This window comes from Cervus elaphus, chromosome 9, assembly GCF_910594005.1.
Source record: "Cervus elaphus chromosome 9, mCerEla1.1, whole genome shotgun sequence".
Classification (NCBI taxonomy): Eukaryota; Metazoa; Chordata; class Mammalia; order Artiodactyla; family Cervidae; genus Cervus; species Cervus elaphus.
The window spans coordinates 13,642,432-13,764,327 of record NC_057823.1 but is presented as its reverse complement, the minus strand read 5'-3'; the positions used below and the strand labels follow the sequence as shown (position 1 = coordinate 13,764,327).

General features: G+C 43.3%; 2 protein-coding genes and 1 pseudogene across 11 annotated transcripts; 1 reads left to right on the top strand and 2 right to left on the bottom strand.

Moving 5' to 3' along the window:
• Window positions 1-3,570: 3,570 nt before the first annotated feature.
• Window positions 3,571-59,696, bottom strand: ADGRE3 (adhesion G protein-coupled receptor E3). 3 transcript variants are annotated; one of them, XM_043911197.1, is made up of 16 exons: window positions 59,568-59,696; window positions 51,991-52,041; window positions 49,802-49,924; window positions 47,472-47,627; window positions 42,997-43,031; window positions 34,973-35,150; window positions 30,005-30,121; window positions 18,154-18,332; window positions 15,132-15,299; window positions 13,535-13,732; window positions 13,031-13,266; window positions 12,255-12,321; window positions 11,749-11,840; window positions 9,041-9,209; window positions 6,915-7,010; window positions 3,571-3,772 (listed from the first exon to the last, which is right to left on the bottom strand). In XM_043911197.1, the coding sequence occupies exons 1-16, from the start codon at window positions 59,614-59,616 to the stop codon at window positions 3,764-3,766; spliced, it is 1,923 nt and encodes a 640-aa protein (XP_043767132.1). In that variant the 5' UTR covers window positions 59,617-59,696; the 3' UTR covers window positions 3,571-3,763. The 3 variants fall into 3 exon arrangements, with proteins under 3 accessions (XP_043767132.1, XP_043767133.1, XP_043767134.1); XM_043911198.1 differs by lacking the exon at window positions 59,568-59,696 and adding an exon at window positions 52,748-52,818; XM_043911199.1 differs by lacking the exon at window positions 47,472-47,627.
• A 15,348-nt stretch (window positions 59,697-75,044) lies between these two features.
• ZNF333 (zinc finger protein 333) lies at window positions 75,045-105,117 on the top strand. Of its 8 annotated transcripts, none has more exons than XM_043911189.1 (12): window positions 75,045-75,493; window positions 81,568-81,609; window positions 82,651-82,774; window positions 83,752-83,850; window positions 89,193-89,275; window positions 90,427-90,606; window positions 92,025-92,112; window positions 97,212-97,300; window positions 98,034-98,160; window positions 98,572-98,670; window positions 99,365-99,441; window positions 100,545-105,117. In XM_043911189.1, exons 2-12 carry the CDS (start codon window positions 81,607-81,609, stop codon window positions 101,640-101,642), a joined length of 2,067 nt encoding a protein of 688 aa, XP_043767124.1. In that variant the 5' UTR covers window positions 75,045-75,493; window positions 81,568-81,606; the 3' UTR covers window positions 101,643-105,117. The 8 variants fall into 8 exon arrangements, with proteins under 8 accessions (XP_043767124.1, XP_043767125.1, XP_043767123.1 ...); XM_043911190.1 differs by having other exon boundaries at window positions 83,749-83,850; window positions 98,575-98,670; XM_043911188.1 differs by having other exon boundaries at window positions 83,749-83,850.
• Window positions 93,263-96,874, bottom strand: LOC122699140 (annotated as a pseudogene).
• Window positions 105,118-121,896: the final 16,779 nt, after the last annotated feature.

The window sequence follows — 121,896 nt, the reverse complement described above, 5'->3', positions numbered from 1 at the left end:
GGTCCCCAAGGAGGCATGAGGGGACAAGGTCCAAAGCACAGAGGGGGAGGTTAGTTTTAAACAAGAAGAGGGACTCCTCTGCCATTGTGGAAGAAGAGAGGAGGTGATGAGCATCAGTGGGGGAAGGAATCAAAGATGAGCATGGATGTAGGTATATCTGTAAGAGATGTCAGAAGGCTGAGGGTGTTTCCATCAGCTGGTGTTTATTTTCTCTGAGAAGTAGGAAACAAGGTCTTCTACCTTATATAGAGAAAGGGGATGCAGATTGAAGAAAGAACTGAAAAACTGGAACTCCCCACATGGGGAAGTTGACTAGGGATAGGAAGAGTGAGTTCCAGGTAGCCTGGGAGGTCTTGTTTAGACCAGAAAGCACACATTTGTAATGGCTCCTAGATGAATGATTCTGGGGTCTCACTGCTTTGATGGAGACTGGAGAAGAAACATGGTTGGTTCATAAGGAAAAATGCTTTTGGCTACAAGTAACAGATTACCTGACCCCAAGTGACTTAACAAAAGGAGTTCATTTGTCTTACATATGGAAAATTTCAAGGGTTGGTTACAGTCATAAGCTGACAACATCATAAAGCCCAGCTTAATTCTGACTTTTCATTCTTCCATCCTTAGTATTTCCATGCTATCTCCTTTGTAAGGATCATATTATTATATGATAGCAGCTAAAACTAGGGAGTAATTGGCAAACTCTCCTTGAATTTGTCTTTGTTTTTTATCAAGGAGAAAAAGTATGTTCCAGTAGGTGTCTCTTACATTTCAGTGGCTAGAACTGGCCCAGATGTCTATCCTAAACCAATTTCTAGCAAATGGGAAGGAGGTCACTATGGCTAGTTTATACCAGGGTTTTTCAACCTCATCACTACTGATATTTAGGGATGGATAACTCTGCTGTGTCTGTTAGGGCTGTCTAGCAGCTGTTTAGCAGCATCCCTAACATCTATTGCTTATATATCGGTAGCATCCCCCCTTGCCCAAGTTACTGAGATCAAGAATGTCTCCAGACATTTCCATATGTCGCTAATGGTGGGGATAAATCATCTCCAGTTGAGAATCATTGGGCTGAGATCAATCTCTACTGACCCCTGGGACCAGGTATGTTGCTGTCCTAAATATTAAAACAATCAAGGTTCTATTAAAAAGGAAGATGTAATGGTGGCAATGACTGCTGGGTAGACAATCCGCAGCGCCTCCTATGATTGGATCAGTCCTGGATGCAGATGACACCATCCTTATGGCAGAAAGTGAAGAGAAAATAGTCTCTTGATGAGAGTGAAAGAGGAGAGTGAAAAAGATGACTTGAAACTCAACCTTAAAAAAACTAAGATCGTAGCATCTGGGCCCATTACTTCATGGCAAATAGAAGGGGAAAAAGCGGCAGTAGTGATAGATTTTATTTTCTTAGACTCCAAAATCATTGCAGATGGTGACTGCACCCATGAAATTAAAAGATGCTTACTCCCTGGAAGGAAAGCTATGACAAAACTAGTTGTTGTTTAGTTGCCAAGTCATATCCAACTCTTTGTGACCCCATGGACTGCAGTACACCAGGCCTCCCTGTCCCTCACTATCTCCCAGAGTTTGCCCAAGTTCATGTCCATTGAATCGGTGATACCATCCAACCATCTCATCCTCTGTTGCTCTCTTCTCCTTCTGCCTTCCATCTTTCCCAGCACCAGGGTCTTTTACAATAAGTTGACTGTTCACATCAGGTGGCCAAAATATTGGAGCTTCAGCTTCAGCAACAGTACTTCCAACAAGTATTCAGGGTTGATTTCCTTTTAGATTGACAGGTTGGATCTTGCTGTTCAAGGAACTCTCAACAGTTTTCTCCAGCAACAGTTTGAAAACCTCAATTCTTCAGTTCTCTGCCTTCTTTATGGTCCAACTCTCACATCTGTACATGACTACTGGAAAGACCATAACCTTGACTATGTGGACCTTTGTCGGTAAAGTGAAGTCTTTGCTTTTTAGCACAGTTTAGGTTTGTCATAGCTTTCCTTCCAAGAAGCAATTGTCTTCTAATTTCATGGCTGCAGTCATTATCTGCAGTGATTTTAGAGCCCCAAAAGAGGAAATCTGTCACTGCTCCCACCTTTTCCCCTTCTTTTTGCCATGAAGTGATGGGACAGGATGCCATGATCTAAGTTTTTAATATTGAGTTTTAAGTTGGCTTTCTCACTCTCCATTTTCATCCTCATTAAGAGGCTCTTCAGTTCCTCTTTGCTTTCTGCCATTAGTGTGGTATCATCTGCATATCTAAGGTTGTTGATATTTCTCCTGGCAATCTTTATTCCAGCTTGTAGCTCATCCAGCCCAGCATTTTGCATGATGTGTTCCTTGTATAAGTTTAAATAAACAAGATGACAGTGTACAGCCTTATCATACTCCTTTCTCAATTTTGAACCAGTCAGTTGTCCCATATAAGATTCTTACTGTTGCTTCTTGACCAGCATACAGGCTTCTCAGGAGACAGGTAAGATGGTCTGGTATTCCCATCTCTTTAAGAGTTTTCCACAGTTTGTTATGATCCACACAGTCAAAGGCTTTTGTGTAGTCAAGGACACAGAGGTAGATGTTTTTCTGGAATTGCCTTGCTTTCTCTATGATCCAGTAAATGTTGGTAATTTGGTTACTCTGCCTTTTCTAAACCCAGCTTGTATATCTGGAAGTTCTTGGTTCATCTACTGCTGAGGCCTAGCTTGAAGGATTTTGACCACAACTTTACTGTCATGGGAAGTGAGTGCAATTGTCTGGTAGTTTGAACATTCTTTAGACAGTGTATTAAAAAGCAGAGACATCACTTTACCAACAAAGGTCCATATAGTCAAAGCTATGGTTTTTCCAGTAGTCATGTATGGATGTGAGAGTTGGACCATAAAGAAAGCTGAGCACTGAAAAATTGATGCTTTCAAACTGTGGTGCTAGAGAAGACTCTTGAGAGTCTCTTCGACTACATGGAGATCAAACCAGTAAATCCTAAAAGAAATCAACCCTGGATATTCATCGGAAGGACTGATGCTGAAGCTCCAATACTTTGGCCACTTGATGTGAAGAGCTGACTCACTGGCAAAGACCCTGGTGCTGGGAAAAATCGAAGGCAAATGGAGAAGGGGGTGACAGAGAATGAGATGGTTCAATAGCAACACCAACTCAATGGACATGAATTTGAGCAAACTCCAGGAGACAGTGGAGGACAGAGGAGCCTGGAGTGCTGCAGTCATGGGGTTGCAAAGAGTCAGACATGACTTGGGGAACTGAACAACAAAACTAAGTATGGAATCAGAATGAGGAAGCAAAGGTGTTGAAAGTATGAGGGAGAATCATTTGACTTGGGTGATCATGAGATTTAGCCTGGATAAGGAAGGAGGTAAAAGTGATAGTTTGGAAGAAGCTGATGGTTTGAGTTTAAAAAGCACGTTTAGGATGAGAGAAAGAACTTGAGAAAAAGGCCTTGACAAGGGCTCCCTCATTCACAAAAAGTCCGTGGAGTATTTGCAATGGTCATGATTTGGGTATCCAGGAATAAGTGTTGATTGAAAACATAATAGTGAGGAGAAATCCAATTGAATGCACATTTATTGAGATCCCATTATGCAGAACAAACAGTTCAGGAAGTTAAGGTTAAACTTTTCCTCTCCAGGAATGACATGTGTAATGATTCTCCTTGTTTGCACTTTCATTCTTCATGATGCCAACCATATCCACATGCATGACATGTAGAGCTGAATGTTCTAGTTTTAGAATTTTCTTTTCACTTGACCTAGAAAACATCCCACCCCAAAGATGTTTAGATTAAAGCTAGATGTCAGGATAAAAAAAACAAAGAAATGAACAACAAAACAGACAACAGGAAGAGTTGGAGTGAGTTAAAGCCAGAAAGCTCCACTCAGCAGGTAAGGATGGCTTGAAATCCTAGCATTTTGGGCTTCTTTAGATTACAGTGGGAGGACTTTAGCTTATAGAGGGAGGACTTCTCAAAAATCCAGGATGAAGAATTCTTTTTTTAAATCTTTTACCCAGATTCACTTACTGTTTTTTATTTTTTAATTTTAACTTTTCATTTTGTATTGGGGTATAGCCGATGTTGTGATAGTTTCCAGAGAACAGTGAAGAGACTCAGCCACACCTATACATGTATCCATTCTCCCCCAAATTCCCCTTCTACAGGATGAAGAATTCTTTTTTGGAAAAAAGTGTGGATATAGTATCCCACTCTAGAATTTCAGCCCCTGGGAAGTTGGTTTTTTTGGTTCATAAAGAAAGGCTAGACTCTAAGTTCCTTGAAGGCAGCTACAGTGTTGGTATTGTTGCATTTTGTATGTTCCCTGCTTACCATAATGTTGGACATATTATAGAACTTAATAAATATTCTCTTTGTCCCCTACAAGTTGTAGCTTGGTTTAGAAGCTTCAGGCTCCACAGCGGAACAAATATTTCCCTACAGCTGCCCATGAGGATAGGAGTTCCTGACTCAGTTATTACAGGAAGTCCAAAGCTATGCCTTCCTTCCTGGTATTTATTGTTCATTCGAAGAATTTCTTGTCCTCAAGCAAGACTTTTCCCATAAGCAGTATTCCCTGGTTATACAACCGACCTTCCAATGTTATCAAGTTTGTGGGGAGCAGAACCAGAACGTTAACCCAAGATCAAGTTTGTCCATAAAGGACAAAGGGTTTTGTTAGCTTTTTACTCATACTCTGTGCATAAAAAAAGGAAAAACTTCAGAAATTCTTCTACTTAGAGCAATTGTATTTCTTAAATGTAGCTACATATAAAATATATCATAAATATATAATATATAAATACATCATGTATTCTTTGCTTTATAAAGATACACTCATTCAATTTCCATAGTGTTAAGCAATAATAATAATAATAATAACGTTTCCTTATTCATTGTGGGAAACTAGTAGTTGGAGTGCTGGCAGCTTTGGGAATTCTTTTGGGTTATCTGGGAGACATTTCAAAGGTCACAGCCAGTGGTTAGCACCTATAACAATTTTACTCTTATTGAGAATATTAAGCTTAATATTTTTTCTTATGACTTGATTGGCTCTATTCTCTGTAAGCTTAATATTTATACAAAATTTTTCCAAAAAGAAATTTTCTGATCAGTTGACATGCCTGCCCTAACACTTTTTCCTGGTTCCGTTTTCTTCTTGGTCCTTTGGAAAGATTTAGAACGAATTCCCCTTCCCTTCCTCCAAGAAGGAATTTGGAGATCACTGTTTTCTTCAGTGACCTCGATATTTCCACGGCTAAAGAAAATTCCACATTTTCTCAAGAAATGTAGGAACAGTGTTTCAGAAATTTCTCAATTTTGTTTAGCTTAAAAGTAACATATTCTAAGGCTTTTTGGTTAGCAGATGTGGTAGGCAAGTACATGGAAGACATAAAGCCAAATGAGATTGGGAGAATTTTTATGGATTAGACTCTTTGGAGCCCGTCTAGTGACATACCTTCTTACAAGTATGTCCTCTCATTTCTGTAAAAGATCAATTAGGGGACAACTGTGGAGAGAAGTCTCAGGTAGTACTGGGAGTGCATTTCTTGGTGCCATCAATCTTGAGTTAGCTCAATGGAAGAACAGACAAAACCAACAACCAAGTTCTAGAGAGGTTCTCTTTCTAACAGGACCATTTCCTCTCCCAGGAAGGTCCCATTATTACATGCACTCCTCCTCTATAATTATGTAGAACATCTGGGGTGGGCTTTCTCTTCTGGATCCCTTTCTGTAGTATCCACTACCTCCATGGGGCTCAAGTCCACCTCTTTCTGAAACAGCCATATTTTGAGGGACGATGACTACTCTGCTATGTCTGTGATTGTAAGTCTCCCCCTAAAGGAGTCTACTTTAGATGGTAGTGGTGCTGGTGATATGTTTTACCTGTACTTAAAAAAAAATTTTTTTTATTGGCCTATAGTTCATTTACAATGTTGTGTTTATTTCTCCTGGTCAGCAAAATGCATCAGTTATACATATATCCACTTAAAAAAAAAATCTGGCCATGCCACGCGGCATGCAGGATCTTAGTTGTCTGACCAGGGATCGAATCTGTGGCCCCTGCATTGGAAACATGGAGTCTTAACCACTGGACTGCCAGGGCAGTCCCTGTAACCACTGTTTTAGATTTTATTCCCACAAATCATCACAGAGTATTGAGTAGAGTTCCTCGTGCTATACAGCAGGCTCCTATTAGTTATCTATTTTAATTATTTTTAAAAAAGCTTTTAATTTTATATTGGGGCTTCCCAGGTAACTCAGTGGTAAAGAATTCACCTGCCAAGCAGGGGATGCGGGTTCAATCCTTGGGTTGGGAAGATCACCTGGAGAAGGAAAGGGCAACCCACTCTAGTGTCCTTGCTTGGGAAATCCCATGAACGGGGGAGTCTGGCAGGCTAGAGTTCAAGGGGTCACAAAGAGTCAGACAAGACTGAACCACCACCACGACCGTAGTTGATTGGCAATGTTGTGTTAGTTTCAGGCATACAGCAAAGTGATTCAGTTATATATATGAATGTATCTAATCTTCAAATCATTTTCCCATTTAGGTTATTACATAACATCCATCAGAGTTCCCTGTGGTATAATAAGTAGATCCTTATTAGTTATCTGTTTTACATATAGCTGTATGTATGTCTGCATGTCAATCTGAAATTCCCTAACTATCCCATACTTCAAATGATGAGAGTATATATTAATACAACAGCCAAGTTATGCACTATTAGTGAGCAAGAAGGAAACAGTGAGAAACAATATGATGGGAATGAGGAATGCAAACCAAGTCATCAGGAAAAGAACTCCTCCCCACACTCGGCGTGAAAGGGAGCTTGTTCTAAGACAAGGAGAGGAAGTTTGGGGTGTCAAGACGTGACACATTAGAATAAGTCACAAGTCTTACCTCACTGGGTTTTGAGTCAGGACCAAACCTGCTGGAAAGTGTGTAAATCTCAGACTCAGATTTAGATTTGATGATCTCGCCAAACCACTTTTGGACCTGGAACATCAAAGAAAATACCAGGATTATTTTTGTTAATGTTGGAGAAGAGAAAAGTCAGTGAGTTAGGAAGAGGATGGGAATATTACGAAAAACCTTTTCCTACAAAATGTGGTATATGCATACAATGGAATGTAATTTAGCCTTAAGAAGGAATAAAATTCTGAAACAGGCTACAACATGGATAAGCCTTGGAGACATTACACTGAGTGAAATATATGTGTTAAAAAAAACGGTTAGTTACTCAGTTGTGTCTGACTCTTTGAGACCCCATGGACTGTAGCTCGCCAGTCTCCTCTGTCCATGGGATTTTCCAGGCAAGAATACTGGAATAGGTAGCCATTTCCTTCTCCAGGGGATCTTCCCAACTCACAGGTTGAACCCGGGTCTTCTGCACTGAAGGCAGATTCTTTACCATTTGAGCCACCAGGAAATACATAAGCTAGACACCAAAGAACAACTATTGTATGATTCTACATGTTGAGAACCTGTAATAGTCAAATTAACTGGGACAGAAAGTAGAGTAGTGGTTACCAGGAGCTTGGCAGGGGGGAATACAGCATTATTGTTTAAGGGATACGGGGTTTCAGTTTGGGATGATCAAGAAGTTCTAGAATGGATGGTGGTGAAGGTTGCATGACAATGTGAATGTACCTAATGCTACTGATCTGTACAACTAACAAGGTTAAAATGACAAATTTTGTTATGTATAATTTACCACAACAATTTTTTTCATATTACAGAATACACATTTGTCGTAGAAAATTAACAAAATATGCATATGCAAAGGAATAAAATAGAAGAAAATTAAGGAAGAAAATTCCTCAATCTAGCTCTCAGGGCTTCCCAGATGGCGCTAGTGGTAAAGAATCTACCTACCGATGCAGGAGACACAAGAGTCACGGGTTTGATTCCTGGATTGGGAAGATCCCCTGGAGTAGGAAGTGGCAACCTGCTCTAGTATTCTTGCCTGGAAAATCCTATGGACAGAAGAGCCTAGTAGGCTACAGTCCATAGGGTCCCAAAGAGTCAGACACAACTGAATGACTGAACATGAACACGAACACGAACACCCAGAGGAGCTTCCCAGGTGGCTAAGTGGTAAAGAATCCAACTGTCAATGCAGGTTTGATACCTGGGTTGGGAGATCTGCTGGAGGAGTAAAGAGCAACCCACTCCAGTATTCTTGCTGGGATAATCCCATGGACAGAGGAACTTGGTAGGCTACTGTCCATGGGGTTGCAAAGAGTCAGACACAACTGAACAACTGAGTACACAGGTACGCCCAAGAAACACCAGTAGATCCTTGCAAAAGTGAGACAGGGAAAGAAAGCTAGCTAACAAAAGAGGTATAATCCTTCATTCTGTGTTTCCACTGTGGACAGGTGGGGTTCAGTGTCACTGGGGGGTTCTGGAGACAGCATAGGACATGCTTCAGGGTTATTCACCTCAGAGACAAGGGAGCTGGGGCATCCGTCTACTAGCACCCATCAGTCATTGGTTGAGGCTGCTTTCGAGGGTCACTATTCTCTGAAAATACCAGCTTGCCCTGTGCATGAACCAGGCATGTCTTGTGGGCAGTAAGAAGCCCACTGGCACAGGGTCACAGGTGTTTATAATAAACAACCATGGGCACGTAGAATAGAAGGCCAAAGGGCTATGAGAGGGCCATCAACAGCATCTGCTGGACTTCCCTGGTGGTACAGTGGATGGGAATCCACCTGCCAATACAGGGGACATCAGTTCAATCCCTGGTTTGGGAAGATTCCACATGCCACGGACCGACTGAGCCCATGTGCTGCAACTACTGAAGACCGAACACCCTGGAGCCGGTGCTCCACAACAAGGGATGCCTCCGTGGGGAGAAACTCCTCCAATGTGGAGTAGGCCCAGCTCTCTGCAACTAGAGAAAGCCCGCGCACACACACACAAGGCGGTGAAGACCCAGTGCAGCCAAAAATGAACAGACTTAAGAAAATGAATAGACAGAACTAATTTATATACATAAAAAGAAAGAGGCCCCTGTTTACCTGCTGGCTGAGGAGGCAATACACCAAGAAGATGAAGAAACCCTGCAGGCTGTTGATGATGGTGAAGAGGTAGGCCATGACACGGGCAGCTGGTCCCACCTGCAGGATTCCCAGACACCACGCGCATCCCAAGATGAAGAACTGAGCGGTGGCTTTGACTGTCAGCATCCTGGGTAGTAATAATTGATAATGTAAAGAAACCTGATAATGATTGTGACCATTCCTACAGCACAGTTGTTAATGGTGAGTACTCTGGAGCTAGAATGCCTGTGTTTTAAATCCAAGCCAGCACTAACTAACTTGGTGACCTTGGGCAAGTTACTTTCTGGCTTTCTTTCCACCCTTCCCACCTTTTTTTGGCCATATCATGCAGCTTGGGAGATCTTAGTTCCCTGACCAGGGGTCAAAGCTGGGCCATAGCAGTGAAAGCGATGAGTCCTAACCCCTGCACTGCCAGGGAATTTTCCTCCTTTCCTGCAACTCAGTTCCCTAATAATTGTAATAGTCCTATTTCATAGGGTTGCTGCAAATATTGAGACTTAACATATGGGAAATATTTAGGACAGTATGTGGAACAAAATTGTGCATTCAAAGTTGTTTCAGTCATGTCCGACTCTTTGTGACCCCATGGACTATAGCCCATCAGGTTCTTCTGTCCATGGGATTCTCTAGGCAAGAATACTGGAGTGGGTTACCATTTCCTATTCCAGGGGATCTTCCTAACACAGGGATCGAATCCCTATTACCTGTGTCTCCTACATTGGCAGGTGGGTTCTTTACCACTAGCACCAACTGAGAAGCCCAAAATTAGTACCATACATATGTAGAACATTCTAAAACTATAAAGTTCTTTGTTTCATTCTGTCTATATCACTTACAGATGGGGGAGGTCTTATAATTTGTTATTCAAGCAGGAAGGCTTTTGAGATCAAAAGGGGTGCAATTCAGGGGAACCATATTCATTATCTTGTAATAATCTATAATAGAAAAGAATCTGAAAAAGAATATATATATGTGTGTGTGTAACCAAATCACTTTGTGGTACACATGAAAATAACAGAACATTTTAAATTAACTATGCTTCAATAAAAAAGGGATGATATTAATAAACATAATGCATCAGCAAAACATAAACTGGGACCATCCCAGGAAAACTGAGATGTAAGGTCACCTTATTTATATATCTATATATCTCTAAGTTTAAAATATAATATGTAACTGAGAAAAGCTAGTTGAGGAACAGTTTGTGTAGTGTGATGCTATTGTATGTATGCCTGCCTGTTCTATAGAAAATGCACAGAAAAAGGCCTGGGAAAATATCAGACACATCATATCATACAGTTTCTTACCTCTGGATTTCCTGGTTGGTAACGTAGTAGGAAAATTGGAAGCAAGCGGCTGTCACTTTTAACTTTATACATTTTGAAAACTTTTGACAAAAAATAAAAAAAGTAACAAATGTGCTATTTTTGTGATTACAATGAAAACCTTAGCAAACTACAATTAAGACGGATGGTGCACACTATTTACAATAGCCAGGACATGGAAGCAACCTAGATGTCCGTTGACAGATGAATAGATAAAGAATTTGTGGAACATACGTAACAAAGGTACAATGAAATATTACTCAGCAAGAAAAAGGAACAAACGAGAGTCAGCTGAACTGAAGTGGATGAACCTGGAGCCTGTTATACAGAGTGAAGTAAGTCAGAAAGAGAAAAACAGATATCGTATATTAACGCACATATATGGAATCTAGAAAAATGGTGCTGATGAAACTATTTGCTGGGCAGGAGTAGAGAACAGATTTGTGGACACAGCAGGGGAAGGAGAGGGTGGGACAAATGGGAGAGTAGCATTGAAATATATACATTACCATGTATAAGATAGTTAATGGGAAGTTGTTGTTTAGCACAGGGAGAGCAGCTCAATGTGATGACCTAGAGGGGTGGGATGGGGGGGACTGAGGGAGGTTCAAGAGGGAGGGCATACATGTGTACTCATGGTTGATCCACACTCTTGTATAGCAGAAAGCCACACAACACTATAGAGCAAGTGTCTCCACTTAAAAAACAAATTTAAAAAAAGATGGATGCTGCAAAATAAAAAAAAAATACTCCCAATTTTTTGAAACAGTATTATACAAAATATATTTTAACCTAAATCCTTCCTGAACTATTGCCTCTTGTATTTTGCAGCAGGGAAGTCCCTCCTCTTCTTCCTTTTAGTGTTAGATCTCTTTCCTTTCTGAGATTCATCAAGGACACGTGCCTGCCCAGTTAGAAACTACATTTCCCAGCCTCCTTTGCAGCTAGGCGTCACCACATGGCCAAAGTCTAACCAATGGGAGGTGAATAAATATGGAACTTGCAAATTCCATGTCACTTTCTTCCCTTGGATGGGATACAACATCCTAGGGGCTAGTGGGGCAACAAAATAGAAAGAGCGTGAGTCCTGGATCACTCTGTGGAGCTCTGTTCTGTGGCATGAGAATGAAATAAACTTCTATCTCACTTTCTGTTTTTGAGTCCCAGCAATTGAATATAGCTTCTCCTTGTGGCAGTGGAAGACAGCAGTGACCTTGCTAGTTCCTAGAGGCTGACTGTGCATATATGTCTCCGTGGATATGTAGGAGGGACCAGTAAGAAGTGAGTAGAAGAAAAGGGGGTTAGGAAATACCATTTTATTTAGAAAATACCATAACTTACTTTATGTTCCGGATGGTTGACACTTCACTGTTGAGAGAGGAAAGTTTTCTTTTCAAAATCCAAAAAACCATGAGAAAAAATACAAAATTCACCTGCAAGAGTGACACAGACCATGGAGAATACAAGTTAAAATGTACCATGTCTATTCAATTTATGGTAACATACTGTAGAGCACAACGTGGTCTTCTAACTGGGAGGGAAACCCAAAATGGAAGGGACATACATATATACGTATGGCTGATTCATTTCGCTGTGCAGTAGAAGTTAACAAAACATTGTAAAGCAACTATACTGAAAAAAAATTGAAAAGCCATTAAACAAAATGTACCATGTCTGCTGTAAATTGCATACAACCCCCACCTCCCTGCACATGGATTTGAATTGGTAGCAGATGGAAAAATCAAACCATATAACTGAGAAAATGTGTGTCCCTTGTGCTATCCTGCACCCAGCATGTCTGGCGCTTCTGCTTAGGTCAGGAACACTGGAGCCACGTATTCACTCACACAGAAAATGGCACACACAGGTCCAAGGAAAGCCCAGATGAATTTCTGGTCCAGGTGGAGCCAGCATCTGGGAACAATGGGAAAAGGGACATGAAGGGAGATCAAAGAAAGCACATGAAACGACATCTTTTTCTAACAGAAAACTTTTCCAGTGTTTCTTGAAAATGTCAGCTGGTGACAATGCAGGCTTTGATCGTTTGCTTCCATGTATTACTGCTACATGAAACAGTTTACAAGCACAGACCGGTTGAATTTTCATACTAGTATTTCGAGGGTGGGAACCATGGAGATGACTATTATCTCCATTTTACTAACGAGGGTATTGAGACTTGAGGGGGCTTTCCAGGTGGCCCAGTGTTAAAGAATCCACCTGCAATGCAGGATATGCGGCAGGAGCCATGGGTTTGATCCCTGGGTCAGGAAGATCCCCTGAAGGAGGAAATGCCGACCCACTCCAGTATTGTTACTTGGGAAATCCCGTGGACAGAGCAGCCTAGCAGGCTACAGTTCATGGGATCACAGAGTTGGACCTGACTTAGCAACTGAGCGTGAGACTTAAGGACTTGAGGTCACAAATTATGGGAAGGATAAACCTGGGACCTAACTGCAAAATTTCCTCCTTCCAGAACTTTCCACATCATCTTTCCCTGCCTCACTGGGAAAGAAGTTAGAGCCCTTACACTCAAAGGGAAAATAGAGTGCGTTTGTTGTGTTTATCTGAATCATTGCCATTAACACTGCCCTCAAATCTGCCCATGGCACAGGGTGAGACTTACCGATCAGGTGTTCCATAAAGATGAGGCCTGGAGGCTGCAGAAATGGCCACGATCACAGCCGGGACTCCGTAGCCCACTGGGAACATAAGCCACTTCATGAACTTGTTGATACTGGAGTAGTTGACCACCGTGAGGTTGCGTGCAGTGAGGAAGAGGTGCAGGCCCTCCAGCAGCATCCAGGTGAAGGAGGCCAGGTAGAGATAGTGTAAGGCACCTGCGATGATGGCGCACAGCAACTGGGGGAGGAGGAAGGTGTCACCAGGAGGGACTGTCAGGGTGGAGCATGGCCCCGGGACCTCTCCTTTATACTGGCATTGAGTTCAGAAGCCCTGCTATTAGATCACGGTTGTTGAAGTAAAGGTGGTTGATAATGCCAGCACTGCTCACCTCACCACGCATCCTCCCTCTAGGACCCAAGGCTATTTTATTGAGGGGTCCGAGGCAGCATGGCCCCATGAATTCAGCATCCCCCGAGGTAGGCACATTCTGGGACAGTATAAGTACCTTGTTCTCAGTTCTGTCGATGGCTGTGAGGAAGAGCAGGTGGGCCAGGAAGAGGCAGAGTGAGAGCTGCAGGTGGAGCGAGGTGCTGGTGTTCTGGATGGCTTTGCACAGCAGGAAGGTGAGGGCCGCCAGGAGGAGGCACAGCAGAGAGAAGCTCAGCCCCACGTAGGTGATCACAGTCAGTGCGGGATCCTCCTCCTGGGACCCAGCAGAGAGGAGACCACAGTCACGCTTTCCTGCCCTGGGATTATATTCTCCCACCCCTTGGAATGTGGCATCCCAAAATAGGCAGACCACCTGTATCTCTGCAATGAGGGGAGGGGTGCGGACTTCCTGTGTGCTGTCCCCCAGCCTATGTCATCGATAAGTCCTCTGAACCCACCTTTAGGATATGTGTCCAGTCTGACCTTTTCCCACCAACTCTGCAGCTGCCATCCAAATCCTGACCACCATCATCTCTCTGCCGGGCTACTTCTGCTGCACCACTGACCATTCTTGACTCAGGGGCCAGAGATACTTTCTAATAACACAAATCTGTAGCACCCCTGATGCAAATCCTGTACTGTCTCTCCATCGCAATTAGAATGAAATCTAAACTCCTGACTATGGCATGTGTGGTCTGACACTTTTCCCCTGCTCCCTTCTCTCCAAACCTGACTTTTCCCACTTCCCTTTCATCCATTCTATTCTTTCTAGAACACACTGGGTTTGTTTGTTCTGTCTCATGGATTTGCCTATTGTAAATATTTATTGTTTAATTTTATTTTATATTTGACTGTGCTGGGTCTTCATTGCTGCTTGTGGGCTTTCTCTAGTTGTGGCCGGTGAGGGCGACTCTCTTGTTGCTGTGTGAGGGCTTCTTATTGGGCTGGCTTCCCTTGTTGCAGAGCACAGGCTCTAGGGCGAGTCGGCTTTAGTACTTGTGGCATGTGGGTTCAGTAGTTGTGACTCGTAGGCTCCAGAGCGCAAGCTCATTTGTTGTGGTGCACAAGTTCAGTGGCTCCTCAGCATGTGGGATCCTCCCAGACCAGGGATCAAACCCATGTCCCTTGTATAAGCCAGATCCTTAACCACTGACCACCAGGGAAGGCCAGATTTGCCTATCCTAGACATTTCATATAAGTGGAATCCTACAGTATATGGTCCTTTGTGTCTAACTTCTTTCATCCAGTGTGATATTATTGAGATTCATCCACATTGTAACACTGCTGACTTAACATTCAGATTTCAGCTTGAGTAGCTCACTCTCCTCCGATCACTCTATCTAAAGCAGTACGCTTCTCCTATCACTCCAGACGTGGTCTGTTAAACTTTTTTTTATAGCACTTATGGCCACCTAGTAGTGTTAGTTGCTCAGTTGTGTCTGACTCTTTGTGATCCCGTGGACTGTAGCCTGCCAGGCTTCTCTGTCCATAGGATTTTCCAGGCAAAAATTGGAGTGGGTTGCCATTTCCTCCTCTAGGGGATCTTCCCAACCCAGGGATCGAGCCCACATCTGTTATATCTCCTGCATTGGCAGGCAGGTTCTTTACCACTAGGGCCACCTAGCAGGGCCTCAAAAGGGGTTAGCTGGAGGAATTCAACAGTTACATCCTACCTGGTCATGGAAGGCCATGAGAACAGCGAAACTGGACAGGTGAGTGCAATTGCATATCGTGTGAGTCTTGTTCGTTTGTTTCAGAGCACAGCCGTCCTTGGACCAGCGGTTGCCCTCCTTTGTGCTTTTCCAGTAGACGCAGAAGATCTTCTTGTTCCTGGGATTTACCTGAAAATAGAACAGGCTCATCATGTCGTTCCTTGGGAGGGACAACTCTGAGTGTCAGCCTTGGCTGGTGACACCATGGGTTAAGAAGGATCAGGTGATTTCTATTTTAAGTGAAGAGGACGACCACCAGTATACCTGCCCTCAGAGTCCCAGTTCTACTGGGATTCCACCTAACAGAAAACAATCTCCTCTCTCTCTCTGGGAGTCAGAATTTTACAAGATGTTACTGGTTTCAGGACTTTGTCCTCCACCATGGGAGTCAAATAGAAAAAGAGTATAAGACCCACCTGAAGTTTTCTTCCAAGTACTCCCTAATCAAATTTCCCTGATTTCTACATTAATTCTGCCCTGACCTCTTACAACACAATATTGCTCATGCGATGACAGGGCTAGTGTAGGGAAGAAGCATCACCAGGAGAGAGAAGAAAGTCAGCCTTCAATTTCTCTCTCCCTTTTTTTTTGGTCTCAAGGATGTCCAGAGCATCATTTGATTGGGCCAAGGAGATGAGTTGGATGCTCTCCTGTTTGGGTGCTATATCTTCTTTGATAATCCACTGGACCTTCCCTAGATATCTCACTCCACTCCTACTGTCCCATGCCCTACATCAAAAATTTCATACCTAGATTTCATGCATCAGATGGAGAAAATCTATGTTTCTTCATCTTCCCTCACTTCATTTTTGCTTTGTTAAAATTTAAAAAATATTAATTTTTCTAGTTTGAGATTTGGGATATAGCATTGTGTATGTTTAAGGTATACAATGTAATGATTGATATATGTATTTATTGCAAAATGATTACTGCAACAAGGTTAGTTGATATCCATCACTTCACATAATTACAATTTGCATTTTGTGGTGAAAACTTTTAAAAGCTATTCTGTCAGCAACTTTCAAATATACAATACAGTATCGTTAAACTAGAGTCATCATTCTCTCCATTACATCTCCGGAACTCATTCATCCTATAACTGGAAGCTTGTAACCTTTGATCACGTCTACCCGTTGCCCCCGCCTTCCGTCCCTGACAACCGCCAGTCTGTCCTTTGTTTCTGTGAGCTTGGTTTTCTCAGATTCCACGTATAGATGAGATCATTCGGTATTTGTCTTTCTCTGTCTGACTTCACGTAGCCATAATGCCCTCAAGGTTCATCTATGCTGTGAAACAATGGCAGGATTTCTTTCAACTCTTACTTTCTAAACAGAGTTGGCTATGTCTGGCTATTAACCCTCCTGCCTTTAAGAGTTTGGGCAGAGAATGCGAGAAGGCAATGGATCATATAAAAATTTTCCTTCTAATTGAATTATGTAGTCTTAGTAATTAATTCCACATGTCTCTGCAAGAATAAATACTATGTCTCAATTCAGATTTCACAGATGTAGGAGGTACCTGCAACTGAAATAATTCCATGTACTAGAATGACATTGCCCTAGAGAAATATCTTGTAAATCACTTATGTATTAATAATTTGAAATTTTCTACTACCACATTAAAAAAGGAAAAGGAACAGGTCAAACCAGTTTTAGGAACCTATTTTATTTAGCCCACTGTTTTTAAAATAGGGCTTCCCAGGTGTCACTAGTGGTAAAGAACCTGCCTGCCGATGCAGGAGACAAAAGGGACGCAGGTTCGATCCATGGGTTGTGAAGATCCCCTGAAGGAGGGCATGATGGCAATCCACTCCAGAATTCTTGACTGGAGAATCTCATTGACAGAGGAGCCTGGTGGGCTATAGTTCATAGTGCACAAACAGTCAGACATGACTGAAGTGACTTAGCATGCATGTATGCATATTCAAAATAATATCATTTAATGTGTCAGAACTAAAGAGCCTCTTGATGAAAGTGAAAGAGGAGAGTGAAAAAGTTGGCTTAAAGCCCAACATTCAGAAAACTAAGATCATGGCATCTGGTCCCATCACTTCATGGCAAATAGATGGGGAAACAGTGGAAACAGTGGCTGACTTTATTTTTCTGGGCTCCAAAATCACTGCAGATGGTGATTGCAGCCATGAAATTAAAAGACGCTTACTCCTTGGAAGGAAAGTTATGACCAATCAAGACAGCATATTAAAAAGCAGAGACACTTTGTCAACAAAGGTCCATCTAGTAAAGGCTATGGTTTTTCCAGTGGTCATGTATGGAAGTGAGAGTTGGACTGTAAAGAAAGCTGAGCATCAAAGAATTGATGCTTTTGAACTGTGGTGTTGGAGAAGACTCCTGAGAGTCCCTTGGACTGCGAGGGGATCCAACCAGTCCATCCTAAAGGAAATCAGTCCTGGGTGTTCATTGGAAGGACTGATGCTGAAGCTGAAACTCCAATACTTTGGCCATCTGATGTGAAGAGCTGACTCATTGGAAAAGACCCTGATGCTGGGAAAGATTGAGGGCAGGAGGAGAAGGGGACGACAGAGGATGAGATGGCTGGATGGCATCACCGACTCAATGGACATGAATTTGGGTGGACTCCGGGAGTTGGTGATGGACAGGGAGGCCTGGCGTGCTGCGGTTCATGGGGTCGCAAAGAGTCGGACATGACTGAGCGACTGAACTGAACTGAATGTGTCAATATAAATCAATATATGTAATCACTATAAAATTATTGAGAAGCTTAACATATTGTTTTTCTTACAAAATCTTCAAAGTCTGGAAATACTAATTCTAAATCTGGAAATGCTAACCCTTCAAAAATCTCAATTCAGACTCTCATACTTCAAATGCTCAATAACTCTAGTTCGCTCCTGGTTATGACACTGGACAGTGCAGGTCCAGAACCACGGACAGGGAGTATATGCAAATTATTTGGTCTAACATCGATGAAACCCAAGCAAGCACAAATTGCAGCTTTGACCCACCTTCATGTGCTGAAAACTTAGAACCACAGGCTGGGAGAGAGATGTGTTCTTTTTGGGTCCAATAGCAGCACTTACTACCTGAGAGTTCAGGTAAACTTTCTCATTCATTTCTTCAAAAGAAGTTGCATTTATGATCTTTCCAAGGGAAGAGTATGAAATAAAGGCAACTGCACTAGAACCTGAGGAAACAGAACAATGGAGATTGGGATTGACATATATATATACTCATGGTGCAGGCTCAGTGGCTCATTTGTGTCTGACTCTGTGTGACCCCATGGACTGTAGCCCACCAGGCTCCTCTGTCCATGGGATTTCCCAGGCAAGGATACTGGAGTGGGTTGCCATTTCCTTCTCCAGGGGATCTTCCTGACCCAGGGATTGAACCTGTGTCTTGTGCATGATAGGTGGGTTCTTTACCACTGAGCCACCAGGGAAGCCCTTAGTCATATTAATACATATATATTTAGTTTGTTGAATTCAATTAATGTGATGTTGAGCATCACATTATATGCTATGCTGAAGAGGAAAAAAGTTAAAATTTTACATAACTTCCTCCTCCTTCTGCTTCTGTAACTCAGCTTGCCCCTTGCAAAGTCTGGGTCATGCAGGTCACATAGTCTCAGAAAGTGGGGACTGGCAATACTAGGAACTAGAGTTTATCTCACTCACCCTTGTCCTGCTCTTTGCAATCGCCCAGCCCCTGCAAACCTGCTTAATCATGCCTGTCCAGGTCAGGCATACCCCTGCCCATCGTGACCACTGTTCCTGAGCACACGAAACCCCTGGTTTAAACCAGCCTATTAGCAGCTAGTGTTGCCCACTACAGTCTGTCCATAAAAACTCTGTAGCCCCTTTGTTCGGGGCTCAGAGCTTGGAGGGTTGACTCCTCTGGACCCGCCGGCGTAAGAAGCCTGAGCTCTCCAACTCTCCTAGTGTGGCTCTTGGTTTCTCGAGTCCTGGTTTCTGCAGCAGTCCACAGTTTATCTCTTGTAAACATAAATGATGCAATTTTGATGAGAAAAGGACAAAAAAGAAAGTGAAATTTTTATAAAAATACACACCTAGAGATAACTGCTGTTTAAGTTCTGGATTTTTTTTTTTCTAGGTATATATACATATCTGTATCCAGATACATCTCGTGTCCAAGATTTGTTAATGGACAGAAGATAACATTGCAAGGAAGAGCCAATTCTGACTCCAGGTTGCTTTTGTTCCCTGCTTGTACATAATGGCCTGCCTCAGGGAATCCTGTCCTACTGCCTGAATATTAAACTAACATGTCTTGGTTCAAGACCCTGTCCACCTGCAGATGGCTACAGGAAGGAAGAAATTAACACATCCTCCAGGAGATATTTGCAAGATTAATGGACTTTTTAGGGCTTCCCTGATGGCTCAGTGGTAAAAGACTCTGCCTGCAATGCAGGAGACGTTGCTTCGATCCCTGGGTTGGGAAGATTCCCTGAAAGAGGACATGGCAACCCACTCCGGTATTCTTGCCTGGGAAATCCCGTGGACAGAGGAGCCTGGACTGAGCACACACACACACACGCAGTGGACTTTTTACTTTGCTTCCTTAGCCCCCGCCCCACATCTCTTTTCTATAAAAGAGCCTGGCATCTAGACCCCAATAAGATAGTTATTTTGAGACATTAGTGTACCATTTTCTCAATAAACCAGCTTTCAAATAAAGTCATTTTCCACCTCATCTCTCAAATTTATTGGCTGGTTGTGTGGTAAGCAGAGCGAGCCTGGACTCAGTAACAATGTGACTGAGTTTCCTTCTATGGAGAGCTGAGTATCAAGGATTATCTGATTCTAAGGGGCATTGTGATTCACCTTTTATGGACTTTCTATTGCCAAGCAATTTCACAACTCTGTAGGCGTGGAAGATAACAGGTAGAAACTTGATAGTAGTGGAAATGGTTCTTTCCCTAGACAAAGATGCATTTTGTCTGGTAGATATGTAGTTTTCTGTTATAGAAAATATAATTCTGAACATTGCATTATAGTATTGCCCTATAGAATATTAACCAGCTTTTGCATCAGTTAACATATCATTTCAGAATTTGTGACTGATTTATATAGGAATATGTTTGTGTACATATGTATCTGCTCTTTGAATTGCCTCTGAGCATGTCTTAACATTTCATAGATTCCCTCATCAATTAATGAGCTGATGTAATCTTTTTCATGACTTTGAAAAAGTCTTTATTGAATTTGTTACAATATTGCTTCTGTTTTTTATGTTTTGGCCATCCCAGGGCACATGGGATCTCAGCTCCCAGACCAAGGATCGAATCTGCACCCCCTGCATTGGAAGGCGAAGTCTTAACTGCTGGAACGCCAGGGACGTCCCATGAGTTCCTATGATCTTTGATGTACCTTCATTTATATTTGAGAATGGTATTTACCTTTTCATTATTTATCTCTTTGAAAAAGGTATACAGGTATATACACATACACACACAAAAACACAAACGTATATACACGCACATAGGCACACTTACTCACATATATGAGGGTCAAAATAAAAGATTTTCAGTGTCTCTACTCATATTCTGAGGCATACTTTGTATTTCTGGCCCTGAATCCTCTGTTGTATTGAATAGGGTAAAACTGGAGGGACAAGAGAAACTGGAAAAACTAAGAGAGGCTAAGGTGATTTACATAAGAAAGGACACGAATCTACCCTTATGAGAAAAAGATATAAAAGTTGGGTTGTCAATGGCTGATTCCTGTTGATATTTGGTAGAAACCAATGCGATACTGTAAAGCAATTACACTTCAGTTAAAAAAAAAAGTTGTGTCGTTGTTTTTCAGCTGCTAAGTGCGGTCTGACTCTTTGCGACCCCATGGACTGCAGCACTCCAAGCTCCTCTGTCCTCCACTATCTGCACTATCTGGAGGAGGAAATGGCAATCCACTCCAGTATTCTTGTCCCATGAACTCCATGAACTGTATAAAAGTTGGGAGGAGGGGGCAGAGAAGAGGCAGGTGGAATTTTGAAGGAGGAAGAGAGGAAAGAGACTGGGTCAGCCATAAGGAGGAAAAAGAAAGTAAAGTTAACCCTCTATATCTGCAGGTTCTGTATCCGCAGATTCTATGAACCATGAATTGAAAATATTTTTAAAAATCCCAGGGACTTCCTTGGTGGTTCAGTAGCTAAGACTCTGTGCTCCCAAGGCAGGGGGCCCAGGTTCAATCCCTGGTCAGGGAACTAGATCCCACATGCTGCAACTAAGACCCGGTGCAGCCAGATAAATAAATAAATATTAAAAAATTCAGTGGAGAAAGAAATGGCAACCCACTCCAGTATTCTTGCCTGGAAAAGTCCATGGACAGAGGAGTCTGGCAGGCTGAAGTCCATGGGATTACATGACTGCATGTGTGCACGAGGGTGGAGGGAAATGGGTTGGTAGCAATAAAGTGGTAGAACTAAAAAAAAAAAAAAAAAAAGAGAAAATTCAAGAAAGTCTCAGAAAACAAAACTTGAATTTGCTTTGCATCCGCAACTATTTTCTTAGCTTTTGCATTGTATTAGGTATTATAAATAATCTAGAGATGATTTAAAGTATAAGGGAGCATGTGCATAAGGTTATGTGCACATCTATATCACATACTATTGATATACCATTTTATATATGGACTTGAGCGTTCGTGGATTTTCATGTCTGAAGGGTCCAGGAACCAATCCTTCTTGGAGACTAAAGGACAGCTATAAAAGGAAATTGGATAAGTCTTGTGTGATATCATTCCACTTCCTCTGCTGTCTCTTGAAGACTTGAGTAATGACTAACTTGTTTTGCAAGACCTTTAGAACTGGTTTTGTGTTTCTTTTGCATGAAACAAAATGTTGAGGCTGGACCCAAGGAAATCCATTTGTAGTTGGTACAAGTATTTCTATCTCTTTAGATATATTTCTTTTCCATATATATATATATATAATAAAGTTATGGGAGGAGAAGGGGAAGACAGAGGATGAGATAGTTGGATGGCATCACTGACTCAATGGACATGAATTTGAGCAAGCTCTGAGAGTTAGTGATGGATGGGGAAGTCTGGTGTGCTGTGCAGTCCATGGGGTTTCAGAGTCAGACATGACTGAGTGACTGAACTGAACTGGTATATATTATATAGTATAAACCAGATATAGATAACATATATGGAAATCATTACCTATGTGCTCACTCGCTCTGTTGTGTCCGATTCTTTGCGACCCTATGGACTGTAACCTGCCAGGCTGCTCTGTCCATGGGATTTCCCAGGCAAGAATACTGGAGTGAATTCCCATTTCCTCCTCCAGGGGCTCTTCCCCACCCTGGGATTGAACCTGCATCTCCTGCATTGCAGGCAGATTCTTTACCTGCTGAGCCATCGGGGAAGCCCTCTATCTATCTATCTATCTATCTACCTATCCACTTTTTTTTTTTTAGTGCCTACTGTGTCCAGACATTATTCTGGGAATACAGTGGGGGACAAAATAGCCTGAATTTCTTCTCTTATGGATCTTACTTTCTGGTGCAGGAAACAAACATAAACAAGCAAATAAAGCTGTTAGATAATCATCGACTGAAGCCCCCCACCTTGGCCAGGCATGATGATAACCACTTGGGTGAGTTGTCTCACAACAGGAGGTCCCAATGAGGAACTTGGTACTGCCACCCGAAAACTAACCAGGAGAATTTGGGAGGGGCTAAAAGAGGGAGGAGACAAACCTCTGATATAGGATTGGTGCTCAATTCTATGGAGAAAATTAAGTGAAGTAGGGGACAGTGGGGCTTCCCAGGTGGCCCTAGTGGTAAAGAAGCTGCCTGCCAGTGCAGGAGATGTGGGTTTGATCCCTGGGTCAGGAAGACCCCCTGGAGGAGGACATGGCAATCCATTCCATTATTCTTGCCTGGAAAATCCCATGGACAGAGGAGCCTGGTGGGCTACAGTCTATGGGGTTGCAAAGAGACAGGACTGAAGCGACTTTAGCACTCATGCCAGGGGACAGCGAGAGGTGAAGGATGCTATTTTAGAGTTTTCAGACAGCAGGGTGGAAGGAAGGAGGATATCTGAGAGGAGAGTGCTCTAGGAGGAGAAAATAGCAGAGGAAAAACCCCCAGAGACATGACTGCCCACCTGCTCAGGAATCAGCAAGGAGGCCAGTATGGTTGAAGCAGAGTGAGTGAGGGGGACAGTGGGAGGAAGTGAGGGCATGGTGGGTGTTGATCTTGTAGGGCCTTGGGGAGAATTTTGCTTTTATTTTAAGCCAGTGGGAGAACTTTGGGAGGAGAAGGAAATGGCAACCCACTCCAGTACTCCTGCCTGGAGAATCCCATGGAGGGAGGAGCCTGGTAGGCTATAGTCCATGGGGTCGCAAAGAGTTGGACACGACCGAGCGACTTCACTCACTCACTCACTTAAGCAATGGAATGGCATAATTTAACAAGTTTGATAGGCTAAAAATATATAGGCACATGATATGTTTATATTGCACATTTATAATTTTATTACATATTAAGGCATGCGCGTGACTTACAGTAAGCCCCTACATATAAACGAGTTCTGTTCTGAGGGCATGTTTGCAAGTCCGATTTGTTCCTAAGTCCAACAAGATTAGCCTAGGTACCCAACTAACACGATCAGCTGCATCATACTGTAATAAGTTTCTAATACTTTTCAAATGAGTAAAACATAAAAAACAAACACAGAAAATAAAGGAAACATTTTAAATCTTACAGTATGGTACCTCGAAAAGTAGCGTAGCGCAGTACAATAGGTGACACGCAGCGGCTGGCATTGAGGGAACAGGCAACAAGAGTTACTGACTGGAGGAGGGAGAGGAAGTGAGATGATGCAGCTGAAGGAGCGTCAGCAATAGGAGTCGGAGGGCAAGCTGCCGTTTCACTTGTGCCTGATGTTGATGGAATGCAGGTTCCCACCTTGAAGATTTATATGTAGTGGACATATTGTATATCAATAGTGTAATGGGCTGAGTTATGCTCCTTTCCAAAATTCATATGTTGAAGTCTTAATGGTACTTCCCAATGTGACCATTCGAAGATAGGGCTTTCAAAGAGGTGATGAAGTTAAAACGAGACTGTTAGGGTGGGCCTTATCCAGTCTGCCTGGTGTCCTTATAAGGGGAAATTTGGACACATGAAGAGAGACTAGGGACATACGCACACAGAGGAAAGGCCGTATGAGGACAGTGTGAAGATGGCCATGTTCAAGCCAAGGACAGAGGCCTCCAGAGAAACCAGTCCTGCCAGCATCTTCATCTTGTATCTCCAGCCTCTACAACTGTGGGAAAATAAATTTCTCTTGTTTAAGTCACCAGTCTGATATTTCATGACAGCCTAGCATATAACATGGGCTTCTCTGGTAGCTTAGCTGGTGAGAATCCACCTGCAATGTAGGAGACCTAGGTTTGATCCCTGGGTTGGGAAGATCCCCTGGAGGAGGGCATGGCAACCTACTCCAGTATTCTTGCCTGGAGAATCCCCATGGACAGAAGAGTCTGGAGGGCTACAGCCCATGGGGGTGCAGAGTCAGACACGACTGAGCAATTAAGCACACAGCACAGCATATAATGTATATACACACACAAGATATATAATGTATATACACACATATACTCTATACCAATCATATGTATGTATATGCATACACACATATGCGGTAAGATGTTAACAAACTTGTCAATATTCCCGTGTCAGTAAGAATTCACTATTGTGCTGCTGAGAAATACACACGACAAACAGGTCATATATAATGAGTGGTTAAGGACCTAGAGACAAGAATCATGTTTCTGGATTCAAACTCCATCTTTGCCACATACTAGCTGTGAGGTTCCCAGGTGGCTCAGAGGCAAAGAATTCACCTGCCAATGCAGGAGACACGGGTTTGATCCCTGGTCCAGGAAGATCTTCTGGAGGAGGAGATGACAACCCACTCCAGTATACGTGCCTGGGAAATCCCATGGACAGAGGAGCCTGGCGGGCTACAGTCCGTGGGGGTCACAAAGAGCCCAACTTAGCGACTGAACAACGATAAGAAACAAGTTGTGTGGTTCATCCTACTGGAAGAAATCCCTGAGCAGGTGTCTCTGACCAGGTTTTTCTGGCTTCTCTCGAGGGATGAGAAGTAAGAAATTCACTTCTGCTTCTGAGTTGATGGCAGTTTCTGTTCATCAGAAAGAAACAGCGGTGGGTGGTTGGAAGGCATCAGCAGGTGATCAGGCTACCTGGTCTGATGCTCGGAAATTGCTTATTTTTGAGCTGAAATATTCTGATGTAAGAGCAAATCACAAGTAGAAAAGAAAAGAATGGCTATGGAGGTTTCCAAGGTTGACCTCTGTGGCCAGGGTTTGTTCTCTGAGATAGTTTATAGGGAGAGGAATCATGTGATTGTATGTCTTGGGTTACCTGTGACAGTCCCAGTTTATACCTGGTGTCGTGGTGTAACTTAATAGGATCCCTTCTGGTATTAAAATTATCCACATTTTGGAGATAAATTATAAGGTTGCTTTAGACTGGAGGTTCTCAGCTGCAGGCTATCCTGCCCTCTCACCTCAGCTGACACTGGGTGGCGTCTGGAGGAATTTTTGGTGGGCACAACTGGGGAACTGCTATAGGCATCTAGTGGATAAAGGCCAGGGATGTTGTTCAACATCCTACAGGGCACAGGATGACTCCCTACAATGAAGAATGATCCAGTCCATGACAGAACCTGAGGGACAGAAAAATGTCCCTTTATGAGTTCGTCATGAACCCATCAATGCGCTCTTTTCTCTCTTTAGGAATGTTCAGTCCTCAACCTAGATGTGGATTTAATTCGGTGAACGTTTCTGTTCTCCGATTCTCTGCTGGTAAAGGACTGCACAGAGAAAGAATTCCTGGTTTTCACTCTGAAGGTATGGTGGTGGGGGGGCGGGGCGGGGGAGGGGACATGTTGAGGAACAGATGTTAACACATTAGATGCCGGGATAAGGTAGGTTCAAAGTGCTGCAGCGGCACAGGAGAGGGAAAGCCTGACTCTAGTGCTGTGATGGAAATAGGCAGTCCCGGGAGGCTTCATGGAGGAGGAAAAAGTTGAGCTGTGTCTAAAGAATAAAAGTCCACCCTGTGGAATGTTGGTTAACATTACTGGCAGAGGGACAGCCAGTGCAATGCTCCGAGATGAGACCACAAGGGTCATTAGGGAAAGATAAATAGCCTGCTGCTGGGCATGCCTATGGTTCTTCCCTGGTGGCTCAGTGGTAAAGAATCTGCCTGCCAATGCAGGAGACGCAGATTTTAACCCTGGCCCAGGAAGAACCCCTGGAGGAGGAAATGGCAACCCACTCCAGTATTCTTGCCTAGGAAATTCCATGGACAGAGGAGACTTGTGGGCTACAGTCTATGGGGTCACACAGAGTCAGACACCACTGAGCCTGCGCGAATGCACGGGCATGTCTATGCCAGGTGCTCCCCGAGGCACATGCATTCACATTGTGAGGTCTGCAGTTCATGTAAACAATTCAGCCTAGACAGTTGTTATGGACTGAGTTCTGTTCTCCTCAAATTCGTATGTTCAATTATGGTTTTCTCAGTGTCTATGCACAGTCGTGGAATTGCTGGGCCAGTTGACACTTCTATGTTTAGTTTTTTTAAGGAACCTCCGTACTGTTCTCCAGAGTGTCTGTACCAATTTACATTACCACCAATAGTGTAAGAGGGTTCCCTTTTCTCCACACCCTCTCCAGCATCTGTTGTTTGTAAATTTTTTTTGATTATGGCCATTCTGGCCCGTGTGAGGTGATATCTCTATGTAGATGAAACTAGAGTCTGTCATACAGAGTGAGGTACGTCAGAAAGAGAAAAACAAATATTGCATATTAAAGCATATATATGAAGTCTAGAAAAATGGAGCAGGTGAACCATTTTGCAGGGCAGGAATAGAGGCACAGACAGAGAATAGACTTGTGAACACATGAAGGAGAGGAGCGACAAGCTGAGAGAATAGCATTGACACGTACACGTCACCACGTGGATAACTAGTGCGAAGCTGCCGTATAGCACAGGAAGCTCAGCTCAGGGCTCTGTGATGACCGAGAGGGTTGGGATGAGGGGTGGTGGGAGGGAGGCTCCGGAGGGAAGGGATATATGTATGCAGCTGGTTCATGAGGTACACACCTTGTAAAACAATTATATTCTTATAAAAAAAAAATTGTTGACATCCTAACCCCTAGTACCTCAGAATGTGACCAAGGAACAAACTGGATGGCAGATATGTTTGGTTTGACCTGCACCATGAAGCTTTCAGGGTCCTCTCCACACCGTGAGTAATGGGGGAGCCTGGTGAGCGTGCAAGTGTGAAATCACATGGATGGAATTTGGCTCCCATCCTCCTCCTGGCCCATCCTCCAATGAAGGCAGATTCAAATTCTTATCTTCTTGGGGGAGGAAAGGAAGTGAGAAACTAATTGCCACATGAGACTTTCTCAGTTCAGCATGTGCTTCGTTGTCTAAGTTTTATCATCTTTACTTTGGAACTTTGGGCGATATCACAGACCAGCTGTCTGTACAGGCCCCACATTCATGTAATTGGATTTTAAGACTGTCATTTATTGTGCTACAGCAATTGTAACATATGGCAGATATAACAGAAGTCTTCCTGCCAAATTAAAAAAATATTGGAGGTGTTCATGCAGACAACCCAAATTTTGGTTTCTCTTGAAAAATCAGACAGTCTGGCAATGCTGGGACAGTTAATAGTAACAATTTCTTTCTTTCTACACAGGCTGTAGCAGATGCTATAGGCACCCTGGCTTTATCCCTTTGGCACTTCTGTTTTTTTTTTTTAACATGCTGATGGATTCTACTGCAAGCAGCTGCGACTCTGTCTGGGAGCTTTCCCTGGAGTGAACATGTTTGATCTGTACACAGAGCAGGCTGGAAGAGCCTAGAAATTCACTTCTGCCTGCAATCCCCAGCAGGGCTCTTAACCAGTGATGGATCAGAGCAGGTGGATAAAGAGCTCAGCTCAGCTCCCTCTCCCTAACTGTTATTATTATTTTAGTTTTGGAATACAGGATCTTCATTGCAGTATGTGAGATCTAGTTCCCTGACTAGGTATTGAAGCCAGGTCACCTGCATTAGGAGTGCAGAGTCTTAGCCACTGGGCCACACGGGAAGTCCCTTTTATTATTAAAAAAATTTTTTTTGACCATGTCGAGTGGCATGTGGGATCTTAGTTTCCTGACCAGGAACTGAACCCCTGCCCCCTGCATTAGAAGTGCAGAATCTTAACCACTGGACCACCAGGGAAGTCCTCTAGCTGCCTCTTTTTGAAAGGGGAAACTCAGTGGGATTGAACCTAAGTCACCACCAGTGGTAACCTGCTCGCTAATGTAATAATCCCTGTATGGGCTGCCCTTTCTTCCTTATCTTACAGCCTGTTTTCCCTGTTGGAATGATTAATTTTGTGTGTCAACTTGGATAGGCCTTAGGACCCAGATATTTGGCCAAAGACCAGTCTGGATATTGCTGTGCGGGTATTTTTAGATGAGATTAACCTTTAAATCAATAGATTTTGAATAAAGCAGATTACAGTTCCTAATGTTGGTGGGCCTCATCTAATCAGTGGAAGGTGTTAAGAAAAAGACTGACCTCCCCCTGAGGAAGAGACTGCTTTTGGACTCAGGCAGCAACAACTTTTCCCTGGGTCTTTCAGCTTGTTGGCTAGATTTTAGATTTGCTGCCCTCCACAATCACATGAACTAAATTCTTCTTCAATCTCTCTCTGTTCCTGCCCATCTCTCTCTATCTCTGTTTCTCTTTCTCTACATATACATATCCTATTAGTTCTGTTTCTCTGAAGAATCCTGATTAATACACTTACTGATTCTTTCTGGGATCACCTCCCATATAAAATCATCACACTTGTTCCCCTTACACTTGTCCAAGCACTGCTTCTAAGGGAACCCAAACTAAGAATCAGATAGAACAGCCCCTAAATTACAAAGAAGTCTCTCTTTCATGCTGAAGAACAAAAACCCTCCATTTTAGGTAGGAAGATGTCTTTTTTGTAATTAAAAAATTTTTTTTTAAAGGAAAGACTCAAATGACACAGTCTTAGTGAAACGGAGCAGAACCCTATAGTCCTTGATCCCCAAGTCCTCAGCCCACTTTTTGTCTGTGGAAAAACTTGAGCCAAAAATTAGTTTAATCAGAAAAGTGAGAACATAAAGAAACAAAGGAGAATAGTCAAAGGAGATCAAATGATAATAGTTTAGTCAGTAAGCAAAGTCAAGGACTTTAGTTCCTTCTCAAGGGCTATAGGTAATATTCTGAGCCATATCCTTTGAGCTGTCTTATAGAGATCCCCACCAGATGGAGAAATTAGCTACATGATGACCAGACTGTAGCCATGACATAAGCTGTCGCAGTTCCAAGAATTGGCCTCAAGTCAATCAGAACAAATCAACCCTGGAACCAAGACTAACTGCTTAGGACTGACCACCAGTGACCAATTTCAAGATGACCGTCTGAGCTACTCTGCTGCTTCTGCATGTAGCCCTGTCTCTCTGTCTAGAAAAGCTCTAGCACCCTGGTTTTTGGGGTGGGGGCTGTTGGCCTTTGGACAGGTTTGGATGCTGTGACCCTCCTCCCTGGTCACTAGCAACCAAAATAAAGCAAACTTTCCTTTCCACTGACCTAGCCTCTTTAATGACTTTTGAGCAGCGCGTAGCCGGACCTGGGCTCAGTAACGTCAGGGTAACAGACCCAGTAGAGAGAAGCCCACTGGGGACATTTTCCTCACTATCACACAGCGATGTTGCCCTGCATGTCTTAGGGATTCTGAATGCAGCCACCCCGCATACCTTTTATGTCTCCCTGGATGACATCTTTGCAATGGATTTCCATGGAGTTCACTTGGGCGTTCAAGCTGAGGATGACTTCCTTGGAGCAGTTGTCTGTGACAACTCGAGTTTCAACAGCTGGTAAGAAAAACAAAGGGAAAACTTACTTTTAAAAATGTGCATAAGCTAATAGCTTAATTTTACTGAGTGTCTAGAATGTGCCAGGCACTGGGCTGAGAGCCTTACATTGATACATTGCCATCTTATAGCAGCCTCATGTAACACAATGAAGGACCTTTCAGAAGAGCAAACTGAAATTCAGAATTTAAGTAGGACTCTAACTCCTGTATACTTGCTGAGAAAATCTCATGACAGAGAAGCCTGGCAGGCTCTGTGGGGTGCAAAGAGTAAGAACTGACTGAGTCCTATGTTCTCTTTTTAAAGATTTCTTTTTTACTGTGGACCATTTCTAAAGTCTTTATTGAACTTGTTACAATATTGATTCTGTTTTTTATGTTTTTGTTTTTTGGCTGAGAGGCATGTGGTATCTTAGTTTCCTGACCAGGGATTGAACTCACACCGCCTGCATTGGAAGGTGAAGTCTTAACCACTGGACTGCCAGGAAAGTCCCCTGAAACCATATTCTTTTTTTTTTTTTTGAAACCATATTCTTAACTAACATTCTTTAGCACATTGTCTTTGAAGCAACTATTCTGTTTCTAGGAATTTATTCTTGGAAAACAATAATGACTAAGAGGGCAGAATTAGCTACGAGAAAGTCCATGGCAGTAAAGATGATAAAGGTGAAAATGAGAAATGACCTAAAGTTTAAGAAGGAATTGGTTAAATAACTTATGGCTTATCTCTATAATGGGGAACCATGCTCCCAATAAAAATGAAGTCACAGAATAACAAACAATAAGATCATGAAAATATTTATCTTAAAAATCAGAAGGTAGTTGGAAATTATTGAAGCTAGGTGAGGGGTGCAATAGTCTTATTATGTCTCCTTTTGAGTGTGTTAAAAAAGTTAAAAAAGCAATTATAAAGAGCGGAAAGTTATGGCAATTACCAGCCTTGGTTCTAAATGCATTGAATGCAGCATTACTATCTCATTTTACAGGTGAGGTGATGAAAGCTCACTGAGGTAAGGGTACTTTATATCATTGATTAAACAATGAGGGGGACTTCCCTAATAGTCCAGTGGTTAAGACTGTGCCCTTTCAATGCAGGGGCTGCAGGTTTGATCCCTGGTCAGGGAACTAACATCCCACATGACTCATGGCTTGGCCAAAAAATAAAACAAAACCAAAAACTCAATTAGGAACTGGCCAAATCAGAAAATATAAGAATTACTTGTAATGTGGTTTAATTTTAAATAAAAGTGTCCAGATTCTGGTTTCCTGAGAAGTGAAGGCATTGGATTTTATTTTATTAAAAACTATAAAGAATGATTATTTTTATGAAGTATTTTATCATGAAAGTTGGTAAAACAAAACGATTAGTTAGGCATACACAAATACATTAGCATCTCTGAGCTGAATATTAATAAAAAGCACAGTAAACAGCATTTTTGGAGGCCAATATAGTGATATGTATCAAAAGTTCATAGAATGCTTTCTTCCTTTTGATCTGACAATTCCTCTTCTATGAATTTATCCTAAGAAAACATTTAACGAATAGATACAGATAAAACTTTTATGGTCTTTGTCAAAGGGTTGTTTTGTAACAACCCACATTTCTCAGAATAGAGAAATAAATTATAGTGTAAATAAATTATATGTACAATGCAACTATATAAACTATTGAAGACAATAACATGGGTAATGATATATAGGATGTGCATGGAAAGATGTTAGCCATGTAATGAGTGAGAAAGCAAGTCTGGCAAGCGTATGTAAGTGTAACATACACAACAAATATGTGTCTCTTCATCAGACATGTACCTACGTGGGTACTGGATTGGAGCACTGAATTGTGGGCAGATTTGGCTGGTCTCAGTTTAGTTTTGTGTATGTGTTTTTTCCTAATTAAAAATTTAATACTTGGCTTTGCTATGGTATTTCATTTTTTATTTTCAAAAACAAAAATTATGTATATTTAAGGTGTACAACATGAAGATTTGACACATGTGTGCATGTGTGTGTGTGCTCAGGTGCTCAGCTGTGTCTGACACATATAGTTAAATGATTACTGCAGTCAAGCTAACTGACATATCTGTAGCACATGGATATATAATGAATATGTATGACAGGTATAATAAAAGTTTTTTTGGGGGGTGGCTATGCCACGTGGCTTGTGGGATCTTAGTTCCCCAACCAAGAATTGAACCCTGGCCCAAGGCAGTGAAAGTGTTGAGCATTAACAACTGGACAGCCAGGGGATTCCTTAACAAAAGTATTTCTATTTTAGAAAGAATTTAGCACGTTTATTTCACTGTTGCCAGAGCTCTGCTAGCAAAAGTGAAAGTCACTCAGTCATGTCCAACTTTTTGTGACCCCATGGCCTATAGTTCTCCAGGGTCATCTGTCCATGGAATTCTCCAGGCAAGAATGCTGAAGTGGGTTGCCATTCCCATGGGGTCTTTCGATCTAGGAATTGAACCTGAGTCTCTGGCAGATTCTTTACTATCTGAGTCACCAGAGAGTTGAGCAGCAAATTGAGGCCATGAGTCCAAATGACCATGACCCGAAGAGGTCTTTAAATAAAAGTTTGCTTTCAGTTCCTTAAAAAAATGTATTTCTATTTTAAAAATATGTAGTAAGATGTTCCTTCTGGGGTGGTTTAAGTCACATCACCGTGACATGTGCTGTTAGGTTCTGTGAGCACTGAATCATTAAAAAAAAAAAACTACCTGTAAGCCAGAGTCCCAGACTCAGGATTAGAAACCACTGACAATTTTTGTTTATTCATGTATTTATTTGGGCTTTCCAGGTGGCACTAGTGGTAAAGAACCCACCTGCCATGATAGATGTGGATTTGATCCCTGGGTTGGGAAATTACCCTGGAGGAGGGCATGGCAACCCACTCCAGTATTCTTGCCTGGAGAGTCCCATGGACAGAGGAGCCTGGAGGGCTACAGTCCATGGGGTGACAAAGAGTTGGACATGACTGAAGTGATTTAGCGTGCAGGTATTTATTTAATTCTAAATATTATCACAACAAACTGTGGAAAATTCTCCAAGATTTGGGAATACCAGACCACCTGACCTGCCTCCTGAGAAACCTGTATGCAGGTCAAGAAGCAACGGTTAGAATTGGACATGGAACAACTGACTGGTTCCAAATTGGAAAAGGAGTATGACAAGGCTGTATATTGTCACCCTGTTTATTTAACTTATATGCAGAGTACATCATGAGAAACGCTGGGCTGGAGGAAGCACAAGATGGAATCATGACTGCAATAGCAGTCATGAAATAGCAATAACCTCAGATATGCAGATGACACCACCCTTATGGCAGAAAGTGAAGAGGAACTAGAGAGCCTCTTGAAGAAAGTGAAAGAGGAGAGTGAAAAAGTTGGCTTAAAACTCAGCATTCAACAAACGAAGATCATGGCATCCAGTCCCATCAGTTCAGTTCAGTTCAGTTGCTCAATTGTGTCTGACTCTTTGCGACCCCATGCATTGCAGCATGCCAGTTCCATCCCTTCAAGGCAAATAGGTGGAGAAACAACAGAAACAGTGACAGACTTAATTTTCTTGGGCTCCAAAATCACTGGTGCAGATGGTGACTGCACCCATGAAATTAGAAGACGCTTGCTCCTTGGAATAAAAGCTATGACAAATCTAGACAGCATATTAAAAAGCAAAGACATTATTTTGCCAACAAAGGTCCATCTAGTCAAAGCTATGGCTTTTCCAGTAGTCATGTACAGATGTGAGCGTGGACCTTAAAGAAAATTGAACTGTGGTGTTGGAGAAGACTCTTGAGAGTCTCTTGGACTGCAAGGAGATCAAACCTATCAGTCCTAAAGGAAATCAATCCTGAATATTCATTGGAAGGACTGATGCTGAAGCTCAAATATTTTGGTCACCTGATTCGAAGAGCTGACTCATAAGAAAAGATCCAGAGGCTAGGAAAGATTTGAAGGCAGGAGGAGAAGGGGATGACAGAGGATGAGATGGTTCAGTGGATTTCAGTACCGACTCAATGGACATGAGTTTGAGCAAGCTCTGGGAGATGGTCAAGGACAGGGAAGCCTGGCATGCTGCTGTCCATGGGGTTGCAAAGAGTGGGACATGATTGAGTGACTGAGCAACAGCAAAACATTGTTTTTATTTAAAAAAATTTTTGGTCACACCATGAGGCTTGTGGGATATTAGTTCCCGGACCTGCTCAGACCTCAGCAGTGAAATTGCCAAGTCCTAACCACTGGACCACCAGGGAATTCCCCCACTGGCAATTTTTAAAAACAGCTCTATGCAGGTGTAATTGACATACAGCAAATCTCACATATTAAAGTGTACAACTAGATGGGTTTCACTGAGTGTGTACCTCTGTAAAACCACCATCACAGTCAAGGCAGACAACATTTCTGTCACTGCCAACAATTTCTCCAAATTTCCTCACATCCCTTTTCCATCCCTTCACTGACTTGGCCCTCTGTGTCACTAGAGATTAGTTTGCATTTTCTAGAATTTTATATAAATGGATGTGTTCATGTGTGTTCAGTCATTTCAGTCATGTCTGACTCTTGGTGACCCCATGGACTGTAGCCCCCCAGGCTCCTCTGTCCATGGGGATTCTCCAGGCAAGAATATTGGAGTGGGTTGCCATACCCCTTCCAGGGGATCTTCTCGACTCAGGGATTGAACCCATGTCTCTTATGTCTCCTGCATTGGCAGGCGGGTTCTTTACCACTAGCGCCACCCGGGAAGCCCCATAAATGGATGAACGCAGTCCTTATTTACTTCTCTCATCGCTTAGTGGGGACCTCAGTTAGTAACCAACCCCTCCTGTGTGTCTCAGATCTTACTGTCTTCTTACCCACAATGCTGTTTTGGACTTTCTGGGTTTCCTGGTCTGGGGCTGCCAAGGAAGCGTTTAGAACTTTTGATTCCACGTCCTGGAGAATGGTTGTGACTGTCAATGTGATGTTTCTCATCTCTTTCAATCCAGGCTTATTGGTGAGAAGAGTCTCAGTAGCCTCAATAACCCGTTGCATCTTTGAAGAGAGAAAGAATTAAAAAAAATCCAATTGATGGGTCCCACATCCCAAGGGTCAGAAGAAAACACAAGAAAGAAGGCGGTGGGGTCGGATGACTGGTTCAAATGCTGACTCCACCTCTCACTGGCTGTGCAACCTTGGGAAAGTCACTCAGTCACTCTGTGCTTCAGGTTCTCCATTTAGGATGAGGATGGTACTAAGACCCCATAAAGTTTGGGGGAAGATTAAATGAATGAAGAGACATTTTATTTTCAGAACAGTGTTAGCCTGGTAAACATCATAGAAGCATTAGTCACTCAGCTGTGTCTGACTCTTTGTGACCAATGAACTGTAGCTCACAAGGATCCTCTGTCCATGGGATTCTCCAAGCAAGAATACTGGAGTGGGTTGTTATTTCCTTCTCCAGGGGATCTTCCTGACCCAGAGATTAGACCTGGGTCTCTTGCATTGCAGGCAGATTCTTTACCACCGAGCCACCAGGGAAGCTCAAACACCATTTAAGTGTTAGTTATTATAAGCATCTTTTACCAACAAGGAAGTGGTAGGATTTCTAGAAATAGACCAGTGGTTCTCAACCGGGGATGATTTTGATTCCCCGGATGGGAAGACATTTGGATTGTCACTGCTGCGGAGTGCTGGTTCTACTGATAATTAGGCCAGAGATGTTATTCAACATCCTATAAGGCATGTGACAACCTCACAGCAGAGAATGACCCAGTCTCAAATGTCAATGGGGCCAAAGTTGAGAAAACATTTAGTAGTATCATAGCTCAGAAGGAACTCTAACTGGCCTTTTTATATCAAGAAATGTATTGTTTTTTAAAAGCTATATTAAACTCATTTTATCCATCTATCCATCTTACTGATTTACTGAAGTATAGTTGATTTACAATATTATATTAGTTTCAGCCATACAGTATAGTGGTTCTATGAAGAACAGCAAAAAAGATGGGCCAGTGGCTGAAGAAGACTGAAGGGTCAAGGTGAAATTTTAAAACTGTTGTTATAGAAAACAAATTTATGGTTACCATAGAGAAAAAGGGCAGGGAGGGATTAATTAGGAATTTGGGGTTAACAGATACACATTACTATATATAAAATAGATAAACAACAGAGACCTATGGTATAGCACAGGAATCTATATTCCCATATCTTGTAATAACTTGCAATGGAAAAAATCTGAAAAAGATTATACGTAACGGAATCACTTTGCCCTACACCTGAAACAGTAAAACAACTGTACGTTAAATTGCGAGAGTATCCCTGACATGCAAGACCTACCCCGTATAAAGTAGATGGCTAGTGGGAAGGTGCTGGGTAGCACAGGGGCTCAGCTTGGTGCCTGTGATGACCTAGAGGGTGGGATGGGGGTGGTATGAGGGAAGCTCAAGAGGGAGGGGATGTACGTGTACTTAGAGCTGATTCACGTTGTTGTACAACAGAACTAGCACAACACTGTAAAGCGATTACACTCTAATTAAAAAAAAACTTTACTTCAATAAAAAGTGTAGCATATGTGACTTGAAAAATTATTTTTATGTTGATCTCTACATGCTTTTACTTAAAGTATAGGCCTTGGACAAGCAGTATCAGCATCACATGGGAGCTTATTAGGAATTCAGACTCTTAGGTCCCAGTCCACACATTCTGAATCCGAACCTGCACTTTAACAAGCTTCTAAGGGATTTGTGGTATGTTAAAGTACTAGAGGGCTTTCTTGGTAGCTCAGCTGGTAAAGACTCTGCCGGCAATGCAGGAGACCCCAGTTTGATTCCTGGGTGGGGAAGATCCCCTTGAGAAGGGATGGACTACCCTCTCCTGTATTCATAGGCTTCCCCAGTGGTTCAGATGGTAAAGAATCTGCCTGTAATGTGGGAGACCTGGGTTCGATCCCTGGGTCGGGATGATCCCCTGGAGGAGGGCATGGCAACCCATTTCAGTATTCTTGCCTGGAGAGTCCCCGTGGACTGAGGAGCCTGGCGGGCGACAGTCCACGGGGATGCAAAGAGTCAGACACGACTGAGCGACTAAGCATAGCACACAAAGTACTAGACATTAAGTCCCATTGGGATAGGAATTTTGTCTTCACGGCTATTTCCTAGTACCTAGAACGGTCCCTGATGAATAGTGCTATGTGGCTTCAGTCGTTTCTGACTCTTTGCGACCCTAAGGACTATAGCCCACCAGGCTCCGCTGTCCATGGGATTCTCCAGGCAAGAATACTACAGTGGGTTGCCATGCCTTCCTCCAGGGGATTTTCCTGACCCAGGGATTGAACCAGCATCTCCCGTCTCTCCTGCATTGCAGGCGGATTCTTTACCGCTGTCCACCTTGGGAAGCCCCTTTGGTGAATAGCAGGGCCTCAGTAAGTGTTCATGGGTTAAATGGATGTTTTTAATAGGAAAATATCATGCCAAAGAGTTATAAGCAGAGTAATATGTAAAGAAGGATTGGAGGGGCTTTCAGAATCAGGTTCAAATAAGCCTTTTAATGGTTTATTCTTTCAGTCTAACCAGTGTTGGTGGAAATTCTGAGCTGAGTTTTGTAGTGAAAGGGCAGCCCCCCTCCTCAGCCATACCTGATGTAAAACATCTCTCTCTTTTCTAAATGGCAGCAGAAGTCTTCTTGGTTTAAACTCATTTGTACAGAGTAGGTGCCAGAGTATTGGGTCATCAGAATGGCTGTTTTAGTGTCTAATCTAACGTGATGACTTTGTACCTGTTTTTCTTTGGCAATGCATTTTGTTTTTTTGAAGTGAAATTCATGTAACATAAAATACATTCTTTTTTTAAAGTAGTTTTTTTTTTTGGGCCACATGGCATGTGGGATCTCAGTTCTCCAACCAGGGATCAAACCCACACCCCCTGCAGTTGGAAGCATGGAGTCCTAACCACTGGACCACCACGGAAGTATACAAGTCAGTAATAATTTAGAATGTCCATGATGTTGTATAACCCTCACCTCTATGTAGTTCTAAAACATTTCCATCATTTCCAAATAAAACCCATTAAACAGTTACTCCCCATTCTCCCCTCCCCCAGCCTCTGGAAAGCACAAATCTGCTTTCTGTTTCCCTGGATTTGCCTATTTTGGACATTTCATGTAAGTGGAATCATATACCATGTAATCTTTTGTGTCTGACTTCTTTCACTGAGCATAATGTTTTTGAGGTTCATCCGTATTGTACTGGGAATCAGAACTTCATTTTTTATGGCTGAATAATATTCCACTGTATAGATATACCACATTTTATTCATCCTGTCATCAATTAGTGGACATTTGGGCTGTTTCTGTCTTTTGGCTATTGTGAATAGGACTGCCAAGAGCATAGTTGTGCAAGTATATATTTGGGTCCCTGCTCTCTTTTTTTAAAATTTATTTTATTGAAGTAGAGTTGATTTACAGTGTTGTATTAATTTCTGCTGTACAGCAAAGTGATTCACTTTTATATACACATTTTCATATTTTTTTCATCATCGTTTATCACAGGATATTGAATATAGCTCCCTGTGTTATAAGTAGGACCTTGTTGTTTATCTATTCTATATATAATAGTTCACATCTGCTAATCCCAACCTCCCAATCCAATCCTCCCTTACCCCCTCCCTCCTTGGCGATTACAAGTCTGTTCTCTATGTCTGTGAGCCTGTTTCTGTTTTGTAACTAAGTTCATCTGTGTCATGTTTTAGATTTCACATACACAACATCATATGGTATTTGTCTTTCACTTTCTGACTTACTTCACTTAGTATGATAATCTCGAGGTTCATCCATGTTGTTGCAAATGACATTATTTCAACCTTTTTTATGCCTGAATAATATCCCACTGGGCTTCCCAGGTGGTGCTAGTGGTAAAGAACCTGCTTACCAATGCAGGAGACATAAAAGACATGGGTTCAGTCCCTGGGTTGGGAAGATCCCCTGGAGGAAGCCATGGCAACCCACTCCAGCATTCTTGCCTGGAGAATCCCATGGACAGAGGAGCCTGGCGGGCTACGGTCCACTGAGTCACACAGAGTTGGACATGACTAAAGCAACTTAGTGATATTCCATTATATACATGAACCACGTCTTCTTTATCTGCTCATCTGTCAATGGACGTTTAGGTTGTTACCATGTCGACTATTGTGAACAGTTCTGCTACGAATATAGGGATGTGTGTATCTTTTTGAATTCTACTTTTGTCCAGGTACATGTTTGCGTCCCTGCTTTCAATTCTCTTGGGTATATTCCTAGAAGTAGGATTGTAGAAAGTGAAAGAAAGTGAAGTTGCTCAGTCATGTCCGACTCTTGCGACCCCATGGACTGTAGCCTCCCAGGCTCCTCAGTCCAAGGGATATTCCAGGCTAGACTACTGGAGTGGGCTGCCGCTTCCTTCTCCAGGGGATCTTCCCGACCCAGGGATCGAACCTGGGTCTCCTGCGTTGCAGACAGATGCTTTAGTGTCTGAGCCACCTGGGAAGCTCAGATAATTGTAAAGTCACCTGATAATTTTATGTTTAATTTTTTGAGAAAGCTGACAATGACTTTTATAATGAAATGCTCCTTTTGATAACACGATTATTTGTTCATTACTGCAATGAACAGATGTTGAACTCCCAAGGCTGGCTTGGGCTGATTCCCTTCCTCAAGAAGCTCACTGTCTAGTGAGTGATAGCACACCACTTAAATATCATCAGTTTGGAGGAGATAACAATAGATAACGTGAATGGAATGTGTACTCTGGACCCGGCACTGTGCTGAATACTATACATGTATTATCTCATTTAACCTGCTCTTTATCCAAGGGCGCCATCACCACCCTCATCTTAAAGATGAGTAAATTCTTCTTAAAAAGTGTGATGGTTAATTTTGTGACAGCTAGACTGAGTCATGGGGTTACCTAGATGTTCGGCCAAGCATCATTCTGGGTCTGACATGAAATGAACATCTGAATGGAGGGAGGAAGTAAAGCTGATTGCCCTTCCTGATGTGGCTGGGGCTCATCCAGTCAGTTGGGGGTCTGATTAGAACGAGAAGTCTGAGTAAGAGGGAATTTTCTCCTGTGCCAGGCTTGAGCTGGGACATTGCTTTTTAGCTTTTTTTTTTTTTTTTAAATATTTATTTATTTATTAATTATATATTTATTTATTTTAATTGAACATTGTTTTTAAATTTTATTGGGGTGTGATTGCTTTACAATTGTTAGTTGTAAACTAACAAGTGTTGTTAGTTGCTGCTGTGCAATGAAGTGAATCAGCTATTTCTAACAAATATCCTTTCCCTCTTGAACCTCCCTTCCCCGACCCAACCTACCTCTAGGTTATCCCAGGGCACCGAGCTGAGCTTCCTGTGCTATAGAGCAACTTCCCACTAGCTATCTATTTCACACGTGGTAGTGTATTTATGTCAAACCTAATCTCCCAATTCATCCCACCTTCCCCTTACCCCTCCATGTCCCAACATCCGTTCTCTACATTTGTGTCTCTATTCCTGCCCTGCAAATAGGTTCATCAGTACCATTTTTTAAAAAAGATTCCACATATAATACATCAATATTTGTTTTGCTCTTTCTGACTTACTTCACTCTGTGTGATGGACTCTTTAAGCCCATCCGCATCTCTACAAACGACCCAATTTTGAGACTTTGTTGTTTTCCTTCAAACTCAAACTGAAACATCAACTCTTCCTGGGTTGGTCTGAGACCTCTGGATTCAAACTGGAACTACATCATCAACTCTTCTGGGTCTCCAGCTTGTGGACTGCAGATTTTGGGACCTGTCAGCCAATTCTTTATAACAGGTCTCTTTATAGCTTATCTCCTATTGGTTCTGTTTCTCTGGAGAACCCTAATGCTGTGAGGTCATTATCTTGCCCCAGTCACTTGCCACTGTGGTATTAGGATTTGAAACCCCCACCATAAGAGCATAGTCTGGTGGGGACTTCCCTGGTGGTCCAGTGGCTAAGACTCTGCTCACCCAGTACAGGGGGCCTGGGTTTGGTCCTTGATTAGGGAACTAGATCCCACATGCTGCAACTAACAGCTCTCTCAACTAAGACTTCACACACCACCACTGAAGATTCCAGCGGCTGCAACTAAGACCCAGGGTGTGTGTGCTCAGCTGCTTAGTTCTATCTGACTCTTTGTGACCTCATGAACTGTGGCCCGTTAGCCTCCTCTGTCCATGGAATTTTCCAGGCAAGAATACTGGAGTGGGTTGCCATTTCCTGCCAGTGCAGCCAAATAAATAAATAAATAAGAACATACTGGGGGGATATTAACTCAGATGGAGAGAGTGACGGAGGCCATCCGGAAGGAGGTGACACCTGAATTGGGTCTTGAGTAAAGAAGAGTGGAAGGAAGCAGCCAGGTGAGGAGCTGGAAAAGGAGTTTTAGGTTGAGAGGAAGGTGTTTATCTGAGACCTGGAGCTTGGGAGGGCAAGACATGAAGAGTCCCTTGGGAGTAGAGAAAGGTGAAGGTGGGGAGTGGTGAGAGGGAGGGATGAGCTCATTCTGTTAGACAATAGATGCTCAGAGACAGGCATCATTCTCTTTGTTAAAGTTCAGAGTCAGTTTACAGACACTAATGATTACTACCTATAATTTTCTCGGTCTCTCTTAATTGTCCTACAACATCCATTTCCTCTTCCTGCATTTTTTTTTGCTGTACTAGGTCTTCATTGCTGACCTGGGCTTTCTCTAGTTGTAGCAAGTGGGGGGCTACACTCTAGTTTCGGTGTGCGGGCTTCTCATTGGGGTCACTTCTCTTGCTGCAGAGAATGGGCTCTAAGGCATGCAAGCTTAGTTGTCCCACAGCATGTGGAATATTCCCAGACCAGGGATAGAACCCGTGTTTCCTACATTGGCAGGTGGACTCTTAACCACTGGACCACCAGGGAAGTTCCATCCTCCTATTTTTAATAATTAAATAAATTTGTCAAATTTTATCTGGGCTGTGCCACACAATCATAGATAGCATTGTCCCAGCTTCCTTTGCAGCTAGGTTTCACTGTGATACATGCAACTTCTGGATTGTCACCTTAAGACATGTCTCCAAAGAAGTTCTCCTGACCTTATTAGCATTTTATATAGTGAGTAAATGAGGACAGAGGCCCTCTCTTCACTCTCCCCACTGTCCCCCTTCACCTGTACACCAGACAGCTTGCCCTGGATTTCCCCTCCCTTCTACCCACCAGTATGAATGCAGCATTGCAGCCACCCAGCTTTGACTATGCAGCTGAGGACAAGATGCCAGGGGATGGTGGACCAGCAATATGGAAAGAATGTGGGTACCCGAATGACCTCATGGAGCAGAATTCCTTCACCAGCCTGGACTGCTCACCTCTGGACTAATAGCTCAGAAAATAATAAAGATCCATGTTTTTAAAGCCATTGGATATTTGGGTCTCTTTGTTGCAGCAGCTCATCGAATCCTAATACAGTCTTACTTAGTCTCTTTCTTGGTCTGGGATAGATCCTGTCTTCAGGGGGTAGTACACACACACACATACTCACACACACACCCACACTCATACACACACACCCATATATACATATATAATGTATTGATCTATCATTTATCTCTATAGTGAGATATATAGTGATAAACATAGTGATATATATATATGTATATATCACAGTTATACAATACATATTATATATCAAAATATAATAGGTTAATAAACATATGCCACAATTAGCATATATTACAATATTTGTCATAATCATATCAGGTATTTTATATTATCATGCATATGATATATGACATATAGCACACATATATAGTATTCACCTCATTTCCTAACTTTGAGATTTGTGAATATTTGTTATCTGTCTAGGTTCCAGGACTCATCTTCCACTCACCTCTTTTGTGCCGTTGGTTGTCTTGGGGGTGATTTCTGAAAAAGACATCAAGAGAAATTACTGTTGGAACCAAGAGTGAAACTGTGGAGAAGTCGGCAGGTAAGGTGGGTAACTTTGCATCTAGGAGGTCTGAAATCATATACTTCATGTTCTCTGATCAGTTCATTTGCTCTTTAGGGGGATCAGAGTCCAAATTCCTTGTTGTCGTGGAGAGCAGTGTTTTCAACTTCAGGTGATTTTGCCTCCTGGGGACATTGGCAATGGCTACAGACATTTCTGGAGGTCACTCATGACCTTGAGTGGGGATGCTACTGGGATCTAGTGGGTGGATGCTGCTCAATGCCTTTTAATGCAGAGGATAGCTTCTGACCACAAATAATTTTGGGACCCCAAGTGTCAATATTGCTGTGGTAGAGATACCATGGCATAGAGGAAGCAGAAAATTGTAAGCTTCAAGCTCTTTCATTCAGATCTGGCTCTGGCTGACCATTATAAATGAAATGGCTGAGCAAACAGAAGACTAGATGCTTTAGGTTTTAAAAGTCAGTCTGGCTGGTAATTTTTTTTTTTTATTAGTTGGAGGCTAATTACTTCACAACATTTCAGTGGGTTTTGTCATACATTGATATGAATCAGCCATAGATTTACATGTATTCCCCATCCCGATCCCCCCTCCCTCCTCCCTCTCCACCTGATTCCTCTGGGTCTTCCCAGTGCACCAGGCCCGAGCACTTGTCTCATGCATCCCACCTGGGCTGGTGATCTGTTTCACCATAGATAGTATACAGGCTGTTCTTTTGAAATATCCCACCCACACCTTCTCCCACAGAGTTCAAAAGTCTGTTCTGTATTTCTGTCTCTTTTTCTGTTTTGCATATAAGGTTATCGTTACCATCTTTCTAAATTCCATATATATGTGTTAGTATGCTGTAATGTTCTTTATCTTTCTGGCTTACTTCACTCTGTATAAGGGGCTCCAGTTTCATCCATCTCATTAGGACTGATTCAAATGAATTCTTTTTAACGGCTGAGTAATATTCCATGGTGTATATGTACCACAGCTTCCTTATCCATTCATCTGCTGATGGGCATCTAGGTTGCTTCCATGTCCTGGCTATTATAAACAGTGCTTCGATGAACATTGGGGTGCACGTGTCTCTTTCAGATCTGGTTTCCTCATGGCTGGGAATTATAACTGAGACAGGAATGTCAGTTTATAACCATCAGCTATTTTTGAAAATAAGTATTTATTTATTTATTTGGCTGCACTAGGTCTTAGTTGTGGGATGCAGGATCTTTGAAATTCCTTGCAGCATGTGGGATCTTTTTAGTTGCAGCATTAGAACTTGTGGTTGTTGAGTGTGGGATCTTAGTTCTCCAACCAGGGATTGAACCCATGTCCCCTGCATTGGCAGGAAGATTCTTTTTTTTTTTTTTTTTTTGGCAGGAAGATTCTTAACCACTGGACTACCATGAAAGTCCACCTGGAAAGTATTCTTAACCATTCTGCTATATTGTCTCTTGAAGACGTGGATGCATCTGGCAGAAAAATGCACCATGCACAAAAATCGCAGTTACCACTTGCTGAATGCCTCTTCACAGGCATTATTTCATTTAATCCTTGAAATAATTCCATGAGTCAGGTTCTGTTATTTAAGCAGATGAGGAAATAGGCACAAGTTGTTAAGGAAATATCTGTAGTCATTCGGGGGTAAGCAGTAGAGCCCAGACTTAAATCCATTCTTGTCTAAGTGCAAAGCTCATTGTGGTGGTTGTTTTTAGTTGCTAAATTGTGTCAGACTCTTTGTGACCCCATGGACTATAGTCCGCCGACAGGTTCCTCTGTCCATGGAATTCTCCAGGCAAGAATATGGAGTGGGTTGCCATTTCCTTCTCCAGGGGATCTTCCCGACCCAGGGATGAAATCCGCGTTTCTTTCATTGCAGGCGGATTCTTTACTGCTGAGGCACGACGGAAGCAAAGTTTGTACCACTTTACATGTGCAGAGACTGCACACACAAGAATCAGAAGGAGGTGTAAGCAAGTTCAGTCATTCACAGGCATCCTTGATGAAGACTGCCCGTGGCCCCTTCGCTACCTAAGAACCCTGATGCGGAGTGGCCGAGTCTCTGTGATTCAGTGCGGGTCTCCGGAACAGGCATCTCTGTACCTGTGGGGGCCTTTGTACCACCGTTCCTTTCCAGTTTGATCTTGGAATCCTGTTTTAAGCTTTTTAAAGGGAGTTTGGGTCTTAGGTCCCTGAATAGTCCTGCTTTTTAAATAATTTTTAAAAAATTATTTATTTATTGGTGTTTGTCTGCACTGGATCTTTGTTGTTGCAGGGGGGCTTTCTCTAGTTACGGCAGTGCACAGGCTTCTTGTGGTGCTTCTCTTGTTGCAGAACACAGGCTCTAGAGAGAGTGGGCTTCAGTAGTTGTGGCTCGCTTCCCTTTGGCAGAATTGTTCCTCTTTGTTCTGAGACTCAGTTTCTGGAAGGATCGAGGAGTCCTGGACCCTCCCATTGGAAGGAATCTCAGAATTGACCTGGTATGAATCCTAATGGTATAAAGATGGCCTGATAATTGTGATATGAGAGTTCCTGATATCAAAGCTGAAGGCTTGTGCTGCTCATGACCCCGAGCTCCTTAGGGGATCTTGAGGGGTGAGTGGGATACAATGACCCTTGTTAGTCTTCCTCTAAGCTCTTTCTGCTGTGGAGTCTCCAACCTCATGGCTTTGATACTGGATGGGCAGGAGCACAAGTTGCTTAAATCTTGGGTGCTTCGGTTTCCTTGTCTGTAATAACAGTGCTTACCCCATGCAATTATTGTAAATGAAATAAAGAGTGTAAAGTACTCAGTGCAGTACCTGGTATGTGTGTGTCAGTTGCGTCTGACCCTTTGTGACCCCATGGACTGTAGTCCGTCAGGCTCCTCTGTTCTGGCACATAGTACAGTTGAAATAAATATTGTCTATCAGTAGTATTGCTTGGTGGCTCAGTGGTAAAGAATCTGCCTGCAAGGCAGGAGGCACAAGAGAGGAGGGTTTGATCCCTGGGTCAGAAAGATCCCCAGAGTAGGAAATGGCAACTCATTCCGGTATTATTGGCTAGAAAATTCCATGTACAGAGGATCATGGTGGGCTATAGTCTACGGGGTTGCAGAGTTAGACACGCCTGAGCACCCACGTATGAGTGTGTATATATATATATATACATATATATATATATACATGTCAATCAGCATTATTGTTTCTCCATGAATCAGTTTCCCAGCATTCAGAGTTAGAGACTCTCTCTCTTATGACTTCAACTGTAGCCAGTACTTCATGGATAGTCTGCCAAGTCCTGTATTTCTTATGTATAGACTTTCTCTACCTATATGATTTCTATGACATTTACCATGCTTATCCAAGATCACAGATCCAAGGGTGGGCATATGATTCAAACTGTGTCAATTTTTACATTTCTAAAGAATATGCAATTATATTCAAGAGAGAGAATCAGTTACCATTCTTTTGGTGGTTGGATCAATAGCAATGGTAAGGTTTTGAGCTGTTGGTGGCCATATTTCCTATCCTGTGGAATAGGAAGCAGAGAAACCGTTTGCAAGGGGAGGAGAAGAAGAGGATTCAGAGTATGAGAGACTGGGGTGCCGTGACAGTGTTGGGTCCCCAACTTCAGTTCATTCCAGTACCCAGCAGTATTTTTACCCAAGACATATCCATGCATCTCATCACATGTGTGTGTGCGTGCTCAGTGGTCTGTCATGTCCAGCTTTTTGTGACCCCATGGACTGTAGTCTGCCAGGCTCCTCTGTCCATGGAATTCTGCCGGCAAGAATACTGGAGTGGGTTGCCATTTCCTCCTCCAGGGAATCTTCCCAACCCAAGGATTGAACCTGTGTCTCCTGCATTGGCAGATGGATTCTTTACCACTGAGCCACCAGGAAAGCCCCTGAATCTTATCATAAACTCATATTTTTCCTTAAGTTAACCTGAGTGGATTTCTCTACTTTGCAACTCAAAGAATCCTATCTCAACCATCATCCTGTGACCTGTGACATCATCTCCAAAGTTCACTTGCATTCTTAATCCCATCATTTATCTAAATTTCCTTCTTTTCACTTCCTCTTTATATCACCCATTTCCCTCCAGAGAATAGATATTCACTGGCCTCTCCACAAATATATATTTTCTGACTTCCCAAGTGGTAAAAAAAAATCCGGCTGCCAATGCAGGAGATGCAAAAGACCAGGGTTCGATTCCTGGGTTGGGAAGATCCCCTGGAGGAGAAAATGGCAACTCACTACAGTATTCTTGCCTGGGAAATTCCATAGACAGAGGAGCCTGGTGGGCTATAAAGATAGAGGAGCCGTGGGGTCACAAAAAATTGGAAATGACTGAGCACACACATGCTGGTGTTAGACTCACTTAAAAATTAGGAGGGGAGATAAGAAAACAAAAATTTTTCTTACTCTTACAAGTGTTCTCATTGGAATCCGTGAATTGTGATTTCCCAGAGAGAAGTTTATATCCAGCAATACAGTGACAGTAGAAACCTCCGTTGATATTCTGACACTCAGCATTCACTCCACAATATATACTAATGGGTGGTTTACATTCATCAATATCTGGAACACATAGGAGAAAGTTGGTCATTTGTTTGACAAAGATCTATTGAGCATCTAATATGTGTCAGAAGCTGTATCCTTTCCACCAGTCTATCCTGGCTTTTCAGAACAACGTGGTTAAGGTAATGGTTGTCTTTGTTGTTTCCTTTCTTTGCAGATTTTGGTTGGGTTTTCTAAGCAGTGGACTTTGAGACAAGGATTCTAGTGCAAGTATTTTATTTAGGAAATGATCCCAGAAAGCACTGGAAGGGAAATGGTGAGGAATGCTTACAGGTGATATAAACTCCCCGTTACTTCTATTTGTTCTGAGTGTGGACTGAGTGGTCTCCAGGAGCCACAGAAATCCTCAGACTTCGTGTACAAAGGAATGGAAAGTGCCAAGGTCATTAAATGGGATACTGACTGTTTGCACCACCCACCAACCTGCCCCGGCCAGTTCATATGTTGAAGCCCTAACTCCAGTCGTGGCTGTATTTGGAGATGGGGCCTCTTGTGAGGACATGGAAACACAGAGGGATGGATTAAAAAAATGTGGTACAAACATACAGTGGAATATTAGTCATAAGAAAGAACAAAATAATGCCATTAGCAGAAACATGGATGGACCTAGAAATTGTCATACTGAGTTGAAGTAAATCAGACGCAGAAAGACAAATACCATATGATATTGCTTATATGTGGAATCTAAAAAATGGTATTTAAAATCTAAAAAAAAGGTATTCTTATCTACAAAACAGAAGTAGAGTCATGAATGTAGAAAACAAGCTTATGGTTACCAGAGGATAGGGAGGGGAAGGGTAAATTGGGAGATTGGGATTGACATATACACATTACTAGATATAAAGTAGATAGCTAATAAAAACCTGCTGTGTAGCACAGGGAAATCTACTCAGTACTCTGTAATGACCTATATGGGAAAAGAATATAAAAAAGAGTGGCTATATGTATATGCGTGACTGATTCACGCATATACATATGCGTTACAACAGAAAGTAACACAACGTTGTATCTTTTTGTGACACAACATTGTAAATCAATAAAAATAAAAATTTAAAAATTAAGAATATATAATTAAAACATGTACAAAAAGTCTTAACTGTTTGGAAATTAGGAAGTACCCTCCCATATAATTCTTGGAGTGACAAAACATCAAAAGGAAATTACAAACCATTCACAGATTAATAAAAATAATATTTCTTCCTGTAGAATATATCTGAACCTTTACTACAGGAAAAGTTATGGCCTTAAATGTCCTTATTTTGAAGAAAGATGAAAAATAAAGCACCTGAGTATTTAAGACCTTGGAAAAAAGAAATTAGGGAGATATTAGAACTGAAATAAAAAAATAGTAAACGAGGGCTTTCCTGATGGCTCAGCGGTAAAAAAGCTAGGGTGCAGATTTGATCTCTGGTTGGGGAACTAATATCCCACATGCTGTGCTGTGCAGCCAAGAAAATGTTTTAAAAATTGCACAAAATTGCATTGTGCTTTGTAATTCATGCAGTATGGTCACATTAAGTACCTTATTCAATTCCCCTTCCAGCCTCATGAGGTCAGCATTATTATCCCCACAATATGGAGGAGGAAAGTGAGACCTAGTTAAGTTATGGAAGGGGGCTTCTCTGGTGGCTCAGCAGTAAAGAACCCGCCTGCAACGCAGGAGCTACAGGAGACGCAGGTTCGATCCCTGGGTCGAGAATATCCCCTGGAGGAAGAAATGGCAAGTCACTCCAGTATTCTTGCTGGAAAATCCCATGGACAGAGGAGCCTGGCAGGCTATAGTCCTTGGGGTCACAAAGAGTCAGACACATGCAAGTTCTGGAAAAGTCTACTTTTCTGACACCATGAAAGCATTTTTCTTGGTGAAGGTTGAGTTGGCAGGGTTTTCAGCATTACATATTATGGTTACTTCCTCACAGCCTTTATGCTGCCTTCCTTCCACGTCCACCTCTGGGTGATTTGAAAGTTACCCCTGGGATTCCCTGGTAGTTCAGTGACTAAGACTCTGAGCTCCCAATGCAGGAGGCCTGGGTTCGACCCCTAGTCAGGGAACTAAGTGTTTGCATTCTGCAACTAAAAGGTCCTGCGTGTTGCAACTAAGGCCTAGCACAGCCGAAAAACGAACAAACAAACAAGCAAACAAAAAAACAAAGAAAAGAAAATTACCCCTTTACCTTCACATGTCTCGAAGGGGTAGCTGAAGTATTTCTCCTTGGATGAAGAAATGTATCCAGGTTTGCAGGTACAGTGAGTATTATTGACACATAAACCATTTTGGGGGCAATGGGTACAGGTCCCTGCAAGAGAAGAGAGTTAGGTCAGATGTCATTTGAGTCAGACCTGATGCTGGGAAAGATTGAAGGGAGGAGGAGAAGGGGACGACGGAGGATGAGATGGTTGGATGGCATCACCAACTTGATGGACATGAGTTTGAGCAAGCTCCGGGAGCTGGTGATGGACAGGGAGGCCTGGAGTGCTACAGTCCCTGGGGTCGCAAAAGAGTTAGACACGACTGAGTGACTGAACTACATTTGAGTCAAAAACTCTCCTGTTATTGTTTGGTTTTGTTTTTGAGCCAGGGCCTCTCAAGGCTGAGGAAGCGGCACCCTTTTCCTTTTGTGAAATGCTAGTACATTAAAGAATGAAAGACATCAAACCCAAGCTATGCACGTGTGATTCTTGTGCATGATAAAGGACTGGGGTTGGCATTAAACCAATTAATTTTTAACACAAACCTTTCAGTGCAGTATAACTATGCTATTCTCAAGATCATTGCAGAATATAGAAAAGGGGATGAGTTGGTTAAGAGCTTGGACAATGGATTTGATTCTGGCTCCACCTCTTCCCACCTGTGTGTCTTTGCACAAGTGTCCTAACTGCTTTGTGCCTCAATTTCCTCCTCTGTAAAATGGGTTATTGTGAGGGGTAAGTGGATTAATCCATATAAAATGCTTTGAGCAGTGCCTGGCACATAACCAGTGTCAGCTGTGATTACAAAAACTTGAATTTGTAGGGTACCACAGAAGGTATATTCTGATAAGGGTGCATGTTACCTTTGTAACCCTATGTATAACTTCATTTAGATGGAGATCACTAAGGATCTTATTTGTGGTCCATTGAAAATGAGTGGAGGGGGCTTTGCTAGTGGCTCAGTGGTAAAGAGTCCACCTGCCAATGCAGGAGATATGGGTTCAATCCCTGGTCTGGGAAGATCCCATATGCTGAGGAGCGACTAAGCCCTGTGCCACAGCTACTTAGCCTGGGCCCAAGAGCCTGTGAACCACAACTACTGAGGGACTTAGAGCCCATGCTCTGCAACAAGAGAAGCCACTGCAAGAGAAGCCCTCGTCCCTACAACTAGATACTAGTCCCCACTGGCCGTAACTAGAGAAAAGCTTGTGGAGCAACAAAGACCCAACACAGCCAAAAATAAATACAATAATTATTTTTAAAAAAGAAAAAAAATCTTAAAAAAAGAAAATTAATGGGAATAATGTAGCTGAGGAAGTATCTCAAGCTTTAGGTCTAGTGGAGAAATCTGGGAGCTTGCCAGGGCTCATGAGGAGTGGAGGCTGGGAATACAACGGAGGACAACATGCAGAGCCTTTACTCAGAATGCATCCTCTGGCTTTTGGCTAGAAATGCAGAATCTCAGGCCCCACTCTAGACTTGGTGACTCAGAATCTAGTGAGTTGGCCTAGGGATTAAAGTCAAGCTGAAATGACCTTGCTCATTTTTTGTTGACTTGCTTATGAATGGGATGAAATGATTATTATCATGCTCTGTCTCTCCCCACCAGAATGTTCACTTCATGAGACTTGGTGTGTTTGATTCACTGTTCTACTTCTACCTTGGGCACATAATAGTAAAATAGAAAAGATAACTGAGGACTTCCCTGGTGGTTTAGTGGTTAAGAATCCACTTGTCAACGCAGGGTACACGGGTTTGATCCCTGGTCTGGGAAGATTCCACATGCTACAGAGCAACTAAGCCCATGCACTACAACTACTGAGCTTGTGCTCTGGAGCCCAGGAACCACATCTGCTGAAGCTCATGCTCTGCAACAAGAGAAGCCACTGCAACGAGAAGCCCACACATCACAACTAGAGAGCAGCTCCTGCTCATCACAGCTTGAGAAAATTCTCGGGCAGCAACGAAGACCCAGTGCAGCCAAAAAAAGATACCTAAATTTGATGAAATTTTGAATTAAAAAGAGTTACAGGAGTGAGGCTGCCCCAGTTCTGTTCCCAGAAGCAGCCTCCTTTCTCTATCCTGATGGAAGATGTAAGTGGCCTCAGGTGCATCATTGGTCTACATACTCACTGGTCTCTGGCTATGGAAAAGCAAGGCTTCGAGCACTCACCTTTGATTTGCCGAGCCACGGCTCCTGAAAGGCTTAGCAGAAAGCAGAGTCCTGGAACAGTGAAACACAAGGGAGACACATGAAATGGTTGAGGAAAGAGCCCAGGATATTCCCCAAGGGCTGGGTATCAGTTACTGATTGACGAATAATGATAATTATTGCCCTTAATAAACAACATTCCCATCATCAAAAAACTACGAACATTAAATGATGGAGAGGATGTGGAGAAAGGAAACGCTTTTGCACTATAGGTGGGAATGTAAGTGGATATAGTCAGTATGGAGAACAGTAGGGAGATTTCTTAAAAAACTAGGAATAAATCTACTGTATGATCCAGAAATCCCACCCTAAGAAAAAGCATAATTCAAAAAGACACATATACACCAATGTTCATTGTAGTACTGTTTACAAAAGCCAGGGCACGGAGGTAACCTAGATGTCCATCAACAAATGAATGGATAAAGAAGTCATGGTACATATATACAATGGAATATTACTCATCCATAAAAAGGAATGAAATTGGGTCTTTTGTAGTGATGTGGGTGAACCTAGAGTCTGTCGCATAGAGTGAAGTAAGACAAAAAGAGAAAAATATTGTATATTAACACATGTATATGGAATCTTAAAAGATGGTACTGATGAACCTTTTTGCAGGGTGGGAATAGAGGTGCTGACATACAGAATGGACTTGTGGACAGAGCAGGGGAAAGAGAAGGCAGGATAAACTCAGAAGGTAGCACTGATATATATACACTACCATGTGTAAAATAGATAGCTTGCGGGAAGATGCTGTGTAGCATAGGGAGCCCAGCTGGTGCTCTGTGATGACCTAGAGAGGTCAAATGCAGAAAGTGAGAGGGAGGCTCAAGAGGGAAGGGATGTATGTATACATATAGCTGGTTCAGGACTTCCCCAATGGCTTAGTGGTAAAGAATCTGCCTGCAATGCAGGAGCCATGGGTTCCATCACTGGGTCAGGAAAGATCCCCTGGAGGAGGGCATTGCAATCCCCTCCAGTATTCTTGCCTGGAGAATCTCATGGACATAGGAACCTGGCGGGCTACAGTCCATAGGGTCGCAAAGAGTCGGACATGCCTGAAGCAACTCAGCATGCTTGCATAGCTGATTCACATTATTGTATGGCAGAAACTAACACAATATTGTAAAGCAACTGTCCTCCAATTTAAAAAAATAACCTATGATAAACCATAATGGCAAAGAATATTAAGCAAAGAATGTATATAAAAAGCAACATTTATTCCGTTATCTCTCATGATTTCTGTAATTTGGGCATCTGGAAAAGACTCAGCTGAGCGTTTGTGGCTTGAGGTTTCTTAGGCAGTTACTGCTAGACTGTGAATGGGCTGAAGTGGCTGGGAACTGGCAGAGCATTGCTGTCCCTTCATGTAACCTCAGGGCCTGGGATAGTTGGGCTTCCTCCCATCATAGCAGTGTTGGTCGGGCAGCTCCCATGGTGCTTCAGAGCTCTAAGCATGAGTTTTCAGGCCAACCAGGCTACATCTTCTCTCAAGATCCAGTCAAAAAAGTCATGCAGCTCCATTCCACCATATTCTCTTGGTTATAAGCAAGCCATATGTCCACCCAGATTCAAGTGTCTTCCTCTTGATGGAGGATTGGCAAGATTCCAGAAACGTATCTTGGAAGGGAAGTGTTGTTTCTGCCTTTTTGGAAAATAAAGGCTGCCTCTATGTGAAGTCTGCTTCTACTGTGGCTGCTAAAGTGCAGTTTTTTCTTCCCCAAACCTTTGCAACATCTGGTGGTGTCATCAGCCATGTTCCTGCTTTTGCAAAGACCTGAAGGTACTGGATGGATAGGTGGGTGTTTTCTTCCTTTCTTAATAAATCTTACACCATTCTCATTGTTAGTTCTCTCCTTACCTCCTTTTCATTCTCTTATCATATACTAATGTCTAGAATAATTTTCCGTTGGCAAGTACAATATATTTAACAACTGGTATGACTGGAAAAGGTAAGCTTTCATTTCAATACCAAATAAAGGCAATGCCAAAGAATGTTCAAACTACGGTTCTATTGCTCTCATTTCATATTCTAGCAAAGCAACACTCAAAATCCTTCAAGCTAGGCTTCAGCAGTATGTGAACCAAGAACTTCCAGGTGTTCAAGCTGGATAGAGAAAAGGTAGAGGTACCAGAGATCAAACTGTCAGCATTAGTTAGATCATAGAAAAAGCAAGGGAATTCCAGAAAGGCATCTACTTCTGCTTCATTGACTATGAAAAACCCTGGACTATGTGGATCACAAAGAACTGTAGAAAATTCCTAAAGAGATGGGAATACCAGACCACCTTACCTGTCTCCTGAGAAACCTGTGTGCAGGTCAAGAAGCAACAGTTAGAAATGGACATGGAAAAACTTACTGGTTCAAAACTGGGAAGGGAATACATCAAGGCTTTATATTGTCACCCTGCTTATTTAACTCATATGCAGAGTACATCATGCAAAATGTCAGGCTGGATGAATCACAAGTTGGAATCAAGATTTCCAGGAGAAATTTCAACAATCTCAGATATGCAGATGATACCACTCTAATAGCAGAAATTAAAGAAGAACTAAAAACCCTTTTGATGAAGGTAAAAGAGGAGAGTGAAAAAACTGACTTAAAACTCAACATTCAAAAAACTAAGATCATGGCATCCAGTCCCATCACTTCGTGGCAAACAGAAAGGGGAAAAGTGGAAACAGTGACAAATTTTATTTTCTTAATCTCCAAAATCACTGTGGACAGTGACTGCAGCCATGAAATTAAACGATGCTTGCTCCTTGGAAGAAAAGCTGTGGCAAACCTAGACAGCATATTAAAAAGCAGAGACATCAGTTTGCTGACAAAGGTCCGTCTAGTCAAAGCTATGATTTTCCCCATAGTCATATATAGATGTGAGAATTGGACCATAAAGAAGGCTGAGCACCGAAGAATTGGTGCTTTTGAATTGTGGTGTTGGAGAAGAGTCTTGAGAGTCCCTTGAACTGCAAGGAGATCAAACCAGTCAGTCCTAAAAGAAATCAACCCTGAATTGGAAGGACCGATGCTGAAGCTGAAGCTCTCATAGTTTGGCCACCTGATGTGAAGAACTGACTCATTGGAAAAGACCCTGATGTTGGGAAAGATTGAGGGCAGGAGGAGAAGGGGACGACAGAGGATGAGATGGCTGGATGTTATCACTGGCACAGTGGACATGAGTTTGAGCAAACTCCGGGAGATAGTGATGGACAGGGAAGCCTGATGTGCTGCAGTCCGTGGGATCCCAAAGACTTAGTGACTAAACAAAAACAACAATTGTTCAGAAACCAACCAAGTAGAATGGACATTGGAGAGTAGCTGCCATTCACCACAACTAGAACAACAACTACGACAACAGCAACACTAACATCACATCTGCCCCAGTGGCGACTATAGCTTGCAGAGGCAGCTAGTCAAACACATGGCTGGACAGCATTTCCTGATTCCTAAAATGCAGGCAGTCTGGGCACCATCAACTTTCCTGAAGGCTAGTCTTCAAAGGTCTCCTTTCAGCCCAGCCAGCAATCCTGTGCTCGATAATATGCACACGAGACTTAACTTAGAGTTCTCAAAGAGTCATTAGCATGTCAGGATCCCGGAATTCTAGGAGACTTTAGAAATCTTCAGCTGACTCTTTCTGTTCATGAAGAAACAGGTCCCCTAGGGGTCAAATGCTTCTGACACCAGTTGTGCAAATTTGAGCAAGTTGTTTAACTTCTCTAAGATTCCATATATGGAACAGGGTGACAGTGTTGCCTGTCTCCTGGGTTTGGGGTGATGACATAAGTGTGCAAAGCACAATGTTTGGCTGAAATCACTCCATAAAGGCTAGCTGCCTCAAGTATCATTTTATTTGCAATAGATTTCTATTTCTTAACTTTTTATTTTGTGTAGGAGCACAGTTGATTAACAATATTGTGACAGTTTCAGGTGGACAGCAAAGGGACTCAGCCAAACATATACATGTATACATTCTTTCCCAAACTCCCCTCCCATCCAGGCTGCCACATACCACTGACCAGAGTTCCCTGAGCTATACAGTAGGACCCTGTTGGTTATCTATTTTAAATACAGGACTGTGTACATGTCCATTCCAAACTCCCTAACTAGCCAATTCCCCCCATCCTTCCCCCTGGTAACCATAAGTGTAGAATTCTATTTTAATTCTTCACTTGCTGCTCATTCTATCACCCTGCCTCTTCCATCTCGGGATGAGGGCAGAGAGTTCATGGATAACTGACATTCACAAATGATCCATCTTAGGAGTTTCCAGAACTCTGCCTGCAGTTGCCCCAAAGCAGGAAACACCTTGTTTGCACTTCTCTCATTAAAATAATTTTTAAACTTTTCTAGGCATAATTGATGGGCTTCCCAGGTGGTGCTAGTGGTAAAGGATCCTTCTGAAATGCAAGAGCCTTAGGAGACTTGGGTTTGCTACGTGGATTGGGATGAGCCCCTGGAGGAGGAAATGGCAACCCACTCTAGTATTCTTGTCTGGAGAATGCCATGAACAGAGGAGACTCACGGGCTACAGTCCATGGGGTTGCCAAGAGTCGGACACGACTGAAACAACTTAGGAAGCATGCATGCGGGCATAATTGATATATAAAATATTGCACACTCTTTCACTTAAATTTGACTCCACAAATATATACCAGATCCCTCTTGCATGGAGATGTTGCAGAAGGGGCTGCAAGGGTAAGGGGACCTGGCATTTTCCTTCAAGTAGCTTATATTAATATTATACTATTTTGATAGACTTTATGGTCTGTTACCTGCCTCTGCAACTAAATAACTGTGAGATTTTGAGCAACCTCTCTGTGGTGCCATTTTTGTGTCTGTAATATGGAGGTACTGTGTGATAATGAATATAGAACAATCTTAGCCTGATGCCAGCCTAAAGTTGGTGCTCAAATATATGTTAGTTTGGGCTGATATTGCAGCTATTGATATTGTTATTTGATCTGGAGCCAGAGAATGGAAGGGGTTTCAAAGTTGGAGAACCTTCTGCAGAGGTGAAGTCAAGGAGTCTTGGGATACCTCTAGAGAGAAAGAGTAGAAAAAAAGAAAAAAAAAAAAACCAATCAAAAGCATATTAACAAAAATCTGGAGTGAGGTGGCTTGGGTTCAAATCCTAGTTCTACCATTTACAAGCTGTGTGACCTTGGATGATTACCATAATCTCTCTGTGCTCCAGCTTTCTTATCCACAAGATGGAAATAATATTAGTCTTCACCTGATGAGCCCATTAGGGGGATTAATGGGTTAACATACAAGGTGCATAGTGAGTACTTGAAAATGTTGGTTATTGTTGCTAATATTCAGGAAAAGGGAAAAGGAGGAGGGAAAAATAATACCAGGAGAGGCAGAGGAAGAGTAGGGCAGGGCTGGGTCACAGAAATTATCACGGAGGTGGTGGTGGTTGTTGTTTAGTTGCTAAGTCATGTTCAACTCTTTTGCAACCCCATGGACTATAGCCTGCCAGGCTCCTCTGTCCATGGGATTTCCCAGACAAGAATACTGGAGTGGATTGTCATTTCCTGCTCCAGGGGATCTTCCTGACCCAGGGATTGAACTTGGGTCTCCTGCATTGGCAGGAGGATTCTTTCCAATGAACCACCTGGAATGCCCTATCAAGGAGGCTATTGTTGTTCAGTTGCTCAGTTGTGTCCGACACTTTGTGACCCCATGGACTGCAGCATGCCAGGCTTCCTTGTCCTTCATCATCTTCCAGGGTTCTCCAAAAGCAGGAAGTCAAGAGACACCTGGAGTAACAGGCAAGTTTGAGCTTGGAGTACAAAATGAAGCAGGGCAAAGGCTAATAGAGTTTTTCCAAGAGAATGCACTGGTCATAGCAAATACCATTTTCCAGCAACACAAGAGACAACTCTACACGTGAACACCACCAGATGCTCAATACCGAAATCAAGATTGATTATGTTCATTGCAGCTGAACGTGGAGAAGCCCTAAACAGTCAGCAAAAAAAAAAAAAAAAAAAGACTGAGAGCTGACTGTGGCTCAGATCATGAACTTCTTGTTGCCAAATTGAGACTTAAATTGAAGAAAGTAGGGAAAACCACTAAGCCTTTCAGATATGACCTAAATCAAATCCCTTATGATTATACAGTGCAAGTGACAAATAGATTCAAGGGATTAGATCTGATAGAGTGCCTGATGAACTATGGATGGAGGTTCGTGACATTGTACAGTGGGTGGTGATCAAAACCATCCCCAAGAAAAAGATGCAAAAAGGCAAAATGGCTGTCTGAGGAGGCATTACAAATAGCTGAGAAAAGAAGAGAAGCAAAAGGCAAAGGAGAAAAGGAAAGATATCCATTTGAATGCAGAGTTCCAAAGAATAGCAGGGAGAAATAAGAAAGCCTTCCTCATTGATCAGTGCAAAGAAATAGAGGAAAACAATAGAATGGGAAAGACTAGAGATCTCTTCAAGAAAATTAGAGATACCAAGGGAACATTTCATGCAAAGATGGGCACAATAAAGGACAGAAATGGTAGGGACCTAACAGAAGCAGAAGATAATAAGAAGAGGTGGCAAGAATACACAGAAGGACTACACACAAAAAATTCTAAATGACCAGGATAACCACAATGGTGTGATCACTCACCTAGAGCCAGACACCCTAGAGTGTGAAGTCAAGTGGACCTTAGAATGCATCACCAGGAACAAAGCTAGTGGAGGTGATGGAATTCCAGTTGAGCTATTTCAAATCCTGAAAGATGATGCTGTTAAAGTGCTGCATTCAACATGCCAGCAAATTTGGAAAACTCAGCAGTGGCCAAAGAACTGGAAAAGGTCAGTTTTCTTTCAATCCCAAAGAGTGTTCAAACTACTGCACAATTGCACTCATTTCACATGATAGTAAGGTCATGTTCAAAATCCTTCAAACTAGATTTCAATAGTATGGGAACAGAGAACTTCCAGATGTACAAGCTGGATTTAGAAAAAGCAGAGGAACCAAGGATCAAAATGCCAACATTCACTGGATCATAGAGAAGGCAAGAGAATTCCAGAAAAGCATCTACTTCTGCTTCATTGACTACACTAAAGCCTTTGACTGTGTGGATCACAACAAACTGTGGAAAATGCTTTAAGAGATGGGAATATCAGACCACCTGACCTGCCTCCTGAGAAACCTCTATGCAGGTCAAGAAGCAACAGTTAGAACCGGACATGGAACAAGGGACTGGTTCCAAATTGGGAAAGCAGTACGTCAAGGCTGTATATTGTCACCCTGTTTATTTAGCTTATCAAGGAGGAGAGGAAATCAGTTAGAAAATAAGGCCCGTGAAGAGGAAGATGAGCAATTCATTGGATTGAACCATAAGGAAAATTTTAGGGATATTTGAGAGTACAGTTTGAATAGCGTGGTGAAGAAGAAAACCATAATCTAAGGGGGAAAGAAGAGTGTTCAAAGAGAACAGAAGATAAAGGAGAAGGAAAAGACAACTAATTATTCAACTAAGTAGCCCCTGATACGGGGCAGGTTAAGGTACAGTCACTGTCAAGGTTGCACATACCTGGAAGAAGCGATAACCCGCGCATTCCTGTGCAGGTAACCCTCACCATGGCTCTCAAGGCTCCCTATTGGGCTCTTGACTCTTTTCCTATTTCAAGGAAATTTCATGAGTCTTGACACATATCTTATGTCAGCTGACTTAGAAAACCACTATCAGAAAAGTGAACTTCTTCTGTCTTTCACAATCAGACTCATGGTTCTGCTTTTCATCTGTTTATTTTATATACCTTTTCTTCACCTTTATACACATTTTCATATGCTCACTGTGTAGTAGATTTTCCTAGCTATTATTAATCGTCTTTGGGATTACAGAATCAACTGACCCTAGGAAAGGAATGCCCTTTAGTTACAGAGCATCATCCGAGGAGCAGGAAGTGACTGTTGGTGTCAAAATAAACTTTAAATAACCCTGTGGTTTTGAGCTGGATAAACCAGAATTTAGAGTGTCTCTATTGTTACCTAAAGTTTCTGAAAGAGTCATTTTTTTCCTAGCTTAATGCAGCTAAAGTGTATTCTTTTTTAAAAAATTTAAGTTGGAGGATAATTGCTTTACAATGCTGTCTTGGTTTCTGCTGTATAAGAATGTGAATCAGTCGTATGTATACATATATCTCCTCCCTCTTGAACTTCCCACCACCACCCCCCCACCCATCCCACCCCTCTAGGTCATCACAAAGCACCAGGTTGAGCTCCCTGTGTTATGTAGTAACTTCCCACTGGCTATCTGTTTCACATATGGTAGTATGTATGTTTGCATGCTACTCTATCAGTTTGCCCCACCTTCTTCCCCCATTGTGTCCACAACTCTGTTCTCTCTCTGTATCTTTATTCCTGCCCTGCAAATAGGTTCATCATTACCATTTTTCTAGATTTCATATATATATATGCATATGCATTAATGTACCATATTTGTTGTTCTATTTCTGACTTACTTCATTCTGTGTAATAGGCTCTAGGTTCATCTACTGACTCAGATTTGTTCCTTTTATGGTTGAGTAATATTTCATTGTATATATGTATCACAAATTCTTTGTCTATTCATCTGTTGATGGACAACTAGCTTGCCTCCAGGTCCTGGCTGTTGTAAGTAGTGCTGCGATGAACATTAGGGTACATGTGTCTTTTTGAATTATGGTTAACTCAGGGTATATGCCCAATAGTGGGATTCCTGGGTCATATGGTATTTTTATTCCTAGATTTTTAAGGAATCTCCATACTGTTCTTGACTGTGGCTGTATCAATATACAATCCCACCAATAGTGTGAGAGGGTTCTCTTTTTTTCTACATCCCCTCCAGCACTTATTGTTTGCAGATTTTTCCATATATTTACTTTTTATTGAATTTGTTAATGACAGAGTATTTGCACTGCCAAACCCATGCCTAAGAATTCAAAGAAATAGTACAATGGACGGCCTCATCCACTCATCATACAGCACATTGAAACTTGATTCTTACGTATTTTGATAATTCTACAGTCTTTAAAAAAGTTATAACAAGGGTGGGAATTTTTAAATCTCCTGCAGGTCTTCAGATTTTTATGCCATTAAATAACATATTCATCTCAGTTCCTTAATGAAATAATCCCTGACAAAATTTTGCTGGGAAAAAGAAATGCGCTTTTCAGAGGAAATATGTGGCTCAAGGTCCAAGAGATGATTTGTTAAAAGATTTCTGGTTCCCAAATGAAGTCTTTAGATTAACCAAGAGTCCTGTGTTTCTCAATCATCCAACCTCTCCTTGGCTTGACGGGCTCTACTCACCCAAGCACATCAGAATGTAGGCATCTGCCCGCCACCTCAGATAACCCCAACATTGTTGCCCAGATACAGTTTGCAGGTCCCATCAGGTGATTCTGTAAGCCTCCCAGGAGTAGGATTCCTGCACTGACACTTTCATCAAGACTCAACTCCTAGAGAGAAATACTCCCACATCAGGACAGTTTTACTCACCCATCTGCTTCATGCTTGCCAGGAGCCAGTTGGCAGCTCCTACATTTGGCAAAGGGATTTTATTATAGAGAAACCCAGACTCTGCATCAAGTGGTCACATGCCACTTTGAAATATTTCTACTGAACTGAAGATAAAAAACTAGGAAATTACCAGACTATACAAAACTAGGAAATTACCAGATGGAAAGACTTTTCAGTAATCCTGGGTGGCGTCCTCATGTCCCTTTTCAGGACTAAAAATTACTGGATAATTGCAGCTGTAATTATTAAAGACAGAAGTGCTACATCACCTGTCTTTCACCCTTGAGTCTCCAAATGAACTATGTAAAGACACCCCAGAAGGTTGATAACAAAGCTAGGCTGCAACAACCACTGCATCTACAGAATACCTAATACCTTAAATGTCTGGGTATAAATGCATCCGGAATTCTTGTCAAAGATCATTCAAGATCTGTGAAACTTTAGTGTGTCTTAAGTTGAGGTTCTGCTCTCGCTTTGAATTTGAACACAGGTCAGTGATTCCTTTGGCCTGACCAGAAGTTGTACAAACTCTTTCCACCAGTTTACTATGCAGTTTAGTCCTGATAAAGGGAGGCTTTAACAGCACCTGAACTAGAGTCCCGTTCATTTACTGTCCTTTACGTTAAAGTCATTTGGTTCCTCTCTAAGGATCTGCAAATTCATGAGGCATTTCATAATTCCAATGCGTACTTCAGGTTATTTAGCTAAGCGATATGCTCTGTCAAAGAACTATTCCAAGTGATAGCCAAAAAAAAAAAAAAAAAAAAACCACTTTAATATAGAACACAGAAAAAGCACTACCCAAATAAAAAATTACTAAAAGAAATAAGATTATTCCCTCCTACTCCTTTTGCCGCTTGGTGACCCAAGTTTGGTTAAATTCAATTTGTGGTTATCTCAGGATACAACTCAAGTTTAAACTAAATTATAAATCAGAACCCTCCACAGATTATCCAAACACATCAGTTCTTTTGAGAGTGGAATGTTCCAGGAAGTCTAATCCAGCCACAACCTACTACAGAGAATTCCTTATGGATGGGGCACAGGACCGATTAATTAAAGTCACTTAAATCTTTATCTTTTATAGCAGATCAGAACCCAGATGGCCTACTTTCTGCAAGATTTCTGATAAGAATCCAGTAGAGCTGATTTCTAGCTTCACATTGACACTTAATATCTGCAATCTTCTTATCTAGAAGTTGTGATCTACATGAAACCCTCAATGAGTGCAGCAAATCTGAGGTAGTCAACCCTTACGAAGTCTCAGTATTTCCTGCTTTCTACTTGCTTGGCAGTGGGCTGCAGGGATGGGAACGCTGATTCACTGTAGATTTCTGGTGGTCCTTATGCTGCTTTCTTTGCTGTGGTCAACCTAGGCCAGGAGGCCTAGACACACCACTAGTCATTGTCGGTTCCGTTTGCAGACTTTTTGATGGTGGCTCTTTTGACTGATGTGTCATGTTACTTCATTGTGGTTTTAATTTGCATTTCTCTAACAATTAGTGATATTTAGCATCTTTTCTTATATTTTTTAGCCATCTGTATGTTTTCTTTGGAGAAATGTCTGTTTAGGTGTTTTGCCCATTTTTTGATTGGTTTGTTTGTTTTTCTGATATTAAGCTGCATGAACTACTTGTATATTTTGGAGATGAATCCTTTGTCATTTACTTAATTTGCAGTTATTTTCTTCCAGTCTGAAGGCTGTCTTTTCATCTTGTTATAGTTCCCTTTTGCAGTGTGAAAGCTTTTAAGCTTAATTAGGTCCCATTTGTCTATTTTTGTTTTTACTTCCATTAAAACAAACAACCCAGGAAGTAGGTCAAAGAGGATCTTGGCTGTGATTTATGTTCAAGAATGTTCTACCTATGTTTTCCTCTAAGAATTTTATAGTTTCTGGTCTTATATTTAGGTCTTTAATCCATTTGAACTTATCTTTATACACGATGTTAAGAAGTGTTCTAATTTCATTCTTTTACATGTAGCTGTCCAGATGTCCCAGTACCACTTATTGAAGAGGCTGTCTTTTCTCCATTGTATATTCTTTTCTCCTTTGTCAAAGATAAGGTGCCCAAAGGTGTGTGGGTTTATCTCTGTGCTTTCTCTCTTGTTCTGTTGATCTATATTTCTATTTTTGTGCTAGTACTGCACTGTCTTGATTACTGTAGCTTTGCAGTATAGTCTTAAGAAGGTTGATTCTTCCAGCTACATTCTTCTTTCTCAAGATTAGTTTAGCTATTTTGGCATCTTTTGGGTTTCAATACAAATTGTAAAATTTTTTGTTCTAGTTCTGTGAAAAATGTCTTTGGTAATTTTATAGAAATTGCATTGAATCTGTAGATTGGGTAGTATAGTCATTTTCATAATACTGATTTGGAAAAGTCATTTTTTATTTTTAGTTATTTAAAAAACCTTTATATTGGAGCATAGCTGATTAACAATGTTGTGATACTTTCATGCAGACAGCAAATGGACTCAGCAATATGTATACATGTATCCATTTTCCCCCAGACTCCCCTCCCATCCAGGCTGCTACATAAATCTGAACAGAGTAGAACAGTATTTTTAAATGATGAAAGAAGAGACTGTCAACTCAGAATTTTATATCTGGTGAAAATATCATTGAGGAATGAAGGTTAAACAAAGATGTATCCTTATAAAGAAAATCTAAGAAAATTAATTGATCACAGAGATCCACAAAAAAAAAATTAAAGAAGGAAGTTTCTTAGACAGAAGTGAAATTGTGCCAGAGGGAAATCTGGTGGAAGAGTCTTTTTTTTTTTTTTTTTTTTCACAAATTTGGGGATTCCCCTTCTCCCTCAGAAGACAGCACTCATCAGATCTGGCTGGAGTCTCAAAGTATAGTAGAAGGTGATGAATTATTTGGTCTTTTGGGGCTGTCTAGACCAATGTAGGATTTGGGAATCATTCCCTCTCTCAGCAAATGTTTATTAAGATGAAAATTTTAATTCTTATTTTGTATTTGTTTGTCTGTGCCGGGTCTTGGATCTTTAGTTGGGGCATGGAGAATCTAGTTCTCTGATGAAGCATTGAACCCTGGCTCCCTGCAGGGGGAGAGTGGAGTCTTAGCCACTGGACCACCAAGAAAATGCCTAAGATGAATATATTGAATGACAGAATCTGTGCTACTTTCTAGGGATATAGCAGTGAGCAAAATTAGCACAATATTTTCTATACAGAACTATAGAGAAAGGATACATTTGAGGAAAAGCAGATTTGGGGGGAGAGGTAGAATTGAGTTTTGGATCAGTTGATTTTGAGGTGTTGTGATTTCTATATACACAGTATATGTAGTCTAGATCACAAAATGGAGGGTTTTCCCCTTCCACTCCTGGCCGATAGATGGCAATTATAACCATGAAAGTGAAAGTGTTAGTCGCTCAGTTGTGTTGGACTTTTTGCCACCTCATGAACTGTAGCCCTCCAGGCTCCTCCGTCCATGGATTCTCCAGGCAAGAATATTGGAGTGGTTTGCCAGGCTCTCCTCCAGGGGATCTTCCCAACCCAGGGATTGAACCTAGGTCTCCTACATTTCAGGCAGATTCTTTATCTTCTGAGCCACCAGGGAAGCCCAATTATAGCCATGATAATAGATTAAATCATTGAGAAAGCAACTGTAGACTGAGAATAATAGAGTCCTGAGTAAGCATTTTAAAAATCAAGGAGTGAAGGGACTTTCCAGGTGGTCCAGTGGTTAAGAATCTGCCTGCCAAAGCAGGGGACCCAGGTTCAATCTCTAGTTGGGGAGGATCCCACATGCTGTGGAGCAACTAAGGCAATGTGTTTTAAGTACTGAAGCCCTTGTGCTTTGGAGCCTGTGCTCCATAACAAGAAGAGCCACTGCAGTGAGAATGCTGGGTGCTGAAATGAAGAACTGATGTCTGCTCTCTGCAGCTGGGGAAAGTCTGCAAGCAGCGATGAAGATCCAGATCAGCCATAGCCCCCCTCCCCCCAAAAATCAAGGAGTGGAGGAGCTGCTAATAGAGAAAACAGGGCAAGAATGGCCAGATAGATGGGGAGACATGAGTAGAGTAGAGTTTCATGCAGGACCACGGAAAGAGACCAAAGTGAATCGACTGAAAGCATTCACAGGACAGAGCAGGAAGGAGGCTGTCCTGTTCTTGGGAAGAGCAGCTCCAGGGGTGAGGATGACAGTGGTGATGAGGATTCTGGTGGGGAAGGATAGTACAGGTGGTGGTGGAGGTGACGGTGGCAGCGGGGACAATGTACTGGTGGTGCTGGTGGTGATAATGTTACTGAAAGGAGTGTGTGGGTCCGGCTGCTCATGGCCAGTAAACAGGCCAGGTTGGTGGAAAGGAGTGTTTGCTTTGTTTCAGATGCTGGCCACTGGGGCAGGGGGGAGGGTGGCCGACATCTCTCCAAAGGCCTGTCCCACCTGTGCCGAGAAGCAGAGAGTGAGAGCATTTTAGCATCCGGGGGTGGGGAGCGGGGTGGCAGCGGCGGGGGCTCCATGCAGAAACAGCATAGTCATCTCTAACAGTTATCTTTAAAGTGGTCGTCAGTTGGTCTGACCAGCATCATCTGGGTTGTTTTAGATACAGTTATCTACAGTTCCAGGGTACACTTGTTCCCATTTCTTTGCAGCCAGTTCTCAGAATTGTGGCAGCTCAAGTCCTGGGTACAGTCTGGTCATCAGGCAGCTAACTTCTCCACGTGGTATTTCACTATCTATAAGACAGCTCACAGGATATCGCTTAGAATATTAACTACACCTCTTGAGAAAGAATAAAGGTCATTGACTATCCTTAATGACTACATTATTATTATTTTAGTCTCCTTTGACGGTTTTCCTTTGTTTCCACATTTCTTGCTTCTCTGATTAAACTTCTTCTTTGACTAAAGTTTATCACAGACAAAAGGCAGGGAGAGGCCATGTTGAGGGCAGCAAGGACCATGGGGTCCTGCTTCATCTCAATAAAGGTGGTGGTTGTGATGGTGATGGTACTGAAAACAGTGGAGGTTGGTGGCAGAGATCATGGTGGTGGGGGTGGTATGGTGATGGTGGAGGTCGGAATGGAGTAGACTGAGGGAAAAATGGAAGGTGAAGAAGTGGAGACACCAAAGACAGCCAACATCAAGTCTAGAGAGAGCAGGAGACTAGAGTGTGAATGAGAGAAGATGAAGAGAGGCTTCCTTGGGCGGTTGGAGCATGGTGGAATTAGCCAGCTCTTGGGGTTGACATCCCTGGTGGCTCAGATAATAAAGAATCTGCCTGCAATTCAGGAGACCTGGGTTCGATCCCTGGGTCAGGAAGATCCCCTGGAGAAGGGAAGGTCTACTGACTCCAGTATTCTTGCCTGAAGAATCCCATGGATGGAGGAGCCGGGCTGGTGGCAGTCCCTGGGTGATAAAGAGTCGGACATGACTGAGTGACTCACTTTTCACTTGGGGTCGACAAGGCCGTGAATCTTGCACAGTAAGACTGTTGGGTTCTCAACATCCCACTGGCCCCGCAGGCATGAGGTGGGCCTTCTTGTTCTTTCTCCCTAGTGGCCCTCTGGAGGTGGAGTGACAGTCGGAGGCGAGAGTTGATCAGGAAGGACAGACAGTGCCACCTAATGGTCAGGCCAACGTTGTTGCAGAGGGGTGGTTCTAGAGCCAGACTGTCTAGTTTCAAATCTTGGCTTGGCCAGTTGCTAGCTATGTGACTTTGGGAAAATTATTCCACCTGTCCCTCAGGCATCTCTGACCTGGAAGAACTTTAACAGTCTTCAGAACGGTTGTTCTTTCATCCCATTCTTTGTCCTGCAGCTGAGAGAGCTTTCAGAAACATGACTCTGAGCCCATCACAGCCCTGCCTCACAGTCCCACAGATACTCTGCAGGCTAAATGTGCATCATAGGCATATAAGTCCCACTCAGTCTGGCCCCAGTTTACCTCTCCAGCCTCATTTCCCACTCTCCTTCCTCAGGCTGCCCACCTTTCCTGAGCAACTCTGCTTAGGCACCCCTGCACACACGTTTGTGGTCCAGCCTCCATGTGGTCACGTCCACCTGGAATTTCCCTTTTTCCTCCACTGCTCTGCCCTTGGCCACAACTTCCATGTGTGCATTTTTTTTTTATATATCCTTCCTTGACTCCCAAAGTAGATCCCCCAGAGCTCTACTCTTCCCTCTTCCTTACTCTGAGGTAGAGTTAACATTTCCCCTCCCTATGCATTCTATATGTAAGCAAACCCAAAGAATTATCAACTTTAAGGGGCACCATTATTTTGTTGTTCAGTCACTAAGTCATGATAGACTCTTTGTGACCCCATGGACTGTAGCCCACCAGGCTCCTCTGTTCACAGAGTTCTCCAGGCAAGAATACTGGAGTGGGTTGCCATTCCCTTCTCCAGGGGATCTTCCTGACCCAGGGATCGAACCCAGGTTTCTAGCATTGCAGGTGTGTTCTTTACCATCTGAACCACCAGGGAAGCCACCATTATTTTACGTACCACCAAACATAATATTTCAACTATGACATGATGCCTTTCTCATTTTTTATAGTTTTCATTTTATTTTTATTGAACAAGTTATTACAGATTTATTTGGAAATGTTTTATAATATATCGCTTTTGCATATATGAAAAGGAACCCAAGTCTCCCACTTTACAGGTGGATTCTTTACCAGCTGAGCCACAAGGAAAGCCCAACAATACTGGAGTGAGTAGCCTATCCCTTCTCCAGCGGATCTTCCTGACCCAGGAATCGAACTGGGATCTACTGCATTGCAGGCGGATTCTTTACTGACTGAGCTATCAGGGAAGCCTAATATACAGAGCAATCTGCTTATTTACTTTATTTACTTATGAGTGAATCAGTAAATATTTATTTGTTTGGCTGTGCCAGGTCTTAAGCTGTGGCATGTGGGATCTTTAGTTGCGACATGCAAACTCTTAATTGCTGCAAGTGGGATATAGTTCCCTGACCAGGGATCAAACCTGGGCTCCCTTCATTGGGAATGCAGAGTCTTAGCCACTGGACCACCAGGGAAATTTCTTACTTGATTTATTTTGTTTATTGTCTCTCTCCATGACTGGAATGCGAATTCCACAGTTTGAGGGTTTTTGTTTAGCTTGTGCATTGCTATAATCTTTGCACTTCCCATGGGGTCTAGCACACAGTAGGTGTCCAATAAATATTTATTTAAATGAATGCAAGAACATAAAGATTTGCAGAAAGTAGTTATCAGCTGCTTCAGAGAAGTCTAGCTCCTGAGAGGTCTGCTGGTGGTAGGGGCCAGTAACTCCCAACAATGGGGATCTCTGGGCATCTACATACTGTAGAGTCCAGGCTCAACCTCCAGCCTCACCCTAGAGGACACTGTCCATTCTCAGGTCCAAGGGATAAAACTGAACAGACGAAAGTCCCCATTCTCGTGGAATCTTTTTGCACATGCTATTCCCACTATCTGAAGTTCTCTGTCTCTCTCTTCCAACTCCCCTTCCAACTCTCAGACCCAGGAAAGATATTTCCTCTCAGGAAGCCTTCATAGTAGCTCCCAAAGTAGCCTCTGGTAATTGACAGAGATCCTTTCATAAGGTGTCATCTTAGGCCAGTTGCCTTTCAGCAGATCTTGATACAGGAATTAAGATGCCCATGCTTTGTTGTGGGAGGGAGGTTAAGAGCTCCGATATACATCATTTGTCAGAGGTGCTAGGGTTGTGATCACATAACTTGTTGGGGTAGTAAGAGTTAGGACGATATAATTTGTTAGATGGGTAAGTGTTGGCATACAAATGATTTTGGTTTTTTTGAGTGAGGATTAGAATACACATGCTATGTTGAGGGGAGTAATGGATAACATGCAAATAATTTGTGGAGGGTATGTTGGGATGTATATGGTTTGTTGGGGGGAGGAGGGATTGGGATGTACATTTTTTTTAGGGAGGCTAGGAGTCACCCCAGCTAATTCTGTGGGGGAGCTCTGGAGTATGTACTGAATACCATGGAGATGATCTGTCTTGAGGTGAGGGCTTTTTATCCCCCTGTGTCAGTCACTGACCATGGGCTGCCCCTGGGGTGGGGTGGGGACATAACCTGACCGGCAAAGTGATGTATGGGGTCTGGGCAGAGCAGCAGGGGTGTCTACTACTTTGATCAAGCCTTTGTCTGGTTATGTTTGCCCACTGCCTCAAAAGTTGCTACACAGAATATGAGTGTCATTTCCTCTTTCATTATATTTAAATATATTTTAAAAAATTGGTCTATTTATTCATTTATTTATTTTTAACTGTGCTCAGTCTCCATTGCTGTGCATGGCTTTCTCTAGTTGTGGCGTGCACGCTTCTCACTGCAGTGACTTCTCTTGTTGCAGAGCAGAGGCTCGGTTGTTGTGGGTGCTCTGGCTTAGTTGCTCCACAGCATGCATCTTCCCAGAAGAGGGATCAAATCTGTGTCTCCTGCATTGGCAGGCGGATTCTTTATCACTGAGCCACCAGGGAGGCCACAAGGTGATTTTGACTCTGGCTGAACCTACATCTTTGTTCAATTCCTTCATCCTGTTTTCCTCCTCTCTCTCTCCTGGTAGCAATCCCAACCACTCAGCCCCCACTATAGAAACCTGACCTAACACAATCTCTCCCTTATTTGGTTACGTCATCAAAGCAGGAAAAAAGAATTCAAAGTTTCCAGCTGTTTCTGGTTTTATTCTGAAACAAGATTTAGAAATACTGTACAGTGAGACTGCCTCCCTGGTGGAAGCCCAGTGGAGGCAGTGAGAACCAGCCTCCAGCCAGGAGAAGGACACATGGATGTGGATCAAAGAACCCGTATGCCACTGCAGGAGACATAAGAGATCTGGGTTCTATCCCTGGTTAGGAAGATCTCCTGGAGAGGGGCATGGCAACCCACTCTAGCATTCATGCCTGGAGAATCTCATGGACAAAGGAAACTGGTGGGTTATGATTCATAGGGTCACAAAGAGTCAGAAATGACTGGAGCGACTTGGCATGCAAGCACAAGGTCATCGAACCTGGTTTGGGGCTGCTACTGCTACTGAGGGCTTCGGGGAGGGGCACCCATCTCACGGGCTCTGGGGAGCCGTGGGGTTAGGCACTGCACCGATGGCCTTTGCCTTCCACCCTCCTCTTCCTTCTCCTGACCACAGCTTTCAGGTGCCAGGAGCAGGCTACTGACTGGAGGGCTACCATGCAGACTAACCAGAAGGGCATTCACAAGACAGACAAATGCCTGAACTCCATCTTGAACTTCCTGGGAGGTAAGGACTAGCTTTGCAAGCATGAATGAGGGGATGTTTCCCATGTTATGATGATAAATCCTCCCTGCCAAATGGGTGTGGCTCTTCACTGTTTGGTGTCCAGCTGAATATTAGCTTTCCCTCCCTGACAAAGTGCTGCAGCCAGTGTGGCAGGTGCTATGGGATTTGTGGCAAAATTAAAAAGGACTGTGATGAGGAGTACCAGTATTGTTCCTTTAAGATCTGTTGAGATGTGCAGACACCTCTGGGACCAACTCAGCATGTTCATGAAACCACAGTTGACCTCTTCACTGTCAGTGTTATACATTTAGGCTGCAAAGCATACCTGGATAGCCAACGAGCCACCATGTAGCTCTCCATATAAAAGAAAAAAAGATCTTTAAAGAAGATGCTGGGGACTTTCCTGGTGGTTCAGTGGCTAAGATTCCTCACTCCCAGTGCTGGGGGCCTGGGTGTGATCCCTGGTAGGGGAACTAGATCCCACATGCTGCAACTAAGAGTTCACATGTGGGAAAAATAAAAAAATAAAAAAACAAAAAAAACCCCAAAACCCTATGTGCTACAACTAAGACCAGTGTGGTCAAATAAATAAATAAATACACAAAAATTAAAGATGATGCTGACAGGTGGTGACAGCAGAACATACACGAAAACAGATGTACATAACCTTTGACAAAGAACTAATGTTTTTACAGCATAAAGCTGCCTTATTTTTGTGAAAGGGTTATCTTAAGACTTTATTTTGACATTAAAATTTCAAACTCAAGGGAAAAAAAGGTTATCTTTCTGAATATTGCTGTTGTAGTGTGTCTTAATTGTCTTGACAAGTTTCAGAAAAGATGCATGTTAAGGGAGGAATTTTTTTTTTTTTGAAAAGACTGTAACTCAATTTTCACAACTGTCGTTACAAAAAAATAAGATCAAATGTGAAATTCATTACAAGGTATGTTCAACATTATCTCATTTTGGAAGTATGGGGGAACCTTCACTTAGAATTATGAGACTTCACTTAGAAGTCACATATGACTTAGGAGTCCCACCAGGGGACTTCCCTGGTGGACCAGTGGTTGAGACTCCATGCTTCCAATGCAGGGGGTGCAAGTTTGATCCTTGGTTGGGGAACTGAGATCCCACATGCCATGTAGCATGACCAAAAAAAAAAAAAGAAAAAAAGATCAAATAAAATAGAATTTAGTGAAAGTCACTCAGTTGTGTCCCACTCTTTGTGACCCCATGGACAATACAATCCTCTAGGCCAGAATACTGGAGCAGGAAGCCTTTCCCTTCTCCAGGGGACCTTCCCAACCCAGGGATTGAACCCAGGTCTCCCGAATTGCAGGTGGATTCTTTACCAGCTGAGCCACAAGGGAAGCCCAAGAATATTGGAGCGGGTAGCCTGTCCCTTCTCCAAGGGATCTTCCCGACCCAGGAATTGAACTGGGGTCTCCTGCATTGCAGGCAGATTCTTTGCTAACTGAGCTATCAGGGAAGCCCCAAAATAGAATTTAACTGCCTTCCAAAAAAGGAAGTCAGTTTATCTACTGTAAAAATTTAAATATACATTTATGCCTGGAAAAAAGAAATACTGTACTTGGATTACGGCAGGGTACAAATAAGATCCCTTGTTATCTGCGTATGTACTCAGTCGCTAAGTCATATCAGACTCTTTGCCACCACCATGGACTACAGCCTGCCAGGCTCCTCTGTCCGTGGGATTTTCCAGGCAAGAATACTGAAGTGGGTTGCCATTTCCTCCTCTAAGAGATCTTCCCAACCCAGGGGTTGAACCCATATCTCTTGCACTGGCAGATTATTTACTGCTGAGCCACTTGGGAAACCCCTCCCTTGTTATTAATATTATTTTATTGACAATAATGATGGTTGAATCCTATTTGTACATTAATACTTAAGATTATCGTCTGGGCCACCAGAGAAGCCCATTTAGTCTTTACACCCTACTGCCATCTTCTGGGGAAACTAAGGAATAAGAAATTCAAAGCAGCTGGGTTTATGAAGCAGGATTGAGGTATAGAAGAAGGTCTAAATTTTGGGGTATAAGGAACTGAAGAAAATTCTACAGATATATTAACTAGTTCCTTTGGGTTTTCCTGGTAGCTCAGACGGTAAAGAATCCTCTTGCAATGCGGGAGACCTGGGTTCAATCCTTGGGTTGGGAAGATCCCTTGGAGAAGGAAATGGCTGCCACCTCCAGTATTCTGGTCTGGAGAATCCCAAGGACAGAGGAGCCTGGTGGGCTACAGTCCTTGGGGTTGTAAAGAGTCAGACACGACTGAGTGACTTTCACATCATTTAAAATCTGCTAATATATTCTTATTGCCCTTGAAAATTCAGGTGTAACGATACTCATTAATAAGCTAATTTTTGTAACAAGTGCATTAAAGTGGGATTTATGAACTTGGTCATCACATTAATTTATCCCTCCACCTATCCACCCATCATCCATCCATCCATCCATTCATCTATCCATGCATCATCCACCCATCCATAACTCACTCACCTATCTGTCCCATCATTTACCCATCCACTCATCCATTTACCCATCGTCTTCTCATCCATCCAACAAATGTTTAAGAAATACCTTCTCTGTGCTCAGTGATTTTATGTCAAGGTGATTGATTTTATTTACTCTCAATTTTATCACATTTCAAGTGAGGTTAATTTTGTCAAATCACTTACTCTTTAGGGGAAAGAATACATTTATGGCATTAACAATTTGATTTTCTTTTATTTGTTAAAAATATTTTTATTCATGCAAATAATTTTAGGCAATAAAATCAGATGGTACAGATTAAATTTGGGAATAGACAAATGCCAGGGGATTAAAATAAAGATGTTGTTGTGTAGTTAACTTGTAATACTGACATATTTTGAGTAGCTATTGTAAACTATATACCACTTAAACTTTAATGACTTCACCACATTGCACTGTATGGAATTATTTATTCAACGTGCAATAACATGAACAAAGATTACAAACATGATGTTGAGCCAAAGAAATCAAAGAAAAAATAATTCATACAGTGTGAGCTTATTTATATAAAATATTAAAATAGACAAAACCAACCTATGATAGTAGAAATCAGGATAGTGATTTTCCTTTGGGGAAGAAGACAATAAATGAAACAGACATGAGGGAACTTTCTGCGTGTGTTCACTTTGTGAAAATTCTTTGAGCTATGTCGATTTCTGTATATTCCTATATGTGTCTGTATGTACACTGCAAAGCAATTTTCTATATGTATGTTACAGATCAATAAAAAGGTTAAAAAAAAAGCTAAAAGAATTGAAGAAAAACAATGATTTTTGCTAGTAAGCCAAAATTGCTTTGGAAGAAATGATACAATTCAAAACAGGTATTAAGTGATTATAATGCATAGTTTGGGTTTTTCCTCACAAGTTTTTTCAGTTAGTCTGTTTTTCTTTTGTAATGTAGAGAAAAAAAATATATGTTTCATTTAGACACCAAGTTCTAGTGATGAGACTCAATAAAACTTGCTCGACTAAAAAACAAATAAGTGTCTGTGCTTCTGCATCAAAGGAATATTTGCTTCATTGATTGATAACCTTGGAGGAAATAATGAGACGTATACACATAATGTTAACTGTGAGTTACACACAATAGCTGAATTCAAAATGCTTGTTCTGTATATCTTATTTTGAATACGGTGTTAAGTTTCTTATGATTTGTCATACTGGTTAATGTGAAAGCGTGTCATTATAAAGTTCACTTTGCCTTTGAGACATATTAAGAAATGTTTTTGATTTTACGGGCTAATATTGCAACTGACTAGTTTGTAAAATATATCATTCCTGTGTATAAAGCAGCGAAAAAGGTCCGCTCTCCCTTCTTACATCCTCTCCCGCTCTAAAAAAAACCTATTCTCTTCTAAAAAAACCAAAAATAAAGCAACAACAAAAAGCCCCCAAATCCCCAAACAAAACCAAAAACAAAGAGGAGAAAGGCAGGGCGGGGCAGGCGGGGGGCGGAAGGAAGGGGGAGAGGAAAGTCAAACATTGAGCATCCCAAAGTGCCAGCGAAGCACCGCCCCACCCACCAAGCCTAGGTCCCGCCCCAATCCCCACTCCACCGGCTTAAGCTCCTCCCTGAATAGTCACTGGAAGGACTGTTGCTGAAGCTTCACTACTTTGGCCACCGGATGCGAAGAGCCGACTCACTGGAAAAAGACCCCGATGCTGGAAAAGACTGAGGGCAAAAGAAGGAGGGCCGGCAGAGGATGAGACGGTTAGACAGCATCACCGATTCAATGGACATGGATTTGTGCAAACTCTGGAAGACAGTGAATGACAGGGAAGCCTGGCGCGCTGCAGTCCATGGGGTCACAGAGTCGGACACGACTTAGCAAGTGAACAAACAATAACAACTAGCCCGGACCTTGTGGCAAACGCCCCGCCCCTAACTCCACCCTCTAGGTCCGGTCAGACCTCACCCCAGAGCTTAACCTTACCCCCAACCGGGGGCAAGAAACTAGAATTTCTTCTCCAAGGTCATATAAAGAGGAGTTAAGCTTTCTCCACCCTCCGCAGCTCCTCTGGCCCAGAGAGCCAGTGCCTCGGCCACTTCCGCTGCTGGCGGCCCTGACACCGGAAGCGGAAGTGCGCCGCGGCCGCAGACGGAGGTGGCTGTGCTGGACCGCGCGGCGCCTTGCGGTGGGAGTGTCTTCGGCCAGTCTGCAGGTGCGGCCCATCCCCTCGGGAATGCTAGGAGGGAGCGGGGAGGGTCTGAGGGCCTAGAACGGACGAGTTGGCCAAGGGACTTCCTCCCCGCGGTCCGCCCGGAGCTGGGGGCGGCTACCGCATAGCTTAGGTGTGCAGCTGAGCTCCCCCCGTCCAGTCTGTCGCGCTCAGGTACTCCTTGTTTGGGCAGACAGGACTGTCATCCACTTATTGCGCGGGAAATCACGAAGTATAGTCCAGGTCCCGCAGCGAAGGCGTGGTGCACCAGCTGGCCCCAGCATTCACTTGTCCTTCCGGATTTGTAGGCCTACCGTCTCTCTTTTATGCAGGATAATTTTTTATTAATAAATCACGTTTTGTTGCATATTGAGTTTCAGATTATCCAGGTTTGCCCTAGGAAATTTAGGGCTGAGTCTACGTGTGCAGATTCGTTTGAGTGACTTGGCATGTGGATTTGAAAAATGGAATATATTTTCTATGGAGGGATGAATTAGCTGATTTTTTTTTTTTTGGTGACTGACAATTTGCAGTTCCTTAGCTTAGGACCTGTTAGTTTTCCTTTTCCTTTGCTTTTCTTTTCCTTCCTTCTTTCATTCCTTCAAAAGCGCTTTAAATTTGTGACTGACTTTGTATCAATTTTACTTACTGCAAGAGAAGCAAGTCTTTTTTTTTTTTTTTTAATTTTTTTATTAGTTGGAGGCTAATTACTTCACAACATTTCAGTGGGTTTTGTCATACATTGATATGAATCAGCCATAGATTTACACTTATTCCCCATCCCGATCCCCCCTCCCACCTCCCTCTCCACCCGATTCCTCTGGGTCTTCCCAGTGTACCAGGCCCGAGCACTTGTCTCATGCATCCCACCTGGGCTGGTGATCTGTTTCACCATAGATAGTATACAAGAAGCAAGTCTTAATAAAAGCTACTTTTCACTTATGTCACAAGTCTTACTAACATCAAAGAAAAGTAAGGTTATTTAGTTCTTTTCAAGGTGGCTCCAGTCTGTAAATCACCAGAAGGCTTCAAAACATGCGACTCCAGGAAAAAGAACATAAGGTTTGTTAGTACCGCAAACTGAAATTGAGTTGGCAGTAAATTGAATGTCTTTTTAAAATAATAGGGTTAAGACTCACTTCTTTTTTTTTATTAATTTATTTTAATTGGAGGATAATTACTTTACAATACTGTGGTGGTTTTTGCCATACATTGATATGAATCAGTCACAGGTGTACATGTGTCCCCCATCCCAAACCACCCCGCCCACCTCCGTCCCCATCCCATCCCTCTGGGTCATCCCAGTGCACCAGTTTTGAGTGCCCTGTCTCATGCATTGAACTTGGACTGGTCATCTATTTCACATATAGTAATATACTCATTTCAATGCCATTCTCTCAAATCATCCCATCCTTGTCTTCTCCCACAGAGTCCTAAAGTCTGTTCTTATATCTGTGTCTCTTTTGCTCTCTTGCACATAGGGTTATCGTTACCATCTTTCTAAATTCCATATATATGCGTTAATATACTGAATTGGTGGTTTTCTTTCTGACTTACTTCACTGTGTATAATAGGCTCGAGTTTCATCCACCTCATTAGAACTGACTCAAATGTGTTCTTTTTAATGGCTAATCCATTGTGTATATGTACCACAATTTTCTTATCCATTTGTCTGCTGATGGACATCTAGGTTGCTTCCGTGTCCTAGCTATTGTAAACAGAGCTGTGATGAACCTTGGGGTACACGTGTCTCTTTCAGTTCTGGTTTCCTCAGTGTGTATGCCCAGCAGTGGGATTGCTAGGTCATATGGCAGTTCTATTTTCAGTTTTTTAAAGAATCTCCACACTGTTCTCCATAGTGGTTGTACTAGTTTGCATCCCCATCTGCAGTGTAAGAGGGTTCCCTTTTCCCCATATCCTCTCCAGCATTTATTGTTTGTAGACTTTTGTTTGTAGATGGCAGCCGTTCTGACCTGCGTGAGATGGTACCTCATTGTGGTTTTGATTTGCGTTTAAGACTCACTTCTAATAAGAAATGAGGAAGAAATTAATTCTGGAGGAAAATTAAATGTCAGATTTTGACTTAATGAGTGAGGTATTTCTTTTCAGAGAATTCATGTCCCACTGTGTCTTTTTAGAAAGAATCAATTCTTAAAGATACCTGAAATCTGGTGGTGTGATTTTATATCAGGCATTTAAAATTATTTTTATTTTTGACTTTGGTGGTGGTGGTGGTGGTGTGTATGTAGGCACGTGCCTTTTTAATCTGGCTATACTGATTTATTCTTGAGTTGATTTTTTGGGCACATTTTCATTGGAGGGGGGGCGATATTTAACAGACTGGGCCCTGAACAGGGGAAACAATGTGACCAAAATAGATTCAGCACTTGCCCCTGTGGAGGTTCTAGTCTAGCCGGGAAGACAGATTTTAAATTAACAATAAGGGTGATGTATGTGGCGACTTAAAAATATTGCACAGTGTGAAAAATTGCACAACTTGAGAGATGTGTGTTATTTTATTTGGGGCAAAATGAGGACTGCAGCCCAGGAGACAGCACCTCAGATAGTTCTGAGAAACTGCTCCCAAGAGGTAGGGGAAGGAAGGTCAATATATAAGATTTTGGTGAAGGGGGAGTTCAGTGCAACCAGCTGCTTACTTTACAGAAGGTTTTCTGCTCATCATGAGGAGCTGATGTCATCGTGAAGGGAGTTCATGCTTTTCTAGATATGAGGAGATGAAAAGATTGGGTTCATAAAACCAGTTCCTAAAAATATCTATCTGAAGACCTGTTCCACCAGTTTTCCTGAGGCAGTGTGCCTCATTCATACTCTCCACCCTGAACTCCCTTCAGGGCATGTCAGAGGTCAGTAGCAGCAGCAGCATCATCACAGGATACAGTCCCAGGAGAGGCAGGTGGCTGATGCGCTTGACAAGTGCCAGTTGTAGTTGACACATCTGTAAGATGTTACACAAAATTCCATTTGAACTTTTTTGCCAAACCAATAGAAAACACGGAACAGGAGAACTTAAGAAAGTCAGGAAAAGTATCTTAAAATGGACAAACGTTTGAACCTGAAAGATGTGTTGTATATAGCTAGACAAAGAGTCAGGCTGTGGAGCTGGAGTAGGGAAGAGATTTGAAAGAACCATAGAGGCATAATCTCTCAAGCAGTACAAAGCCTGGTGTGTTCTAGGAGCTGAGAAAAGATGGAGAAAGTTAAAACAGGAAGCCAAGTGTGGAGTGAAAGAGTTGGGTGGAGAGGAAGGAGGGCCTGGAAGATCATGGTAAGCTTTGGACCTTGTTCTAAGGCCATTTGGAAGCCATTGAATCAGAGTTTTAAGTAGGGAGTAATATGATTTTGTTGATGATTTAAACAAAACAGTAGCTTCTGGATTTAGCATGGAGTTTAGGATGGATAAGAATGAATGCAGAGTCCACACGTATAGACGCCTGGGTAAGTTCAGAACTCAGATGATTTTGGAGCTGAAAAAGTTGGGGTTTGGTAATGACTGTGAAATTGGAAAAGCTTGAATGTTTAAGATGTGTAGGAGGTAGAATTAGAGAATTTGGTGTTTGATGTATTCTCTCTACCACATGACATAGAGTAAGTGTATAAGTTAGTCGCTCAGTTGTGTCTGACTCTTTGGGACCCCATGGACTGGGGCCCACTAGGCTCCTTTGTCCATGGAATTCTCCACGCAAGAATACTAGAGTGGGTTGCCATTCCCTTCTCCAGGAGATCATGCCAACTCAGTGTTTGAACCTGGGTCTCCCACATTGCAGGCAGATTATTTACCATCTGAACTACCAGGGAAGCCCATGATATAGAGTACAGGTTGGCAAACTGTGGCCTGTGGGCCAAAACTACTCCAGTGCTAGTTTCTATTAATAAAGTTTTATTTGAACATGATAAAACACAAATATTCTTGCCTGGAGAATTCTATGGACAGAGGAGCCTGGCAGGCTACAGTCCATGGGGTCACAACGAGTTGGACACGACTGAGTGACTCACTCATTCACTCATTGGAGGACATGTGTTTACATGCTCCCTATGGCTGTTTCTGTGCTACAATCACAATTAAATAGTTGCCATACATGTGGCTCACAGACTTTTTCCCCCTTAATTCCTGATTTCATCATTTATTTATTATTTTTGACTGTGCTGGGTCTTTGTTGCTGCACAGACTTTTCTCTAGTTGTGGCAAGTGGGGGCTACTCTCTAGTTGCGGTGCACGGGCTTCTCATTGTGGTGGCTTCTCTTGTTGCGGAGTGTGGGCTCTAGGCGTGTGAGCTTCAGAGTTGTAGCACGAGGGCTGAGTAGTTGCGGTTCCCAGGCTCTAGAGCATAGGCTCAGTAGTTGTGCACAGGCTTAGTTGCTCTGACCCAAGTGGGATCTTCCCTGATGAGGGATCAAACCCGTGTCTCCTGCATTGGCAGGCATATTCTTTATCATGAGCCACCAGGGAAGCCCGCCATGTGAACTCTTAGTTGTGGCATGTGGGATATACTTCCCTGACCAGGGATCAAACCTGGGCCCCCTGTATTGGGAGTGCGGAGTCTTAGCCACTGGACCACCAGGGAGGTGCGGTGGCCCACACATCCTAAGCTATTTACTATCTAGCCGTCTATAGAAAAGGTTTACCAACCTCTAATACATAAAGTACGCATCAAGTGCCGTGCTGGTGGCAGGATGTGGCGTCCTGAAGAAGTGGTTGTTGTTCAGTCAGTAAGTCATGACCGACTCTTTGTGACCCCATGGACTGCAGCACCCCAGGCTTCTGTGTCCTTCACCATATCCTGGAGTTTGTTCAAACTCATGTCCATTGAGTCAGTGATGCCATCCAATCATCTCATTCTCTGTCGCTCCCTTCTCCTCCTGCCCTCAGTCTTTCCCAGCATCAGGGTCTTTTCCAGTGAGTCAGCTCTTTGCATCAGGTGGCCAAAGTATTAGAGCATCAGCTTCAGCATCAGTCCTTCCAATGATTATTCAGAGTTGATTTCTTTTAGGATTGACTGGTTTGATCTCTTTGCCGTCCAAGGGACTCTCAAGACTCTCTACAACACCACAGCTCGAAAGCATCAGTTCTTCGGCGCTCAGCCTTCTTTGTGGTCCAGCCCTGACATCCGTACATGACTACTGGAAAAACTGTAGCTTTGACTGCATGGGCCTTTGTCAGCAGAGTGATGTCTCTGCTTTTTAGGTCACTGTCTAGGTTTGTAACAGCTTTTCTTTCAAGAAGCAAGCGTCTTTTAATTTTAGGGACACAGTTCTGTACTTGGAGGGTTTACGTCGTGGTTGGAGAGAGAGAGGCAAACTCACCTAAACAAATACATGTAAAAATCCCAACTTGATAAGGGTAGTGGAGGAAATGTAGAAAGTGTTAGAGGTTTTTTTGTTTTAAAAAAATTTTTTTTCGTTGTTATTGATGTGGACTTTTTATAATTAAATTTTCATTTAATCTGTTACCATGATGTTTCTGTTTTGTTTTGGTTCCTTGGCCATGAGGCATGTGGGATCTTAGCTGTCTGACCAGGGATAGAACTCGAACTCTCTGCATTGAAAGGCAAAATCTTAATTACCAGACTGCTAGGAAAGTCCCTTGAGGTGTTTTAAGGGAGCTTCCTAGGTGGCTCAGTGGTAAAGAATCTGCCTGCTGATGCAGGACACTCAAGTTCGATCCTTGGTCCAGGAAGATCCCCTGGAGAAGGAAATGGTAACCCACTCCAGTATTCTTGCCTGGGAACTCCCATGGACAAGAGGAGCCTGGTGGGCTACAGTCCATGGTGTTGCAAAGAGTCGGACACGACTTAGTGACCGCACAACAACAGCAAAGAGGAGAAGTGGTCGTTTTATTACGTGAGAGGAGTCAGTAGGAATGGTCAGGGCCTGTGGTGTGAAAGATGACGAGGGGCCTAATATGTTGCGTATTGAAGTAAATTTCCGAGTGAGGCTCTTTGGCTTGGCCGCCCTGCTCATGGTCCACAGAAATGGAATTAATTACCCAGGCCAGACCGCTGCTTGATGTTCTGCTTCCAGTCTCATTTCTCCTTTTACCTCCGTCTTTCTTATTGCAGGAAGGACACACTGAAACTTTAAACCCTGGCGCTGGTATCATGGTGAGGGGGAAGACTGAGCCTGGATGGTTGTGGGGGTGGGAAAATCTTGTACTCGGGGCCCTGTCTGCTCTCTCGGAAAGGGGAGGGAAGTGTGGAGCATCTTAAGCCCCGTCCCTGGGACTTTTTAGCCTCTTTCAGTGCATGACCTGCAGTTCTGGAGGGAACTGGCGAGGATGGAGGGTTCCCAAAGCAACCTTGGGGTTTGGTACCTAATTCCGCAGTCTAATGGCAGTGAGGGGGCTCAGACTGAGCCGGCAGCTGCAGAACTCCTCCACGGCCATCCCTACCATCGCTTGTGAGACCTACCAAAAACACATGTGGCTCTAAAAATTAAGGTTAGTTAAAATCCAACAAAATTTAAACCTCAGCTTCTCAGTTACCAAACCACATTTCTCAAGTGCTGAGGAGCCACACATGCTGGTGGCTGCCTTTTTTTGGAAAGTGCAGGCATAGAACATTCCATTCATGACAGAGAGCTTTACCAGTCAGTGCTGTTCCAGAGGATTTTGAGATTAAAAGGCCATCACGTTTCTCAGATGCAACGGAAGTTCAGTTTTAACAAGCATAAAACAATGACTTATCCTAGGGACTTCATGAAAATGAAAAGAGCAAGCTCAAACTTCTGATGCCTTGAATAAGGAGTTCAGGAAAAACTCAGTACCTCTGAGAAGGACAGGCTCTGTCATCACTGGATAGTGGAGCAGCAGAGAGCCAACGCTTCTACTTTCAGATTTGTCCAAATGTTAAAAGAAATTAATTATTTTTGGTTGGGTACGCCATATGAGCTGTGTCCCAGCAACTCTTCAGTTCTGCCCTAGTAGCACAGTGACAGCCACAGAGATGAACAGATGGGTGTGGCCATGTGCCAATAAAACTTTATTTAGACAAACAGGAGGCAGGCCAGGTTTGCTGAGCCCAGCTTTGCAGAGAATATTCTCTGAATATTCTCGCACTGGGTCTGCCTTCCCCAAGGGATAAACCCTCATTCTGCAGAATGGTGGGGGTGGTCCTTGCTGAGCCACAATACATGCGCTGCCTTAGGAATCAGTCACCTTAGAGGATGTGGCGATGGAGCTCATCCAGGAGTGGACGTTGCTGGACGATGCCGGGAGGAACCTGTGCAGACATGTGCTGCAGGACAACTGCAGGACCCCGGCGCCCAGGGGTAAGGCTTTCACTACTCTGGTTCTTCCTTTATGCAGATGCTCTTTAAAAAAAAAAAATTCCCTTGTTTATTTATTTATGGCTGTGTTGGGTCTTTCTCTGTTTGGGGCAAGCGGGATCTCCTCTCTGGTTGTGGTACGCGTGTTTGTCACTGCAGCGACTTCTCCTATTGTGGAGTATAAGCTCTGGGATGCACAGGCTTCAGTGGTTGTGGCTCCCTGGCTCTAGAGCACTGGCTCAGTAGTTGTGGTACATGGGGTTAGTGGCCCCACAGCATGAGCGATCTTCCTGGACCAGAGATTGAACCCACCACGTCTCCTGCATTGGTAGGTGGAGAAGCCCTGCAAATGCCCTTTAAGTGCCTGCCACATGGCCACAGTGATGCGGTGTGGGTTTCATATGATTTATCACTCATGGGCTTTCATATGATAACAGCTTTATGCATTGAGTGGACTTCAGTCTCTCTGTAGTCAAGGCTTCCCTGGTGGCTCAGACGGTAAAGAATCTACCTGCATTGTGGGAGACTCAGGGTCAGTCACTGGGTCAGGAAGATCCTCTGGAGGAGGGAATGGCTACCCACTCAAGTATTCTCGCCTGGAGAATTCCATGGACAGAGGAACCACAGGAGGAGCCTAGCGGGCTATACAGTTTATGGGGGTTGCAAAGAGTTGGACACAACTAAGCGACTAATACTTCTCTATGGTCAGGACCTACATAGGTCTTCTTGAGTTTGGTCTTGGAACTTAGAGAACCTCAGTTCAGAAGGGCAGAGAGGAGAGTGTTTGTGGTTTGGACCCTTGTAAAGGAACCTCATTGAATTCATTAAAAAAAAAAAAATTTGAATGTGATTGCTTAGGTCCCCGCCTACTTACTTGGCTTCAGGAGCTAAGGCCCAGGTGGAGAGTGGGCAGGCTGGGGAAGCATTTATTTTCCCCTGCAAGCCCTCCCTCCCTCGGCCCATATGTCCTTCTCCAGCAGCAGGGACTCCACCATGCAAAGCCAGTCTCGTCTCCCAGGTGGAGCCAAGAGAAGAGCTGAAAGCAGCGGAGCACGGCGTTCTCTGTGCCACAGGTGTGGGTGAGTACCTGGGGGCACAGGGTGTCGTGACCCACCCAGACTGGGCTTGAGAGGCGGGTGCTGCTGGGAAGTGTCAGTTTGAGAGTATTTGTAAAATTCTTTATTCTGAGGGGAAATAAGACTGTTTGGGGTGAATTCCTTTAACTCTTCTTTTTTTCACTTTCTAACTTTCCTCTAAATATTGGTTTCAGTTTTATGTTGATGTATGGCAGAAACCAGCACCACATTGTAAAGTGGTTATCCTCCAATTAAAAATAAATAAATTTAAAAAGTTAAAAGAAAAAAGATCTATTTCAATTTTTTTAAAGGTTTTTTTCTTTTTAAGTGTATTCTTTTTTAAAAATCGGAGGATAATTGCTTTACAGTGTTGTGTTGGCTTCTGCTATTCCACAGTGTGAATCAGCCACAAGTATACGCACATCTGCTGTCTCTTGAACCTCCCTCCCACCCCCACGACCCCATCCCACCACTCTAGGTTGTCACAGAGCACTGGTTGAGCTCCCGGTGTTATACAGCCACTTCCCACTAGCTATCTGTTTTGCATACGGTAATGTATATGTTTCAGCACTACTCTCTCAATTCGTCACACCCTCTCCTTCCCCCTGTGTGTCCACAAGTCTGTCCTCTATGTCTGTGTCTCTATTCCTGCCCTGCAAATCAACTTGTCTTTTTTTTTTAATTGAGATATTCACACACTGCAAAATACACCCTTTTAAAGTGTACATTTCACAGGTTTTTAGTATATTCACAAAGTTGTGTAGCCATCACCACTGTCCAGCTCTGGAACACTTCCATCACCTCAAAAAGAAATCCTGTAATGATTAGCGGTCACTTCCCATCCCTCCTCCCGCAGCCCCCAGCAACTGCTAATCCACCTTCTGTCTCTGTGGATTTGCCTGTCCTGGACATTTCATACAGATGGAACCATACATCCGTATCTGTCTTCTTTCACTCAGCATCGTGTTTTTGAGGCTCCTTCATGTCATAGCATGAAATGCTTCATTGCTTTTTCAGGCCGAATGGCAGTCCTGCTTGTGGAAGGACCACATTCTGTTGATCCATTCTGTTGATCCATCAGGTGGTGGATGTGTGTTTTTACTTTTGGTGACTGTGAGTAGTGCTACTCTGAACATTGGTGTGCAAGGAGTTTTGTGGATGTGTTTTCATTTCTCTTGAGTGTGAGAATTCCACTTAGGTATGGAATTGCTGGGTCTTTTTTTTTTTTTATTGAAGGATAATTGCTTTACAGAATTTTGTTGTTTTCTGTCAAACCTCAACATGAATCAGCCATAGGTATACATGTATCCCCCCACTTTTGAACCTCCCTCCCATCTCCTTCCCCATCCCACCCATCTAGGTTGATACAGAGCCCATGTTTGAGTTTCCTGAGCCATACAGCAAATTCCCATTGGCTATCTATCTATATGCTAATGTAAGTTTCCATGTTACTCTTCCCATACATCTTACCCTCTCCCCTTGTCTATAAGTCTATTCTCTATGTCTGTTCTCCATTGCTGCCTTGTAAATAAATTCTTCAGTACCATCTTTCTAGATTCCATATATGTGTGTGAGAATACGAACGATATTTATCTTTCTCTTTCTGACTCACTTCACTCTGTATGATAGGTTCTAGGTTCATCCACCTCATCAGAACGGACTCAAATGAGTTCCTTTTTATGGCTGAGTAATATTCCATTGTGTATATGTAGTACAACTTCTTTATCCATTCATCTGTCAATGGACATCTAGGTTGCTTCATGTTCTAGCTATTGTAAATAGTGCTGCAATGAACAGTGGGATGCGTGTGTGTTTTTCGATTTTGGTTTCCTCAGGGTATATGCCTAAGAGTGGGATTGCTAGGTCATATGATGGTTTTATTCCTAGTTTTTAAGGAATCTCCATACCATCTTCCATAGTGGCTGTATTGATTTACATTCCCACCAACAGTGCACGAGCATTCCCTTTTCTCCACACCCTCTCCAGCATTTATTGTTTGTAGACTTTTTGATGGCCATTCTGACTGGTGTGAGGTGATATCTCATTGTGGTTTGGTTTGCATTTCTCTGATAATGAGCATTGTTGAGCATCTTTTCATGTGTTTGTTAGCCATCTGTATGTCTTCTTTGGAGAAATGTCTGTTTAGGTCTTTTTCCCACTTTTTGATTGGATTGTTTGTTTTTCTGGCATTGAATTGTATGAGCTGCTTATATATTTTGGAAATTAATCCTTTGTCAGTTCTTTCATTTACTATTAGTTTCCCCATTCTGAGGGTTGTCTTTTCACCTTGCTTATAGTTTCCTTTGCTGTGCAAAAGCTTTTAAGTTTAATCAAGTCCCACTTGTTTACTTTTGTTTTTATTTCCGTTACTCTCGGAGGTGGGTCACAGAGATCTTGCTTTATGTCAGAGGGTGTTCTGCCTATGTTTTCCTCTAAGAGTTTTATAATTTCTGATCTTACTTGGGTCTTTAATTCATGTTGAGTTTATCTTTGTGTATGGTGTTGGGAAGTGTTTAATTTCATTCATTTACATGTAGCTGTCCGGTTTTCCCAGCACCATTTGTTGAAGAGGCTGTCTCTGCCCCATTGTATATTCTTGCCTCCTTTGTCAAAAATAAGGTACCCATGGGTTTATTTCTGGGCTTTCTATCTTGTTCCATTGGTCTATGTTTCTGTTTTTGTGCCACTACCATACTGTCTTGATGACTGTAGCTTTGTAGTATAACCTGAAGTCAGGAAGGCTGATTCTTCCAGCTCCATTCTTCTTTCTCAAGACTGCTTTGGTTATTTGGGGTCTTTTGTGTTTCCATATGAACTGTGAAATTTTTTGTTCTAGTTCTGTGAAAAAAGCCATTGGTAGTTTGATAGGTATCTCATTGAATCTGTAGATTGCATTTGGTCATATACTCATTTTCACAATATTGATTCTTTCTACCCAGGAACATAGAATATCTCTCCATCTGTTTATGTTGTCTTTGATTTCTTTCATCAGTGTCTTATAATTTTCTGTGTACAGTTCTTTTGTTTCCTTAGGTAAGTTTATTCCTAGATTTTTAATTCTTTTTGTTGCAATGGTGAATGGGATTGATTCCTTAATTTCTCTTTCTGATTTTTCATTTTTAGTATATAGAAATGCAAGTGATTTCTGTACATTGATTTTGTATCCTCCAACTTCGCTAAATTCACTGATTAGCTCTAGTAATTTTCTGATACTCTCTTTAGGGTTTTCTATGTACAGTATCATGTCATCTGCAAACAGTGAGAGCTTTACTTCTTCTTTTCTGATCTGGATTCCTCTTATTTCTCTTTCTTTTCTGATTGCTGTAGATAGGACTTCCAGAACTCTGTTGAATAATAGTGGTGAAAGTGGACATCCTTGTTTTGTTCCTGATCTTAGGGTGAATGCTTTCAGGTTTTCACCAGTGAGAGTAATATTTGCTGTAGGTTTATCATATATGGCCTTTACTATGTTGAGGTAGGTTCCTTCTGTGCCCATTTTTTGAAGAGTTTTAATTGTAAATCGGTGCTAAATTTTGTCAAAGGCTTTTTCTGCCTCTATTGAGATGATCATATGGTTTTATCTTTCAATTTGTTAATATGGTGTATCACAGTGATTGATTTGTGTATATTGAAGAATCCTTACATTCCTGGAATAAACCCAACTTGACCATGGAAGTCACAAGTTTGTCTTTTTGATGTGTTGCTGAATTCCATTTGCTAAAATTTTGTTGAGGATTTTTGCGTCTATGTTCATCAGTGACAGTGGCCTGTAGTTTTCTTTTTTTGTGTTGTCTTTGTCTGGTTTTGGTATCAGGGTGATGGTGGCCTTGTAGAATGAGTTTGGAAATGTTCATTCCTCTGCAGTTTTTGAAAGAGTTTTAGAAGAACAGGCATTCTCTCTTCTCTAAATGTTTGATAGAATTCTCCTGTGAAGCCATCAGGCCACAGGCTTTTGTTTTTTGGGGGATTTTTGATCACAGCTTCAATTTCAGTCAAACTGCTTTTGAGATTTGTTGTTGTTCTTGTTCAGTTGCCAAGTCATGTCCAACTCTTTGTGACCCCATGGACTGTAGCACGCCAGGCTTCCCTGTCATTCATGATATCCCTGAGTTTGCCCAACAGGCTTCCCTGTCCTTCACTAGCTCCCAGAGTTTGCCTAAGTCCACGTCTGTTGTTTTGGTGATGCCATCCAACAGTCTGATCCTCTGTTGCCCTCTTTTGAGATTAAGGACACTAGTTTACCTTTCCCCCAGTGGTGGGCGAGGATTCTGATTTCTCGATATCATACACACACTTTTTGTTTAGTTTTTTTTAAATTTGAAAATATTTATTTATTTATTTGGTTGTGGCAGGACTTAGTTGCAGCACAAAGGGTCTTTACTTGCAGTGGCCTGTGGGATCTTAGTTCCCTGACCTGGGATTGAACCCAGGTCCCTTGCATTGGGAGTGTGGAGCCTTAACCACTGGACCACCAGGGAAGTCACATTTGTCTTTTTTTTAAAATTTTTTTTCTACTTCAAACTTTTTATTTTGTATTGGGGTATAACCATGTTCATCTTTATATTGAACATTTCTATATATATTTCTTGTTTGATTGCTTCTTGTTTCCCTGATAACACACTTTCTGGCAATATCAGTCTAAATCTTCATGGAGGGGGCTTCCTTGGTAGTCCATTGGTTAAGAATCCACTTTCCAGTGCATGGGATGTGGACTCCATACATGGTCAGGGAACTGAGATCCCACATACCGAGGGGCAACTAAGCCCCAGTGCCACAGCTAGAGAGCCCTTGAGCTGCAACTACAGAGCCCATGTGCCTGTGGATCACAACTAGAGATAAGCGCATGCACTGCAGTGAAGATCCCACGGGCCACAGTGAAGACCCAGCACAGCCAAAAATAACTAAATATTGAAAAAAGCCTCCATGAATTCTCTTACCAGGACAAGCCTTTGGTTTCCGCCTCATCCCATCACTGCCCGACTCTACACACAGCCCTACTCTTTAGAATCTCCCTTTGCTTACTGCAGTGGTAAAGAATCTGCCTGCCAATGCAGGAGACACAAGAGACTCTCCCCAGGATCGGAGAGAGGAAATGGCAACCCACTCCAGTATTCTTGCCTGAAGAATCCCATGGACAGAGAAGCCTGGCGGGCTATAGTCCATGGGGTCACAAAGAGTTGGACATGACTGAGCACACAGCAGAATGCAAGCTTGCTCATTGATACCTTCTACCTTTCAGTACTGTCCCAAGTTTAGGGTCAATATTAGAAAAAAAATGTGTGTGTCAGTTTCACACCATGACTTCTTTCTGAAATAAGGTAATTTTTTTCCCCCATTCATTTTAGACTGGGAATCTCAGTTTACACCCAAAGAGCCTACTCCTCTGCAGGATATTTCAGAGGAAAACTCATCCTATGATTTGCAAATGGTAAGATTGATGGGGGACAATTCTTCATTTCCTTTCATAGGAGGAGGGGAGGAGTAGCTGAGTTGGATGAGCACACCAGGGCCAGGCAGACACTTGAGCCAAGGAATTTCCTCGAGGACATGAAGTATCTGGAGGGAGCTCCCATCTTGGGTGATTTAGGGTGGGAGGAATATTGGCTTGGTGTGTGAGAACTCCATAAAGGAGGCGGTTCAGAGTGTGGGCTGTGGGTCATGGGAGATGTGGATAACTAACTGTGGCCCTGTGATTGACAGATGCCAGATAGGCAGATACAGAACCTGGGAAAACACAGAATAGTGTTTATATTCAGAACTAAGTGCTCCCAGTTTTTCTGTAAAAACCTCTTTAGGGACTCCCTGGCAGTCTAGTGGTTAGGACTCTGCAGTTTCACTGCCAGGGTCTCGAGTTTAATCCCTGGTCAGCAAACTAAGATTTTACAAGCTGTGCAGTGCTTCCTGGAACAAAGCAAAAACCTTTCTAGTGAAATATCTCTCAGTGCCTCTGAGGGTTGGTGGTCTACCCTCCAGCCACGGGCTCCCCAGAACCAGAAAAGGACCAGCTGTGTGCATCCAAGTCTCTGGTGCAGTCGGTTCTCAGAGACCCTCAGTGGCTGGTGCCCACAGTGAAGTAGGGAGAGTTGCCAGGTCTGAAACTGCCAGATCCACGTTGCCCAAATTCTTTTCTTAATTAATTAATTTGGCTGGGTCTTAGTTGCGACATGGGCTTCCCTGGTCACTCAGACAGTAAAAAGAATCTGCCTGCAATGTGGGAGACCCAGGTTTGATCCCTGGGTCAGGAAGATCCCCATGGAGAAGAGAATGGCAACCCACTCCAGTATTCTTGCCTAGAGAATCATGGGTAGAGGAACCTGGTAGACTAGAGTCCATGGGGTCACAAAGAGTCAGACTGAGCAATGAACACTTTAGTTGTGACAAGTGGGATCTAGTTCCCTGACCAGGGATAGAACCCAGGCCTGCTGCATTAGGAGTGCAGAGTCTTAGCCATTGGACCACCAGGGAAGTCCCACAAACCCCAAATTCTGATGGCACTACCCGCAAACTTTGGGTCTCTTAGGGTGAGGGCAGCCTCTGTACCACCTCTTCCTGCTTAGCACCCTCCACTCCTTTTCCCAGGGGCCAGAGCTGGACCTGAAGATAGAGATCAAGTCTGAGATGGAAGAGGAGGTGATGCCTCCGGCTCCAGAGGACTGGTCAGCTCTCCAGCAGTCTTCTGAATATGCAGTCAGCCTGGGAGGTGGTCTGCCAGGAGGGCCCCAGCCTCTGTCAAGAAGGCCCAAGGTTCAGGATATGTCTGTAAGTGGGGAGGTAGGAGGGAGGGAGGAATGGAAGGCCAACTAGATTGGAAATTGGGAACATGCTGGAGGCCCAGGCTTAGCTCCTGGTGAGAACTACTGAACAGGCCTTGGTGTTTCTGCATTGAGTGTAAATATTTCCAGCCTGATGTCAGGCCCTGGGCAGTCCTAGGGGACGGGATGGCACCCAGGGTCCAGGTCTTGCCTCTCTGGGTCCAGATTTTCTTCTTCAGTCCTTCCACCCTTTCCATGGCCAGGAAACCTGCAGGAATGAGCAGGTCCTGTGACCCAAGGGCTGTGTGGAGAGTGTCCAAGCTGGTCACCATGCTCTTGGCTCGGGGCCTTATGTTCTGGTTCTGAGGTGGAGAAAGTTACACAGAAGGACACTTTAAGGTGTGCTTGGAGCCCTGCCCTGAGGAGAAGGGGCCTATTCTCCCCTGTCTCCCACCCATCACCTGCCCTGAGGACCAGCCACATTTGCTTCCCATCCTCCACCAAGTCCTGCCATCTTTTCCTCCAAAATATGAACCTGCCTCTGACTGCTGCTCCTGGCCCTGGTGCCACCACCTTGCCCAGAGCCACTGTTAGTTCTCCTGGACCCAGCCTCCTGCTGGACATGGAGGCCAGAGACATCCTCTAGAAAGTAAGTCAGGGGCTTTTCTGGTGGTCCAGTGGTTTAAGAATCCACCTGCCAATGCAGGGCACATGAGTTCGATCCCTCATCCAGGAAATTCCATGTGCCACGGGGCAACTAAGACCGTGCACCGCAGCTATTGAGCCCGAGCTCTAGAGCCTAAGAATCACAACTGTTGAACCTGTTTTCTGCGAAAAGAGAAGCCACTGTAGTGAGAATCCCCTCACTGCAACTAGAGAGTAGCTCCTGCCCACCACAACTAGAGAAAGCCTAGGCCTAGCAACAAAGTCCCAGTACAGCCAAATGTAAATTAAAAAAAAAAAAAAATACAAGTTGGTTCAAACACCTTTCCCGAGGGAGTGGCCGTTGGTGTAGGAGGGTTCCCGTCCTTTCTCCCACAGCAGGGATTTTCCCCTTGGGAATAGTTTACTAACACCCCCTCATTTGCAGGGTTCCACCCATGCCTCCTCCCTCACCCCTCAGTCTACTGGCCATCCACTGCTCCTCCATGCCCCAGGATGTCCCCCGCTCCAAGAGGCTGCTTAGATGAGGCCTTCCCTACCCGGGTTCCCTCTCTCCGTCCCATCTTGGGCTTGAAATTCCATGACACTGACTAGTTTTGTGTCGAGGAGTTGTCACCCTAGACATGGGGAACGAGCCTTGTCCCTCCTCTTAGCATGTTTCCCAAAGCAGGGCCAGTTACACCAGTTCAGTCTGGGTGAGCAGGTGTGAGCGGATCCCACCCACGCTGTGACTCTATAATCTGTTCCTGTCACTCTGTCCAGGGGCTGAAGGTGGCTGTGCAGATGCAGAGGGTGGCCACGCCGGAGCCTGCGCTGGGCCTCCCCAGACTGTGGAGGGCTGGGGGTGCTGGTGAGTGAGCGCCTGGTGGAATTACAGCCAGAGGGCCCTGCTGTGTTGTGTTCTGCTGTGTCTGGGAACTTGGGTCCACCTTCCTTTCTTCTGACTGCAGTCGTTGTCTTAGGGAGAGAATATGTAAAGTCATCTCATCATTTATGGGCTCCCCAGGTGGCACTCGTGGTAAAGAACCTGCCTGCCAATGCAGGAGACAAAAGAGATGTGGGTTTGATCCCTGGGTTGGGAAGATCCCCTGGAGGAGGGCATGACAACCCACTCCAGTATTCTTGCCTGGAGAATCCCATGGACAGGAGAGCCTGGCATGCCACAGGCTATGGAGTCACAAAAGTTGGACACAACTGAAAATGTAGCACATACAGTATTCCATTGTATATATATACCATATCGTCTTATCCGTTTCTCTCTCAATGAACATTTAGGTTGGTTTGGTATCTTGGCTATTGTAAATAGTGCTGTAGTGAACACTGGAGTGCATGTATCTTTTTGAATTATGATTTTCTCCAGGTATATGTCCAGGAGAGGGGTTGCTGAGTCATATGATAGTACTATTTTTAGTTTCTTAAGGAGCCTCCATACTGTTCTCCATAGTGACTGCATCAATTTACATTCCCACCAACAGTGAAGGAGGGTTCCCTTTTCTCCACATCCTCTCCAGCATTTATTGTTTGTAGATTTTTTGATCATGGCCATCCTGACAGGTGTGAGGTGATGCTTGACTGTAGTTTTGATTTGCACGTCTTTGATGACTATCGATGTTGTGCATCTTTTTATGTGGTTTTTGGCCATCTGTGCTATAAAGTACTCATGGAGTACTTGGAGTACGCTTTGCTCTTAAAGTACTGTGGAAGTGCTCTAGACTGTCATCCCGTGGTGAGAAGGGCACTGGGAAACAATTGCAGACAAACCCCTGACGCCCTCCCCCAGGGGCTGGGGAGTGAGTATGGAGTAGGCGTGTCAGGGGTCCCTAAGGCCATGCCCCAAACTCAGCTTAATGTTGTACTCATGGCTCTGATTTATTCCAGTGAAGGAATGCAAAGCAAAATCAGCAAAGGGAAAAGGCTTTTGGGGTGACACCTGCAGGAACCCAGGCACAAGCTTTCAGAGTCCTCCCCTAGTGGAGCCACACAGGACATGCTGAATTCCTTCAGCAGTAAGCTGTGACAACATGTGCACAGTGAAATTTACAGGGAGGTTCATTATAGACTCAGAGCCCAGGGTTTTCCCTGGGGGCTGGTCGTGTAGGCACCATCTGCCCAGCACATACCTAAACTCCAGGCTTCTGGAAAGAAAGAAGGCATCCAACAAGGACCTCATTGTTTGTACAGACAGTTAAAGCAGAGTGAGCCCCTCTTACCAGTTAGGGTCGGGGGAACTGTCTCGAAATCCAAATTCTGGGACTTCCCTGGCGGTCCAGTGGTTAAACCCCTTACTTCCAATGCAGGGGGAATGGGTTCAATCCCTGGTCAGGGAACTGAGATTCCACATGCTGTGCAGTGCAGCCAAAAAAAAAAAATAAATAAAAGGAATTAAAATAGAAGGCTTAAAAAGAAAAGAAAAAAGAAATCCAAGTTCCCAGAGGCCAGCTAAGGGCCAGCCTTGCCAGCTGGCCTTGCTAAGGAGAGCAGTCAGGAGGGCTGTGTTAACTTACGTCTGCACAGTAGGGAAGCATGCTGCTGCTGCTGCTGCTAAGTCGCTTCAGTTGTGTCTGACTCTGTGTGACCCCATAGATGGCAGCCTACCAGGCTCCCCCATCCCTGGGATTCTCCAGGCAAGAACACTGGAGTGGGTTGCCATTTTCTTCTCCAGTGCATGAAAGTGAAAAGTGAAAGTGAAGTCGCTCAGTTGTGCCCAACTCTTCAAGACCCCATGGACCACAGCTTACCAGGCTCCTCCGTCCATGGGATTTTCCAGGCAAGCGTACTGGAGTGGGTTACCATTGCCTTCTCCGAGGGAAGCATGGAACTATGTAAAAGGTATTCAGGAGGTCAAGTTGAGATAGTTTGGTGGGTCATGTATGCATTCATTTACCAGACAACTGGGGGCACTTATGGGAGGGGGAATAGGGGCTCAGCAGTAAAGAACCCACCTGCCAATGCAGGAGAAGCATGCTGGCGTCCCGATGGGACACCAGCAAGTGATGGGGCAGGAACTTGCGCAGGAGTGGAGGAGGCTGGGGTTGGGTGCCGAAGCCCAGCAAAGTGGAAGTGTTAGTCGCTCTTCCGTGTCTGACTCTTTGTGACCCCATGGACTGTAGCCTGCCAGGCTCCTCTGTCCCTGGGATTGTCCAGGCAAGAATACTGGAGTGGGTTGCCATTCTCTTCTCTAGGGGGATCTTCCTGACCCAGGTCTCTCGCATTGCAGACAGATTCTTTACCAACTGAGCCACCAGGGAAGCCCTCCGAAGCCCAGGTGGGGTGGGCTTTAACATAGGGGGATTGGACGACTGAACATTTCTACTAGATCCTCCCTGGAGATGGAGGTCACAGGGGACTCTAGTGAGGTGCTGGTCGTTGAATGGTGGTGTTTTGGAACTGAATATGAGGTGAGGGAATGAGTACAGAGTTTGCCCACGATGGGGAACAAAGAGATAAAACAGGAGCCAGAGGGAGAGGTGGGGTATTATAACTGTATTGTGCCCCCGCCTCCCCCCCCCTCCCCCGACCAGACCCTAGTGAAGTTCTAACCCCTGGTACCTGTGAACGTGACCTTGTTTGGAAATAGAGTCTTCGCAGATGACATCAGGTTAAGGTGAGGTCATGACAGTGGACCCTAATCCCACATGAACGGTGCCATTTTAAGAAGGGGAAGATGCCTTGTGAAGACAGGGACATGTCGGGGAGAAGGTCACATGACAACAGAGGCAGCAATTTGAGGGACGCAGTTATAAGCCCCGGATTGACTTTCACCACCAGAAGCCAAGGTTTCTCCAGTAGTCATGTATGGATGTGAGAGTTGGACCATAAAGAAGGCTGAGTGCCAAAGAATTGATGTGTTTGAACTGTGGTGCTGGAGGAGACTCTTGAGAGTCCCTTCGACTGCACGGAGATCAAACCAGTCAACCCAAAAGGAAATCAGTCCTGAATATTCATTGGGAGGACTGATACTGAAGCTGATGCTCCAATAGTTTGGCCACATGATGTGAAGACCTGACTCACTGGAAAAGACCCTGATGCTGTGAAAGATTGAGGGCAGGAGAAGAGGGCGACAGAGAATGAGATGGTTAGATGGCATCTCCGACTCAAATGACGTGAATCTGAGCAAACTCTGGGAGGTAGAGAAGGACAGGGGATCTTGGTGTGCTGCAGTCTTGGGGTTGCAAAGAGTCGGATATGACTTAAGGACTGAATAACAACCACCACCATAAGCCAAGAAAAGGCAAGGAATGACTCAGCCGGAGTCTGAGTGGGAGTGTGGCCCCACCAACGGCTTGATCCTGGACTTCTGGCTGCTGGAACTCTGAGAGAATACAATTCTGTTGTTTTAAGCCACCCAGTTGTGGTTTTTTTTTTTTTTTTAAATAGCTGCCATGGGAAACTAATACCATGGGATCAGGGATTGGACGTGGTTCAGATTTAATGACCAAGGGAAAGGTCCCACTGAGAGGGGAAGTGGGGGTATCGGGAGATGGGATTGTGGGGCATCACTTCTCTGTAACAGGCCAGAGTGAGGAGCCTGGTGTAGGGGAGGAATGTTATCGATTTGAAGACGGGAAAGGAAGGACGCTTCCTTCTCGGGCAGGCTCCCAGGGAAGTGGTGGTTTCTCTGCTCTGCTTGTGGTAAGTCCTGGGCGGTACCAACCCTGCAGAGTTGGGGCAGAGGAAGGGGCCCTGCAGTCAGGGAGGAACAGCTGACTCAGGGCTGAGTCAAGGGGGAGAAAGGGGCACTGTAGAAACCTCAGCGTCTGTTGGTGGATCGAGACTGTGGCTCCAGAGATTTGGAATGGAGGAAATGTGTGTGTGTGTTTTTTTTTTAAAGCACTTGTTAACATTAAAAATAAAAACGTTTTAGTTTTTATTGGGGTATAGCCAGTTGATGATGTTGTGATAGTTTCAGGTGAACTGTGAAGCCGAGTCATATATATAGGACTCAGCCATATGTATACATGTATCCGTTGTCCCCCAAACTCCCCTCCCATCCGGGCTGCCACATAACATTGAACAGAGTTCCATGCAGAAGCACTTGATGACATTTAATGAATTTCCCACCATGTGGCTTCAAGCTGGTGTGGTGCTGTTCAGTTGCTAAGTCATGTCCAACCCCTTTTGACCTCATGGACTGTAGCCCGCCAGGCTCCTCTGTCCCTGGGATTTACCAGGCAAGAATACTGAAGTGGGTTGCCATTTCCTTCTCTGCAAGCCCCTCCCACACCCTTAGTCTTCTTCTCAGCTCTTCTGCTGTAGAATTTGGCCTTCATGATGACAGGCTGCTTTGGGAGCTTTTTGTTTCCCAGATCTTTCTGATCACATCAGTGATAGGACAGCTTCAGTCTTATTCTCAACAGCACTTATCTGGATCTTCTCACCGACCAAGGTCAACAGTTTATCAAGGTTGACAGTTGGACAGAAGCTCTGGTTCCCCTTTAAATGGTAATGCCTTGTACCGACTTTCCCAACGCCTCCTGGGTGATATTCGTTCAAGTTGATCCTGTGGTGAAGCAGGCCACCAGTGTTAGCTCAGCTTCCTGGGTGTTTCCCATGATGCAGCCGTGGCTCATGTGGCCTCTAAGTTTTCGGGTCTTCCTTAGTTTGGTTGGCATATTGGCGGCCGAGATGAAAGAGCTGTGTGTGTTTCTGTATATTTCTGTGTGTTTGTGTGTGTGCTTGTGTATGTGTGGTGCTGGGCCTCTAGTGGTGTCTGTGTGTGTGTGTCTCTGCACATAGTGTATGCATGTGTGGGTACTGGTGTGGGTGAGTGTGCCCATGTGCCCAAGTAGCTGTGGGTGTGTGCAAGCATATGTGCATGCACATCTCAGTGTACAGTACGTGTGTGTGTGCTTGTCCAAGGGTGTGTGTGCACCTGTGGTCACGCACAGTCATGGTGGGCAGCCTCAGCCCTGCCGCTGAGACCCTCACGGCTCTCCTGTTCTTCTGCAGCTCTGTCTGTTCAGGGCCCTGCCTGGCTCCAGAAGGAGAGCATAGGAGAAGCAGCCATGACTCCTGGGGGACTGGCCACCTGTCCACAGGTAAGCTGGAAGTCCTTGCTCTTCTTCCTGCTTTGCCTCCTTGTCCCCTCCCCTTGTCTGGGAGCTTCTCAAGCTCACAGAGCTGGCCTCTAGGCTTCCAGGCACTGGGCCTCTAGTGGTGGGTGAGCAGCGACCTCACCTGCTGGACCCTGGGGTTAGGGGCGAGGGTTTCCAGGCTAGTTGTTGTTTTATTTTAAATCATTTATTTACTTTTGGCTGCACTGGGTCTTTGTAGCTGCGCTCAGGCTTTCTCTTGTTGCAGCGAGCAAGGGCCACTCTTCGTTGCAGTGCATGGGCTTCTCATTGCAGTGGCTGCTCTTCTTGTGGTGCATGGGCTCTGGGCACACAGGCTTCAGTAGTTGTGACACGTGGGCTTAGTCGCCCCTTGGCATGTGGGATCTTCCTGGACCAGGAATTGAACCTGTGTCCCCTGCATTGGCAGGCAGATTCTTACACACTATGCCACCAGGGAAGTCCTGGCTGTTTGTTAGTACCTAAGTCCTGTCATGAAGTCGAGGTCCTTGGCTGCCACACTTCAGGACGCTCTCATTTTTGGAGGGAAGAATAGATGGAGAAAAGTTGCAGTTCTGAGGCCTGAGCTGAGGGACCTTAGAACTATATCTGAACATCCTGTGCATGGGAGTCTCCCTTCCCCAGGCCTGCAAGCCCCTCACTGTCCTCTTGAGTCCTGGAGGGGCTGGCCTCTGGCTGAGCTCCTGGATGTGCATTTTAGGAGCCAGTCACCTTTGCGGATGTGGCCGTGCTGTTCACACCAGAAGAATGGCTGTTTCTAGACTCTGCCCAGAAAAGCCTATACAGAGACGTGATGCTGGAGAACTACAGGAACCTGGCCTCTGTGGGTAAGGCCGGCCTTGCTGCTTCATGCACACATTCATGCAGCCACTGCGGGTTCCCAGAACTGTGCTGGTCTGGGGAATCCAGAGGTGAAGAGACAGAGAGGTCCTGCCCTCATGGTGCTTATTATAGTCTTGTGGCTTCCTCATGGAAATGAAGGCTTGTCTGCTCTTCCTGGGCTTCTTAAGTGCCTTCTTGAGCTGGGCCCTGGGTTGTGGGGATTAGAGAGTCCTACTGTTCTTTGGGACCCATTGAGGGAGCTTGTACCTTAGTTCCTTTGTGAAGGAAGCCTACATCAGAATGTAGGTGTGCCCTTTTTGCTGTTTCCATCTCCAGTGACCCTGAAGGCTTCAGAGTATCAGCCCCTGTTGCATGGCAGGCACAGTCTGCTCACATTCTGCATCTTTTCCCATAAGCAGGTGATCAACTCTGCACAACCAGGATGTCTTCCCATATGGAGCAAAGAGAAGAGCTGTGCGTCACCGAGAGAGGGGTCTTCCCAGGAGCCCAGTTAGGTGAGCACTAGGCAGGCGAGGGGAGCACTAGCTCTGGGTGCTAAGATGAGTGTGTAAGATTTAGAAACACTTTCAGTATCCTTGATGGGGAACGCAGTTGGGTTGAGCTTCCTCAGTAAATTTCACTTTCTTTACTCTTTCCCTTGCTTTTTTACCTCTAACACTTTACTCTGGCTTCATAGAGCATAGAGGAAATTATCCTACCTCCTTTTTACATTCAGCACTTTCATGTGTAAATTTCATCCAGTTCTTCCCCACTATGTTTTTAACTAATACTTTCTCTCAACATCAGGTTCAGTCTTCATGGAATCTTTTCTTAGAAAATTATCTACTATTTCCACTCCTTGTTCCTGTGATTACTTAACTCTTCACATAGCCAAACAGCTTAAAATTTTTTTTGCTCCTTAGTATGTTCCTTTTTTTAAAAAAAAAAAAATTGTTTTTTGGCTACATCATGTGGCCTGTGAGATCTTAGTTCCCCAACCAGAGATCGAACCTGGACCCCCTGCATTGGAAGTGTGGTGTCTTAACCACTGGACCAGGGAAGTCCTGATATGTTCCTCTTATTCAGTTTCTTCACATATTTAGGATCAATATTAAAAAAAATCTGCATGTATCTAGCTTACTGGTCCTTCTGACCCCAGAGTTTCCTTCCCTGTGCACTTGATATTTCCTCCCCCTTAATTCATTCCAGGTCCTCACCTTCAACACCAAGACTCAATTCCTAATCAAGATATTTTGGCAGCGATTCCATCCATTGGCATGAAAAGGGTAAGGCACAAGGGATTATTCTTGGTCCTCTACAGTAGGAATTGCTGTAGGCTAGAAACTCAAGAAGCTCAGAGAGAGATTCAAGGCAAGTGGTACTCACCTAGGAGAAGGCAGTTTGTTGGGAGAGAGTTTGTGAATGTCATGAATTGGGGGAAAAAAACTGTAAATGTAGATCAAGATGTATCTCACAGAGTTCCCAAAGCTAATCGTTTTTTAAAACCTTTTTATTTTGTATTGGGGTATAGCTGATTAATAATGTGTTTCAGGTGAGTGTTCAGTTTCAGGAGAACAGTGAAGGGATTCAGTCATACATGTGCATGTCTCCATTCTCCCCCAAACTCCCCTCCAGTCTAGGCTGCCACATAACATTGAGCAAAGTTTCCTGTGCTCTACAATAGGTCCTTGTTGGTTATCCATTTTAGATACAGCAGTGTGTACATGTCCATCCCAACCCAAACTCCATAACTGTCCCTTCCTGTCCACCCCCTCCACCCCGCACCACCTCCCCTCCAGTCAGCAGCCATAAGTTTGTACTGTTAAGTCTGTGAGTCTGTTTGTGTTTTGCAAGTGAGGTCATTAATATCATTTATTTTTAGATTCCATGTATAAGGCATGTCATAAGATAGTTCTTCTTCTCTGACTTACTTCACTCCATGTGACAATCTCTGTGTCCATCAATATTGCTGCAGATGGCATTATTTCATTCTTTTAATGGCTGAGTAGTATTCCATTACTTTATCTTCTTTATCCATTCCTCTGTCGATGGACATTTAGGTTGCTTCCATGTCTTGTCTGTTGTAAACAGTGCAAAGTTGATCATTTTTGTAAATCTGACACAGATGTAGAACATTCAAGACTTAATTTAGTCTTTAACAATTAAAAAAAAATCTACTTCTAAGAAGTCCCATGAAGGTAATGAAAATGATAGCTCTTTGTGGCAGGGTATCCTCTTGCAGGAACTCAGGGTAGAAATGGCAGAGATACACTAGGACGGTATAAGTTTGAGCTATAGGGCCGCCTCTCTCCTACACACAATTTGCTTGTGGGAGAATACCTGTGACTGCAGTAAAGCCTCTGGTCTTCCCATTTTCCTCACTGGACAGGAGCCACCTCAGGTCGGAGAAAACCTCTATAAATATGATGAGCTTGGGAAGCCCTTTGACAGCATCAAACCGCTTTTTCAGTACCCGCGATTTCCTGCTGAAGGAAGCCCCTTTGAAGGCCGAGAGAGCCGAAAATCCTTCCTCCGGACCACCCGCCTCATCGTGCCTGAGAAAGTCCCCAGCGGGGACAAAACCTACACGTGCGACAAATGTGCAAGATCCTTCCGGTACAGCTCCGAGCTCATCCGGCACGAGAAGACGCACACCGCGGAGAAATGCTTCGAGTGTCAGGAGTGCCGGCAGGCCTTCAAGTACTTCTCCAACCTGCGGCGCCACCTGAAGACCCACGGCGGCGAGAAGCCCTTCGAGTGCAGCCAGTGCGGGAAGACCTTCACGAGGAACTTCAACCTGATCCTGCACCAGAGGAACCACATGGGCGAGAAGCCCTACTCGTGCAAGGACTGTGGCAAGGCTTTCACCCAGCCGTCCTCGCTGAGGAGCCACATGCGGACCCACACCGGAGAGAAGCCCTTCGAGTGCGGCCACTGTGGGAAGACCTTCCGGGAGCACTCGTCGCTGAAGACGCACGTGCGGACCCACACCCGAGAGAAGCCCTACCAGTGCACCCACTGCGGGAAGCCCTTCCGCACCAGCACCAACCTGAACGTGCACAAGCGGATCCACACCGGCGAGAAGCTCTACGAGTGCGCCACCTGCGGGCAGGTCCTGAGTCGGCTCTCCACCCTCAAGAGTCACATGCGGATCCACACCGGAGAGAAGCCCTACCCGTGCCCGGAGTGCGGGCGCGCCTTCGGCGAGCCCTCGTCCCTCAGGAAGCACGCGAGGACCCACACCGGCAAGAAGCCCTACGTGTGCCCGCAGTGCGGGCGAGCCTTCGGCCAGTCCTCGCACCTCATCGTCCACGTGAGAACCCACACCACGGGGAGACCCTACGAATGCACTCAGTGTGACAAAGCCTTCCGACACAGCTCTTCACTCAGCGTGCACAAGAGGGTTCACGCCAGGGGAGAAAACGTCAGGACCGGCGACCTGCCTCTGTCTGTGTCTCTGCCCATGGAAGGGCCCCTTGCTGATTAACCTCCTGTTTCTACAGACTAAGCACCCGGGGCGGTAACCATCTCTCCTAGTACTCCTTTAGCGACATCCTCTATGGTGGCTCAGTGGTGAAGAACCGCCTGCCAATGCAGGAGAGGAGGGTTCTATCCCTGGGTTGGGAAGATCCCCTGGAGAAGGAAGTGGCAACCCACTCCAGTATTCTTGCCTGGGAAATCCCATGGATCCTGGTGGGCTGCAGTCCCTGGGGTCACAGAGACTCAGACACGACTGAGCACGTGTACACACATGTAACACACCACAAGCAGAGTGTGTGATCTTTATGTTGTTGAATGTTAAGTATTTATGGAGATTTGCTTTAGGTCTAGGGCTTCCCTGATGGCTCAGGCGGTAAAGCGTTTGCCTGCAATGCGGGAGACCTGGGTTCGATCCCTGGGTTGGGAAAGGAACCCTTGGAGAAGGAAATAGCAACCCACTCCAGTACTCTTGCCTGGAAAATGGCATGTCTTGGTAGTTGCCTGCCAAAACTGCCCCTTCTTATTTGCAAAAGCACCTAGGTATTTTTGTTCAGATTGGGACTATGCAATGTACATATATATTTTGTGGCTTAAAGCAAGAGAATTTTATTCTCTCACACTTCTGGAGGGCAGAAGTTGAAATCAAGGTGTCTGCAGGGCCACGTTCCCTCTAAAGTCTCTAGGAGAGGAGGCTTCTTTGCCTCTTTCCACTTTTGGTGGCCCCAGGTGTGCCTTGCCTTGTGGCAGCATCGCCCCCATCGCTGCCTCCATCTTCACATGGCCTTCTCCTCTGTGTGTCTGTGTCCTCTTCTGTGTCTTCTAAGTGTCTCTTATAAGGACACATCATTGGACTTAGGGTCTACCCAGATATCCAGGATGGCCTCATCTCAAGATCTTTAATCTAATGACATCCACAAAGACCCTTTTCCAACTGAGTTCACAACCAGAGTTTCTAGGTGGACATATCTTTCGGTGATGGTGGTGGTGGGGGCCGCATTCAAACCACTACACCATCAGGGAATGCGCATGATTAAAATACTTCCACCTCCCTGTCCTCCTTGGTGGCAGTGGAGGCCACGTTCTCCAGTCCTGGCCAGCAAGAGGCATCTTTGAGTGTGAGTCCTGGGGAAGATGTCACAAAGGAATGGTTTCATTTAGCCAGATCCCTCTCCTTCTTCCCCGGTGGCTCGGACAGTGAAAAATCTGCCCACAATGCGGGATACCCAGCTTCAATCCCTGGGTCAGGAAGATCCCCTGGAGAAGGGAATGGCTACCTACTCCAGTATTCTTGCCTGGAGAATTCCATGAACAGAGGAGTCTGGCGGATTACAGTCCATGGGGTCACAAAGAGTCTTCAGACACGACTGAGCGACTAACACTTTCACTTTCTCTCCTTCTTGCCTTTTGTACAAGCGGGCACCGTATCTGGTGCTAGAGGAGGCATCCTGTGACCACAGGGGCGAAAGCAGCAGTCTAAAGAGAGCGTGGGGGACTTCCCTAGTGGTCCCGTGGTTAGGACTTTGAGCTTCCAATACAGGGCTGAGGGTGTGATCCCTGGTCAGGGAGCTAAGATCCCACAGCTGTATGGTGCTGCCAAATTAAACATATAAAAATAATAGATTGTGGCCAGAGCTACAACCATCCTGGTTCCCCGGTTGGTATCCTTGTGTGGGTGTACCAGCCCTGGGTTGTTTGTTTCTGGACATCTTGTTTACACGAAAAAGATGCACTTCTTACTGGTACATGACATTGTCTTTTTTGGGGGGAGGGGAGTTTGGGGGAGGGCAGGGATGGATTTATTGTGGCTGAATGCAGTCTCTAACTGATGCACTTAATATATGGTTCATTTTTATAAATGCTTCTTGGATGGTGGAAGTCAATGTATGGTATCCTATAAATGTCCACTAGATGGAGCATGCTCTTTGTGTATAAAAGTCTTTTACACATTTTAAAATACTGGTTTCTGTCTTAGCTCGGGCTGCTATAACAAAAATACTGGGTGGCTTACAAAGAACAGAAATGTATTCCTCACAGTTCTAGAGGTGGGAAGTCCAAGATCACAGCTGGCAGATTTGATGTCTGGGGAGGCCCCACTTCCTAGTTCATAAATGGCCATCTTTTTGCCATGTCTCACATGGCAGAAGGGGAGCAAGAGAGCTCCCTGGAGTCTTTTTTGTAAGGGCACTGATCCCATTCATGAGAGCTCCATCCCTATGAGCTAATCACCTCCCAAGGGCCTCACCTCTTAACCATCTCCTTGGGAGTTAGACTTCAGCATGTCAACTCCAGAGAGCACCAACATTCAGTCCTTAGCAGTTTCCAGTCTATCATTTACTGAGAAAGTTCCATTAAACACTCCTACCATATGTATGAATTGCTGAATGAGTCTTTTAATTCAAATTTCATATATTTTGAAGCAATGGAATTAAAAGATTTTTGACATCTTGTAAGCTTTCAGTTAATTGTTCCTTTTATTCTTATAGTGGCCATCTTTCTCCCTAGCAGTGAATATTCAGCCATTCATCATCATAATAGCAAGTAATTATTTAGTGCTTATTATTGCTAGATAGTATTATAGCTACTACCCTAAACTTTGTATCTTTTAAGTTATTTAGTCCTTACAATGACACTTTGAGGAAGGTACTGTTATTATCCCCAATTCACAGATGAGGAAACTGAGGCCTGATAAGTTAACTGAGGTCCTGCAGGTGGTAAGTGACAGTCTGGCTCTCGCTACAGAACTTCACTGCAGGGAGCTGTTGTCCATTTCGCCTGAACTCACAGAGTTCTGCTTTTGTGTTTTAAAGTTTTGTTTTTTTACCCCCACACTGAAAGGCTTTGTGGGATCTCAGTTCCCTGACAAAGGATTGAACCCACACCCTTGGCAGTGAAAGTGCCCTGGATTGCCAGGGAATTCCTCTCAAGTTCTTTAATTGAGACATAACTTACATAAAAGTCCGTAAGTCTTGGTGTTCACCTCAGTGAATTATGTATATTTATCTATGCTACTCTAGAGTAGGGAATGGCTACCCACTGCAGTATTCTTGCCTGGAGAAGTCCATGGACAGAGAGCCTGGTGGGCTACAGTTCATAGGATCACAAAGTTGGACATGACTGAGTGACACTTTCACACCACCCACATAAAAGAAAAAAAAATTCTATCTTCCCAGAAGGTTCTCTTGGGCCCGACCCAGGTCAGTAAGCCCCATCTCCAGAGTTAACCAGTACTCTGACTTCTGTCACCATAGATTTGTTTTTCCTGTTCAGAAAAATAGAACCACACAGTACGCCTTCTTGTGTCTGATGTTTTCACTTAATATAGTGCCTATGAACTTTATCTTTGTCACATTACCAGTAGATCTCTTTTAAAATTGCTGTGTAATATTCCATTGTCTGAATACACTACAGTTAAAAATTTTCACTCTGTTTATGGACATCTGGGTTCTTTCCCAATGCTGTTATGAATAAAGCTGCTATGAGTATTCTTGTGTACATCTTCTTGGGAACATATCTCCTTATTTCTCTTGGGTATAAAACCTAGACGTGGTATTTCTGGGTCATTGCATAGGCATATTTTTAGCTTCGGTAGATATTGGTAAACAGTTTTCCAGAGTGGTTGAAACGGTTCATACTTCCATCATCAATTGGGAATCCCTGGTGACTGGTAATGTGGTAAAGGAGGAGACCACCTGCAGTGGAGGAGATGCAAGTTCAATTCCTGGGCTGGGGAGATCCCCTGGTGAAGGGAATGGCAACTCACTCCAGTGTTCTTGCCTGGGAAATCCCATGGACAGAAGAGTCTGGCAGGCTACAGTCCGTGGGGTTGAGAAAGTGTCGGACACAACTCAGCGACTAAACAACCAACCACCACATCAGTAGATTAAAGTTTCATTTGCTTCATATCCTTGACAGCACATGCTACTGTCAATTTATTTATAGCTGTATTAGTGGGTAAGTGATTTCTTATGTTTTACCTTGCTTTATTTTGTGTGTGTGAATAGTGATATAGATTGCTGCACGGTAATTTCATCCATTCTCTTTTGTACACCTCTCTTCAGTGTGACTTCGATGCTCCTCTTATCAAGAGGTGGAGTTTATTTCTCTACCCTTTGAAGATGAACTTGATCACATGACTTTCTTTGGCCAGTGAAACATTATCAAACATGATAGAAGCTAGAAAAACATATTGGGGGTCTTCCCTGGTGGTCCAATTGTTAAGAATCCACCTGCCAGTGTAGGGGACACTGGTTTGATCCCTGGTCCAGGAAGATCCCACAGGCCATGGGGCAACTCACTCTGTGAGCCACAGCTATTGAGTCTGTGCTCTAGAGCCCGGGAGCTGCAGTTAACTGAAAACTGCCCACCTAGAGCCTGTGCTCTGCAACAAAGAGAACCCTCTGCAATGAGAAGCCTGTGCACTGCACTAGAGAGGAGCCCCTCCTTACTGCAATGAGAGTAAGCAACGAAGACCCAGTGCAGCCAAAAGTAAATAATTAAAGAAGAAAAACACATTAGGCTTTGCCATCTTTTAGCTCAAGATTAGATTCTTGAGGACATTGTGATGAAGCCTGGGCCAGCTTCCTCTAGGATTAGACACCACAAGGAGAGAGAGGATTTGCTGATGGTCAGCAACAATCCTCAGACAGGTGAGTGAGGCCTCCTTAGACCATCTGACTCCAGACAAGCCATCAGGTGACTTAAGTCTCATGAATGACCCCGGGTATCAGAACTGCCCAGCTGAGTTCAGCTCAAATGCTGACTCAAAGAATTGTGAGCATATAAGCTGGTCAGGCAGCAATACATAACTGACACAGACGTTTGTATCAGAAATAGGATGTGGCTCAGAAATAGGATGTGGCTGAAACAAAAGCTTAAAGTGTGGCATTGACTTTAGAACTTTGCAGCAAGAAAGCAGATGAGAAGGGTGAGGAAACTTAGTGGCTGGAAATATGGTGAGAAAACTGCCGCGAGAGGTTCGGAAAAGGCTTTGTGGTTATGTGGTAGGGAAGCCACTGGTGGTAATGTTGTCTGTAGTAACTTAGGAGAGAGAACATGTACTTAGTGATGCTGTGGATCTGGCTGAGGAGGGAGACTTTCTCCCCATCTCTGGCCCTCTCCATAATCTTCCTTATGAGTGCCTGGTGGTGCAAGAAGAATCTTGAGTGGGTTAGAACTTGCCTTGTGTGTGAGGCTTCCAGCTTCTCTATCATACACACATCTGGCATTCAGCACTTGGTTACAAATTTTAGCAGGCACCTTACTCTCTTGTCTTCATCCTGTGCTATGGGCGAGCCAGTGCTCATATCCATATCTCTGTCCGTATCTCTTCCCCTAGATTTCAGGTTAGTTGGTTACACCTTCTGGGTTCAAGAAAGTAATGTGGGGTGTTTTTTTTTGTGTGTGTGTGTTTCTTTTTATATTTTATTTAAACTTTTTATTTTGTATTTATTTTGTATTTTATTTTGTACTGGGGTATTGCCAATGAATAATGTTGTGATAGTCTCAGGTGAACAGGGAAGGGACTCAGCCATACATATACGTGTACCCATTCTCCTCCTAACTCCCCTCCCATCCAGGCTGTCACATAACATTGAGCAGAGTTCCCTGTGCTATACAGTAGGTCCTCGGTTATCCATTTTATTTTTTATTTATTCTGAAATTTTTGTTTAATTTTGGCTGTGGCAGTTCTTTGTTGCTGCATGTGGGCTTTCTCTAACTGCGATGAGCAGGGGCACAGACGTCTCCTGTGGTGGCTTCTCCTGTTGCAGAACGCTGGTTTTAGAGAGCGCAGGCTCAGTAGTTGTGGCTCACAGTCTTAGTTGCCCTGTGATCTGTGGACTCTTCCCGGACCAGGGATTGAACCCATGTCCCCTGCATTGGCAGGCAGATTCTTAACCCATGGACCACCAGGGAAGTCCTATCCATTTAAAATATTGCAATGTGTACATGTCCATCCCTAATGATCCCTTCCCTCCAGGAAATTTATGTTTCTGCCAATTATTCAGGCTTTTCTTGTTGCTGTGGTGGCAGCAAAGTGTGCCAGTTTTCTATATCCACGATGGAAGCCAGAAATGGGGTTCTTTACTTCCTAAGTCACACTGCTTTGGGGAATTGTTCACTGGACTTTATCTTCCTCTTTTCTGTAAGGTCCCTGAGATTAGAGACCACATCGAGCCTGCTCAGTGTTACTTCCTTTAAACCTAGCACTGTTCCTGACAGAAAATAAACTTTAAATGTACTCACTAAGTCTACATGAATTCACATAGACAAATGCTCCTAAATGGAGGATGTACATGCAATGCCATGCCTCCTTGGAAGGGGGCAAGTAGAGATTGTGTTTCTCCTACATCAACTTGACAACTGTACCTAGTAACAGGAGAGATGCAAATGATGCTGTCATGACCACCCCAATGTTGGTAGCTTAACAAAGAAACCCCCTCTTTTTTGGAATTTGGGTGCCTGTTTGATTTCTGTGTAGGAATAGACTTGCCCAGGGAGTTTCCTAATTTAGGGTGAATGCCAGCTAGACTCTTGTACCTCATCCTAGAGCAGTCTGGTGCTTGTGCTGACTCCAACTTACTGCCCTCCCCACTGCTTCCCTTAGATTCTGGACTTTCAAACATCTTTCCCCTAAGATTCTTTCATGGATCTCTACTGCTCTCAGAAAGAAGTTCACATTTCCTAGCCTAGCCCTGGAGAATCATAGTTCCATCATCCCAGTTACTTATCTGGAAAACAATCCACCCCTGAGATGCTCCATCCTGTTATCCCTCAGCCCACAGTGCCTACTGCCTATCTATCCCTCAGGCCTCATTTACAAATGATGCCATAAAGCTCACATGTGATGACCATCCTGTGCATTGCCAGGCACCAGGCTAGGTTCTATCCCAGCCATTTTCTTTTTCATTTTCTGTTTTTCTTTGTATCCACTCCAGTTATATTAATCAGATAAGAAAGCAATTTAGTAGAAAGAGCACAAGCTTTGCCATTAAACAAGCACAGACTCTGATTCTTGTCCCTGCCAGTCACTAGTTTGTGATATCAGACCTGTCTCCTCATTGAATGACCAGTAGATTGATGCCAGTTTTAGAGCTGAGGGAATCCTTTAGTGAGATATTCACAAAGCTTTCTTTGGCAGGTGAGCTGGGGGCAGTTGCATCCTCTGCTCCCTTATTAGTAGGAAACTTGAACCACCACCAAGCAGGCAGGCTGCACTTTTTTTACTGGTAATGCCAGGAATACAGAGCAGAACTGTGGGTCTCATAATAACCCATGAGGAAGGAAGCATGTATGTTAGATATTTCCTGTCAGTTCATCTACAGAACACATACATATAAATTCTCATGTGATTTATTTGAATAAGAAGTATTTTTATCACTTAAAATCAAAAGCAGAAAGTTCTCCATAGCTGAGCTTGAGAGGCTGTGCACCCTAAGGAATGGCTATTTACCGTTTCTCCCAGGAAGCTTGGGCCTCCCTGGTAACTCAGCTGGTAAAGAATCCGTAGGATTATAATCACATGTATGGTCCATTTCAAACTACTTGGGAAAGTTTAAGAAAAAATTTAAGGAAATAAAGGAAAGGAGAAAATAATTTTTTAACTGTTTAAGGAAAAAATAATCAGTGGTGACAGTGAAACAGTTTACCTCAGATTAGGACTTGAAACCATGTGATGGGACTCAAACCAGGCCAAAACGCTGTTTGGGACTCTAACCCACATGGCTGGGATCCAAACCCAGCTAAAACCCATGGTTTCCCAACTGAGATCACAGACCTAGTTTAAGTTCAGGTTCTTTTTTTTTTTTTTTTTCCCCAGTTTTGATTTTGATTTCTTTCTTAAAAAATTTTTACTTATTTAATTGGAAGCTAATTACTTTACAACATTGTAGTGGTTTTTGTCATACATTGACATGAATCAGCCATGGATTTACATGTGTTCCCCATCCTGATCCCCCCTCCCACCTCCCTCCCCATCCCATCCCTCTGGATCTTTCTAGTGCACCAGCCCTGAGCACTTGTCTCATGCATCCAACCTGGGCTGGCGATCTGTTTCACACTTGATAATATATATATTTCAATGCTATTCTCTCAGATCATTCCACCCTCGCCTTCTCCCACAGAGTCCAAAAGTCTGTTCTGTACATCTGTGCATCGTTTTCTGTCCTGCATATAGGGTTATTGTTATCATCTTTATAAATTCCATATATATGTGTTAGCATACTGTATTGGTGTTTATCTTTCTGCTTACTTCACTCTGTATAATGGGCTTCAGTTTCATCCATCTCATTAGAACTGATGCAAATGTATTCTTTTTAATGCCTGAGTAATATTCCATTGTGTATATGTACCATAGCTTTCTTATCCATTCGTCTGCTGATGGGCATCTAGGTTGCTTCCATGTCCTGGCTATTATAAACAGTGCTGCGATGAACATTGGGGTACACGTGTCTCTTTCAGATCTGGTTTCCTTGGTGTGTATGCCCAGGAGTGGGATTGTGGGGTCATATGGCAGTTCTATTTCCAGTTTTTTAAGGAATCTCCACACTGTTCTCCATAGTGGCTGTACTAGTTTGCATTTCCACCAACAGTGAAAGAGGTTCCCTTTTCTTCACACCCTCTCCAGCCTTTATTGCTTGTAGACTTTTGGATAGCAGCCATTCTGACTTGTGTGTAGTGGTACCTCATTGTGGTCTTGATTTGCATTTCTCTGATAATGAGTGATGTTGAGCATCATTTCATGTATTTGTTAGTCATCTGTATGTCTTCTCTGGAGAAAAGTCTGTTTAGTTCTTTGGCCCATTTTTTGATTGGGTCATTTATTTTTCTGTAATTGAGCTGCAGGAGTTGCTTGTATATTTTTGAGATTAATCCTTTGTCTGATTCTTCATTTGCTATTATTTTCTCCCATTCTGAAGGTTGTCTTTTCACCTTCCTTATAGTTTCCTTTGTTTTGAAAAAGCTTTTAAGTTTAATTAGGTTCCATTTGTTTATTTTGGCTTTTATTTCCAATATTCTGGGAGGTGGGTCATAGAGGATGCTGCTATGATTTATGTGACAGAGTGTTTTGCCTATGTTCTCCTCTAGGAGTTTTATAGTTTCTGGCCTTACATTTAGATCTTTAATCCAGTTTGTGTTTATTTTTGTGTATGGTGTTAGAAAGTGTTCTAGTTTCATTCTTTTACAAGTGGTTGACCAGTTTTCCCAGCACCACTTGTTAAAGAGGTTGTCTTTTTGACATTGTATATTCTTGTCTCCTTTGTCGAAGATAAGATATCCATACGTGCCGGGAGCCAGTACACGAGATCCCACCCATGACAAGGTCATGAGGAGAAGACCTGACGGGCAAGGTGGATCAGATTTTCAGGGATTCTGAAAAGTTGCCCCCAGTGCTCACCTTAAAGATGATATCTGTCTTTCTGATGCTTGCTTCAATAGACTACTCCCTAATTTCTGTGACACAGGCAGAATGCCTTCCCCGATCTCTTTCCAAATAAGAATCAGTTTAGAACTTTAATCAATAAGTTTCCCGGGTGGTGGTATTTTATGAGATTACCCAGGGTGAAAGGAGTGTTTTAATTTAAACTCCGTTGCTGGTATTTTAGTTTGTTTGGCAAATGCGTTTATGCCCTTGGTACTAATATGCATGATTGCTTATAATACCCTAATCATAAAACAGCATAAAGAACTGATCACGTAAAGGCCCTAATAGACACAGAGCCCTTTGGGGGTGAGGAAGCCCTATTAGAGAACATAAAAATATTATTCTAAAAGTGCTTATAGTTAAATATTTAGAAAAATAAGAGTTTAAACCTGTTAATTTTAACCAGGAATGCTAAACAGGGGCTGCCTCACTGGAGCTGCAGAGTCTTTGTGTGGTAAACCTTTTAGATAAATTTAACTGATAACTTCTGCAAAAGGACTGACCTTTGTGTTCATTAAAGAATAGATTACAGAAAACAGCTTTGCATCCACCTAGGTCATAAAATGTCAATAGGCCCCAAGGCCAGAAGATAATGTACAAGACCCTCATAAACAAAGAAGTATGCAGAAAACACCCTGGTTTCATGAAGAACAAGCTGATGTAATGTTAAACTATCTTTCCCTTAGAAATGTACTAATTTAGGGTATAAAAGCCATGGTAAAAAATAAAGCATTGCCAGACTCTGCCAGACCCTGTAAACACCCCCATCTGGTCATTCTCTCTCTCAGACTTGGCCCTATCAAGGCTGTTCTCACATCTCTCTCTCGCTGAAGCCGTTCATCCTGAGGGTACCCCTGGATCCTGCTGAGGCTGGACCCTGGAACATACGTACGTGGATTTATCTCTGAGCTTTCTGTTTTGTACCATTGATCTATATTTCTGTCTTTGTGCCAGTACCATACTGTCTTGATGACTGTGGCTTTGTAGTAGAGCCTGAAGTCAGGCAGGTTGGTTCCTCCAGTTCCATTCTTCTTTCTCAAGATTGCTTTGGCTATTGGAGGTTTTTTACATTACCGTACAAATTGTGAAATTATTTGTTCTAATTCTGTGAAGAATACCATTGGTAGCTTAATATGGATTGCATGCAGTCTATAGATTGCTTTGGGTAGTATACTCATTTTCACAATATTGATTCTTCCAATCCATGAACACGGTATATTTCTCCATCTATTTGTGTCCTCTTTGATTTCTTTCACCAGTGTTTTATAGTTTTCTATGTATAGGTCTTTTGTTTCTTTAGGTAGATATACTCCTAAGTATTTTATTCTTTTTGTTGCAATGGTGAGTGGTATTGTTTCCTTAATTTCTCTTTCTGTTTTCTCAATGTTAGTGTATAGGAATGCAAGGGATTTCTGTGTGTTAATTTTATATCCTGCAACTTTACTGTATTCATTGATTAACTCTAGTCATTTTCTGGTAGAGTCTTTAGGGTTGTCTATGTAGAGGATCATGTCGTCTGCAAACAGTGAGAGTTTTACTTCTTCTTTTCCTATCTGGATTCCTTTTATTTCTTTTTCTGCTCTGATTGCTGTGGCCAACACTTCCAAAATTGTGTTGAATAGTAGTGGTGAGAGTGGGCACCCTTGTCTTGTTCCCGACTTTAGGGGAAATGCTTTCAATTTTTCACCATTGAGGATAATGTTTGCTGTGGGTTTGTCATATATAGCTTTTATTATGTTGAGGTATGTTCCTTCTATTCCTGCTTTCTGGAGAGTTTTTTTTTTTTTTTTTATCATAAATGGATGTTGAATTTTGTCAAAGGCTTTTTCTGCATCTATTGAGATAATATTATGGTTTTTATCTTTCAGTTTGTTAATGTGGTGTATTACATAGATTGATTTGTGGATGTTAAAGAATTCTTGCATTCCTGGGATAAAGCCCACATGGTCATGATGTATGATCTTTTTAATATGTTGTTGGATTCTGTTTGCTAGAATTTTGTTAAGGATTTTGGCGTCTATGTTCATCAATGATGTTGGCCTGTAGTTTTCTTTATTTGTGGCATCTTTGTCTTGTACCACAGCTTTCTTATCGAATCATCTGCCGATGGACATCTAGGTTGTTTCCATATCCTGGCTATTGTCAACAGTACTGTGATGAACATCAGGGTACACGTGTCTCTTTCAATTCTGGTTTCCTCAGTGTGCATGCCCAGCAGTGGGATTGCTGGGTTGTATGGCAGTTTTATTTCCAGTTTTTAAAGAAATATCCACACTCTTGATGTCTTATCACAGAAAGAATTCAGTGAGAGACAAAGTGATAGGTAAGAAGTGGATTTATTCATAGAGAAACACACTCCACAGACAGCATGTGGGCCATTGCAGAGGGTGACTGCTGTGGCCCTGAAATGTGGCATGGTTGATTTTTATGAGCTGGGTGATTTCATGGGCTAATTAGTGGGAGGTATTATAACAATATTCCCATCTGATATCTGAATATCTGATGGGAAAGATGTTTCCATCTGAATGCAGATTTCCACAGAATAGCAAGGAGAGATAAAAAAGCCTTCCTCAGTGATCAATGCAAAGAAATCGAGGAAAACAACAGAATGGGAAAGACTAGAAATCTCTTCAAGAAAATTAGAGATACCAAGGGAATATTTCATGCAAAGATGGGCTCAATAAAGGACATAAATGGTATGGACTTAACAGAAGCAGAAGATATTAAGAAGAGGTGGCAAGAATACACAGAAGAACTGTACAAAAAAGATCTTCATGACCCAGATAATCATGATGGTGTGATCACTCACCTAGAGCCAGACATCCTAGAATGTGAAGTCAAGTGGGCCTTAGAAAGCATCACTATGAACAAAGCTAGTGGAGGTGATGGAATTCCAGTTGAGCTATTTCAAATCCTGAAAGATGATGCTGTGAAAGTGCTGCACTCAATATGTCAGCAAATTTGGAAAACTCAGCAGTGGCCACAGGATTGGAAAAGGTCAGTTTTCACTCCAATCCCAATGGAAGGCAATGCCAAAGAATGCTCAAACTACCGCACAATTGCACTCATCTCACACACTAGTAAAGTAATGCTCAAAATTCTCCAAGCCAGGCTTCAGCAATACGTGAACTGTGAATTTCTAGATGTTCAAGCTGGTTTTAGAAAAGGCAGAGGAACCAGAGATCAAATTGCCAACATCTGATGGATCATCGAAAAAGCAAGAGAGTTCTAGAAAAACATCTATTTCTGCTTTATGACTATGCCAAAGCCTTTGCCTGTGTGGATCACAATAAACTGTGGAAAATTCTTCAAGAGATGGGAATACCAGGCCATCTGACCTGTCTCTTGAGAAACCTGTATGCAGGTCAGGAAGCAACAGTTAGAACTGAACATGGAACAACAGACTGTTTCCAAATAGGACAAGGAGTACGTCAAGGCTGTATATTGTCACCCTGCTTATTTAACTTATATGCAGAGTACATCATGAGAAACGCTGGGCTGGAAGAAGCACAAGCTGGAATCAAGATTGCTAGGAGAAATATCAATAACCTCAGATATGCAGATGACACCACCCTTATGGCAGAAAGTGAAGATGAACTAAAGAGCCTCTTGATGAAAGTGAAAGGAGGAGAGTGAAAAAGTTGGCTTAAAGCTTAACATTCAGAAAACTAATATCATGGCATCTGGTCCCATCACTTCATGGCAAATAATGGGGAGATAGTGGAAACAGTGTCAGACTTTATTTTTTTTGGGTTCCAAAATCACTTCAGATGGTGATTGCAGCCATGAAATTAAAAGACACTTATCCCTTGGAAGGAAAGTTATGACCAACCTAGACAGCATATTTAAAAGCAGAGACATTACTTTGCCAACAAAGGTCCATCTAGTCAAGGCTATGGTTTTTCCAATAGCCATATATGGATGTTAGAGTTGGATGGTGAAGAAAGCTGAGTGCAAAAAAATTGATGTTTTTGAACTGCGGTGTTGGAGAAGACTCCCGAGAGTCCCTTGGACTGCAAGGAGATCCATCCAGTCCATCCTAAAGGAGATCGGTCCTGGGTGTTCATTGGAAGGACTGATGCTGAAGCTGAAACTCCAATACTTTGGCCACCTCCTGTGAAGAGTTGACTCGTTGAAAAAGACCCTGATGCTGGGAGGGATTGGGGGCAGGAGGATAAGGGGACGACAGAGAATGAGATGGTTGGATGGCATCACCGACACTATGGACATGGGTTTGGGTAGACTTTGGGAGTTGGTGATGGACAGGGAGGCCTGGCGTGCTGCGGTTCATGGGGTTGCAAAGAGTCGGGCATGACTGAGCGACTGAACTGATTATAATAATCAAATAATATTATATGTTAATATAATACAATAATAATGATTCCAAGTATTTTGGGGAAGAGGTGGAGATTTCCAGGAATTGGGCCACTGCCCACTTTTTGATCTTTTGACAGTGCCTTGAAAGTGTCGTGGTGTCCCTGGGTGTGTCATTTAGCTTCCTGGTTGAGGATCAAGGTGTAGTTGAAGTTGACTTGTCTGCAAACTAGGACTCATTTGATTCTAATTGGTTTATGTTGTGTCCTTGGGCTATGTCATTCTTTCAAATGTTGTGCCCTGCCCCCTTCCCTCCTGTTTCATGAGAAGTCAGAATAGTGCCTACTTTGGGGAGTTATCAACTGGGAAGATGTTGAGAGGACTTTCTGTGGGACTGGAAATGTTTTACATCTTGATTATATGGGTTTACACACATATAAAAATTTATTGAGCTGTGAGCTTAAGTGCATTTCATGCACATCCTTAAATGAGTTTTATACCCCCCACCCCCATATGATGTGGGACCTATTTGCCCAGTTTGGGATTTTTTTTTCTTGCTTTTTTCCCCTTGACTTGTTTTTGCAGTATCTGGAGAAATGAAAGAATAAATGGGAAAATAGGATTTTACTTTAATTAATTTCTCAGAGAGAAGACGATGACACTTTGGTTAAAGGAAGGACTTGGAAGTTCTAGGTGATTTTTAATTTTTCCACCCACGGGATTATTGCTTTGGGTTAAATGCCATGAATCTATTACCTTTCCCTCCCCAAATGTGTTAAGAAAGATGAGAAAGAAAGATAAGTAGTAAATCTATTGACTTCTTGTGTGCGACTGGATAATTTGAGGTACAATAGTGTAGAATGGAGGAGGACTTCCTTGAGATGTCAACTTTAATTTCTTTCTTTATTTTTTTTTATCTCAGGTGGCCAGTGAGTGTGTAGGTGTTCAGTACATGCTCTCTAAGTTGTTTCCTGATTGTGAGGAAATATTTGTCACTCATGTATACACCATTCTTATTAGTTTGCTGTGGGAAATGCAATATCTGACCAGTAGCCACTTTTCTTGGTCAACTTCTGCATATAAAACATTGGCCTATGAGAAATCGAGTATTTCTTGCCATGTCAGTAAACATGGGTTCTCAGGTGGCTCAGTCGTAAAGAATCCTCCTGCAGTGCAGGAGCTGCAGGAGGCATAGGTTCAATCCCTGGGTCAGGAAGATGCCCTGGAGGAGGGCATGGAAACCCACTCCAGTATTTGCGCCTGGAAAATCCCATGGATGGAGGAGCCTAGAGGACTATAGTCCATGGGGTCGCAAAGAGTCAGACACGACTGAGTGACCTCATTAATGTGAGCCCTAAGGGAACATAGGAAGGAGAAGGATACTTCCAATCTATCAGCCACCAGGCTATAGCCACTCCCTATGGTGAGCTCTGAGAAAAGGAAGCTCAGGATGTGAAAATACAAGATACTGGCCCCAGATAGTAGAGATGCATAGGGAAGAAATGATTTCAGTGAGCTCAGACCCTTGCATCTTCCCAAAGAAAAGTGCTAAATTCCTTAATTTGGGATATCTGGTTTTACTTAATTAACAATAATCTTTTATGTTCAGATTGCCTGTCCATTGTTGTAAAACTTAAATATAGCTTGGCTCTTCCCTTCGCCTCTTTGGAGCAGTTTTCTTAGGCTACTTGAAATGCTGCTTCTTGGTCTTGAATTCCTAAAAACTCCCACTGAATAAAACATAACTCTCAATTTTTAGGTTTTGAATATTTTTAAAACCAACACCTACCTGCTATGGAGACTGTAAAAGAAGTAGAAAGCTTTTAGATGTTCATATATAATACAGTAAAAAAATCCATGATGTGAACTAATATGTAAAATCACATATCTGATACCAGAACTCATTTCATACTCTGGGAGTCACATTTTAGGAAAGGGCATAATGAGAAAATGAAAAGGGAATTGCTTGAGAAGCTTAGAATTTCAATATTGAAAGGAAAATTTGGAATAGATCGTTGGATACAAGGGCTTCCCTGGTGGCTCAGCAGTAAAGAATCTACCTGCCAATGCAGGAGACATGAGTTCCATCCTTGGGTTGGGAAGATCTCCTGGAGAAGGAAATAACAACCCACTCCAGTATTCTTGTCTGGGAAATCCCATGGACAGAGGAGCCTGGTGGGCTACAGTCCACAGGATGTCAAAACGTCAGACATGACTTAGCGACAAAACAACAACAAATTGGAATACAAATCCGCTCATGATTGATTTCACTTGTAGTGGAAAAGCTAATTTCAAACCATTATACGTAATGCATAGTAATAGTATAATGAGTATATTAATGCTGCTGCTGCTGCTGCTAAGTCGCTTCAGTCGTGTCCAACTCTGTGCAACCCCATGGACAGCAGCCCACCAGGCTCCCCCGTCCCTTGGATTCTCCAGGCAAGAACACTGGAGTGGGTTGCCATTTCCTTCTCCAATGCATGAAAGTGAAAAGTGAAAGTGAAGTCGCTCAGTCGTGTCTGACTCTTCGTGACCCCATGGACTGCAGCCTACCAGGCTCCTCTGTCCATCGGATTTTCCAGGCAAGAGTACTGGAGTGGGTTGCCATGCTGCTAACACTTATTGAGCACATACTATTGTGATAGTTACTTTAGTAAGTAGTTTATGAGTCTCACTCGTTTAATCCACACACCAGTCTTGTGGGGCAAGTGCTGTTGTTATTCCAACTTTATGGATGAGAAAACTGAGGCAAGGGAAAGCTCTGTAACTTGTCTAAGGACACATACTAAGTGCTGGAGCCATATTAAAACCCAAGCAGGTTGGTTGGACAGTGAAGCTTGGCGTGCTGCAGTCCATGGGGTTGCAAAGTGTAGGACATGACTTAGCGACTGAAAACAGGTTGACTCCAGAGCCTGTATCCTAGATTCAGATCCAGCTTGTAGTTTCCTGCAGCTTGTATAACATTATCGCAAACTTGATGGCTTTGAAAAACAGAAGTTTATCTTCACATTTCCATACCAGAATCAAGATATTGGCAGGGTTATACTGCCTCTGAAAGCTCTAGGGGAGAATCCTTTATCACCTCTTCCAGCTTCTGGTGGCCCCAGATGTTACTTGGCTTATGGCACTCCTCTCTCTGCCTCTGTCTTCGCATGGCCTTTCCCCTCTTTCTGGGTCTCAGTGTATTCTCTCCTCTTCTTATAAGGACTCTAGTTGTTGGATTCAGGGCCCACCTCGTTCATCCAGGATGACTGCATCTCAAGATCCTTAAATAATCACACATGCAAAGGCCCTATTTTCAAATAAGATCTCATTCTGATATGAATTTTCAGAGGAAACTACTGTATCCACTGAAATGCATCCCCTTTAAATGCTTATGTTGAACACTTGTGTGCTTGTGTGCTAAGTTGCTTCAGTGGTGTCCAACTCTTTGTGACCTTATGGACTTAGCCCACCAGGCTCTTCTGTCCATGGGATTCTCCAGGCAAGAATACTGAAGTGGGTTGCCATGCCCTCCTCCAGGGGAGCTTCTCAAGTTAGGGATCGAATCCTTGTCTCTCTTTTGTCTCCTGCATTGGCAGTCAGGTTCTTTACCACTAGCGCCACCTAGGAAGCCCATGTTGAAGCCTCATGTGCTAAGTTGCTTTAGATGATCTGATTCTTTGTGACCCTATGAACTGTAGGCTGCAAGGCTCCTCTGTCCTGACGATTCTCCAGGCAAGAATACTGGAGTGGGTTGTAAGACTATAGTGCCTTTAAAGAAGTAATTAAGGTCAAGTGGGGCTTCCCTGGTGGCTCAGTGGTAAAGAATTGGCCTGCCAATGCAGGAGATGCAGGTTTGATGCCTGGATTGGGAAGATACCTTGGAGAAGGAAATGGTAACCCACTCCAGTATTCTTGCCTGGGAAAGCCCATGGTTAGAGGAGGCTGGAAGGCTACAGTCCACAGAGTCACAAAAGAGTTGGATATGACTTTCAGCACTAAACAACAACAAAAGGTAAAAGGAGATCATATGGGTGGGACACCTAATAGGACTAGTGTCCGTATAAGAAGAGAAAGAGATACCAGGAGTGTACGTGTGTGTCCCTGGAGGAAGGGACGAATGAAAGCATGACAAGAAGGTGGCCATTTGCAAGCCAAAGCAAGAGCGCTCAATCAGAAACCATCCCTGTTTGCACCTTAATCCTAAACTTCCAGACTATGAGAAAATAAATTTCTGGTTTGACAACACTCTTGTCTCTGCTGTTTTGTGATAGCAGTCTTATCTGACTAATACACTATTCAGCCCACTTCACAGGCGACCTTCAGTTAGGGGAGCTCACAGACTGAGTTAGTCACATGGTCACTCCACTCATTCTCTTCTTGTCACTGTATCCCACCGGGAACTCACCCCAACAGGGCAACCTCAGGGCCTTTGCACAGGCAGCTGAATCTGAGGAGGACTTTTAGATCTGGCAAGATTTTTCCTTACTCAAGAGCTACATTTAGGCCTTGGTTAGAAAGGATCTTTTCTTGTTGTTATTGTTCAATGCAAAGTATATTTTTATCATGGATGTGCAGACAGATACCTCACTGCAGCTGGGGTCCTGGGCACCACTATGGTCATCAGTTAAAAAAATAAAAAATGTCAGATTCACTTTGCTGTATACTGAAACTAACATAACACTGTAAGTCAGCTATTGTTGTTGTTTATCCACTTAGTCATGTCTGACTATTTCACGACCCCTTGCACTGTAGCCCACCTGGCTCTTTCTAGCCATGGGATTTCCTAGGCAAGAATACTGGCTGCTGCTAAGTCACTTCAGTCGTGTCCGATTCTATGCGACCCCATAGACGGCAGCCCACCAGGCTCCTCTGTCCCTGGGATTCTCCAGGCAAGAATACTGGAGTGGGTTGCCATTTCCTTCTCCAATGCATGCATGCATGCTAAGTCGCTTCAGTCATGTCTGACTCTGTGTGACCCTATGGACAGCAACCCACCAGGCTCCTCTGTCCAAGGGATTCTCTAGGCAAGAATACTGGAGTGAGTTGCTATTTCCTTCTCAAGAGTATCTTCCTGACACAGGGATCAAACCCACATCTCCTAAACTGGCAAGTTGGTTTTTTTTTTTTTTTTTTAACTTCTGAGCCACCAGGGAAACACAATCAACTATACCCCAATAAAAATTATAAAAGATAAAAACCAAACTTGCCAAATGTACCCAAGGGGAAACGTGGGGAGAAGTAAAAATTAGGAGATTTAGATTGACATACACACTACTATATTTAAGATAGATAGCTAATAAGGACATACACAGCATAGCACAGGAATTCCACTCAATATTCTGTAATAACCTATATGGGTTATTACAGAATGAAATAGATTGGATATATATCTTTATCTATATATACACACAACTGAATAACTGATTCAGTTACACCTGAAACTAACACAGCATCATAAATCTATTCAATCTATGTCTATATAATTTTTACTTCATAAAAATGTAAAACATTTAATACAGTTTTTTTTTATTGTATGATTCCATTTATATGAGTTGACCAGCATAGGCAAAGCTACGGAAATAGAAAGATTAACGATTACCTTGGATTGGGGAAGGGGTAGAAGAGGGGTTTGAGAAATGATAACTCAGGCTATAGGGTTTCTACTTGAGGTGATGAAGGTGATGGAGGTGTTCTAAAATTGGTTGCTGTGATGATTGCTCAACTCTCTGAATACACTAAAAGTTGTTGAATTGTACAATTGTAAATAGGTAAATTGTATGGTATGTGAATCATATCTCAATAAAGCTATAAGTAAGTAAAAACAACCCTATGCCCTGTGGACACCCAAAAGCTTTCCCTAAAATGGCTATAAATTGTCTTGGGGATGGCAATTTCATTCTCAGGGCCTTTAATACAGTTTTAAAGATTTCAGTCCATTTACAGTTACTACAAAATATTAGCTATATTACCCATTTGTACAATACATAGAAAGGATAATTTCTTAGATGGAGTTGGAGGCTCCTTGAGGCAGGAGCAGTGTAAGATAAGCCCTGGCCTTCCAACATTCAGGTGTCAGAGGAGCTCTGTCTGGTGTGGAGGGGAAGATAAGGCTGAGAAGATAATGTCAAGCCTCATCAAGGAGAATTCTCTCATGGGGTGTATTAGTTTTTAATGGCTTTATCACAAATTACCCCCCAAACTTACCAGCTTAAGACAACACAAATTTATTGTATGACTTTCTCTGTGTCAGGGATCTGGTAAGCTGGCTTAGCTGGGTTGGAAAAAAAGTGAAAACAGTGACAGATTTTATTTTCTTGGGCTCCAAAGTCACTGTGGATGGTGACTGCAACCATGAAATTAAAAGACGCTTGTTCCTTGGAGGAAAAGTTATGACAAAACTAGACAGTGAATTAAAAGGCAGAGACATCACTTGGCCAACAAAGGTCTGTATAGTTAAAGCTATAGTTTTTCCAGGAGTCAAGTCCAGATGTAAGAGGTCGACCATAAAGAAGGCTGAGTGCCAAAGAATTGATGTTTTTGA

Excerpts from the sequence above, each read along its gene's own strand:
- ADGRE3 (XM_043911197.1), bottom strand. The coding sequence starts at position 59,616 with ATGGTGAGGGTTACCTGCACAGGAATGCGCGGGTTATCGCTTCTTCCA. Across the intron at positions 47,628-49,801 it reads CCCCTTCGAGACATGTGAAG|ATATTGATGAATGTAAACCA; the intron begins GTAAAGGGGTAA and ends TATGTGTTCCAG. Across the intron at positions 13,733-15,131 it reads TCATGGCCTTCCATGACCAG|GAGGAGGATCCCGCACTGAC; the intron begins GTAGGATGTAAC and ends GCTGGGTCCCAG.
- ZNF333 (XM_043911188.1), top strand. Across the intron at positions 90,607-92,024 it reads CCAAGGTTCAGGATATGTCT|GGGCTGAAGGTGGCTGTGCA; the intron begins GTAAGTGGGGAG and ends CACTCTGTCCAG. Across the intron at positions 98,161-98,571 it reads CAGGAACCTGGCCTCTGTGG|CAGGTGATCAACTCTGCACA; the intron begins GTAAGGCCGGCC and ends TTTTCCCATAAG.